Here is a 144,179-nt window from a genome sequence, read left to right as displayed (position 1 = left end):
TGGCAGACTAGGCCTACTCGTAGGCCGTGTGGTGAGTTAATTCATTACCACTTACTGATTAGAGGATGGTTTGCCCCACCTCTATAAAAGCAGGATTGCTGCAGGTGAAGGGAGTTCAGTATGACTTGAGGCTAGTAAGAGACATCAAGGGAGTGTTTTTTTTTTTTTACTTTTCATTGGTTCAATATTTTCAAAAACAACACACAGATGTAAAGGGTGTTCAATAGCACTGATTTAAAAACAAATCAAAAATGGAGTTAGGTGGTTTCCTCCTGACAGCAACGTATAGCTTTATGTATGTGCCATGTCCTATAGTCAATGTGCCTTTGGAAGGAGCAAACCTGGCCTAGAGAGGGCAAGGTGCAGTTGATTGGAGGCTAACAGCAATTTACAATTACAATTTAAGCATTTAGCAGATGGTCTTAATCCAGAGCGATTTACAGAAGGCAAGAACAAAAAACTAATGCATCATTCAAAACATAAAAATAGTAAGTGGAATATCTATCCAAGGAAACTATACATATACACTATAGTGCTTTGTCTTACATAAAGTGTTACATAAGTTGAGCCTATGCATACGCCTGTAGGAGGTCGAGGCTAAGGCAAGTACTACGGCAAGTGCCATGAGCTAAGATGGAGTCTGAAGATTTGCGGAAGACTGTGGTGGAAGATTGGGACTCTGGGAGGGCGTTTTTTTATGCCTGGTTTTGTTGTTGTTGCTGCCTTGTATTTTGAGTTATATTAAAGTCACTTTATTTCATGTTTTCAGGCCTGGAACTTCTGGAGATGTGGAATAAACCTTTTTGGAGTTCAACCTTTGGACATTCCAAATGTCCTTTTTGCTGCTCAAAGTCAGTCAGTGTAAATAGACTTGCTCAACGACCACCACCAAGGACAAAAGGTCAGTAGTCATAATATATTGCTTAGTGTCGTGAAAGGCCCCATTACGATGCAGCTAAGAAAAGACGGAATCCGTTGGTTATTCGTTTAATGATGACTTTCATTGTACGCTTCTCTGGATAGCTGGCTGTTATTGTTTTTACAGGCCTGCTGGCTTTGACTTTTATGGTGTTATATCGGTATACGGTTAAAGCCAAACAACGACAGAACTATCTCTATATCCCTCCGTCTCTCTGAAACGTTCACTGTATGTATACGTGCTGGAGTTCTTTACTGTGTATACTGTGACTCTGAGTCCTGCCAGCGCCCAGGCCCAGTTTTAGCAGGTAGACTTCTCTCTGTTTGGCATGCAGCGGACGGTCTCTTCTCTCATGTCCAGGAGATGGATTAGTGGTGGTCTTTACGCTCTCCCATCGTTCCCCAGGGTGCCATCTTACGGTGCCGTCGTCGCATCTCCCCCCCCCCCCCTCTCTCTCTCTTTCCTATTTATCTCTGTCTTTTGTTTCTCTCAGGTTAGACTGTTGGGGACACATGCTATGCAATGAATACACACACATTTCCAGACTTTATAGATTGATCTTTTAATCTCCTTTTTATCTCCTTACTGTTGCCTGCCCGCAAGACTTTTCTTCTTATTGTATTTTAGCTTTTTTCTTTTTTCTTTTTTGATGCAGCTTAAGTAGTAGTATCTTAAGACCAGGTGTCCTCACAAGAATGAACAATGTGAGACCATTCACTGTGTGTGTGTGTGTGTGTGTGTGTGTGTGTGTGTGTGTGTGTGTGTGTGTGTGTGTGTGTGTGTGTGTGTGTGTGTGTGTGTGTGTGTGTGTGTGTGTGTGTGTGTGTGTGTGTGTGTGTGTGTGTGTGTGTGTGTGTGTGTGTGTGTGTGTGTGTGTGTGTGTGTGTGTGTGTGTGTGTGTGTGTGAGTGTGAGTGTGGTGCGCACATATGGGTCACATGGGTTAATGTCTATATCTCCATTATGAATGAGTGTGCTACACATGGAGCATCATTGATCTGCTGTATTAAGGTGGAGGTGGATGTGCGTGCGTGTGCGTGCGAGCGTACATTTGTGCGTGGCCATGCGTGTAAATCAGTGCCAGAGCTCACCCGTAACTTGCCTGAGTTGCGTTGAGACTCTATGTATTTTATAGCATGTACAATGCGCTGATAATCTCTCGCACCCATCTGATCTCATGTACTGTATAGTGTACAGTACATGCTAGAGTACACGCTACAGTATGTGGACCTGAAGTGCCTTGAACCTTTTTGTCCACGTACCTTATACACCAAAATACATGCACATAGTGTATTGTTACCAGCTGGATTTTGCCATGTGTATACAGTATGTAGATATCTTAGATTTTTAGAGGTCTCCCTGCCCTATTAGTTCATTTATTTTCATGGAAACAACACAAATGATAGAGCTGGCACAAAGATGGATTCCACCCACCCGCTTTAAACCTGTGATGCGACAAATAAAGATTATTGTGAGTAATATTTAGTTGTGTTGGTGGGTGTCAGACACCAGAAATAGCCAATCTAACCCGGAATTAGGACTTATGAGCGGACCAAAATCAGGCAGTAAGGAAAATGACAGTGGTGTGGTCGCAAAGCAAACTTGTTAGAGGCAGTTATTGCTTTGTTCAACTATGTAATGATGTATACAGTATTTGCCCTTCTTTAAGGTCCTTTCAGACAGGGAGCGAGTGGCGCAGGCATTATTGTGGCCTGAATCAGCGATAGGCTCCATGTCTGCGAGGGGCCCCTAGCCCACCACAATCCAGGTCTAGTTGCAAAATGAGCACGCGTGACAATTTCACGGTGCCGTGGCGCGCCTGTGATAATACGCTTGCGTAATCGCCCCTCAACTTCTCTGTGTGTCAAATAAATGCACGCCTCTCATTGACAATGAATTCCTAGCCGTGTCAGTCGCTCCCAAGGGGGGCAGTGAAGCCAATAGTGTCTGAAGCCAGTAGGAAATTCTGACATCCTGAAAGTTCATATAATGGCCTGTTGTGGCGCTGTCATTGGGCCCAAAAAAACCCTCCATAGAGGTCCATGTATTTGGGCCCAACTTCACCTATAGACTGTATTACCTTAATAAACATGGTCATGAATACTTTCTGCTTCCAGTCACTAGTTTAAAGTCTCATTTCTCATGTCATAATATTCTTTTTGGAAAATTATGGTCCCATTTATTAAAATAATTACCATAAAGTTGAGTATGTTCTGAGGGGCGTGGCTACCGTTACAGTCTATGATCGGGATCCACCCCCCCCCCGCTCGAGTCAAAATAAAAACCAACGAAGAAGAAGGGAGGAAGTTGTCTGGGCCAGCCAATGGCCAGCTGGGCCCAAACGGATCCAGAAAGATGGCGATTTACAATTCATGGACTGACAGGCTTCATCTTACGTCCATATCAGACCCGGGGAACGCTTTGTCCATATTTCTTTTACAGTCTATGGTCGCTCCCTGTCTGAAAGGTGACCAGAATGCTCGCCTAAAAACACGCTCGCCCTCATTTTTTCCCACTGACCTCACACCAACCACACGATGGGGACTTTGGGGAGGTTCATGTATTCTTGTATTTGTTTTACTGAGAATAAGGTTAGAAATAAGTTTATAGGCATAGTTTTACTGAGGTTAAGGTTAGGTTTAACCATTTAGGCATAATTTACTGAGGAATACATTTACGTTTAGGAATACCAGGCTGAGCATTTCCACCGGCTGTACGTGGCGTGGCGACTGTGTTTCGAGGCGAGTGTACTGGTATTCGTCTGGAAAAAAAGGCCCTCTCCGCTCTGCAAGTTTGCAACGACCTACTTGTGCTGGCAACCGCTCCATTGAAGCCATGCTATTCTTCACTGGGATAATGCTTTGATAATTGCAATCCCACACAAGCTAAGCACCTACAGTAGCTGCATTCCACTTATTCCCAGCCAGAACACAATGGCGTGGTACATGTCATTGCTGCAGCTTTGTGAGTATTGTGTATAGGCTACTGTGTAGGAGAGACTAAAGATAAAGCATGTTGTATTAGTGCAGTGAGATCAGGAGAATAAATGAGGGTATTTGAATGCTACACAGTGAAATCAGGAGTGCTATTTCAGCTGCGACCTTTACAATTGTTGCACTTTTAGAGTTTATTTGTGCATTCCAAATGTGACTGTGTACCAGTTCAGGGATATCGTGTATGTGATGTGCTTTAAGTTTATATGTTCGGGTTGTGCTTGTCTTTTTGTATTTTACTGTGCTTTATGGTTGCCCCACATTCCCCCGCCTACCGATTCCACCAATGCGAGCTCTTAAAGCAAACATCTTGTTGGGCAGAAACCTGTCCAGTAAATGGCAATGTTGTTCCAATGGATCCGTTGTAGTTTAATTTACTGGTTCAATAAACCCATGCACATAACGCACCAATTCCAATTCCACTTCAAACTTTTTTTTTTTTTAAATAGCAGATCTACAATCTCGCACCGGGTTGCATCGCGGCACGTTGTGAGCTTATAGATCGGCAATTTGTGCGACTCTGTATAGTAATTCGTTGGAATATGGACATAGGAGGTTTCTGCACTAAAGCAATGAAATTCTATATCGGGAATGTATGGTGTCGTTTTACAATGGTGACAGGCATACTGTACTTTCACACTGATATCTCTTGAAAGGGGGAAATCCCTTCCGAAACCCAAATCGGCATGTGTGCTCTTGAACAGCTGAGTCTGGACTTGTGAACATGAGAAAGTGTCATTGGGGAGGGGAAGGAGGGTGCTTGGTGTAAACACATACCCACTTCCCCAAGTGAAAATCCATGTGATCTGGGTGGCTGTAATCATTTCATGGGGCATTGCTCCATGTGATCTGGGTGGCTGTAATCATTTCACATGGGGCATTGCTCCATGTGATCTGGGTGGCTGTAATCATTTCACATGGGGCATTGCTCCATGTGATCTGGGTGGCTGTAATCATTTCACATGGGGCATTGCTCCATGTGATCTGGGTGGCTGTAATCATTTCACATGGGGCATTGCTCCATGTGATCTGGGTGGCTGTAATCATTTCATGGGGCATTGCTCCATGTGATCTGGGTGGCTGTAATCATTTCATGGGGCATTGCTCCATGTGATCTGGGTGGCTGTAATCATTTCACATGGGGCATTGCTCCATGTGATCTGGGTGGCTGTAATCATTTCACATGGGGCATTGCTCCATGTGATCTGGGTGGCTGTAATCATTTCACGTGGGGCATTGCTCCATGTGATCTGGGTGGCTGTAATCATTTCACGTGGGGCATTGCTCCATGTGATCTGGGTGGCTGTAATCATTTCATGGGGCATTGCGATATGTGATCTGGGTGGCTGTAATCATTTCATGGGGCATTGCTCCATGTGATCTGGGTGGCTGTAATCATTTCATGGGGCATTGCTCCATGTGATCTGGGTGGCTGTAATCATTTCATGGGGCATTGCTCCATGTGATCTGGGTGGTTGTAATCATTTCATGGGGCATTGCTCCATGTGATCTGGGTGGTTGTAATCATTTCATGGGGCATTGCTCCATGTGATCTGGGTGGTTGTAATCATTTCATGGGGGGCATTGCTCCATGTGATCTGGGTGGCTGTAATCATTTCATGGGGCATTGCTCCATGTGATCTGGGTGGTTGTAATCATTTCATGGGGCATTGCTCCATGTGATCTGGGTGGTTGTAATCATTTCATGGGGCATTGCTCCATGTGATCTGGGTGGCTGTAATCATTTCATGGGGGGCATTGCTCCATGTGATCTGGGTGGCTGTAATCATTTCACGTGGGGCATTGCTCCATGTGATCTGGGTGGCTGTAATCATTTCCCATGGGGCATTGCGATATGCAATGTGGTGACACCGGTGAACAAATTGTTTGTGCAACTTAAATCAGTGCTGTAAAAAGTATTCAGATGTTTTACTCAAGTGAAAGTATCAATACCACAATGTAGAAATATATTACAGTACAAGTCCATAATTCAAAATTGACTTGAGTAAAAGTACAAAAGTATTGGCATCAAAATATACCGGTACTTAAAGTACCAAAATTAAAAGTAGGCCTACTCATTATGCAGAATGTACCATTTAAAAAGTTTTCAAATGAACTGCACGCAGTAAAGGGGGTACAACGGGTACATGATTGTATATTTTGTCTTTATCACTTACTTACTAGATAGATAGATGGATAGATCTTTATTGTCATTGCTTGCATGAAACAACGAAATTCAGTTTAGAGCTTCACCACTGGCATACAAATAAATAACGATACTGTACAATAACCCAAAGTGCAATAGTGCTGGTGCAATGTAACAGTGCAAAGTCCAAAGTTCAGTGCAAGACCAAGTCCATTTTCAGTACCCTTACTAATGTAGTACTTACTAGCCCATTCTGACCGGGCACCCATTTTGGTGTCAGCATCATGTTATGCTTTAGCTATTTAAAAATAGCAGATCTACAAGCTCATATCGCGCCACCGAGTGGCGCGATACGAGCTTGTAGGTCTGCTATTTTTTGAAAAATCGAAGAACGACTGACATTTTTAGAATCTGATCTCAGGTCAGAATGGGTTAATCAGACCAGTGTGTGTCCGGCGGAAACCTCGTATGAATCTGATCTCAGGTCAGAATGGGCTAGTGTGGTGTACAGTAGTACTTGTTCCCAGTACTACACCACTACACTTTGCAGTGTGGCGTAGTGGGAACTGTGTGCATCTGTTTGCAGTGTGGCGTAGTGGGAACTGTGTGCATCTGTTTGCAGTGTGGTGTAGTGGGAACTGTGTGCATCTGTTTGCAGTGTGGCGTAGTGGGAACTGTGTGCATCTGTTTGCAGTGTGGCGTAGTGGGAACTGTGTGCATCTGTTTGCAGTGTGGCGTAGTGGGAACTGTGTGCATCTGTTTGCAGTGTGGCGTAGTGGGAACTGTGTGCATCTGTTTGCAGTGTGGCGTAGTGGGAACTGTGTGCATCTGTTTGCAGTGTGGTGTAGTGGGAACTGTGTGCATCTGTTTGCAGTGTGGCGTAGTGGGAACTGTGTGCATCTGTTTGCAGTGTGGTGTAGTGGGAACTGTGTGCATCTGTTTGCAGTGTGGCGTAGTGGGAACTGTGTGCATCTGTTTGCAGTGTGGCGTAGTGGGAACTGTGTGCATCTGTTGCCCAAAACATTAAATTGCTTAAAGACGGGGAACAAAGGACATAAAAGACTGGTCAGAAGAATCTGTGCTCTGCTTGCAGGAATGTTGCACTTCATGTTTAAGCAGTTTTGTGGTGATTTATTTGACACATTGTTTGAAGTAACATGGACACACAGTATACTGCCTTTTGTGTGGGAACATTATATTTTGTTTGTAAGCAAGTAAAAATGTACTGTAACAAGAGACCAAATCCATTACTGTAAGTCCAGCATAATACAGTAGAACGTCTTGTTTTTAAACGGGGAGTAACCTCTGATCTACAGTAGCTACCAATAAGCTGTGAATAGACATTTTAAAAGCAAAACAGAACAATAAATCTGCTGCAAACCATCTTGGCTCAGCCTAAGCATGAAAACTATAGCAGGCATCCGGAATTCACTGTGGATGGCTAATGCACTTAATTCTATTCATTTACTTTTGGTACATTTTGTACTGAAATTCAGGAATGAAAATAAAAAAAAATCTGCACTTTGACACAGACCAAAAGAATGCTGAGAAGCCCTTTCTTTCAGTAAGAGCAAATTCCGTTTGTAATGCGTTTGTAAAAACGTCTGGGAACTCAAATTAGAGCAAATGTGTCATGGGCCTGACGGAAAAAAAGAGCGATATCCTCAGTGATAGAATGAAGAATTACAACTAAATGTCTTTAGATTTATTTGATACAACAGATGACAATAATGTAATGAAAAGAGAGTGAAGGATTGAAATGAGAATAGACATTCCCAACAGTCAGTGCAGTTGCCTCTACTGTCCTGCATCCTGCTACATTTCCACCAGCCATTCTATGCACTGTATAGTCCCTGTTTTTTGTATGTGTCTATGGCGTTAACATTACTCTAATAGACCCCAGTTGTGCCTCGAATATTCCAATGTCTTCCCTGTGAATCTTTGGTTTCTTCCCCAGTCAAAATATACCACTGTAGTGACATCATAACCCTGACCCCTCCCCTAACCCCTCTGCCATTATCATACAACAACAGCTGTGGGCGAGGCTTAAGTTCAGCCTGTGAACTTGTGCTGGCCACAAAGCCAGTTATACCCCGGATGGCATAATCGACAATCACCAGTATATACTTGTGCCCTCGCGCTGACTTGGGCAGCGGCCCCACTATGTCCATCGCTATACGTGAAAATGGCACTTCAATTATAGGGAACTGAATCAATGGGTCGCACTGGGCTGGGCGCGGGGAGGTGGGTTGGCACTCTGGGCAACAAAACCCTTCAATAGCGTGTTTTGCGCTGGCCAGTAAAACCTCTCCATGACTCTATCATAGGTTTTCAGTACGTCTCTCTGTAAAACAATTACGATATGTTTCAATATTGGTTAGCTAACGGGTAACGTATGTATGTATTATGTAAGTTGTACGTTGAAAAGTACTATACTGTCGGCTGGGTTTTTTATGCGTATGCTCTTGCCCTGTCTCTCTGCCCCCCTGCCTCTCTCCACTTACCGGTATGTATTTAATTTCAATGTTTTACAGAGGCTGAGATTTGAAGGTTTGTAGCGGTCGGCAGTACTTGCGCGCTCTGCTTGCGCACTAGTAGACCATTTATGGCCTACTTGTGTGCAACGCTCAAGTATGCACTCGACAGAGTGCAGTTCTAGTTTATTATGCGTTTACTTCCTGGTTGTTTGTTTATTTATCGCTAACTTAAACGTTCATCAGCATGATTCAAAATGTGTTAGTAAAATAAATAAAAACACCTTTCACGCACCTTTTCACACCCTCCAAGAAGCATCTCAGATATATATACGCAAACAGTCTTGGATGGTACTGGCTTTGTCCATACGGCAGCTTTTGGTTGAGTGTCAGTAGTGATTCCAACTTTTCAAATAATTACTCTGGGAACTTCTTGTTTTTAAGTACATATAGCAACAACTTTAGCTACATTTATTTTGAACTTTTAGCAACTTTTGAGACGTCAAATACTAAAATGCACACGTCACTGACACACAGCACGCGCACGCACACACAGCACGCGCACGCACACATGTGCACGCGCACGCACGCACATATTTTCTGTGTCACATTCACAACACAAGACTATCTGTCTAGCAGCTGCGCATTGTGAATGACAGCCGTATTGACAGCCCACCTGATTAGCCAGACACACAAGCAACAGCACCAATCATTGTTGGCTGACTGCTGTAGCATGTTAATGCTGTCGGACAGAAACCACTTATCCCCATATTCTTTCTTTTTGTTTTGTCGTACATTAATGCCCTACTTGATCAGCATAACACAAAAGCATTCACACCACGTTTTGAGCTTGGAGATCTGCTACTTATGCTATTTTTTAATTTAAATCCTGAAAAGTAACTATTTTGTACACGGTTTCCTCCCGACAGATGGTGTTACATGCAAGGTTTTTCTGCATCTTTCTTTTTCTTTTTTTGTCAAATCATTCAATCTTTTATTGGGAAATCACAGGCAGAAAAGACTTACAAACTCCTCCACCAGTACAATTAATAATCAGAAAAGTGTCATTCTGTCATTAATTATTACATGCTGGCAGACTTGTAACAGAAAAAAAAAAATAGAAATCCAACTTACAGCTAGCTTATACTTAATGAAGTATACGTTTTGCTTTGGACTTTGATTACATTTGTGGCATCCACCGTCCGCTAACACACAAGGCCATTTGTTTTCGGGCAGAGACCTTGTCAAAAAAACTCTCCTTGAGACTTCCTTTCAGATGGAAGTCCGTGCCCGCGCCCCTATCAATTTAGTTTTGGGGGGGGCAGCGGTGTTTGAGAACCACTGTTCTCTCATTCCAGATTCTTTAGAATTGTATTCCTCTAATCCTGGACCGTTGACCAAATCCTGTATTTCGGTTTTCATACAGGACGTTGAACTTGGTGAGCATCTGGTTGGCGCTGTTGCAGGTCTTGGTGACATAGCCCAGATAGGCCATGAGCCCTACGTCGTTGCACTGGTCATAGAAATCGGTCTTGAAGTTCTGAGTGCTGAGGACGGGCAGCCTGTGGCACAGGGCATTGGCCTCTCGCATGATCTCGTGATTGAACGGCACCTCTTCCGCTTGCACCGCCTTGACGTACTCCAGGATGATCTGCACGCGGCTGTGGAGCATCTTGATGGCGCTGTGCTGGGCCAGGAGGTGCTCGGCCACCGTGGAGTTCTCCGCCGTGCCGGGGGCCGCGCGGGCCACGTGGTCGACGCCGATCCTCTCGGCCTCCTCCGTGGCGAGGGTGTAGGTGAGCTCGGCGAACAGCATGGTGGCCTCGCCGTTGATGATGTCGATCACGGACTCGTATATGTTGACGGGGAGATCCGCCTGCTTGATCGTCGGGTTGAGCTTGAGGAGGAGAGGGCTCTCGATGATCTCGGACACCTGCTTGTGAACGTGGATGTCCGCCTGTCCGGGCGGGCCCCCGGTGGTGTACCAGCCCAGGAACTCCATTTCTTTGAAGACCTGCTTGAACTGTTCCTCCTTGGTGAAGTAGTACGCCTTGTCGATGGTCAGCCGGTCGTCCTCGGCCTGGGCGAGCAGCTCGAAGGAGTTCATCACCTCGACGTTTCTGCCCTCCTGCTTCCCGATGAGCGCTCCGATCACCTGCACGGGGCGCCCTCCCTCTTGTGAGCGGACGCGTATCCAGTGGTCCGATATGTTGAGGATGACGAGGGGGTGCAGGGCCACGGACACGCTCCCAGCGACCCCCGAGGCCATGACGCTGGCTACTCCGTCGACCTGCATCTCTTCGGCATGGTTACTCGCCATCTTGACAGGTCTATCAGAAAGTCTGAGGAATGCTATTGTGTATTATAGATATTTATATATATTCATATAAGCCAGTTCTACGCTATGATGCGATACTGTGACATCAATCATCTCCGTATCACAGACAAATATGGAGCCATGTAGAACTCCATAGTTGGGCAAGACGGATGTCATATTTAATATCTCGATATGCCCAGAGGGCATATTAGAAACTACAGAATAAATGGTTTAAATAATAAAAGTATTCATACCCACTATACTTTGTGCAGCTATCAGAGTCACTGCTACTAGTCATGTATGAAGTCAGTACAATTTATAATTTAGGCATTTAATGACGTCACGTCAGTAGCGCTCGGGTCACGCTGCAAGTGACGTTTTGGACAGTTTGATATGTGACTTGGGTCACTTCATCTGGTTGTTGCATTCAGACTGAGACGGATCTCCTCAAATCAGATTGGAATCCGAAACCACCTCTGAATTTGAAAAAAATCTGATTCCATGTGACCTGTCTGCATTTAGACTTATTTAAGCAAATCAGATTTCTATCTTGAAGTGACACAGATCTCATTCAGGCTAAATTCAGGCTAGATCTGGCTGTCCGTGTCAATGGGGCTTGGAGACCTGAAGGCGTGGCCAATGCTGTTTTGTTATTATGAGTGGCCTAAAAACATGGCCCACGCCTGCAGGTCTAATTTAAGACATACAGTAAGACCCAGTTATTAAGACGCGCAAAATAGGGCCCTATAGTGTCAGGGCCTTTGTCAGAGTCTAGTCAGAGTACACGTCTGTTTGTGCCCATATGGAGATCTCTGTATCTGTCTGTCTACCTGCAGTCACTTTTATTCTCCTTGATGTCATGAGTATGTTGGCATGCCCATATATCAGCATATCGGTCGGCTTGGCGGTTCTGGACATCTTATGCCAACGACTCGTTGGCAAGCACCGCACTCTCTCTCTCGAGTCCTTTCCGATGTGCGCACCGAGTTTGAAGTCAGTCAGTATACATATATGCGGATGACCATACTGTATATGGGCATCGTTTCATTCGTTTGTGATGTCCACTGTACGCTGACCCACAAGGGGATTCTAATAGGGACAGTTGGACTAGTACGTGCGATGCCCGTTCTGAAAGGCATGCCTCTTCGGTTATGCAATACACATTGTACCCATTGTCAGTGTACTTAGTGCAATACCTATTGTACCGGTTGTCAGAGTACTTCGTTTAGTACCTATTGTACCAGTTGTCAGTCTACTTAATGCAGTACCTATTGTACCGGTTGTCAGAGTACTTCGTTTAGTACCTATTGTACCAGTTGTCAGTCTACTTAGTGCAGTACCTATTGTACCAGTTGTCAGTCTACTTAGTGCAGTACCTATTGTACCAGTTTTCAGAGTACTTAGTGCAGTACCCATTTTCATAGTACTTGGAGTCCAGTCTAATTGTTGACGATGACCATGATCTTAACTAATCTTAACTAACCATATCGGTTTGCAACTTGGATGGCACTCAGTCGGCAGATCAGACTATGCACCACGGGCACTTGCTCGGATGGGCCAAGCCTCTTTATATATATATATATATATATTGGAACTAATTTTTATCCCACGATTTTTTGTAACTCATTTTCCTGGGCTCTACACACCCTCCGCCAACCTGGGGAGAGCATCCTTCATGCATGAGTGTCCAAGTCGCCCCTTTACACTTGACAGGGGGGAGTTTCCCTGGTTGGACCAGGATTACTGCAGGTTTTTTGTGAGGGTACCTACCCTCACAAAAAATGTCAATGTATTAATGTCAACAATGCCTTGTTCTCAATCATGTGACAGCACATGCTACCAGCGTCATCTGTTTCAGAAGTTGTGGGGGTATAATGTAAGTAAAAATGTAGGTTACCCAGTGCATTAAGAATTGACACCATGGGTTCTAGCGCCTGAATGTGATAACTGGCCCTCATTTATCAAACTTGCATCTTAGACCAAAAAATGGGCGTATCTCAATGCAACTGTCGGCATTCATCAACCTGTCATCAATTTGACACTCAAATATCACGCCAGCTAGGTCTCAAGCTCATGCACAACATTTTTATTTTTATCATCAGCATAGTCTAACAATCTGACAGGCATCTAAATGTAACGCGGCAGCCACATATTCAATTAAAATGATTTAACCCATTCTGACCTGAGATCAGATTCATACGAGGTTTCCACTGGACAAACACTGGTCTGATTAACCCATTCTGACCTGAGATCAGATTTAAAAAATGTCAGTCGTTCTTCGATTTTTCAAAAATAGCAGACCTACAAGCTCATAACGCGCCACTCGGTGGCGCGCTATGAGCTTGTAGATCTGCTATTTTTCAATAGCTAAAGCATAACATGATGCTAACACCAAAATGGGTTCCCGTTCAGAATGGATTAACCATAGCATCTAATATCTAACCAGGCGTAACCCTAACATAAATAGGTTGTTGCAATTACAGAGTTAACGGGTGACATATTTACAAGCATTTAAGATTGAGGTATTAAAAACAATATATCCTAAAGATTAGATGCTTAATCATTCACCCAGAACAAGAGCTTAGAGGATGGGTGGGGTAACTTGACACATCGACAGGCGTTTTTAAATGACAATTGCTCTCATCCTTCACAGTTTATCAACGTCAACCATTCTTATACTGTGATAGGCAGGATACGACCACTTGATAAATCGCACGTGAGCTGCGTCGTGATTTGATTTTGGATCCCCATTAGATGGTGCGATATAACCAGCTAGTCTTCCTGGGGTCCGCATACAAAACATACCGTAGAAAGACAAAAACACAGTGTCAAATGCAATTGTATATTCATTCTAAAAGTAAATTTACTCTACATGCAGCAGGGGTTTCGACGCAGGTTATTCCAAAGATGATCAATGATCTCTAAATAAAAGATCTCTTCAAAACAATTGTCTTTTGGACCAGGTAATACAAGCTGCCCATTACTGTAACCTCTGAGATGATTCCTGTACTGGCAATAATTATATGGAAATATTTATAATAAAGTTTATAATAAAGTACAGATCATTTTATATAAAAGCTATGTAGTACAAAAATAAGTTACGCTTACTGCCAGGACTGTCAGGGCTTACAGTAGGTTATGAATAACGTGATCTGTGTTACAATGTGTCCTTGCACAATTAGACCCTAGTCTTCCCGAACAGAACTGGTATACCAAGCCATGCATGCAGTCCTCTGATATCTAATAAAACATGCATACTATAAAGTGTATGTCTGGTAAAACGGGGCAGACATAAAACATCTAACGACATGGATTCGGGAGAGGCTTATAAATCAGTGGTGAGTCACTCTTCCACTTGCAGGGCTGCAGGAAATGAATTCTCAAGCATTACAAGCTAATTTGAAACCCAACCAAAGATGGACAGTTTTTTTTCAATCGACAGATTTACAAGCAAAATTTGTTTTACAATCTAGTTTACAACACCATATGAGGGGAGCACTGGGAGAATCATCCGTCTAAATGGCAATTCCCTCTATTAGCGGCTATAGGCTTGCTTGGATCAGCCGTAGGACAGAGGCTCTGAGAAAACTATACTACCATTGCTGGACTTTCCAAAGTTGGGCTCTTGTAAACAAACAGGCAAATGGATTGTGTAAGCCTGGCCCGTTTAAATGTCCACAGCAAGAATTATAACTCTTACAAGCCACTTAGTTTACCCATTTATGTCCATTGATTTGGCAATATGTTCCATTCTCTGGGCAATCTCGCTCATTAAAAAGAAAATGGGGGGGATTGGAGAGGGAGAAATGTGATGAAGTGATTCCGCACAGGGGAGGATGGAGGAATGCTGAAAGAATGTTTGGATCTTGTAGAGTGGCGATGGCAAAATAATTAAGAGTGCTTCGTAGGGGGCTGAGAAGCACACAGAGATTTACGCCCCCCCACTGTGTCCACAGCCCACGGGGTAGGGAGATGCTGCCAATCTGAACGATGTGGCTTTCAAAAGCCTTGACTTCAGACCTCCATCAGAGCCAGTGAGACAGACAGGGCTTTATAGGGCCATGCGGGGCATCTGAACGTATGAGAAATATCCGGGACTCAGATTTTTCAGAGTGACCTGTTAACGAGACAAGACATAAGCTCTTCTCAGTTTAGCCGTCGGCACAAACGCATTCGCCGAGTTGGCACCTCTTGCGCCACCGCACGGGAAATATATGCAGCATGTATTATTTTCTTTTCCCTTCATGAATGAGCAGGTTACAGTACATCTAATGGGCTGACATCATGTTGTCCTTGAAGCCGTTCCAACATCTACTGTCACATTACAAAGCCATTAGGTACATGGGTGGTGGCTACTGGAGGTTGTGCGCAGCCCCTCCCTCCCCAAACCCTTCCCTGGGAGTTTATGAGTTCTCACGGCAAGCGGCAGATGAGGAGACTGGTTAATTTATCCCCGCAGACAGATGACAAATAGAGGGGCTGAAATATTTATATGGGAACAGCATGAGGGCAAATGAACAAAGTAATTGGATGAAGGTGGTGCAGGGGAATTGAGGTATATCCGGCGCCAGATGGGATGGGTTTTGTATTGATGCTACGTTGCATGTGAGAAGCATGGGTGAGCCAGCTGGGGGGGGGGGGGGGGGGGCTGTGGGTTGGACAGCATCGACCTATCACTATCAGTCTCCTTATTCTCCACTTAATGACGGATGCTGCATGTGTTTTCCATCTGGCTGCAGAGTCCCGACATAAGACACTTGATGTGCACGGATATTAAAATGTTGTGTCTAAATGCCATTAATCACAGTCGAGTCACTCTGAGTGGCGTTTCAATTACGTTTCATGCTATATAGGATTTATCTCGCGCTGCAGCCACTGTATATCAACGAGCCGCCCGCCGCATAAGGCCGATACAATCATTGATTTGATTGTATATTTTTTATGTTAATAACATGGCCGTGCTTGTATACTGGGAGAACATTGGAATGTGCCCGGAGTAGTAATTACCAAGCGTGGACATTGTGCCAAGGTATACCCACCCGCAGGGGGCAGAAAAGGCGAAAACACAGCAACCTCCGGGGGGCATTTCTCATTCACGACAATGGCTGCCTATACTAAGACAAACCCCAAGAGTTCTGGGAAAGGAGCGCTTTGGCTATACTGCAGGGTTACTTTGTGTTGAGTTCTTTAAAGTCCATTGTTTTCCCATAGAGGCCTATTTGGGACCCTTTCCTTTTTATTTTGCATCCAAGCACCTTGCTCCCTCTGATTTAACTATGTCTGCCTGCTTCTGGTTCAGCTGTTCCTCTCTTGCCATTTTTCTTCTGTTACTCGAGTCACGCCGCGCCCTCCTTTTGTTTGCTATAATCTTGCTATTTCATCCATCTCCATTTCTACTAATATCCTCTCGCTCCATGACTCTCATTTGTCTCCACGTCCCTCTGTTTTGCCCTTTGTGCTCACCATCAAAATGTATCCCTCTCCTGAGTCTCCCTCATCTGTCCCGGTGTGTGTGACTGTACTCTCTCTCTCTCTCTCTCTCTCTCTCTCTGGCTGTGTGTGGAGATATGCAGATGTGCTGTTTGTGGAGGCTGTTTGCACAGGCCGACACTGGGTAAATGTAATCAAGGAATGATGTAGTGCTACGACATCGCAGAGAGACAAAGGCAGCAGGCGGAGGGGAGAAAGGAGACAATCTTGAGTTCTACAAGCACGCATGCATGTTGCAAACACCGCCAACAATGAAGGGGTCTGCTACTATATGTTCACAATGTGTTCTCATGAGAAACACATTGTGTGTGTGTGTGCGTGCAGAAATAAAATCAAGTGAATAAAAGACAGACAGTGAGAGGAAGGGGGAGCGTTAGATAAAACCCAGGGTGAGTAATGTGTGCACACTCTGGCTCACTTGTGAATGTGCTGAACTCAGGCTAATGGTGGACATAAAACCCCTCCGAAAAGGGGAGAATCGATGCTATCAGCTGGAGGCCGTTTTTGGATTGAGGATACGATGATCTCCTCCTCTCCAAGGCTGAATCTGTTGAAGCAGCACACGGATGTTTACACAACCTTACTGAGTTTCTGTGAGCTTTTCAGAGCCATGCCGCTGTATACCCTCCCTGCATCACTCTGACATTAACTGGAACAACAACACGTACCAACTTCAATGTGTCTGCATCTGTGTGACTAGTATCTCTTACAGGTGGTGTGTGTGTGTGTGTGTGTGTGTGTGTGTGTGTGTGTGTGTGTGGGTAATGCAGTAATGCAGTTATTGTATTTTGGAGAAAAGTAGGCCTAGTAATTTGGTATTTGTGTGATATGGCTATGGAGTGGAGGAGGTTTGTGTTTAAATTCTGCCCTTTGACATATCCATAGAATCTTTCAAGAAACACACATGAAACACAGTCCCTGGATGAGTTGCCACTTGCCACAGTTGCCAGGCAGCCATGCAGAGCAAAAGAAAGTGGTATTTCCACGAAGAATATGTACAGCCTGCAGGGCAAGGTTGGAGCCAGGAAATGACATGAGACTCATGTCCTCTGACTATAGCCAAGAAGAGACAGACATGGACCACTACAGGTCCGTGGCATGGACCACTAGTTGAGAAACGGTACACTAAATGACCTGGTTACCTAAGATGATGCATTCATGTAGTCTGTTACTGGGAAGTTCAAGGTCCGGAAAGTCCACAGAAAAGGGAGTTTTTCAAGGAGGAGAAGTGTACCGGATTGCCTGGTTGAGTCATCATTATTAGGAAACCAATCTGGGAAACCATTCGGGAAGAAAAGGGAAAACATTTCTTTTTTTTTCTACAACTTTTTGAATCTGGGGTCACCACCTTTTTTTGTGTAGAAACAGGAACTCAGTTTGGCGCCTCCCCTTTCTTAGTCCACTTCCTTCCAGGTGCTCCTATGTTTATTCCTACTAAAAACAAGATTTACATTTACATTTACACAGAATCTGTCTTGAGGAATTATTGGGAAACTAGTCCATGATACCCGGTGATGCCCAAATTATATGCTTTTGGGTTACAGTAGGTGCTTGGTATGCATAGTTTAACCTTTGTAAAGGAGCACTGCTCAATTCATCCCATGGTCATTTAATGTCATGTGTCTGCTCATTAAATATCATGTGTCATGCTCATCAGTCTAGCCTATATGAGGTTACTGTACTAATAAACTACAGTATAGAGTTACTTTTTTTTAGACTTTCGCCTTTATTTTTATATTTTTTTACAGAGGAACAGACAGTAGGCTGACAGGAAATGGGGAGAGAGATGGGGGGGGGGGTTGACATGCAGTAAAGGCCGCCGGGATCGGGAGTCAAACCTGCGGCACACTGCCAGACCGGATTGCCAGCCAGGGTGCCTGGACTTCTGAGCCACAGCCCAGGCCTAGACAAATTGACTTGATGTTGCGTCGAACAGTGTAAATATTGAGGTGTGCCTCCTGGTGGAGATTTGCTCTCCACTGCACACCCTGTGTTGTGTGTGTTCAACTGGAAACTACTCCAGAGAAAAGATAAGCCTACAGCAAGTAGTGCAATCGGCAGAGTGCATAATAGGAGGCGAGCTCCCCTTGTTCCAGGAGCTGTACAAAAAGCGCTGTGTAGTCAAAGCCCAGTGCACCATCAGGGAGTCATAAACGGTTCAATCCCCTACAACGACCACGGCCGGGCCAAGGGGGCCCTACCACAATATCAAGAGCAGCACCACAGGATTCATGAACAGCTTTCACCCGGCTGCCGTCAGACTGCATGCTGAACATGCGGCAGCCTGATGACAGGCTGTGTCGTCAGTCTCAGACCTTTGCTAGTTTGCTCTTCGTTGGACCTAATGGTGGATTATACCAGGGACAAGTGACTTGACTTGTTTTCTTTGCTCTCCCTCGTGGACCTACAGTACTTGCAGATTTTACCAGGCAGTGTCAGTCTACCTTATGTAGATTATGCAGCCGACACACACTGACATTTTGCGCCCTAATCTCATGTACAATGCACTGACCTTTGTTTTTCTTTCGGTCTTATCTCAGTTCTAAATGTGTAAATATGTAGATAGTTTGTTTTCTTGATCTCCTCTGCCCCTTGCCCCCCTTCTTCTTCTGTGTGCGTGTGTGCGTGTGCGCACGCGTATATATGTGTTCGTGCGAGCAGTGAGCACTATGAATATATCACTGCCACTGTGCAAATTACAGTATGTCTTTGAGGTCCTTAAAATTCTCACAGCAACTCTTCCAAACCCGCTGCTAAATTACCTGCGACATCAACAAAGTGGTAAGACACCGGTGTGCGTCATTAGCTGGTGGAATAATGCGTCAACCACATAATCGCAACCTTTCCGGTTAATTTCCGGCTGTAGACCCGTGTTTGGCTGTTTGCACATCTTTCTCCCTAGGTTTCTTACCTTTCCATACTGCCCTGTCCCATCTAAGGCAACCCCCCCCCCCCCTTCCTTCAACAATAGTGGAAGAGTGTCTTTCCTTACTCCTCTCAAGTTCCAGTGAGAGTGTTTGTGTTTGACAAGGTGTGGCCTCTCACAGATGCAGTATTTATGGTAAAAGGAAAGGTATAATTCCCTCTCAACGCCCAGAAAATGCATTGCCATCTAATTACACTTGTAGAGTGTGGTGATCTCTCTCTCTCTCTCTCTCTCTCTCTCTCTCTCTCTCTCTACCCCAAACTTCTGTCAAATTACTTTCCTCTCACTTTTGCTACCATTCAGCCTCCCTGCTACCTCTCTCTTCTCCTTTCTCCCTACAACACCCCCCTCCCTCGCATCCTGGTCCTCATTAGAAAAGGCCTTTCATGGTCAGAGCCAATAAAACTTCAATGGGAAGCAGCCTGAAGAAAACATGGCTATGCTGTGGCTTTACTGAGCGTTAATTACATGATCTTCATACCAGACAGCAGAGGGCCAATCAAGAAGCTCCATGGACCTGTGGCCACATGCGGGACCCTTGCAGGCACATGTATGCCGAAGCACATGTAGGTGAAGGCACACGCCACATCACACCAAGCACACACACACATGCACAGCACACGCACGCACGCACGCACACACACTGACGCACACTCACATTTTTAATAACAGCGTAATTTATCCTTATAACTTCCTGAGGGTCCTCTTCATATCATGATCTTGCCTTTGTGTTTATACCTGAGACCTACTACTTGTTCTAGTATAGCCACTCACTGACAAATTCACAAGGGGACTTTCCATGTCGAGACTAATGACCTAGTTTGCTACTTTAACGTCTTGTTGTGTGTCCCAGATTTGGTCGCTTCTTTTAAAAACAAATTGCTTTGTAATGTAAAATCATCCCCTTGAATCAATGACAACATCCGTTGTCTTAAAAGAGAGTGCATAAACTTGGAGAGGGTAGGTGGAAAAGGTCTTAAGTTGCACGTTCACTTTATTTACATGAAGGAACTACTTTCATCTTTTTTTATCAGAAAGTGAAATAACTTAAATTCCTTTTTTTTTTTTTACTGTAGGCTACAATAAGAGAAATGCCTTGTTTGTTTAGCTGGCACAATCAATAGATTGGTGAACCCTGCCCCTCCTACTGTATCAGTCTTTTCAAAAAAAGTCTGTGAAATCTTGTGTGGCTAAGGTCAGTAATATAAAGTGTAAGATATTGCCTGCATGTATCCCTAGGGTTGACTGTAGCCTGTTTCTCTACTCCAGTTTAGCCCAATTTCTTTGAAAGAACTCACATCGCCATCGTATCTTATTTTTTAGATGTTTTCGGCTCCTTTGGTCCGAACATATTCTCCATTGAGAATAGCTCTGGCTGTGTGCCTGATTACTTTAAACATGCTGTTATTGAGTCACTCTTTAAATAAAGCTTAACCTTTCTTGACCCACTACTTCCCAGATAGACCTATATCAAAATATATTTTGAAATCAGCAATGATATATTTTGAGGCACAGTACTGAAACTCATGTATAGAGTGACTGTGCAATAACCCTCTGTACTTTGCACTATCCACTGTAATTGATATTTCTGGCCCTTATATTGTTTGAGTGTTTTGTAGGTCATTTTACCATGTTTTCATTGTATTGGAGCTTCCAAGCTTAGGTTTTCTTTTTGCGTTGTATACCTAACCAGTGCATCTAAGTGAGAATAAAGTGAAATCTCATCTGGCAGTTTCAAATTATATCCTTATTACTGCTGACGCTGGCGAGTGTTTGGTTCTGTTGCTGCTTGACCTACATAAGTGCAGCTTTTGACATGATCAACCACTACACTCTCCTTAGAAGGCTTCAGCAATGGGTGAGTTTAAATGGGACTGCTCTTGACCTATCATGAGGTTTCTGTGGCTATTGATGATTATTTCTCATCATCTGCTCTGTTGACTTGTGGTGTGCCACAAGGTCCACTTCTTGATCCTATTCTTTCCACCCTGTACAAAACCCTGGTGTCTTAATTGGTCATCAAGTCCCAAAAACTAGGCTAAAAACTGGGTGACTGCAGGGCCTTTGCTGGTTTAGCTCCTATACTCTCTGGAACATCACCATCTTCCCATAGCTACAAAAAATGCAGTCAGTGGAATGTGTTAAGAAGCATTTACTACTATCTTGTGTCCTATAAGCAGTGTTTTTTTTTATGTCTTTATATCATCAATAGCAATTGCATTTCCTTTTTCACTGATGTAACGTACCTTGTATCTTATTTTATTATATACATATATGCACAGATATTAATGCAGGCAGACACATGCATAATCTCATACAAACACTCATGCATATAAACATGCACGCGTGCACGTGCACACACACACACACACACACACACACACACACACACACACACACACACACACACACATTGGGGCCACTTAGCCTCGTTAGCTAACCTTTGGCCACATGTGCTGGGCTCTGGTAGACGATACCCCCCATGGCAATAGAACAGTGAAGAGCATGATGGGAACCAACAACATGAGGCTGTGGTCTGCATCTGGTGTGTGGCACAGTTAGTCACATCTCACCCGTATAGGCAGAGTTTCTACGTGGACTCAGTGCAAGGTTTGCTCAAGCAATCTTTTACAACAAACAAGGAACGTGTGCGTGCGGGCATTCTGATGGGAATAAGTTGCAATTAACATTAATGTTCGCTCAGTGCCCCGTTTTTCACGACTGAAAATGTACAGCAATTTGACAGTTGTGATACGTGTGCGAGCGAGGCTGTGTTTGTACTGATCCAGCCATGCGGACTGGACTAATCATAGGGTGGCTGATGTGTTCATAAACAATATCTGCCTCCCTTATATGAAATGATGAGGAGACAGGAAATGAATCTAAATCCATGCCATGTGGCTTTTCTCATACTTTTCTCTCTCCCATGCTGCTTGTCTGATGAAGGCCGGTTATTACGTTATTACAGGCACCGCATGCAGGGTCCATGTGTCACAGGGCTGATGTATTCATGGCACCTTTGTCCTGGAGCATGCCACCAAGTCTCCCACAGCATTGGCAGCAGCACACAGCTCCCGCTGCTTGCTCCATCGCCCACATCAGCTGTTGCATGATGAAAGAAGTGATATATGCTTTGTGCAAGAGTCCATTCCACAATCATACTGCATAGCACTTTATACAGTGGCAGCTCACATCAGCTCAATAATTTGATGAGATATATAGAGGCCATGAAAATGTTGTACTTGGTTTTTGTCGAGTCTTTCTTCGTGTCCCGACAGGCGGACCACTGTCAGGCTGCGCTTTGACCTTGGTTTCAACAAGTGGAGTAGTGTAATAATCGCAATAATCCAAGGAATTCAAGGGGGAAATAATTTTGTAGGACCTATGATTCAAGAGAAATAGGCCAAAACGGGAATCTTCCTGTTATAGCTCCACCATGAGGCCGAGTTGAAAAAAGTATGGAGGCATTTCTTCCTTCCCTGGCCTAGTGGGAATGTGTATATGCAAAGTTTCACAGCAATTGGACAAAAACATTGTTTTGCAAAAATCGGCCTCCTGGTGGCACTATAACAGGACGATGTTTGGTGTTGTTCATTTTCCTACTGGGAGTGTGCATTTAAAGTGTCTCACTGATGGCCCCATCCGCGAACTTTGAAAGCCAATTGTAGTCAATCAGAATGGAATTTAAAAAATCTGATTATACATCGTGATCATGACAAACAGAGTTACAATTTGGGTGAGGTTTGGACAAAACCGTGAAACTACGCCCATGGGAGAGCTGCCAGGACCTTTGGGGAAAAGTGGCATAGTCTGTAGTTTTGCGGTTACGTTTTTATTTATTTTGGCCAGTTTATTTTATGGGAGTATTCTTTTTGCCAGGGCCTGCCCCGTGAATTTGTGTTTGGTGTGGAGGAAAATAAAACGCCAAAGGAATTGCATTCTTGGGCTTTGCCGTCACCCAATTTTACAGTGGCAGTCTTTCCCACGGCGGAGAAACGGTAATGGTCACAAGGACTGGACAGACGGATGGACACAAGGACACATTGCTCTTCTGGATGTTTGACCCCTCAGTGCCACGACCTAAAAACTAGTCCAGGTATGAAATTGTAAAGTCTTCTAAAGTTGAAGTCTTGTAGGCTCTCTTTTTTTTAAACTCTTTTGGACTCATTTCCTTTACATCACTTTCCCTTCCCTCACTTCTGGAGATATACGAGGGTTGCATTCAACAACACCACGGATAGCAACACCCTGGCCTCAAACTGACAGGAGATAGAGATCATACAGTACATTTTACGATCTTATTACCGGAGTTGTGGGGCAGAGATTCTTTACAACATGCAGAGGTGAGAAGGTATTTACAGTAGTCTGCTAAGAATTAAGAACAGCTCTTCGGAGGTGACATTGAGTACTTGAGCATTGAGACTGGGGGGTGCATACGTTGGTTAGACATACTAACAGTCAGTCCGACAGGCATTAGTCCGACTACAGTGTTGCTCCCAACATGCCTGGCTGGTTACAACTAACCCTTTGCCGGTTAAAACTCAGCCATTGTTCCCGGCATGCGTGGCAGGTTAAAACTAAGCTGTGGCTTCCTGTGAGGTTAGGTTTGAGTTTTGGGTAAGGTGTCGGACTAATGCCTGTCGGACTGTTGAACCAAACAAATGCACCCTGAGTCTTATACATAACCACAGTCATTCTGCCCAGAAGTTATAGAAAGAAAATTATTCAATGCCATGTCTGTGTGTATCAAGCTGAAAGGTGATAATAAAGACAACACCATACCATAGGACACCACACACACACACACACACACACACACACACACACACACACACACACACACACACACACACACACACACACACACACACACACACACACACACACACACACACACACACACACACACACACAATGAAGATATTCACGGACAGGTAAACTGTAAACTGCACTGCACTGGGCGAGCAGCAGCTTGTCGGCTGGCTTAATTGCATGTCGAGGAGTGATGGCCCATGTACACGTACAGTGGCTGGCTGCTGATTGGATGTGAAGTGCCTAACAGTGGGCCGTGATTGGTGGGCATGCAAGAACCTGATGTCGGAGAAACGCCCCTGTCCACCTGTGACATCTGGCCTGTACTAGTCATCAAGATGTCGGGTCACATAGTGCACATTCTTTCACCCAGAGTCAGACCCAGCTCACAGACTGGGTGACAATATTGTCTATTTTACATTCAAATTCAAAAGACAGAACATAACACATCTTATCATCATACGTCATCACATTCCGGCCAATCACTTTTGGCATCCTCACTTAATTTTCTGGCATCCTCACTTTTTAAGCCCTCAGGCGTCAGGCCTCAGCCAATCAAATCAATCATCGCTATGGGGTATACACACAAAGCTGGCCAAAATAGAGACTTATTTTAAAACGACGAAGAAAAAATATATAGCCTATATAATAAATTAAAATAGCATAATTCTTTTTTTTTTAAAGCATAAAAGAAAATGCCATGAGGACTAAGTCTGGGGAAAACTTCCATGTGGAAACTGAGCTTTCCTGCAGTAGCTCCCTGATCCCTATACCTCTCTTCCTCTTCCTCTCCCTCCCTCCATCTCTCTCTCTCTCTCTCTCTCTCTCTCTCTCTCGTCCTCCTCCTCATTCCACCGAATGGCAGAGCAGGGACAGCATCGTCCCGTCGTGCGGTAGACCTGAACGAACCTGGAGGGTTTCGCTGTTCTAAAGACCAGTGCGCCCCCTCAAACCGATCCCGGGAGCTGTCATTGCCGGTAGGCATGCGACACAGAACCATAGACGCAAACCAGACAGCACGGCGTCAGCTCCAATGCTATTTTTGCACCGAGTTGAATTATTTTTGGTCAATGTGTGTTTGTAACCCATATCTTCTTTTCTCTGTTGCTTTCCCCGTATAGGTAAAGCCTTTCAATTAAACCCTCAACGGTGGAAACTGGAAGTGACGGGACCACCACCTTTTATTAGACCCCGGCGCGCAGAGAGAGGCCACAGCTATTTGGGAAACAATTCAACGCTCGGAATAAACGGGAGCAGTGATCTGTGACTGTGTGTGTGGCTGACACTCCGTGCGCGGACCCCAGACCGATCGAAGGGAACCAGGAGAGAACTGTCCGACAAGGATAGTTAACATTGCAGCAACAACAACAACAACAGTGCTACGGGCTACTGGAGAGACAGCGCAGCAGGGGGTGGAAGCCGTTCAGGACTCACTTCACCGTGCGGGATCTGCAGTTTAGTTTGGCTGATTTGAAAGTATAGCTTCACACACAGCTGTTCTGGGATGGATGCCTTGCTCGTAGCGGCTCTGCTACTGTGCGCACTGGCGGCGCCGGCTAACGGGGACAAAGGGACGAGCAAAGCCCGGAGTTGTTCGGATATCAGACAGTTTTATAGCGGCAAAGGATTTCCACTGGAAGGTGTCCCTCAGACTGAGATATCAGGTAAGATAAAGCTGAATGTTTTTTTACGGTGCGCGTGGCGTGTTGTCGCTGTGCGCACTCGCTCCCTGCTGGACCGAATCGGCGTTCGTGTTGCACCTGCAGTGTGGCATCTTTGATTGGAGCCCAGATGGAACTGATAATGGGTGGATTTCTCGTACACTAAATTAACGGGGAAATGCCCTTTCCACCAGTCACCAGTTTAGTTTTCAGTAAACATTTAATGTATGTGAGCTTGAGTGGTGAATACTAGGCTATATGAACTTTCCAGACAAGAGCTCATGTAGAGCGACTGACTGTATCTTTTTTAGACCCCTTTGGAAATCTATGGCGAGATGACATAGATAGCCTATCACAGCTTTTGTCTTCCAGCTGGATATGTCCTATATATAAGCTGTTGCCTTCCTTTACCGTTTTGTTGAGTTTTTTCCTTATTATAATGTTTTCTCTAAATGTCTGTTATTTCCAAGGTCTCCCTTGTAAATGAACAGGCGGTCACTTGACCACGCGGCATAACCGTGCAAATATGATGTTGCATACTATGTGCCATGGTCTGATGTCAGAGGGGGCTTTTCATAGACGCAGTCACAAGCCAGTCTGCAGTTCAGATGATTACATAGGCTATGTGCCTTCCCTGGAATTCCGTGCACAGCTCTCACACACACACACACACACACACACACACACACACACACACACACACACACTTGCAGGTCTACAGTTACAGTATAGTACATACGTTAACAAGGAGTGAGACCATGACCGTGCATATTTACAGAACCATTCGCCTAGACACAGCTGAAAGGGAAATAACGGTCCATTTTAAGACTGCACATAATCAATGTTATTCCTAGAGGCCTATATGTATGCCAGTGTATAGAGAGAACGCTGGCATTCTTCAAAAATGAGTCATTGTGGAAACAAAACTCATTAATAGAAGGAATGTATGTACGTGCGTATAGGCCTATATGTGAAATTTAATTTTTGAATTTAAATGACAACTATCAATTGCAATTCAGGAACCATGTCCTAGAATATATTCCAGACCAGTCGCCATATGTTTCCATAATTTTCCAGTTACAAGGAATATAGTGTTTGCCAAGGCGAAAGGGCAGGTATGTACGTACACTCCTATTCTCAGGCCGTTGGAGATATTATAATTAGTTTGATGATTTTAAAGGCCAGAATTAGGTGGTATTCACCTGGAAAATGTCTGTGGTTCCCAGCATTCTTACAACTTTACCCATTCATGTGTAACCACTTGGATTCAAACCAGGGCCTCCTGCAGTGGAAACTAAACATCTATCGCTTAACCCAAAGGGGAATCCCCCCTCGGAGTGATTTCCAGTGCAAAGACACATCGCTTCCAGCGATTACACTGATAGGAAATGAGCGAGCTTATATGATTTGAGGGTGGGACAGTAATGTGATGAAACTGTTAGCTAGTGTCACTATGCCATACATCATAAGCTAGAGAGGGCCTTGAAGTAATGGGACACTCCTAATCAAGTTGATTAACCATACAGTATAAATCAATTGACAGAATTAGCGCCAGTGCTGGTTCCCTTCGACAACCCTCTTTCTTCCAAACGTCTGCAATCCATAAAGCGTTGAGGAACAGATCTGTCTCTGTCGTGACACCAGCTATTCCTCCCGTTTCAATCAATGGCATGCAGTGCACTCATGTCTCAGGTCAATGCTTGCCAATGCCTGTTAGAAAAAGAGAAAGCCATGGAGACAGACAAGACAGGGAGACAGATGAGAAATGAAAGAAAATCAAGAGAGAGATGAGCGACACAGGTAGAGTGATGATGGAGAACCAGGGAGGGTCAAAAGGAGATACGAGAGACAGAAAGAATGTGGAAGGGGAAAAAAAAAGGTTCAAGAACTCAGAACTACTTTATTGCCTGCAAGTAGAAAAACACACAGGAATTTGTTTTGGTCAGCGTGCAAGAACATGAAACATAGGACCAAAACAACTTACAAGACAATGAACAATGTGCATGACATGCCGGACTGGCAATCAATGACAGCCAGAAAGTACAAGTAATGTAATACAAGATGAATGGGCTAAAAGCCACTGACGTCGTCATTCTTACAATGTCTGTATGACAGGACTGAAAACTAAATCAGAAAATGAGAGGAGCGGAGGTCATATATTAGAGGAAGGGGTATGGGGTTACCAATTATCAGTAGAGCTCTTGCCTTTGGACCACAAGGTCATGGTCTCGACACCGGGCACCAGCAACTCAGCACGGCTTGGCTTGGGTGCGGCAAGTACTGGGAGCTGATGATGGGTATGGAGCTCTATCTCCCAGGGATCTAGTGCATTGTTAAGTAACGGGGATAGACTCCTGCATACTCGGCCGATATCCCACAATAAGCCCCTCTGACATACTTACTTTCCCGCTAGAGGCCAGCCACTGGATGGGGTCACCCAAATGTGTATGGTTCATCCTCTAGTCTAGGGAGCATGAAATCACTCGCCAAGTCACATGGCAATCAAACCATTATATTTTGAGATAGCTTGTGTGCAAGTGAACATTTTGGCCTATGGGGTGGCACTAGAGGAAAAGACACAGGGGTTACCAAAATCTGTATTATAGTGTTCATCCTCCAGGGAACTTGAACATGCACAGCATAATATTCCACAGCAATCTAGCGAGTCTTTTTTTTAGTTTGGGACCAAAGTGGTGCACAGATGGATAGAAAGACCAACGGACAGACAACACGGACATTGCAGTCCTTAGAGGCCCCACAACTTCAGTGCAGGGAACTGTCCATCTGGCGCATAACCGAGAGAGAGGGGAGGGAGGGGACCATGGCTATGTACTGTATGGGCCATTTCTTTTTCCATGGCTCTTGGACATAAATAACCGCTCGTACGCTGCAGTCTGGCATGTTAAACACCTCAGTAAAATATGAAAGCATAATTTATTGGTCCAAATTATGAGCCACCTGAACGGTGAGGATGATTCTTGACATTTGTGTGGAGGCTGGAGGGGAACATTTCCCGCTGTGAGACGCCAGCACTTGATCAGCCTAATGTACGGGCAGCTGGGTCCAACTCAAGGTCATGCACTGACCCCATCCACATGGATGCTGTGTGTGGGTGGGAAGGGAAGGCAGGGCAGTGGCTGCATCCACATTCTAGAACGGGTTCAAGAGAACCCTTGTTTTTAACCACTTAAAGATGGAGTGCTGTGGTTTTTGTACTTTTTCTGTTTTCTATGTGAGTTAACATTACTCTCTAATAGACCCCCAGGTGTCCTAACTGTGCTTATAATATGTCTTTCCTGTGTATTTTTGGTTTCCTCCTGAAAGCTGAAAGCCTTTGAGTCAGGCCCAATCGCAAATACACCACTTTAGGGTGTGTGGTGCTAAGGTGAAAACCTTTGCACCACTTTTTTTTAACACTTTCTATTTTAACACTTTCTGTACACTTTTTCCTTTTTTGAAAAAAAATCTTCATGCTAGTATCTAGCATGAAGTATGAAGTATTTATAGTGCATGATGATCATGTTTCACGGCACTCTAAACTTGTTCCACTCCTTGGTCCCCTAGTCTACACCAAGTCTCTGTCAAAAATCGCAGCTCTAAATGCTCATAACACGGCGTTATGCGACGCAGCTTGTAGATGTACTATTTTTGCTGAACCTTCGACTATTATGACATGCCCAGAATATGGATGATATAGGGTTCACGCGGTGATGACACAGCTACAGTTCATTGCACATTGAACGCACTTGATGTACTTTTGTCATGTTTTCCCATTGGGGGGGGAATGGTAGAACAAGACTGGGTCAAAGCCAGAGAATTTGGCTGGGTGGATTTGCGGGAAATTTGTTCATGGGATAATAATTGACAGTGTCTCTAACGTGAATTCCTGGACAGTGGCGTGTCCAGACATTTTGGACTGGGCTGGACCAAGTGCGGCACATGCAGGGGGAGATTAACCCATTCTGACCTGAGATCAGATTAAAAAAAATTCTATTACATCCTGACAGTTTCATTATTAACCCATTCTGACCTGAGATCAGATTCTAAAAGTGTCTTCGATTTAAAAAAAATAGCAGACCTACAAGCTCGTATCGCGCCACTCGGTGGCGCGATATGAGCTTGTAGATCTGCGATTTTTAAATAGCTAAAGCACGACATGATGCTCAACACCAAAATGGGTGCCCGTTCAGAATGGGTTAAGTATGAGTGCGCGCCCACACACAGACTCATGTACGCATTCATGCACGAGCATATGCATCAAATGGCATTAATTACCATTTTTGGATTCTCTACCCATAGGCTCTGCTTTAATTATTAACACTAGTCTACCTGTTTGGGGATATGACATTATTCATTTTTTCTTTTTTTTTGCTGAATGCGGTGAATTTGGTTGTGTGCATTGTGAGTACATTTCACCCAGGTGAAGGAGGGTCCGTGCTCTGTCATCTTTCCTCTGTTAGTACATTTGAACATTTTGGCGCAAATTCCGTCCTTACATTTTTGAGCATGGAATATCTGCCACTTATATGTCACACCCACATAGCGGGTGTTATACGATGCTCACCCAATCAGAGCGCAGAATGGCACACCTTCCAGCCAATCACAACGGCCAATCACAGCGCCAATTTCGGCACCATACATGGACATTTTTCGTCTTTCATTGCTGTATTTAAAATGTAAAGGTGAATAAGCCTAAAAATGGCAACACAAGAATAGAGTGGCACCATACACACTATATGGTGTTGCCGCCATATCAATTAATTACAATTTTATTAGTAGTTCATTTATTAGTCATTTTAATTTTTTGTCTTTTGAAATGCATTACATGAATTTATCCCCATGTGTAAACATGATTATATTGTGTTACAGGCATATGCGTGTTGAATTATATATATACCAAAGTATACCAAATAAACCACAACCATCGCAATTTGCAATGATGGACTTTTTCTGTTTAGATGTTCGGAAACCTGGGGTGGCCATGTGATTCCAGGGTTGGTCTGAGCAACCCCAGGCCACCACCTGGACATGACACGCTACTGTTAGTGTTCCTCCATATAAAATATGTATCTGCAAATGTCTATAGTGGACTAGTGGTGCCAGTACACACACACACACACACACACACACACACACACACACACACACACACACACACACACACACACACACACACACACACACACACACACACACACACACACACACACACGCACTGCATTTGTGGACATTTGTCTCTGTTTCTGTTTAGTGGTGATTATTTCTTACCGTGGCTTTGATCAGGTGTAATTCACAAAAAATAAAATCTACTTTTTGTAGTGGAGCAATTGCTTCGATTGCTTCATTGGACACGTGCCAGTGACACACACTCTCTCTCTCTCTCTCTCTCTCTCTCTCTCTTCCCCCTGCCATAGCTGGTAAAGTCCATCACAATGTCGGACTAAAACCGTTTAGTAAAATATATTCCGTGTTCTGAGAACCGTTGTCATAATTCACCTTGCCTTGGCTTTATTTGACAATTCTGATTGAGAGATGAAACAATCGCAGCTGCACTGCTTGCATCTGGCCCCGTCCTCTTTCACTGGATCATTTACCCAGGAGGAAAGGCTACAAGGGAGGGACTGAAGACGAAGAGTCTGTTGTCACAGTGTTGAGACCCGTGTTTACCCGAACATGGGAACCTCTATCAATATAACTGAAATAACGAGTGGCGTGTCAGTAATCAAGCAATCACAAGTTGATTGATTGCTCTCGGAACGAGGGTAATGGCCCCTTGCTTTGGCCCGGCGAGATGTGATCATTTTTTTGGCTACAGATGTTTTTTTTTGTCTGTGTTTACCGCGATGCCGTGATTGATTTCCGCGCGCCTCATCCGTCTCCTCCCCGCGCTGCCCCCTCCCTGTCCCACCCCGTCATTACGGCCATATGATGACTTAACGATCTGTTTGTCGTTGAGGGGGGATGACATTCTTCATTTATCTCTGTGATGATCATCTCTGAAACATACTGTAGAGAGAGAGAGATTAGAGAAGGGATACTATAGCCCGTGTTTGATAGAGTAACTATCTGAATGAGTTTTGTATGCGCAGTGTGAAGTTACTGTGCAACCACAAGACAAGCTCATACCCCGGACCTCTCTGTACCGCGCCTGGTAACACTTTGGTAAATCACATTGCCTTTCCCATGCGGTATCAGTGTTGTTGTTGATTACTGGTTGCTATACTGTAGGCAAGGACCATGAGTGCCCCCCCCCCCCTCTCTCTCCCCCTGTCTCTTGCACTGAAGTGTCATCTCTAACCAGTGTTTGGCTAATGATACAGTGGGTTTGCCGCTACGGCTTTTAGGCCTGCTAGGAACTGTTGTCAGCTAAAGACTGCCCTGTGGCTGGAAACATGGGTTGATCGGTCCCACACTGAAAACGATGGGAACATTCTGAGTGCAGCAGCATGAATGAGAGTACGGGTTATTATGTGCATGTTCTGATTTGTGCTAATGGTAGCGTTGCATGGCTTTAACATTTCGTGTGGGCATGGCTGCGGGTGTGCATTCTGTGCAAGTGTGTGCGCGCTTGCGCGTGTGTGTGTTTTGGTGATGGCTTGCGTTTGTTAAAGATTTTTATTGCATGTATATGTAGCCTACTGTACGTAAATACTGAAGTCTGACCATTGACAAGCACATGTACGTATGTATGCATGCATGCACGGAGGGACACACATGCACACATATTGACAACCCACCTATACTCGCCCCGTGCAGCACTAGACACATGCGCCGTAGATAATCTCTCTCTGTGGCTCAAAGTCACCCCTCTGACTGAGGCTAATGGTATGATAATGGCTGCTCGTGTGTCTGCGACCCCCTGCGCCTCTCTCTCCAGACAGAGGTTAAACACAGATAGTAAGAGCCCACAGCTGCCAGCGCATTTCCCCCCGGTGGCCATCTGAGCCTTAACCTACCACAACACGGGCAGAAATATACCCCCCCCCCCCCCCAAAAAAATATTAAATACACCAGGGGTCAATAATAAATATTAAAGCCTCTGTCTGTCTTTAGGCCGGACGGGATCCCGTTGCACACAAATGGAAGGTTGTACTGTACTGTACTGTACTGTACTGTACTGCACGGGTACTGTGTACTGTACTACATGCACGCACGCACGCCAGGCATACACACATAGTCACACATAGTGGCTAGCACCACTCAAAAACTGTTGGATATGGAGATGAGAGGTTTTCTGCTCGACAGTAATTACCATGTGTTTTGAGCTAAGGCCTGGCGTTGTTGTTGTTGTTGTTGTTGCTGCTGCTGCTGCTGACTGTGTGGTCACTACTATTCTGGGCAGTCATCATCGCTGTAGACCGTTATATATCCACAGCTTATGTCCTGTGCAGAGGCAGAGCTGCCAAACTGATATGTCTGTCGGTTTGGCCGATCTGTCAGCCGTTGTTTGACTTTGTTTTGGACGACTACAGTACAGGCTAATTTTGCAACCCGTGTGTCCTGACCTTCAACCATGTTCTAACTGCCTATTTTGGGCATGTCATGCTTTATAGGAGAACGTTTTCAAAGGTTTTCAAGCTTTTCTCTACTAGAACAGACAGGTTGTGATTTTCCATTGTAGTTTGGTTATTTTTTGGGAGGGCTTAAGTGGCCCCCCCATTGGATAGTGGGAGGACCACATCATCACGCTCCTGTCACTATAGTCTCAGCCATAACCATATAAGGAGTTCTCAATTCAGCGACGCTATGTTGGCTAACCTTAACAATATATGGGCATACACTGATGACATCAGGGATCACCATATATGGGCATAAAAGGTAGATACAGAGACGTCCATATGTGGGTAGATATCGGTGCAACGTAGGTGTGTGGCCCGAACTCTAACTAATATATATGTTCTCAAACTTTGATCAAATTGTTTAGGACAAAATATTGGTCAAGAAGATATTGGTAAACGGCGGTCTCTCCAAAATGGGGATCGGCATTGGACACAAACGTGTTAAATGGGTATGGCTCTAGTCTGACTCCTGTGCCCAGCTCTGCATACAATGCGGTAACAGTAGTCTAGCTCTCTTGAGGAGCAATAGAAAAAAGGCTCGCACTGCTGGTGAGAGTGAATGGCTCTCATTACCTGACTCAGAGATAAGAGGAGCCCGGGCTCATTTGAAGGTTAATGTCAGCATATGGGCCCACGAGTGACGGACGGCCCCATTCATCTGGTGCTGCCCCCGCACACACACACGGATAAAAGCAACAGTTATTTCTGTCTCGCTGTCTACCGGGCTTATAAATCCATGACAGTTAAAAGCCACCATATAGCTGTCCCGACGGTCCGTTTCTTGTGTCGCGCACATGTGCGCTCGCCGTATTCTATGTGCACGTGCGGATGTGAGTGCGTCTGTGTACTCGTGTTTTGCCTACCAACTGAACGTGCTGGACTTGTTAAAGTGCTGAAGTCAGTATAAGAAGCCTCTTGAAGCATTAAGCCGTAATGGGCTGCAGAGAGCATGAAACAGACCACACTGACTTTGATGTTCACCAGAGAGAGAGAGAAAGAGAGAGAGAGGAAGGAAGGAGTCTAAAGAGATGATTGAGAGTACCGAGTACTGCTGACTGGTCGTTGGACCCTGCCAGACCCCGAGAATGGTCGAAATGCTCGGAAGGGCAAGACAGAAGAACATTACAATGAAGGGGAGCACGGAGAATAAATTAGATCCATTTCAACCTTTTCTCGTTTGGCATGCCCAATTCTTTAGGAGTTAGTACACCCCGCAATCGTTAGCAAAGTGGAAATTCAGACGGGCGAATCTGTCCAGACATGTTCAGTTAGTCGCTAGCTCTGGAGCGCTGTGTGAACAAGCGCATATGGGAGACAAAAGCCTTCGATAAATGGGATGCACTCACCGCCTGTTGATGGTCCAAAGCACAAGACTTGAAAGCAATCAAGCAATTTCGCAGGCTTTGTGTCTGGCAAGAGGCATCGACGGTCTGATAAACATTTCCTGATTTTGTTCTCGCTGTTTCCAGTTCTACAGTTTAGGAAAAATACCATTTTCTAATCCACAGTCTGCAACACTGGACTGCGAGCATGATTTAGGATTGATGTAAATGCCATCTTGTATCTCTCTTTTTATGGTGTGATAGGCAGGTTTAAGCACATGCAATATTATATTGCTAACTGCAAATTACCCCTGCATGATCCAATTTTCGTATAATATGAAAATCACCAGTAATGATTTTGCATCAAAACTATTCATATACACAATGGTAGTTTGATGTCTCATTCATACAGGTTGATGCCTTTCCTCACTGTGAAAAATCGACCTTGTTCAAAATTGCTTTGCGTTATCACAATTATTGATACAATTATAACGAACACACCTGTGTTGTTGGTGGTGGTGGTAGCGTGCGTGCGTGCGTGAGTGTGCGTGCGTGCGTGAGTGCGTGTGAGTGTGCGTGCGTGCGTGAGTGTGCGTGCGCGCGTGAGTGTGCGTGCGCGTGCGCTCACCATCCTTGTCTGGGGCACAGTCTGGCAGCTCTTCTTTTGTCTCGAGAAATAGGTTCTGTCAAACCTAGAATTATTCCACCATCACAGCAAGACTCCTCTCAGATCTACTTTTGTGCGTGCGTGCGTGCGTGCGTGCGTGCGTGCGTGCGTGCATGTGTGTGTGTGTGTGTGTGTGTGTGTGTGTGTGTGTGTGTGTGTGTGAAACTGTGTCACAGATGTGACTTCTAAAGCAGTAGCAAAGGGATGACATAAACCATCTTCATCTCGCCCTGCTGTCACTGTGTGTGATGTGTGGCAGGCATGTGTGTGCGTGCGGCCGTGCGCGCATGTGTGTGTGTGGGTGGCTGTGCAAGTGTGCATGTGTGTGCACAAAGGTACTGCAGGCAGTCCCAGCTGGTGTGCATCATGTCACCTCTAGCTGTGGCGTCTGTAGACAAGGTGAGTATTTGAAGTGACAGGGACTCAGTATTGGCTCCCTGTGTGGCTGTCCTCTTGACAGGGACTCAGTATTAGCGCCCTGTGAGGCTGTCCTCTTGCATTATACAGCAGTGCTCACCCCCCACCCCCCACTGCCTGGCAGATGGCACAGGTCCACACACCAACATGCCCACCACCCTGACCAAGTGCAGGACCCTGCTAAGAATTTTACACTGCGACAGGCTATGCCCTACCATGCGCGGCACACCGAAGCGTGATGGATACACCATGACACACTTGCTGCCTGCACTTGTGGATATGTGATGCCTGGTTTATACTGGGTCTCGCGCAGGTGTCGCACGCCAAACATAGTGCTTTTGCTATTTTCGGTGTGCAATACCCACCTGCAAGTAAGTATATAACTCTAGGGAGGCCGTTTACACACACACACACACACACACACACACACACACACACACACACACACACACACAAACCCTCACTGTCGCACAGGGACTGTAACTTTAGCATTACATTGAAAATAAATACACACACAACCTAGAAGGATATCCTTTGAGTCAGCTCCTGCTGGGATCCCAAAAGAGTAAAAACAGGAGGCGAGCTGATGGAGAGATACAGTATGTACGGTATAATCCCCAAGGCTTCGTCACCGTCACTGTCGAGTCCCCCAAAATGTGTCTCCTGGCTGCCACAACACATCATACTATAATTCACCGAATGTCTGTGTGTCTGTCTGTCTGTCTGTCTGTCTGTGTGTCTGTCTGTCTGTCTGTCTGTCTGTGTGTCTGTCTGTCTGTCTGTCTGTCAGAAACACCGCATTATCTCCTCATTGCCGGCACCAATCGCTCCCACTTTTCACACAGGCATTGATCATATGAATATGGAGGGCGTAACGACACATTAATGATTAATAATGAATTTATTAGTGAATTCCTCACACACCTCCGCCCCTTAGCGACACCTGTATCACAGGCCACCGTTCTCACTGTTACCCCACTGGCATGCTTCCTCTAGCTACCGGCGCAACACAACAAATAGTGCCCTATAAAATTTGGCCCCTCCCCCTCGCTCTGGCTGCTGTCGAGGCGAACACTCTACCTTAGTAGGATCCGAGGGTTTTCTTCTTCCTCTTTGTTTGGAGTAGCCTATACCTTCACTGGATTACGTTCGCTACGGGGATGGATTACGTTTATTTTATCACCTTTACTTTGCTTTGGAGGGAGTGTTACGTTGGGAAGGAACTCTGGGGGCAACAGACTTTGTTTGGAAACACGGAACAATACAAAACAATAAGGGAGCTCGCGCGTGTGTGCGCGAGACACGGACATTTGTTTCGGATCATTCACTCATTCATTCAACTCTGTGTGTGTATAACTGTTGATTCCTTCATTTGACTTGAGATAAAAGGTTAACGCGAGTTTTGTTTCTGACTGTTTTCGGCTTGCTTATTTAGGCTATTTTCATTACATTCCCTTTATCAATCGTATCCTAAGAGGAGATCATTCACAACCCGTGATTTAAATAATTCGTAGCAGTGATAGAGATATCTGACCGTTACATATGGTCAGATATTACATACAACAAACAACATGCCACGAAGAACATTTTTCTGCGCAACAGACCCACACGGGGAAAACAACTCGGACCCCGATACTACTAGCTACTCTTGCGTCAGTCGACATAACTTCTTCTTTGGGAAGCATCGCGGCCAACGCGCGGGTTGCGTGGCACAGGCACCTGAAAGCCAGCTCTGACAGTTCTGACAGGGGCATGTTAACGTGAACGAAAATATTCAATAACTTCCATTTATACACAGAATATCACCACCAAATTTACATCACACATCAATGGTGTACTTATGATTGTACTACAGCATTTCCTTATTAAACTTACGTTTAATTAGCCGTTTAACAATCCCCCCCCCCTATCACATTTCCACTGAACATCATTTGCTGTTCATATATTCAGAACGGGTAAGGACTAGTACAGTATATACAATACAGTGTACACATTCAGCTGGCAGGTCACTCACCACTACACAGTACACACTGTTCATTAAACAATCATTTCTGTTCTCTGCTCACCAGGGGCCCATATTTTGGCACCAACTTCTTATTAACAGCGCTCAATTGCCGACGTCCTCAGAGAGGGCAGATGTATCCAGATGTCTGTGTGTGTGTAATTGAGGCCAATATTGCTGGCATTCCGAGTGGTTTGAAACCCCCCAGTCTCCGGCGAATCTTACCTCCCATGTCTCCAGCGACTCGTGAAGTATTCCTCCTGAGGCGTTCACATTATCCTGCCGTAATCTTTCCGAACTGGAACTACGCTTCTGCAATTAAGTCAAGGGAACAATGTCTCCGCACTGCTGTCTCCCTCGACCCGAGACATCATTTGACAATGACAAACTGGCACATCTTTGACTTTTTAATTTGCTGATTTTGCCATAGCTCATGAATATTTGTCGTAATTCTTCTTATTAACTCGGCATTCACAAGTCCCTATGGACCCTATCAAGACACAATCTCACATGAATTCACATTATCTTTCGCCCTCTCTCTCTTTCCTTCCCTCTCTCTGTCTCTTTCTGCCTGGTTACAGTTACAGTTACTATACGGACAATTCATGTTTTGTTGTATGATTCCGTGTTTCTCTCCCCTAATGGGATTAATAATGGCGCTTGTATTGAATCAGTCTTTCCCAGTTCATTCTGAATGGAGTATCAGGCTATCAGCACATTCTGCTCCTGTATGATGATGACAGTCTGAACTTCAAAGTCACTAGGTATCGCCTGATTTGATCCACTGATGCAACTAAGATTGAAATGTCAAGTTTGAGTTTCACCTCTTGCTTTGGGAGTTTTTATAGCATGGCTCTGCCAGAGGCTAGCCGTCTATCACTGTGTGTGTGTGTGTGTGTGTGTGTGTGTGTGTGCGCGCGGGATCTGGCACTGATCTTGCAAACCGCTGGACGGATCTGTGCAAAAGTTCTTGTGTACATTGCCAGTAGGCCACAGAAGTACGGCTAAATTATGTTTTGTTTGATGTTTTATACGTTTTGAAATATTTAATTAATTTCATAATGTAAATCAATGGGGCTGTGATCACGCTGAAACACTGCCCTCATTTGGATTCATACAGACCAACCAGTCATTCTCAACCGGTGGGCGGTGAAGGTATTGCAAGTGTGCCCCCAAATAAGCCAAAACACTAAGATTGTAATGATAATTTCACTTTCATAAAAAAAATACGTTATGTACAGTATTTATTTATTTGTGATACCAATACAAAATAACGTAAAGTTGTTTATCCATCCGGAACAGCATTATATCATTAAAATGTGATCTGAAAATACACGCGGCACCCTCGTCTGACCGCTTAACATGGCAGCTGAAAGACTATACGGTCAAACTGTAGATGGCTGATGTTACAGGCTGGTCACAAGTCTGAAATCCACATTGGAGCCACGCCATTTCTATGTGGATCCCAAGATCCACATAAACTGCACCAATACCGTGCACTGCGTGCAGATCACCTTTAAAGTGAAATGACAAATATGTTTTTCACACTTTTTTAGACCATATCTGGAGTGATCATATGGGTATACCTAACAATGAATGCCAAAACTACGGCAATAACAATAAAAAATCCAAATTTTATTACTTCCTTTGAACGAAAACATGATGTGTGATGACGTGTCGAGGTCCAGCATGAATTAAAATGAATCTTGATTTCATTCACCTGTTTTATTGCTGCACAGCTGCTTCTGATTACAGAACTACTCCGTTTTTAATCTCATTCAGGATGACATCCAGACAGTGTATTACTCGATTTAAACTTCATCAGCATGCTAAAATATGTATCTGAAAACATTATAGGTTAGAAATAAGCCATGAGCTTTGCTGCCCGTCTCTCTGTGACTTTGTAGCGGATCTACATCCCATACCCCGGAGGGATGAGACGTTCTGATTGGTTCAAAAACACACAGATTTCCGTTTCAGGGTGAAAGTACAAAATAAAATGCCTGTATTTTTCATTTCACTAGGTCTTTAAAGCCAACCTCATATAATATAATATTATGCACGATTTATACGTTCTGTATGAAACAAACAGGGGGGCATCGTTTCCAGCTTATAAAGAATAGTTTCTGTCTGTAGAGCGTCGCAGTCCTGCCCCCTTTCATGACGACACCAGGCCCAGGAAATGAATCCCAATGCATTTGTCAAAAAGTATTTATTTAAATACCTTTTAAGCGTCGTACGAAGCCAACTCAAGTCGTGACAAATCATGACAACAAACACAATATTTTGGACCAAACAAATAATTACAAAGAAGAAAAACAACAAAAAGTGTTTTTTTTCTACTTTCTATGTCATGATTTGTCAAGAGTTGGCTTTGTTCGCAGCGTAAACGTCTTTTAAATAAATACTTTCTGAAAAGTCTATGAGGAAAATGAACTGGGATTTATTTTCCGGGTCTCTCGAGGGGGCGGGACTGCGACACTCTATAGTCCCTTCATTGCCACTGGATCCAGCCGGGACTTTTATTTTGAAGATCCAAAAATTCAACCCAAAATGAACCGGAAGCAAAATCGCCTAAAGCTAATTTGGCTACCGTCTATTTATACAGTAAGTCGTGGGCCGCTAAAATCGTGGGCCGCTAACATCGTGGGCCGCTAACATCGTGGACCGCTAACATCGTGGGCTGCTAACATCGTGGGCCGCTAACATCGTGGGCCGCTAACATCGTGGGCTGCTAACATCGTGGGCCGCTAACATCGTGGGCTGCTAACATCGTGGGCCACTACCGGTTTTGATCAAACACCTCAATCTGAGAAAGCATTACGAAAAATAAGCGTTTTAAGATTACAGTTATCACAGAAGTCTTGTTTCCGGTCCAGCGCTAGTTTAGTGCTAGCTATAGCACCCGTTAAGCTAACCAGATAATAATAACTTCAGATATCTGTCATAATTTTATAAACATTTAAAACTTTCAATGAGTTAACAAAGTGAATACATTTTATAAAAGAAAAATGAAGAGGGGTTAGAAAAAATATATATACTTCCTAGGGGTTCCCCGTCTCTCTCTTACTTGCACCTTCTTCTGTGCTCCGAGTTTGAATGTAATTAAAGAGGAATCTTGTGTGTTTCCCTCTCCGGATGCTTGTGGGGCCGTCGCAGGCGCAGCGTGGCAGAGTTTTACAGCGTTCATTCTGTGTTCCTACCCGTGCTACCCTCTGCTCGGGCTCCGCAGAGGGGGTCGTCATTATTAAACAGACATAAAGAACAGAGAACACACTGCTACGGTGCAGCGAGCAGAGAACCAAAATTAATCCTCCGGCTTTGCAATATAGGTTATTCTTTTGGTATCTCGCCCCACTTTAACACCACCCCGCTATTCCTCAGCAACCCTGTGGTGCAGTTTTTATAAATTCTGAAGCAGCATTCTCGGCATGGGTTTCATTCCTGGGCCAATCGCTTCCATTGGAAATGTACAAATTCTCAGACACACAGTGCTTTCACATTTTAGGTTGTCACGATTATGACGTTTTAGTTGATGGTTCATCGTCGTACACATTCATTATTGTGATTTAATTGTGTTTTTAATTGCGTTAAGACAAATAACGTAAATGTACTAAATGACTGGCAAATGTATTAACGTCATACTTTTCAGCTCACACAACACGTCACATCGTGATTTGTGAGCTTGTAGGTTGTCTATATTCCACAATTTTCTGAAAATCTTTGAACATGTTTCAACATGGAAACCATAAACCATAAACCATTGTGAACCAAGTCTGCAAAATAATTGTGATTATCTCAGATATTTACGTTATGTAATACCGGTAATTCTGGTCTGGTCAAGTCACATTCAGGCATGATTCATGACATGCCGTGTCTTTTAAAAGTCATTTGTTGTTCAGGAATGCAGGTCATGATGGCATGGTGGCTTTGGCTTGACCAGATGGTGGGCAGTTCAGATCTCAAGGCTGAGTGGGGTGACTGGAAATGACTGACCAGAAGATGACTAAGGCCTTGTGACAGGAGGGGCAACATGGAAAAATACAATTACACAGAGGAAAATATGTATGTAATTAGCATTTGAAATTATGTGTGTTGCCATGGGACTGACTTCCCCCACTTTTTTTTCCTATTTCCTGCTCACTCTCTCTCTCTCTCTCACTCACTCATTGATTTCATCTTTCCTCAAAAAGTCTCTTTATCGCGCTCCGTTTTTACAACCTGAGGTCTGTGGATGTGTGAAAGAGAGACAGAGAGAAGTGGGGGAACTGTAAGTATATAGAAGGACGGCGAGAGGGAGGGAGGGCTTGTTCTCCTGCCCTCAGTGGTGCTAAAAGGGAGCACCGGCCTCCCTCGCGTCTCTCCCAGGAGTGCTGCAGCGAGCTAATGAACTTGAAATGACAATGTCTTATTCAGCCAGCATTACTTCCTTTCGCCTGGCTGTCGAATGTGGCTGTTTTTCAGCCGGCCCCCCTCTCTCCTCTGCTTGCATCTCCTCTCGTCGGTCCCTCCGTCATTTTGTTGCTCTCTCTCTCTCTCTCTCTCTCTCTCTCTGTCTGTCCTTGTCTCTGTCTCTGTCTCTGTCTCTCTCTGTCTCTGTCTCTCTCTCTCTCTCTCTCTCTCTCTCTCTATTTTCATCTCTTCTCTCTCCCCAAGCAGAGTCTTCTGTCATACATATTTCACATCTCTCAAATGAACTCTGTCAACCCGAGGCTGCTTCAGAGCTCGCTGCCTGGTGTGTTCTTCAAAGGTGTTCCAGTGGCTTTACGTGTGTGCGTGTGTGTGTGTGTGTGTGTGTGCGTGCGCATGTGAGAGAGAAGCACAAGCTATGCTTTGTGCTGTATCTGTTTTTCCCAAGTGTATGTTGCGTGCATCCACGTACTATCGGCACTCATGGACATGAGTCCCGAGACTTTGCGTGTCTGTCCACGTCGTACAGTGCCGTGTGAGTGAGAGGCACTTATTTTCTTATTCATCGTTTCTTTTTATTTATTTAGACAGGGTTGACTACGAACATATTCTTAGTTACAGAAACAGCCTGGGGCAGAGAGTCAGAATACTAGATGTAAAAAAACACACAATAAACACAGTCTTCAGACCTACAAGTATACCAGTCTGTGTACCTTTTATAGCAATAATACCAGTCTGTATACCAATATGTATACCAGTCTGTGTGCCAGGGTGTATGATTTTATATGATATAGTACTTTATTGTTAGCTCGCCTCACATGGTATCAAGCTTGCAGCGCGTATACCAGTCTGTATAGCCGTCTGTGTATCTGTTGCATGCTAGAGACAACCTCACCTAAGGGGCACCTAATGCCTGATTTATATGACTACTTGGTTGCACGTGGGTGAAATAGCAAGCTCAAAACATTTGTGACCCGAAAGGCCACTTTCGAGTGGTAGGCTAATTAGTAATTACATTTATACAAAATAAATGGTTCAAAATGTATTCACTTTCTGATTGCATTGTATGTGCTTGAAGTAAGTTGGAATTGAAATTGAGAAATATATTGTGCAGAAAAGGCTGTATTTTGTTGTCTGCCGTATTGCTGAAGCCATTTGCTATATCCCGAGGACTGTGGGTGTTTTTTTTTGTCTTAACCCATTTTGGGCGGGAACCCCTATTGGAAAATAGCAGATCTACAAGCTCATAGCGCGAGTGGCGCGCTACGAGCTTGTAGACATTTTTAGAATCTGATCTCAGGTCAGAATGGGTTAACCACTTAAACCCCCAGGGGTGGGGGTAGGGAACTGTGCATTTGTTTGTTTAACTGTATGTAATGTGTTTTATTTTCGTTTTATTTTTCGTTTTGTCATTATTTTGTTCTGTATTTATTGTCAAATCATTTTGTGATAAGATTTTGTTTGTATTTGTGCTGCCATGGGGATGTGGGGGGGGGGGGAATATATGTAAATTGTTTTGGAAATACTTCTTTGTACAAAAAACAAAAAAAAACCCACTTAAACCCCATATAGTTGAACAGAGTCCCTCAGGGCTCCATCCTAGTGTCTTTTCTGTTTTCCGTTATGTGGACAGCTTCAGCTGAAAATAGCCAATCGACAAGCTCACATTGCGTTGCGCTGTGAGCTTGTCGAAGCTTCCCCCGCAATACGGATGTTAGGGGTTTAAGTGGTTAATACACTGTATAGCATGCATGGGAATGTAATATGCATCTTCACATGGCATGTGCTCTGAAATGTGTATTTTGGCCCGTACTCTTGTCTGTTAAGTACAGGAAGGGTGTATCATTATGTCACTGGTGTTTTCCAGCTGAATTCCCTGAGATGACAGTGTGAGATTAGGAGGCGTTGGGGGGCCTGTCACTGTGGACTGCTGTGGACTCATTACTGTCCGTCTATGATTGGGTCTTTTGTTTCCCCCCCCCCCCCCCCTCTCTGCCGTTCCTGCTGAGAGATTGTATTTTAGGTGGAGGCAGCCAGCAGTTTGTCAGGGCCATTGTGTGTTATCTTTCAAAAACTCATTTCCCTGCAAATAGTACTGGCTCATATAGTCCTGACTATAGGGTTGAGTTCCGGAACCTGAGCAATCAGGAGGAACCGGATCCAACATTGAGGAACCAGAATCGGTTCCGTCACGTTTGGAACCATTTACGAAACCGGGTTATCGCACTGTCAGAGCTAGTATGTGGACTTCCCACATCTGCTATACAATTACAATACCAGTGATTCTGAAACCTTTTTAATTTCAAGGACGTTTAAAAAAAAGGCTCATGCGCACCTCAGAGGTTAGTGACAAGGACCACCATAAGTCTGTAATAAGAGTTACAGACCTGTAAGGGTTACTTTGGAACCCTCTCAATAATAATCTTTGATGTTTTTTCCCCCCCAATAGTGCACCCTGCTGATAACATCTTTGACGTCTTTTCAGGTTTTTTTTAGATTCAGAATGGTCTTGCTAGGTAAAGCTCGGCTCGCCTGTGGTCCGTCAATGAAATGTTTTTCTTCTTCCTCTAAATCCTTTGCAGGTATTTGAACATAATGTTAGCGGCTCATTACTAAATCGCCACTACCTCGTGGTTACAATATTAACGCTTCAGATGACGGTAGCCACATTAGCTTTAGCCGATTTTGCTTCAGGTTCATTTCGAGGTGAGTTTTGGCGTCTTCAAAATATAAGTCCCCACCACATCTATCCGGAGGCAGTGAAGGGACTACAGACTGAATCAATGCTGTCAGTAAATGCGATAATAAACCAGATGGTCCCTGTACCCCACTTTGAGAACCAATGAGGTATAATGTATATAGGAATATTTAGGAATCGTCAAAGGGATCCGTTAAGGATAAAGAGAGTCTACCAACGTGCCTCAAGCCTGGAACGGCTGGTCCTGTGCATCACAGGAACAAGGACACAAGTTGAAGAAGAAGGTCCTGTCACTGTGTCCTCTCCTTCTGCAACTTGGATCCGTTAAGGAATCGGACCGTTATGAGGGAATCATAACAATCCTAAAGGATCCCAAACCTAGTCCCATGGCGCCTTCGTCAGGGCAGGCTCAGTGACCATCTCTTCATCAGGGCAGGCTCAGTGACCATCTCTTCACCAGGGCAAGCTCAGTGACCATCTCTTCATCAGGGCAAGCTCAGTGACCATCTCTTCACCAGGGCAGGCTCAGTGACCATCTCTTCACCAGGGCAGGCTCAGTGACCATCTCTTCGTCAGGGCAGGCACAGTGACCATCTCTTCATCAGGGCAGGCTCAGTGACCATCTCTTCATCAGGGCAGGCTCAGTGACCATCTCTTCACCAGGGCAGGCTCAGTGACCATCTCTTCACCAGGGCAGGCTCAGTGACCATCTCTTCACCAGGGCAGGCTCAGTGACCATCTCTTCACCAGGGCAGGCTCAGTGACCATCTCTTCAGTCTTCACCAGGGCAGGCTCGGTGACCATCTCTTCACCAGGGCAGGCTCAGTGACCATCTCTTCACCAGGGCAGGCTCAGTGACCATCTCTTCACAAGGGCAGGCTCAGTGACCATCTCTTCGTCAGGGCAGGCTCAGTGACCATCTCTTCACCAGGGCAGGTTCAGTGACCATCTCTTCACCAGGGCAGGCTCAGTGACCATCTCTTCACCAGGGCAGGCTGAGTGACCATCTCTTCAGTCTTCACCAGGGCAGGCTCAGTGACCATCTCTTCACCAGGGCAGGCTCAGTGACCATCTCTTCACCAGGGCAGGCTCAGTGACCATCTCTTCACCAGGGCAGGCTCAGTGACCATCTCTTCGTCAGGGCAGGCTCAGTGACCATCTCTTCACCAGGGCAGGCTCAGTGACCATCTCTTCGTCAGGGCAGGTTCAGTGACCATCTCTTCATCAGGGCAAGCTCAGTGACCATCTCTTCCAGGTGTCATTTTCCGGTGAAACCATGGCACTAATCACAAAGACGGGTATGGAATATGCACGTTCCTGTCCCATCGAAAACGTTAGTGAGGACACCATGGAAGATCTCCACAAGTTTAATCAACTGTTCCAAAGTTTGAACCAGACACATGGACGACACACAGCACTGAATATTATTATTTCACCACGAGTAGCCTATAGTTATGATTTATTGCCGGCCAGTTTAGCTACAGTAATCAGCGTTACGAAGGATTATTCTGAAGTGGCTATTATAGAAAAATGTGTTCTAATTATTAGACCAGTCATGATGATACAGTAATTGGAGCCTGACCGATGGCAGATGTTTGGGTTCGATGCTGAGCCCAGTGTCCTACAGTAGACCACTGATTACCAACGGTTTGACAGCAGGGTACGTGCACCGCTGTGGAGTCGATTGAGTGCGGTGCCCGGCGGGTTGGTAAGATTTACTCTTGATCTCGACCTACTGGTCTAATATCCATTATACCATTGGTCTCTACAGGGGATTAAACACAATTTAAATGTCACCAGACATATCGTAGGCGGACATCTCCAATAGCCTGTTTGTAATGGTATAGACACCTCACTTATATTATCATAGAACCGGAAGTAAGCATAACTTTCTCATCTCCCTTCTGTGATTTTGTGTGCGTGTGTGTGTGTGTGTGTGTGTGTGCGTGTGTGTGTGTGTGTGTGTGTGTGTGTGTGTGCGTGCGCGTCTGAATGGGGGGGGGGGGTACAGGAACATGCCTTTGCTAAAAGCATGTCTCTGTAAATCTTTCATACGCTTTCCGGCTTCCTCCTGAGATACAGAGTTAGATGGCTCGAGCTTTATACAAGCAAAGATGCTCTCTCTCTCTCTCTCTCTCTCTCTCTCTCTCTCTCTCTCTTTCTCTTTCTGACCCCACCGCCACCCTTCTCATTCTTTCTACTGTTCTCCCCTCAATTTGCAGTACAACTCCAGCACTGTCTCGGTCCACCTCTGCAACATAGCACAGGTTATTTTTTTTTATTAATTAGAAACGAATGGTTCGGATGTTCGCTCGAAAATTCCTAAAAACAGGGCTAGGGTACAGCCTTAATACATTAGGATTATAACATTCTATACGCTGCAGGATTTACGTACAATCCTGCCCTCAAATAAATATCCTCGTCTGCTCCATCTTCACCACCCAGTCCCCCGTCCCCCCCCCCCCCCCTCCCCCCTACGTCTCGCGGCGACGAGGCCCTGGCCTGGACTCGGCGACCTGACGTCCCTCACGTCCACCGGTGGCGGTGGCGTCTGCGTCGGCCACCAGCCACCAGCCACCAGCCGTGGGGTCCTGGGCATCACTCAGCTAAATTGAATCACAAATCCAGTGTGTGGCGGAGGAGGCAGCGGGGAGTCAGGATGAATTGCCTGTCCTGTGACGAATGGCCAGGGGTCTGGAGGCCAGCGGCTGCTGTTTCTGCAGCCACTGTGGGCTGGAGCAGACGCCGGGGTGGGGCTGAGGTTGGATGTACAGCTGCGGTTCTTAAACTTTTTTTTTTAGGACACCCCATAATCTCACAACTCTTGAGGGTCCATTTGGTTCCATATACACTCAGAGTTACAAACCGGCTAGGACCCTGAGGGCCCCTGGATTTAGACCAGTGGTCCACGGACCACTAGTGGTGGTCCATGGGAAAATGTTTTCATATGTTTATTTAAACATATATATGTGTACCTTTTTTTTAGTGTATCAAAAATAAATAAATAACACTTTAGTCTAAATTTAAGAATATAACTAATTCTGTAGGTGTAGTGTGGAAAATGCACTGAACATATCTAACAAGACTATCTCACAATGCACCAAGCTCTGACAGGGCTTGTAGATCGGCTATTTTTGGTACATCATTAGTTTTAATATAAATTAAATAATAATAATAAATGTGTTCTAAATATAGGATATGTCACAACATTTTTGAGATCACTACATGACTTCAACAATAACCTCATAGGCCTACGCCATGCAGGTTTGGGCGAAGAACACCAGTGAACTTGAGTTTTGAGTTTAAATTAAATGACTTCATGGCCCATGAAATGAAAGTCACAGTACAGGTTTATTGCATTGTGATATCTGCCTGGATCTGATCTGGGACAATTTAAAATGGCTTGTAAACAGCTGTGAGTATGAGGCCTTCGGGAGCCGGAACATTTTTATATCCAACTGCACCAGACAATTGCACAATATTACAGACGGTTCCATTTTGTGTGTTTTTTTGGCTATTTAATTTAATAGCCGCACTGCCGCACATTGTTTTCATGTTGTTTGTCGGAAACTTTTACGTTCGGTCTTGTTACCGCCACTCCTTGGCCCAGTCAAATCTGTACCTGGTTAAATGAAAGACTAAATTAAATGAAATAAACACGTTTCAACAAGACCGTCTTTTTAGCAGGAACAAAAAGAAAAGTGGTTTACTGTCTTGCAAAGCAGATTTCTGTACATGCAGGGCTTTGAAACTCACATGAAAGCCTTGGGCTTGGCTTCTGTTTGTGTGTATGAATGGAAGCAATGGGAGAAAACGGTACTGTTGTTCAACAAAAGTAGGTTGGCTGGAGACACAATGAAGTGCTTTTTCCTTTCTAGACTGTGGACAAACCTACAGTAGCTGGTCCATGGAAGTGCAGTGATGACGCAAAGAGAGCAGTGTTGCCTGATTTAGTGAGAGAAATAAGCAACCGGGTCCATGAAAACGAGCCCAAAAGGAGCGCCTAGGCCACATGAGCGCTATGTGAAAATAGCCGATCTACAAGCTCACAACACATTGCGACGTGATGTGCCTCGTTGTGAGCTTGTAGATCCGCTATTTCCCCCAAAATAGGGCAAAATGTGTCATCTTTCTTGAAACATTTTAACAACGCAAATTTGGTACATTGAGTTCCTGACACAAATTATTAGTTCAGATGGGGCTCCATGGACAAGTACACATTAATTAGAACCACTGGTTTAAACGATATTCAAAACATTTGGAAGCAAGCCCAAATACACTTTCAACTACACTTTCACTAGGAAACGCCAAGCATTACACAAACATAGGTTTAGGTATGGTTGTTTATTGAATAAATATGGATTATTTTTTATTTGTTTATGGGCACGTTGCATGCATAGCATGGGCCGTGCGGCATGAACGGCCAAGGATGCAGAACGCAAAGCGGTCATCTAAGGTGCGAGGGCCAAGACACGTAATGACGTTTGGGGAGCCAGCATGGTCATCTAAGGTCATCACTGCACGCAAGAGTGTGCTGTGCGGCTTAGATGGCCAAGAGCAGGGGATGCCATTAGAGGTGCCGGCATCATCATCTAAGGTCATCACTACATGCTTGGCTTAGATGGCCAGGGGCACGAATGACATTAGGGGTGCTGGCGTAATCATCTAAGGTCATCATTACAAGCAAGCGTGTAGTGTGTGTGTGTGTGTGTGTGTGTCTTAGATGGTCAAGATCACAGGACATGGATGGAAGAAGTGATTAACCCATTCTGACCGGGCACCCATTTTGGTGTCGGCATCATGTTATGCTTTAGCTATTGAAAAATAGCAGATCTACAAGCTCATATCGCGCCACCGAGTGGCGCGATACGAGCTTGTAGCTCTGCTATTTTTGAAAAATCGAAGAGCGACTGACATTTCTAGAATCTGATCTCAGGTCAGAATGGGTTCATCAGACCAGTGTGTGTCCAGTGGAAACCTGTGTGGAGATATGTACAGTAGAAGACGCAGTCTGGTACCTGGAGAGAAGATAGAGATAGAAGAGAAGAGGGAGGGAGGGTTACTGGAAACTATGCATACAGCTTATATGAGAGAGAGAGCATTTTATACACCTATAGATGCCCCATATTGGACTCATGACTACAGGGGAGCTGTACCGAGTGTGAAACATTGCTTAGTTTACTCAACTCAACTCAACTCAACGTTTATTTATAAAGCACATTTAAAATGGACAAGGTCGACCAAAGTGCTGCTATACAGATCAAAAGAACCAGACGGCAGAATAAAAATACAACATGGAATACAAAGGAAAAGAAGCGGAGAAACATTGACAACATTTACAATTTAGGGCAAGGTCATAGGGCGCCAGGCTGAACTGTAATCAAAGGGAATTACAATATGACGAGATGAGGAAGGCCAGGATAACCCCCTGTAGGTTGAGATGGGGCTTGACCTTAAATCCGATTCTTACGGTAGCTGAACCCTCTGTTGGCTGAGATAGGGCTTGATCTAAACTCGAATTGTCTGATTTATTTAATATATATTTTATTGAAAAAAAAAAGGCAATTTACAAGCTTACGTGTTAAACTTTGGCCTTTCCCTGTTTGACACAACATGCCCCAGTGTTGTAATACCATCTCATTCTCCCTCTTTTCTCAGAACCCTTCCTTTTGGTATCCCCCCCCCCCTCTCTCTCTCTCTCTCTCTCTCTCTCTCTCAGCCACCGTCTCTGCCCAATTTATACTTCAAAATAACAGATATTCAACCGAAAAATCACGTATTCGGTTGATCTAATCCGCCGGAGACGCATTAGCCGTAAATCTCCTTCTTTGCTAGTCTGTTTGGCTTAGTTCCTTTGATTAAGCACAGCTGTCAGTGCAGGGCCCTTTCTTCACTCTCTCTCTCTCTCTCTCTCTCCCCCTCTCTCTCTCTCTTTATTTATTTATTTGGTATTGCTGCATAAACAGTCCGCCTGTCTCTCTCAGGTCGTTGCCCTGTTGTTGTTTTTTTTGGGTGATGTCATCAGCCACTGTTGTTGTTGACGCCTCAGACACAGGACTCATTCCGCTTATTCCACTGGATGCTGGCGCTCCACTGGGACGTGCATCTGTATCTGTGCACCTGTGGTCTTTGGGTTTCTTTGCATGGGTGTGTGTGTGTGCAGTTGTAGTCTTTAAACCAGTGGTCCTCAAACATTTTCAGGCCAAGGACCCCCAAATTGATATGTATTTGGTAGCGGAAGAGTTTGTGCCAGGGACCCCCATACGAGAAGATGTCACAATTATTTTTTCAGATCTACAAGTTCATATCACAACACGTCACATTGTAATGGGTTGTGAGCTGCATGGTAGATTGGCTATTTTTGAATAGCCTTTTATTTTAGGAACGTTTTAAACTGTTCATCCTTTGGATTGGGAGTTGGGACCCACTGGAACCCCCTCAAGGACCCCTGGGGGTCCCCCGATCCCACTTTGAGAAGCAGTGCTTTAAGCACAATGAGATTGATCGTATATAGTTTAAACCACAGATCAATCTCACAGTGCTTCTACCAAACACAGTGGTAGAGGCAGTGAGGCGCATACCGTTCATGTTTTGGCAGGCCAATAATAATACAAAATCTGACAATTATCTAAGGTTGATGGTGGGAGGGGAAGGAGACAATTACATTATGGCTGTCGCCGGCAGTGATCTTTAACCCATTCTGACCGGGCACCCATTTTGGTGTCGGCATCATGTTATGCTTTAGCTATTTAAAAATAGCAGATCTACAAGCTCATATCGCGCCACCGAGTGGCGCGATACGAGCTTGTAGGTCTGCTATTTTTGAAAAAAAATCCAAGAACGACTGACATTTTTAGAATCTGATCTCGGGTCAGAATGGGTTCGTCAGACCAGCGTGTGTCCGGCGGAAACCTCGTATGAATCTGATCTCGGGTCAGAATGTGTTAAAAAAACATCTCTCCTCTGAATGGGACCCAGCCAAGCAGAGAGAGGTGTGCCCGCGGGGCACCGTGGCAGTGTGCATGTGCCACGGCGGGCTCTGGCCGGCTGTGACATTGAGGTGATCTGCCATTGTGTCTCCTGTATTTATCAGGCTCTGGCTGAGGCTGGTGTGTGTGTGTGTGTGTGGCTGGAGGGGACGATGACCTCTGGAGAGAGGGACAGTGTGCTCTATCTCGCACGTCGCACGCACGCACGCATGCGCGCACACACACACACACACACACACACATACACTAGACTCTCAGGCTCTTTTCCCTCATTGTAGACACTGTTAATAGACCATATGCTTTAACCGCTCCATGCCTCATGGAGTCGTAAAATTGCTTTCCAAAAAACATGCTTATGAAGACGACATTTTATGTGTGGTTGACTGTAGGTTTTTCCCCCCGTTTCTGCATCCGCGTTATGGCTGTCTGGTGGAGCTATTAAGGGTGTCTGTACAACACAGTGCATGATGGACCTGGCATTCAGCTAGACATCTCTACTATAGGATTTACAAACTATTGTATTTGTCAAATCGGTTGTGATAACGCGTACCGACTGCGGGTTGTTGCAAACGGCAACGCCAAAATGATCAGCATTATTTGCGCTGTCATTTGGTCCATTTTCAAGCTTCCGGAATCAATTCATTGTGAAATAGGCTTGCAGTGCTGACGTACCTTAGTGTTTGCATCAAAAGTACCAGGGAAGACAAATATGATCAGATATTACAATAGTAACTAATCAGAGGTCTACATTATGATTAGGCTCTTTATAAATATCTCAACTGTCAAGATATTCATATACAGCACCTAACCATACTCTTAACGTTTAGTGTTTTTTAATGCCCTACTTCGATCACACCACAGCGTCACAAAGAGCATTCAAAGTAGCATATCTGAGCTGGTATATCGGCTGCTTCTGATATTTTTTGAATTTCAATCCTGAAATTAGATAGAATACATAGTTCATTATTTTCAAAAATCTCAAAGGACGCATTCTGAAACTATACGGACACCTTTGCTGTACTGTAAATACGGGGAAAAGGGCAAAACTATTAACTATTATATTATTTCATTCTTCACTTATTATGTGAAAGAACTTACGATAAACAACTCGAACGTTTTCAGCAATGCCAAATAACATTAGTGGTGTGAGTGTGAGTGTGAGTGTGAGTGTGAGTGCGTGTGCAGCCTCTTGCTGTTGTCCCAGTTCATAGCCATGCACCACCACACCAATATACTAGGGCTGTATTTCCATCTTCCTATGTGCTTCACGTTTCACCCTGGCCAGGCTGCTCCAAGATGTGGCAACAGCTATTCAGTTAATCGGCATACAGTAGGCTTGCTCCAACCATCCATTATCATGTCTCTCTCAAATAGTGTGATCATTATTTTATGTAGGCGGCCTGGCCTTCTTCATGACAGTTCACACTTTCAGTTTTGATATTCAGACTGTTGACACTCACACAACGTGCTGACATGTGAATGGACCATATACAACGCCCTGGAGAGAGGAGAGCTTATTTGAACGTTTTCGCACTGACAAATTGTTATGTCATGCACGACGGAGGACTCTATTTAATTGCATACTGTGTACTAATAAATAACACACTGTGTAGTTGCTTGAGATACGATGGCATGGTGACGATTTCCAAATATCTTTTAAGATGATTGAATCCTACACTGCATTACTGTTGTGCTTATAAACAAACTCAAATTAATCACGAGAGCCTCTCCCTTTATCACCATGGTAAAGCTGGCATAGTAAAGGTTTAATTGCTGTCCCAAATGTCTGTCCCATTCCTCATAACGTCTCTGTCAGGTGGAAACAATAATGGCAAAAGCAGCAGATGCTCAAAATGAGAGCCTTTAGAGCTGATGGGAGGTTTCTGTCCGACAGCAACAGTAAAAAAACAGTTTTTGCTCTAGATTTAGAGCCAGAGTCTTGTACTACTTATGACGAACAAGCAGATGTTAATTAAAATCTGCGAGGGTTCAATGCTCGGTGCATAATGTCGACAGAATTGGGCCTAGACGTGCTTTGGTGTGAAGGAACATATTTAAATTTTAAGTTATTGTCATTTCCAAATACTGTTGTTTCGGGAAAGTGTTCTTTCTTGTAGGCCAATTAGTATAGCTGATATGCTAGGCCTTAGAAGACAGGCGTCGGCGTGCATGCTGTAACATGTTTTAGACAGACACTTCAGAGATGTCATTTTCCAAGTCCCAACAAAGCAAAGTTTCATTGGAAACCTGCTGTCATTTCTGTCACCTCATTTTCAACAACCAAATTGTCATTTCCCACCCGTGGTGTTTGATAGCAAAATGAATTAAATTATTAAACTGAAAAAGTTGTGATGAAAGGAAAGAGCTGAATAAATTGACATGTCCACTGTCGATGTAGGATACCTGCACACCCCCCCCCCCCTGCTTCTCATTCTTTTTCTCTCTGCTTTCACCATATTCATGTCTTTTCTAAAAGCACACTCTCCTCTTAAGCCTCTCAATTTTCCAGCTCTAACAGACATGTGGAGTTATTCTTTTGATGGCACTCGCAGCTCTTATCTTGCTAACGACACGCCTTGGCTGTTAGCGGCGGACGCATTGAATGTCTGAGTCGTGCCATGGCCCCCTGTTCTTTGAGAAGCGCTCTCTTGGGAAAACACACGCCTAATGCACTGCTATATATTGCTATTAATACCCACCCACCCACACACACGTGGTTCCATTACTCTGTTTTATTCAAAGAAATTACTGAATAGTTTCTGGACGCTCTACCGTATGTCTATGATCTATAGAAATGAAGGGAGAAACAACAAGGCTAATTAGGTGCTGTCTGGTCTGCAAGTAGACCGACTACTTCCTAATCCCTTATGCCTGATTAGCACTAAAACTAAGAGTAGCCTACAATCACATAACACTGTGTGCTGTTCACTTAGCATGAAGCAGGCCAAAGCACCACCTTAACTGTTTTAATAAAAGTACTAAAACTATCAATACTGCGATGTAGAAATCTGTTACAAGTTAAAGTCCGGAATTCAAAATGTACTTGAGTAACAGTACAACAAATTGGTATCATTAAAGTACCAAAAATAGAAAGTATTTATTATGCAGAATGTCCCATTTTTCCATGTAGTGGAGTAGTAGTAGTATTGAAAATTGGAAATACTCCAGTAAAGTTAAAAAAAGAAAAAAAAAAGGTACTTAGTTACTTTCCACCAGTGCCCCCAGCTAGAGGTATTGAGTATAGTAATGTGTGGGCAGCAGCATGCATACAGTAGCGCTGAACATAAAGGCCAGGGCCTCGGTCGTCTCACAGACTCTAGTCAGGAAGTGGAGGATCCTCCGGCTTAAGCGTTTTCCTGTCCTCTGTGGGTTTCGGGGCTGGTAAAAACAAAGAACAATGAATAAAACAAATCAAAAGGAAAAAATAAAAAAATAACGCAGAGCCATAGAAAAAAATGTCCTCCTCAGTCCATTCTACTGTTGACTCGCGGATTAGACTCTTCTCTCTGGCCCCTTATTAAGTTTCCTGGGGAATGTCACGCTCATATAATCTGTCCCCAAACACAACTACGGCCTCTCGGAGACCTGGAGTCCCCATGACCTCCTGGCTGGAGCTCATCTGCTCGCCTCCCAGAAGAAGAAGAAGCGCATGAGAAGCGGTCCAGGCTCAGCTGGTCTAAGTGTTCCCCTTGATTGGTATTACAGTAAGTCTGACCAATGCGATGTTGTGTTTTCACTCCATAATGAGGTTTTAATGAGTAAATCCCTGCTGGAACCGGGGAGACAGGAAATGGATGTGACTCGAGGCTGCGCGATGAGACCTCTGCTCCTTTTAGGGTTTTTTTTACAAGGCATGTCGGAAGTGCCTTGTCTCCACGTTGTTTAGTGTGTGCGTCTTAGTGTGTCCCGGCCGCCAGACAGACAGACAGACAGACAGACAGACAGACAGACAGACAGACAGACAGACAGACAGACAGACAGACAGACAGAGAGAGTGATAGCGGCAGACCGAAAGAGAGAGTATGCCCTGTTTATGAGCCAGTTTGTCCTTGCAGTTAGAATAGCCTGTAGCAGCCCAGTAAATGCCCAGGTCCTGCAGTGCAGCGCTATTGGGTTGATATAGACATCTGCCCCAGCAGTTGGCTGGCGACTACCCCTGCAGTTATTACTGTCTGTAAAAGAGGCCAATCGTGCCCTGTCTGGAGATGGAAGCCATAACCACTTTAGCCCCGTATACTTTGTGGTTCAAAGACTAGCAAAAAATAGCCACTCTAAAAGCTCATAAGGTAGATATCTGCTAGTTTCTGCATGTGTTTTTTAAAACACAACTTGTCTGTATGTCGTCGCCTCTTTGATGTTCCGTCCTCCTCGGCTCAACACGGCTTCAGTCATATAATGAACGTTATGTTCTATGATAACAGGCCTCTCCCTCTATACCTGGGATATATATAGCCCCTCTCCCTCTCCCCTTCTCTCTCTATACCTGGGCTATATAGAATGAACGTTATGTGTTATACAGTAACTCCAGTTCTATGATAACAATATTTACTTAAAAGTATCAATACTGCAATATAGAAATACTCTTTTCTCTACTGTTAAGTCTGGAATTCAAAATGTACTTGACAAAAGTATTGGCATCAAAAGTGGAAAGTAATTATTATGCAGACCGTCCCATTTCAAGTTTAATATTCATACAAATGTTTGAAAATAGCTTGATCTACAAGCTCACATTGCCTCACAATGTGTCACAACGCATTGTGAGCTTGTACAGTAGATCGGCTATTTTTCAAATGGCCGAAGTGTATACAAGGGCTGAAGTGGTTAATGTATTTATATTTCAGCCATATATCAGAAACCCCAGCAGTCATATTTTAACTCGCTCCAGTGATTGGCTATGCCATCTGGCTCCTTTTGCCAACTGAGCTGGGAAACATAGCATCATTTAGCCATTTTGGGAACATACTTAAATTGTTTGTTCTTAATTTGTTTTCTTTGTTCTTGTATTGTTGCATCATTGTTGTTTGTGTAATCTCGGCATCATTGTAAATGAGGGTCTCCCTCAATTTATTCTCAGATAATTTAACTAAAGGTCCAATGAATGTTTTGTAATAATAATCAACATCTAAAAAGTAACTAGTAACTAAAGTTTTCAAATTATTGTAGTGGAGTAAAACTAAAAAAGTATTATTTTCCCCTGTGCAAATGTAGTGGAATCGAAATACAGAAAATTGGAAATACTCCAGAGAGAACAATACCTCAAAATGACCTCACACATGCACAAGTGACTGTATGTGTGGCTAAAGCCCATAGCCTGTGGGAAACAGCACGCCTCTGCCCTTCCCTCTCTGTTTCTGTGTTGTTCTGCTGCTGCAGGTGGGAACAAACCTTTTCTTCATACCCCAGTGTTCTTGTCACAACAGTGCCGCTGTGTCCATACAGCTGTTAGGCAGGCCGAAGACTTCAGTAAAAAAGCTAAAAGAGGGTGTTCTCCTGATCTCCTCTCACCCTCATTATCCGAGGGCATGCTTTGAGACTCCCACTCCGCTTATGATGATGAACGCATGCAAAGCGAGGCAGACCGTGTAATTGAAAGAAAAGGTCACGTCCCATCTCCATGTCATCCTCACCTCGAGTTAACGCTGGGTGATGGAAATGATGTTGGACATTTTTTGGCCTCGGCTGAGGAGCTGGAGACTTTTGCGGTCTTCACTTTCAGGCGTGTCCGGTGAACAAAAGTGACACTCCACCTCTTGGGAAGACATTATGCTAACTCTAGTGGTGTCAAAGATACTTTTAGTAAAGTTTCCTACTTCTCACAATCCTTTTTGTCACTGCAGTTGGGGACTGGAGATCACATAACTGATGTTGCTGTGGTGTTCTGGATGTGCTTCTTTCTACTTCTTTGGGCCATATTTGTCTGCAAACGGCCTCCTCAGATGTTGTTTCTGAGTATGATTCAATTAAACTGAGACGCAGAGTTGACCGTGATGATGAGTCATGTCCAGGAACGGTTCATGTAAATATTTAGTCCATTCTCTTGTGTGCATATTACGTACAGAGAGTAGAATTGTTTGAGTTATGCCTATCCAGTCAGGACTTGTAAGTTAGCAGTCTATTGTACACAGCAACATGCATGACACACACACACACACACACACACACACACACACTTTTGCAGCGATGACAGGCCTAATGGGAAGAAGGCTGTGTGGACGTGAACAGTACAGTACAGTATGTGTGATGTGATGTGCTTATGTGTGTTTAGGTCAACATCACAGTTGTACAACGATGCAAAGGTGGGCAAGTAGCAGCTAGGGAACTCCATGCCCTACTTGCTGTCATATGACCGCCGTGCTGCACTGGATGTGCGTGAAAATTCCTCAGTCTTTTTCTTTTTTTTTATCTCACCGCTTGTCCTTCCACTCTCCTATCGGGAGGAGAAAGAAGAAGGAGGGGGGAAGGCATGGGGGGGGGGGATCCTCTTAAAGATCAAATGGGGCATGATCTGACATGTTCTCTCTGGCATGGCACAGTGGTGGCTGACAGATCTGAAGTTAATTAAAAGTGCTCTTTTGTCCATTGACTGATACGTGTGTGTGTGTGTGTGTGTGTGTGTGTGTGTGTGTGTGTGTGTGTGTGCCTACGTGTTACTGGTGTGGGTGGGGGTGATGAGGGCAGGAGCAGCCAGGCAAACACAATGGACGTCTTTGTAGGTGGCTGTGTATCGGGAGGGAGGGGGGGGGAGGGGGGGGGGGGTGATGTCAGAGGAGCGCTGGCCTCGGTCCACACGGGGGGTTCAAGTCCCATGGCCCTGCTCCGTGGCGTTCATGGCCCTTTAAAGCGGCCTCTCAGCAGCAGCTGGACCAAAGAGGTGTGAGAGAGGGAGAGTCTATCGGCGGGGAGGAGGAAACGTAACAACTCATTACATTGTCCTGGAACGCGTTTTTCCCAAACACTGAGTCAGGACCCATTTGTGGCGTCGCAAACACATTTTTATGGGTCACTAGTACCGGTAAATTATGTCCGTTTTTTGTTTCGTTTTTTTGGGGGGGTTTAACAGTGGTGTAGCATGATGGGCCGCAGTGGGATGGCATGTTGTCCAGCTGCACTCGACCCACAGTGGGTCCATTCATCACCGCGCGGCTGTGATTACACGCCATGTTGACGTTGTTGCTGACTAAGATGATGATGATGGCAAAGATGACGAAGGTCTGTGCTCTGGACTATATATGATTTCCCAAATGTCGACCAGTTGCAGAGCAAGAGTATTGTAACAGAACGCGGAAATTCCCCCTAATGATCTGCAAGAGAACCAAAAAGTACAAGTGAGTCATGGCTATGTCTGATGATGATGATGATGATGATGATGAGGGCGGCGGTGACGATGGCCCTGCATGTGAGTTGAGTCGCCCGTGTGTCCCTTCCCTTGGACGCTTGGGTCGCTAACATAGTTGAGCAGTGATGCTGCTGACTCCAGCAGGCTGCCATTCTGTGGGCTGCTCCTGACTGGCGTCAGGACTGCAGATAACACTGAGTCATAGAGAGATAAACACACAGAGGCCCTTCAGTCTCTTCTCTTCTCCCTCTTCTCTCTCTCTCTCTCTCTCTCTCTGTAGCCCTCCCCCTTTCTTTCCCTCTGATTCTCTCGTTCTGCCTCTCTTCTCATCCTCTCCTCCTCCTCCCTCATCGGTCGGAGGGATAACCATCTACCCTTTCAGCAAAAGGCGGTGCTCTATCTGTGTCCCCCCCCCTCCTCTCTCTCTCTCTCTCTCTCTCTCTCTCTCTCTCTCTTCCTCCCTCCCATTCTTTGTGCCTCCATCTCGCTTGCTCGGTCGGGATAACCATCTAGCCTTTCAGCGCACACAGCCTCTTTCTAATGAGTGTTTTCAGTGAAGGAGGACAGTGTAGAATACTACCTTTGTGCCCCACCCGCCAACCCCCCTGCCCCGCTCTGTCAGTCGCACTCACACACACACACACACACACACACACACACACACACACACTCACACTCACACTCACACTCACACTCACACTCACACTCACACTCACACTCACACTCACACTCACACACACTCACACTCACGCACACACTCACGCACACACTCCCGACAAATTTGACCATCTCAGCACAGGGGGAGGTCCTCCACTGATTAATATTTTGGACATGGCCAAAGATAAGGCTGTCTAATAGAACATGTTGGCAAGTGATGGCTTGTTTATTGGCTAAGAGATGGTCCTCCTCGCCCCTCCAAGTCGTAGTCTTGGCCGACGTTCGACAGCATAGTTCACACACACACACACACACAGATGCCGGAGAGAGGCAGAACAACGTTGTGTGGAAGACATTCTGTGGTCAGTTCGCAAATCAATTAACCATTGACTGTGTGAGCGTATCACCACGTCTGCATTCTACTGTAGGTTGGGTATAATAGCAGCGGAAGCATGCAGTCTCTGCCAGGTTTGTAGAGACATTTTGACCTGAAGGCGTAGGGGGATCGTTGGTGTGCTCTTGTCGCACGATAAAGTATAAATTATCTCTTAACAGTGAGTTAACAGTGAGTTTTAGCACTGCTGAAGCAGCCTGTCCTACTAAGTTAACATGCACAGATTCATCAGTTACCAAGTTGTCACACTGCAGAGACTGAGAGAGAGAGAGAGAGAGAGGTGGAGTGTATATGGATTTGACAGTTAGGGTTTTTCTTTTTTGTGTCAACGGTGAAGCTATGAAAGCATCCATTCAAGCCGGAGTTGAGGAAGGGATTAGAGAGAAGACAAAAACATTCCTCTGCACACCTTGTGCATTTTACCTGTCCAGAGTGCTGCAGTAACGTTGCTCGCACATCGGCGACAAGCCAAGGTTTTGAATTCTAAAGAGCTAAAAGGCATGCTGTCCATGGATGTCTTTTACAGTACGATGAGAACCATTTCCCATTATTTACTCTACATCTCAAAGTGAATTTTGTTTATTTATTTTACACAAAAAAAAAGGCAATCATAAACGTTTTAATTTGTTTATTAATCTGTCCTGATTAATAGTTTTTTTTTTTGTTTGTTGTTTTTTTTCACTTTGTGTGAGCGTGCAATCTGATTCGGGACGCCATTCTCCCTGTGGCTATGCTGAAGAATAATTTGCTGCGGTTCAAGCCGATCTGTGTGTGAAGAATGCTAGGATTGTGCTGTGCAGAACATCAATTCTCAAACTGCACATAAACTGTCCACTGTCCCCGCAGCAACCAGCCAACTAATGATACTTTACAATCATTAAGATGCTTCCAGTTCTCATGGGGTTATTGTACTTCCAGTCAATCTCATTGCGCTGTGAGGTTGCTAACTCATGACATAATTTTAGTTTGAGGCTATATCTTTTGCTTCTGTGGAATGCGTGAAAATCCTTTAGCCAAATTGTCTGTTGATTTGGGTCTGGTCAAGTCTTAACAGAATTGAAACGGTGTGGCCTTTGAGCCAGTCCAAATGCACGGACGCGCTTCCTGGAAAGTCTTCTATACTTGGTTCCAGTCAAATGTAATTACACCACCACAGAAAACATGTGGAGACAGGCTGTCAAGGCCATCCAACATAGCTATTGTGTACACTTGGACAAACGGCTACTGTGCAAACACTGGTGAAGTCCAAGTTTTCACATAATGCATCATCGCACTCTTGGGTAAAGTAAAGTTAAACTTCAACTCAGATGTATTTTTTTGGGAGGTTTCTGTTCTTTTCTTTTCAGATACCCGTAGTCCCAGCCTGTAGTAGTAGGCCTACAGTACATGTACGTACGAGTACAGTATGTGTATTGACAAATGTCACCCTCCATGGGCAGGTACTTTACCACTACGGCCACCTGAGCGTCCTTTGTTGTCTCCACCAGGCCGAAGGCATGTGGGGAGAGTATGTTTTGCACTCCGTCCGTCCGTGTGTGTGTCCGTGTGTGTGTCCGTGAACAGCTAATCTCGGCCACCGTTAACCCGGTCGATGCCATATTTTGCACACACACTCCCTGGATGCCAACCATGAACCTCTGCCCCAAACTTTCCAGAACGGCCTGTTATAGCGCCACCAGGAGGCCGCTTTGTGCAAAACAAGTTTTTGCACAGTACACCTACAGATTTTGTCCAAACATCACGCAAATTGGTACACAGTCTCTCTAGAGCCATTCAACGAAACGGGTCTTTCAGATTTATCAGACTCCATCCTGATTGGTTAAGATTGGCTTCCAAAGTTCACAGGAGTGCTCAGTTTCAAACAAAATGCTGCAAATCATGAACACATCGCGTGATTTCCGTGAAATTGTGCACCCACATTCCCACTAGGCCGAGGACGAAATGCCACATGAACAATTTCAACTCAGCCTCAAGGTGGCGCTATAACTGGCTGAAAAGTGTTTTTACCTCTAACTGCACGGATCTGTGGATAACCTGGTGGAGACCTGTGCCCGGAAGGGCACTTTTTCTAGTTTGTTCTGTTTTGGTCATGATTGAAAATAGGTCACGTTTTCTCCATTTAACGTTCTGTACAACTATACCTCAATAAAGAAGATTTGAGAATTTTCAACTCTGAAAGTTTTAGGTGAGTCTAAAAATCACAATACAGTACGTTACTATTGCACTTCTAACTGATTATTAGGATTATTTTACTTTTCTCAACCCACAATTCCATGAAAAGTATAAGGGGACTCGGTTCCCCCACAGCACCATGGGAAAGGTAGCTGGGGATTGTGGTTCCTCAGACATGTCTCATTAAACCATTCTGACCTGAGATCAGATTCATACGAAGGTTTCCGCCGGACACACACTGGTCTGATGAACCCATTCTGACCTGAGATCAGATTCTAGAAATGTCAGTCGTTCTTCGATTTTTCAAAAAATAGCAGACCTACAAGCTCGTATCGCGCCACTCGGTGGCGCGATATGAGCTTGTAGATCTGCTATTTTTCAATAGCTAAAGCATAACATGATGCCGACACCAAAATGGGGTGCCCGTTCAGAATGGGTTTAAAGTCTGCGCGGCGGGCTCTGCAGTGGACAGGATAAGTGCATGACCTCAGAGCTGGTGGCCTACATTGAACAATGGTTGAAGATGGCCTGGATTCTCTAAAACGAGCTACTGTGGCGAACGGCGCTGATGTGTGCTGTTCTGGGGTCTGTCATTTGCGGTTTGGTGAGAGAGAATGGACTGGTCGGCAGGAAAAGCGAAAGAACCACAAGACTTAATAGCTGTGACACATGCTCTCCAACAAGCATCTTCATCTCCTCGCCCCTCCCTATCGGCTCTTGTTCTACAGGCCTGCATTACATATCTTCTCTCCTTGCAATTACCTTCTCTTGCCCACAAACGTGTTCCCTTTTGTTATACCCTGTGCGCGTGCGTGCGTGCGTGCGTGCATGTATGATGGTGACATATGAGCTGTAACAATATGGAGCAATTATCGCCTGTGAGGTCTCCTTTGGGTTATTTGTCTCTGTCAACTGTTAAGACATTTCTGTGACTCACGGTGACTACGTTAAGGGAAGGTCTGAAATGCTGCAGCCTGTCCAGACCCGACTTGTAAACACACAAACGCAGAACAAGACTTGACAATGTTAACCAGTTCCCAAGCTGGGCTCTTATTCAGAACAGGCCCCAGTTGTAGGACCCAGTTGTGTAGATGTTGAATCTCCAGTCATTGAAAAACAATCAATGAGGCCCTCGCCCTTTTTTTAGTGTGTTTTTTTAATTGTTTACCAGACTGTGTCTGGATTGCACATATCTCTGTCTTTTGTTTGATTAGTGGCTCTGTTGTTTCTTTGTTTTGTGTATCTGTCAGAACTACACCAGATTTTGGGCGCCTGGAGGCTCAGACGGCTAGTGCACAGACGTGCTCCTTATCCCATTCTGACCTGAGATCAGATTCTAAAAATGTCTATTACATCCTGACAGTTTCATTATTAACCCATTCTGACCTGAGATCAGATTCTAAAAGTGTCTTCGATTTTTCAAAAATAGCAGACCTACAAGCTCGTATCGCGCCACTCGGTGGCGCGATATGAGCTTGTAGATCTGCTATTTTTCAATAGCTAAAGCATAACATGATGCCAACACCAAAATGGGTGCCCGGTCAGAATGGGTTATGAGCTGCGAGGACCTGTTGTGGAATCCAACTGGCGGTGTTGTATATTCCATATGTCTCTCCTCTCTCTCTGCCCTTGGTTTCCTATGTCAATTTTACAAATTGGGTTTTTCGCGATCACTCTTATCCAGAGTGATCACAATAACGCATACTGTACATCAAATAGCGGCAGCAGTGCCTCATTAAGAGAGTAAGAGCGGAGAGCTCTGGTGGACGCCCTATGCCCCTCGACGGGGCAAAGAGGAATAAGTCAAGTGAGTGCCTCAGTGAACTAAATACTACACAGTAATCAAAATAATAATCTGTACATTCGAAACTATAGGATACAGGAAACGATGAACCTAACATCTGTCTAAATTACATTTTAACGTTTGCATAAGTCTGCATGGACTGCATCTGTATGGACTCTCCTATCTAAGAAATAAAAGCACACAAAATATCTACTGTAACTTGCACTACACCAGATTTTATTTGTTTGTCAAAAATGGTTTCCAGACGGTCTGCCGAGGAGCAACCTCTCCCGGAGTTCCCGCAAATCGATTTAACATGAATTAAGTTGTGCAATTTAATTCTCATCAAACAGATAATGCCCCGCCAAATGACAGGCCGGCGATGCAATTCATCATGATTCATATCAAGCGCAGACAAAGATGACATAGAAAGAAAAAGTAGTGATAAGAGCAGCTTCCCCGCAGGTAAATGAATGTAGTCGGGGGGGCTGCTCCATAAATAAAACATGGCAGCGTGCATGTTGATCTCGGGCAAGTGAGGATCCGCTCCGTGGAAGCCCATAACCTCTTGGCCAGATTCCCAGCCGGGGGGCGTTTGGGAGGGAGCGGAGGCGGGGGCGGGTGGCGCTGGATGAAGTGCAGTAAGGGGTTTGGAGCGAGACAGTTGGGATGTGCTTTGATCTGATGTCTCTCGGAGAGAGGCAGAGAGAGGGGAGCATGGCTCTGCACACTGCCTCCGAGCGCCGGTCTGCAGTCGGATTCAGCCAACCTTTAACCCATTCTGACCTGAGATCAGATTCATACGAGGTTTCCGCCGGACACACACTGGTCTGATGAACCCATTCTGACCTGAGATCAGATTCTGAAAATGTCAGTCGCTCTTCGATTTTTCAAAAAATAGCAGACCTACAAGCTCGTATCGCGCCACTCGGTGGCGCGATATGAGCTTGTAGATCTGCTATTTTTAAATAGCTAAAGCATAACATGATGCCAACACCAAAATGGGTGCCCGGTCAGAATGGGTTAATACCTATCTGGCTAATTATCGGAGGATTAAATAAAATCTGACTGTGGATCAGCTGCTCGGTGGCCTTTTCTGTCTGCTCGGAAAAGGGCGTGTGTGTTTGCCCCGTCTCCGTTAAGCCCGTGAGTCAGCCGGCTGATGATTGATGAATGCGCGCTGCAAAGGTTTTTCGTACCATGGCAGGTGAAAGAAAAGACCAGGATTTCAGAGTAGCGCTGGCTTTTGTCCTTTATGTTGGCTCCAAAATAAATTTCCATCTCACGTGATTATTCTTTTAGAGCAGCGTGTTCATTAGACATACATAGTTGTCAGCTTCAGGTACTACAGTATGTGTGCAGGTACTATGGTCAGGTACTACAGTATGTGTGCAGGTGAACGAAGCAGCATGTCGTCGTTCAAACGAAAGGGAATGTGTTGTTCCCTCACGACACTCTCCTTCTCCAAGAGTTCACTTCACAAGAATGAGGGATCGAAGAAAGAGTGGAGCAAAGTATGATGGAGTCAAAAGGTCATGACAGGTAACAGCTGTGCCAACAACCCCCCCCCCCCCCACACACACACACACACACACACACACACACAACCACCACCCCTCCATCCACCAACCGCCTTCCCTGCAACAATCACCGCTTGCTGCCTCATTCCTCTTCTCTCCCTTCAGTTCTCCTTGTTCCCCCTTTTCCCCCCTAACTGGTTCATCCTGGCTTTTGTAGTGCCCTTTCAAAAACGTTCCACTTTTATTCCACCTCTGTTGTGTCCCCAAAGGCCCACTTCTCTCCTGAGTGGGTACGCATGTTATGTTGGCCTCGCATAGTTTGATGGACCCTGACGACAGCAGTCCCCTGCCTGGCGCCATCCTTAACCGTTGACTACGGACAGATTCACTTCAAGGAGGGGAGGGGAGAGGAGAGGAAAACCTCACAAAAACACCAACGTTTTAACAGGCTTTTAGCAGAGCCGTCACCCCCTTTACATCTTATGTTAGGGACTCGAGACGTAAATATGGGAATGCGGAAGTTATCGGCGGACGGTGTCGAATGACGTGGAGGGTACCCCCGTCACGTAAAACATTTGATGTTTCTGCACATCTGGTCCCGTGAAGTCACTGTGGTACTTGAGAGTGAGAATGTACAGTGATTTACGATCCACTGCCTATCGTAAGCATCTTAAACGGTGCAGAGTCGGAACAAGCAGACTTCGCACAGCTCGACCGGGGGCAATCGCTTGCCTAACGGCTCACTCGGGCGTGCTTCTGACTTGTTAGACGCATTACCGGTTGCGAGTGAGAACAGCACTTCCGCATTCCAATGTGGGCAGGACTGGCAAAAAATGATACGGCACGGCATGGTCGGATTCACTTTAGTACAACTTGAGAGTCAATATTGAAAATCTCTCTGTCTCTGGTGTTGTATTGTCACATGTGCACACAATACAGCTTGTATAGCGACATTGCAGGAAGTGAAACTATCCATGCCTCCACTTCCTATACCTGTCCCTTTGTGTCCACCGAGCTCATGTCTTTCTCCACATGTGTTTCTGTTTGTGTACAGCGTGTGTGCTTGCCACTGGTGGGAACGCGGCAGCCCACTGTTCCTGCTATGCTCAGCTACGTAGCAGGATATTTGTGTCAACCTGTGACACACGTCCCTGTCAAAGACCACTGTAAGACGTTCAGCCAATGACACACACACACACACACACACACACTAGTAGACATTCGGAGCTGTCCAGAGAAATGAGGTCAGCTCCCTGCAGCTTTGTATTGTCCCGTCTTGGAGACACAGTTCAGACACGGTTCAGAGATACTTCAGAAGAAACTATTTTTTTTTCTCTCAAACGTGTGTGTGTGTGTGTGTGTGTGTGTGCGCGCGCGCACGCACACACACACACACACACACTTGCGCTCACGTACCCCCCCCCCCCACACACACACACACACACAACACATGCATACAGAGGCACACGTGCAAACACACGCGCGCGCGCACACACACACACACACACACGCAGCCTTAAGACGTTAAGCGGTCTCAGACATGCGTTACGGCATGTCTTTAACACGGGGGAGTGGGGTCTAACTGGGACAGCCAATAAACTGTGTGTGAATCGTGTGTTGCGTTGCTGCCTCAGACGCATCTTGGGAAATCTATGCTCTCTCTCCCGCATTCCAGGTCAATTCGATTCCACTTCAGTCACTGCGGGGAGCGGGAAGACTGTGGGACTGGAAGTGAATGGAGACGTGGGAGTGAAGCGAATGGAGACGTGGGAGTGAAACAAAGTGAGGTTGATGCTGGAGTCGGTAGGACTCGGCAGGACAGGGTGTTCCGTTGCCTGACTAGCTGGGTGACAGGGTAGCTGGGTGGCTGCCTGCATGGATTAACCCCTTTCTGACCTGAGATCAGATTCACACGAGGTTTCCACTGGACACACACTGGTCTGATGAACCCATTCTGACCCGAGATCAGATTCTAAAAATGTCAGTCGTTCTTCGATTTTTCAAAAAATAGCAGACCTACAAGCTCGTATCGCGCCACTCGGTGGCGCGATATGAGCTTGTAGATCTGCTATTTTTCAATAGCTAAAGCACGACATGATGCCAACACCAAAATGGGTTAAAGAAGCATTTTGCGACGCATTGAGAGCGTCTAAGATAGACTGCTTTCTGTTATTATGTTATGAGCATTTGAATTGGTCAAACTAGTAAAATGTTCAGAAGCATATCTTCCATCAAATCTTGATCCATTAAAACAAAATTTCTGGTTTCTTTCAAAACTAGCCAGAAAGTCCATCTATCAGGAGACCACAAGGGGAAGGTAAATGCAATTTCCTGTAGAAAGGAGGTGTCCTGCAAACATTTTCCCTTTTCTACTTTGTACATACTGTATTGTGTTTTGTATTTTTTGATGTCATGTCATCATTGAAGCTCATACACACCGATTCACAAATCGCACATTAGAACTTGATCATACAAACATTTTCAGTCGTGAGATTTTATGTTTGCTTTTAATCCAGCCCCAATCCCCCCCGCCGGCGGGGGCAGCGGCTGTCCACCTCATGAACAGCTCTCAGCGGGTAAATGGGGCTGGTCGAGGTCTCGGGTTCCAACTCCGATATTTTAGATTTTTCCCTCCTGGGTTTATTTAATCCATGTTCTTTGGTTCTTTGGCTGGCTGCAGTATCAGTATTGGCTGTCCTACAGTATCTGACAGCAATGTGTGTGTGTGTACCTGCTTAGGGACCACTTTGCACCTACAGTATCCGACAGCAGTGTGTGTGTGTACCTGCTTGGGGACCACCTTGCACCTACAGTATCTGACAGCAGTGTGTGTGTACCTGACCATGGCAGCCTGCTGCCACCGTTCACAGCAGCTGCCAGCCTCTCACACGCATTGGTTATTCATTTGGTGACAATGCCACTGGGATCTGTGTGTTTGAGAGTGGCAGAGAGGAGACAGACAGACAGACAGACAGACAGACAGACAGACAGCACGTGTGCGTACGTGCGTGCGTGTCACTAAATGGCCTGGCCCATCCATGGAGGGCAGCCATGCATGTTTCTGAGGACTACAGCAACTTAATTACAAAACCTGTTGTAATCCAACACGGTGCTGATAATTCACAGCTCCTGTTGCCCGCCTGACGCATCACACTGTGTGCGGCTCAATATTATTACTAAGTCATTCTGATTGTGTGTGTGTGCGTGGGGCCTCATGTGGGCTACATTATTTGCAGTTCATGTAAGATCGTTTTTTTGCTCACGTGTGCAATTCTGTTGTATTGTATTAAGTTGTATTCTAGTCTAGTCTATTCTATTCCGTGCTGCTCTTTGCGTTCTTATTCCATGTTTTATTCCAGGCTTGTTTGTTAACACCAGCTGGCTTATGATGGGCTTGACGTGAGCCAGAGCTATCTGCCTCTCTTTGCTCCCCACTGGCCCACACCAGTCCTTTATCACATTATCCTTTATCTCATTAACTCATTCCTCTTGATATAGCCAATATGTAGCCAGGACAGGCCTGCCAACTAGGCCAGTTCATTGCAATCCAAGTTAACTAAAGTGCTCAGTTACTGTTGGGATCCTTACATAAGATGTTAACATTTACTGTCTGAAACAAAAGGTCTGTGGCCTCATCTCCGTATACGGTAAATCCATATGGAAAATCACACAAGGAACAACACATCCATAAACAGGATTTGCCGTGGATCGGTAAATCCATGTTTTGGACTGTATTTCTGTGCGATTATAGGTCAGTGGACAGAAGGATTAACGCTTGTTCAACAATGTGACAAGATGGTGTTTATGGTGTTTACTCGCTATAAAACCCAAATGGAAACAAGCTTAGGCTTTTTTGTGACTTTTGTGATCCACGTTGTCTCATTCGAGGGGCGTGTTGAGGATGATGTTTGCTTTTAAACTCTCTACTGGTCTTTTGTAGTTCGACACACAAGCGGCACTGTGGTGAGAACGTTCCTCCTGTCCGGAACTCCAACTAAACGTGTAGCTACAGCACAAAGCACAGTTACCAGTGGTGGAAAAAGTACTGATATTTTTTTACTTATGTAAAAGTACCAATACTAAAGTATAGAAATACTCTGTTACAAGTCAAATTGACTAAAAGTACAAAGATATTGGTATCAAAATGTACACCAAAAGTATAGAAAGTACTCAAAATGTATATACTGTAGGGCTGAAGTCGTTAATGTATGTTTTGTGATAATAATCACAATCTACAAAGTAACTAAAGCTTTCAAATAAATAGTAGTGGAGCGGTACAATATTTGCCTCTGAGAGGATGTGCAGTAGAAGTACTGGAAATTGGAAATACTCAAGTAAAGTACAAATATCTCAAATGTACTTAACCCATTCTGTACGGGAACCCCTTTTGGTGTCAGCATCATGTTATGCTTTAGCTATTTAAAAATAGCAGACCTACAAGCTCATATCGCGCCACCGAGTGGCGCGATACGAGCTTGTAGGTCTGCTATTTTAGAAAAAATCGAAGAGCGACTTGACATTTCTAGAATCTGATCTCAGGTCAGAACGGGTTGATCAGACCCAGTGTGTGTCCCGTGGAAACCTCGTATGAATCTGATCTCAGGTCAGAATGGGTTAAGTACAGTACTTGAGTGAATGTACCTATAGTTACTTCACACCACTGCCAGTTCCAGTAAATGTGACACGTCGGGCCACTTGAACGCCGTCCAGTCGACTCAATATATTTGGGTCAGTGTTGACGCGGTGTCAGCTATAGTCCCGCCACTTAGTTACAGTAGCCGGTCAGCCAGTGCACGGGGGGAGATAGATCGGTGCCTTGGCAGGCCTCAGGGCTCGCTGCTAATGTGTTATTAATGTGTTATGAGGCCGCCGTCCCGTCTGCCGGGAGGAGGCTATTTATGTGACCCCCTCTGCCCGGCTCACGTTACCCCATAGCCTGCTGAAGAAGAGGCTCTGGTGGGGGGGGGGGGGAGGTTATGGCCTGGGTGTGGGTACATGGGCACATGCATGGCACTGTGTAGAGACACTGTAGAGACACCTATTTTAACCCATTCTGACCTGAGATCAGATTCATACGAGGTTTCCGCCGGACACACACTGGTCTGATGAACCCATTCTGACCTGAGATCAGATTCTAAAAATGTCAGTCGCTCTTCGATTTTTCAAAAATAGCAGACCTACAAGCTCGTATCGCGCCACTCGGTGGCGTGATATGAGCTTGTAGATCTGCTATTTTTCAATAGCTAAAGCACGACATGATGCCGACACCAAAATGGGTGCCCGGTCAGAATGGGTTAACTATAGTTAAAATAACAGATCTACAAGCTCACAGCGCATCTCGCGACGAAATGTTTTTTCGTGGAATTTCTTCATTTTCGTTACATTTATTTATGAAATTATTTTGAAAAAAATATTTTATTTTATTTTATTTAAAATGGGTCCCGTCCCAGTGTTTGGCAAACACTGCTGTATAAAGAAATGGTAGCGGATTCAAATGAAAATCAACCGATAATCGCCATGGATTACTTATCAAGACGATCTTATTGACCTACTGGGAGCCGTTTTGGAAACGTGGAGACGTCCGACGTGGTGTTGGTCGCGTTGTCTTGACTAAATCCAACTCTAACTCGAACATCAGTCTTAACCAGCCACATAAATCCCCTAACCTCAGCTGCCTGCCTCCTGTGAATCGTTTCTTTTTTTTCTTCATATATTTTTATTTTGTTACATGCAGAAGTTGATAAGATTGTCTTGATAAGTAACCTACTTGTGATTATCGGTTGATATCATTCCAAGCGGGTGGAAATGGGCAGGGAGTGAGTGTCCAAAAGATGGATAGATGAAGAAGGAACACATGATGGCAGGAAGGAATATGTTACACATTCAGGGAGGAAGGCAAGATAAATGATAAGAGAGATGTCGGTGCAAATGTTCAGAGCACTTGTCCGGTCAGACGGTAACCTCCACTATAGCTGGGTCACACAGGTCAACCTATGCTGTCAGTAGGCTTCTCACCTGTTTATTTCCAACTCAGCTGTGTCTGAGTGTGCGACTGTGCGCGTTGGCTCGTTTTCCATGCATGGTCAGTCGGTGGTGTTCTTGGCGCAAGACGTCAATCGACCCAGCTGTGGGTGCACACACTCTAACAGATGACTGGATTAGAGGCACTAATCCCATGGCCCTCCATAGCATGTGTATACACACACACAGACCCACAAACACACACACTAGTCATATACAGTATGCCATCGCGCGCACGCGAGAGCACACACGCACAGAGCCATTTAAAGTCGTAATGTATTCTCGATTATGCAAGCGAAGATTTAGCCCGAAGCCCGTGTGTCAGCATGCCAGCATGGTGCATGTCACGAGGACATGTTGACAGGTGCATTGTAGTACATTGAGTGTGCAAATTTTGCCAACTGAACAGAGGTAATCCATTGTAAAAACCCCTATCAACCCCCACAGGCCCAGACAGAGTGAGCGCTGAACTAGAATAGAGTTGCTTGTGCTGGGTTTGAGACTAGGAAATTGTCTAGGGCCTGTGACGGTAAGGCAGTAAAACTTATCCCAACGGTTATTCAGTTAGAAAAGTATGTTTGTGGATGCATTGTTGAATATATTTATAGATAGGTACTGTGAGCAATACCACACCCATTGGAAAAGAACATTATGCCATTTTGAGAATTCAGCGTTTGGAACTATACGATAATATGTGCTTGGAACTAGTCCAAAGGCAGGTGTTACTTCCACATTCTTCTTGTTCTTTTTATCTCTGAGCACACCAGAACAATTCCCAAATCAACTGTAAGTTGGTTTTGTTGAATGTTGAATATTATATAAATATTCTCAGTTTACAGCAGAGGTGTCTCTCAACAGCTCTAGGCATTACCACATAGAGAAGTGTGTTCGCTACAACATTTCCAATCTCACTCACAAACTGTTCACTTTATACTTCTGTCTTTATGCTTCCGTCTTTGTGTGTGCAGTGTGTGTGTGCGTGTGTGCATGCGTACGTGCGTGCGTGCGTGTGTGCGAATGTTATCTGTAGATATCAAAATACTCAATCCCAGTGGCGGCTGGCACATTTTTCTCAGAGACAGCTCTACCAGAAATCAAACAAACTATCACACTAAGCTATCATCCCACTGAATGTATGAATAGGTTTTTATTGTATTTTCTGAGAGTTATTTCAACAGCTGTACTTGGAAATGTGCATGTGACCTTTGATTCATTATTATTATTAATTATTCATCATCATTATTATTATCCAGACCTTTTTGTCCCCTTTTTTGTTGTTATGCCTATCTCAGCTTAAATGTCACAGTTCAGTATTTGAGCTATGTTCAGCCACATTGGGATACTTTGGGGCGGGATTCTGTTTTTAGTTTTGGATAAAAGTCTAAGAACCAGAAGAGAGATACAGAACTGTTATTTTGTGTGGCTACATCATGCTTACACTGTGGTATAGGCTCTTCTTTAAAAATGTGTCCACCACGACCCACAAAAGGGTCCCGACCCACTGTTTGAGAGACAGTGCTGTAATCTACACTAACACACCACTGTCACTCTAGTAACAGAAAGCACATTCTAGAAGCATGAGGTGGCTTGAGCAGCGTGGCCTCTTTGACACATGGTTCCAAATAGCTTCATGATACATTTTGCCCATTGATGATTTGGTGCAATTGGAACAACATGAGACATGCCATCGAATCACTGCAAAGGATCCTCAAGCCCCCTTCCCACTTCTCCTTCTCTGTCGCTCTCACTCTCAGCCTCCCTCCTCCCCCTTTATGCTTCTTTTTATCGTTCCATTGACCTCCATCACTGCTCCCCGCAAAAAAAATAATGGACAAAGCTTTGAGTCAAGGCTTTGAGTCATTCTTTTAACCCTTGGACTACCAATCCCAATTTTTTTGTTTGGGTAACAAATTGGCATATTTTTAATTCATCATTTTAACATTAATAGAAAGATCTGGTGGTTTGAACAGATGTTTTTTTTATTTTTTTCATTGCTAGTGTATTCTCTCGAATTGCCACCAGATGGCGGGAACGCACCATTATGCTGATTTTGGCCAAAATAGACGAATCTTCCTAAGTCACTTCCGGTTCAACGATCAACAACATCCGGTAGTATTTTGACCCTAGTCACTAGCTTGGCTGGTCCGGATTGCTAAGCTAATGCTATATTTTTCATAACTAAGTCAAATTAACCTCAAATCAACCCCAAAACATCGCATAATATCACATTCTTTTACAGCGACGCACATAGAGACGGCGCGCGTGCACGATAGCGCACGATCACTCGGATTTCGGCCGTTTTCTGGTCAATTACATCCAACATTAGTGATATTAGCGAAAAAATGCACATTTTTGCTCCATTGAACCCCCGATAACTGACATTGATTGACATTCCGTTAATTCCGTGAACGGGAGGTTTGTATTTTTAGCAATAATCCGTTTTTTTCCGGGAACGGTAGGCCAGGGGTTAACTTCAACGTCGCCCTGTTCTGACTCGGTCTCCGTTTCCCATAGCCGTCTGCCTCTCTAAAAAAGCCTCCCTCCTCGTCTGTCAACCTCTCCCAGGGTTTATCACAGTTTGCCGCGACCTTATTCTGCGGCTGCAGATTGCTGTTTAATAGCAGCCTTCCTCCCTGGTGAACGGTGATAACTTAATGGTCGGGGAATTGCTCCCCGTCTAACAGCTCTGTCTGTCAGAACGGAGGGGAAGGAAGGAAGCTGTACACACGCCATGAAATAAGTCGTGCACACATACGCATGACACAGCAAGTGCATGTGTGTGAGCACTTGCTGCACGCACACACACACACGCACACACACACACACACAGTCACACACACAGTCACATGCATGCACTAATAGGCACAAATTCTCCCCATGAGTTTAAAAGCAGAGATCCAAGGACAAATTTGAGCCCACCCTGAGGGGGTGTTAAAGATCTCGCTCGAAGTGTGTGTGTGTGTGTGTGTGTGTGTGTGTGTGTGTGTGTGTGTGTGTGTGTGTGTGTGTGTGTGTGTGTGTGTGTGTGTGTGCACAATGATTGTCTGCTGCCTTGATTGGACCTACTGTACAGTAGAAGGTGGTAATTCAAAGCAGGTTGTTATTTTAAATATTGTCCTTGTCTCGAGGAAATCTATATGTGCTAAATACCTTTACTTTTCATGAAATGGAACAAAAATGGACAATGTGCACAATATCACTATACTTTTGCTTCACACACTTATGACGATATTAAAAGGGCATTACAAAATGTTATCAGCTTTAGTCTAATGCTATAGGATTTATAAGTTATTCTCTGCTTTCTATTCCCAGTTTTTGGTGAAAACAAGCTATATTCAACTGCTAATAACTAAAGAATGGAACATCGCTCTGACACACCTTTGTTCCCCGATGAAAGTCGAGTCTTTCTTTTGAGATATTTGTTTGTTTACATAGTTAACAAGATATTCTGTTGGTCTTGAAGGATTAGTAAAAAATGCTCAAAACCGCTGGCAGTGGCTGAAGACTGTTCTAGAGATGTGTTACAGTAAGTGACAAAATGTGCCCGACGATATGCAAGATGGACAGTTGACCATTCAAATGCAGTGTAGACGTTGTTGGCGGCTATTATGTACCCATTATGATATAATGTATGTCAGGTGTGTGATATAAGAGAAAAATGGCCACCGTGTGAATATGGCCCATCAGGTCCAGGTTGGAGTCGTGCGCATTCCCTTCCTCGGCACCTCAACGAACAGTAAGCAGCTTAGACACCATTATCGCATGCCCAACCGAGCTGTATACAGACTCAATCTTCTCTCGACATAATATTTCTTAGCACTCCTGAACCGCATTTCTTTATCGCCTTTATGTGCGTCGCCACGGAGAACTTCAGATAAAGGAACAGGGGGGGACGGTGGCATTCTGGGAAATTGGCTCGAGTCGAAGCGAGGCGGAGACTTTGACCTGTGAGAGAAAGTTGCAACATTAAAGGCACGTGGGGGCTTTACAGCCGCTCCAGTATCTCCCAAGCACAGAAAAGCGGCTATCTCTGTATAGCCTCCCCAAGCTTAGAGAGCGTGCCGTTTTCTGAACGCTCTGAGCGTGATCGGGACGCCTCCCGCATTATAAGTGTGAAAACGTCTTAAGAATGAACGTTTGAGGGAAAGTAACGAAGTACATTACTTAGTACTTACATTACTTAGCCCATTCTGACCTGAGATCAGATTCTAAAAATGTCTATTACATCCTGACAGTTTCATTATTAACCCATTCTGACCTGAGATCAGATTCTAAAAGTGTCTTCGATTTTTCAAAAATAGCAGACCTACAAGCTCGTATCGCGCCACTCGGTGGCGCGATATGAGCTTGTAGATCTGCTATTTTTCAATAGATAAAGCATAACATGATGCTGACACCAAAATGGGTGCCCGGTCAGAATGGGTTAGTATTACTTAGTATTGTACTCAAGTACAATTTTGAGGTACAATTTTCAATACTTTTACTTCTGCTACCACTACCTGTACATCTCAGAGGCAATCTTTAAACTTTTACTCCACTACAACTATTTGAAAATGGTTACTAGTACTATATTTACTTTGGAGTTTGAACAATATACGCGACGCAGAGTGCAGCTTGCCTGCTTATTTGTGAAACGGGACATTCTGGATAAGTACTTTTATTGTTAGTAGTATTTTTGCTCAATTAAATTGTGAATGTACTTGTAACAGAGTATTTGTGGTATTGAAAACGTGAGTGCTTCTTCCAGTATGCCTGCATGTGAAGAGGATGGCTGGCTGTGTGCTCTGAGGCTGCCCAGCCCTCCTGCTAGTATACTGTTCGCCTCCAGATTGAGCTGTCCTTCGCTACTGATTACTCCTGTGTCCTCTGGCAACGAGATTGAAGTGGTGTGTGTGTGTGTGTGTGTGTGTGTGTGTGTGTGTGTGTGTGTGTGTGTGTGTGTGTGTGTGTGTGTGTGTGTGTGTGTGTGTGTGTGTGTGTGTGTGTGTGTGTGTGTGTGTGTGTGTGTGTGTGTGTGTGTGTGTGTGTGTGTGTGTGTGTGAGCTGTCCGTCAAACGATACCTTTCCATACTCTTTGATTGAAAGTAGCCGATTGTCACCCAGCATACATACTACGTAGGCTTCTGAGCACACACGTACGTGCATGTGCACGCACACATGCGCGAGCGTGCACACACACACACACACACACATATTACATTGGCCACGAGGCCTTCTCTGCCTCAACGGGCCTTATACTGGAGATTAACCAACTGGAAAAATAAGGCTATGTTACGGATGAGCAGTTTTACTGTGGTACTGAGATAAGGTGTGTGTGTGTGTGTGTGTGTGTGTGTGTGTGTGTGTGTGTGCGCGTGCGCGCGTGCACATGTGTGTGTGTACTGCACCGTGCATCTGTTGTGTTTGCACTGTAAGTCAACATCCACATGTATTAATGCTAATATATTATAATGCTGATATTTTAATAATAATCGAGTGGGGTGTTGCATCTTACTGGCAGAGAGAGAGGCGTTGCTACAATGGATGTCCTTCAAATATAAGGCACAGAGAGCAGGTTGGGCAGGAAGACATGGTTGCAAGCCCAACACACACACACACACACACACACACACACACACACACACACACACACACACACACACACACACACACACACACACACACAGACACAGACACAGACACACACACACACAGACACAGACACAGACACACACACACACACACACACACACACAGGGATATGGCTACTGGCCCAGACATTTAAACAAGCGTCCCAGTGGCTGACAGATTGCAGCTGACCCCTGGTGGTACTATATATCATCTCTCTCTCTCTCTCTCTCTCTCTCTCTGTCTGTTTGTCTGTCCGTCTGTCTCTCTCTCTCTTTGCTCTGTCATCAATCTTTCTTTCACTCTCACACACCCCTCAGTTCACTCTCTCTTCCTCTCTCTGTTATCCTCTCTTCCCTTCTCTTTCCTTCTCCCTCCATCCCGCTCCTCTCTTTCTCACTCTCACGCTGACCCACTCGCTCACACACAACAAACCAAGCACAAAGTCCCACGTGTGTGTGTGTGTGTGTGTGTGTGTGTGTGCACGGATGGGTGTGCACGCACGCACGCACCCACACGCAGACAAAAGGATGCTCAATGTGACCTTCCGTGATGTAGCCTGTCAGAGTGTCCAAGTGCTAGAATAGGAAAATGACTGTGAATTGCTCTCCTCCTCCAGAGAGCTCAGCCTGGGCCAGACACTTCAGGACAATAACACATCCTCAGAGAGACGGATGCTCAAGCACTTAGCGTAATACCCACGCCGTCAGGGCCGAAACCTTGTAAATCCAAAACCGTAACCGAATGGAACAACATTTTTCAGAAGTACTGACAATGTCAGACCCGCAAACTCGCATGCTTGTCGGTCGGATATTTTCGCTACTTTGGCGTCACACTCTTGTTTGATAAAGTGGTGGCATCCATTTACGGGAAGAAAAACAAAAATTTAAAAGAAGAAAAAATACGGAGATACGAGGTTTCTGCAGGACAGCGACGATATATGCACGGGCATAGCAATGTTTATGTTTATCCCATTCTGACCTGAGATCAGATTTTAAAAATGTCAGTCGTTCTTCAATTCTTCAAAAATAGCAGACCTACAAGCTCGTATCGCGCCACTCGGTGGCGCGATATGAGCTTGTAGATCTGCTATTTTTCAATAGCTAAAGCATAACATGATGCCGACACCAAAATGGGTGCCCGGTCAGAATGGGTTATTTGGATAACACAGTTCAACAACAAGCCATTTTCACAAAGTGCTTTACAAAAAATACATTAGGACGACAGCGCATAAACACATTATGCAAGGACATCTGAATACAATGAAATATAGTTGGAGCTAAGAGAAGAGAACATTTTGAATATGTTCAAATTAAATAGGACAAATAAGATGATTACCTAACAGTGTAGACTGTAGCGTTAATCGAAAATGTCAGACAAAAAGGCGGCTGCAAACAGAACGGTCTTCGACTTCCAGCATCCATATTGTGGATGCTTTAATGTAGAGCAGAAACATAAAATACGCTACTATGAATGAGAAGCAGACAGCGTGCGTTTCAGCGCACACACCGTGCCATGCATGGAAATCAATGGCTTTGATGAGAGAAATGAATTGGGTACGGTTGTGATCAATAGTCTCCCGGCTGAAAACCTGGGTAACCTCATACAGTATGTTCAAAAACTGTTACTTTTCAGGATTCAAATTCAGAAATAGCCAAACTATAACAGATCTACAAACTCAGACGAGGATTCGTGTCCCGCGTTTCGAGCTTGTGGATCTGCTATACTTTAAAGGACCACTTCACCACTTTTCAACCTATCTTCATATAATAGGTCCTCACTAATAATCATGATAAAAAGGCACGATTTCTTTCTACTCAGTCTGTGTCTCATAGGAGGGCTGTGGGCAGTTTAGAAACCGTCTTCCAGTGACATCATCATTAGGCAGATTATTTTTTAAACAATATTTCTTTACAAAAATGTTTAGACTTTCATTATCGTGAGAACGATGGCTTCCATTTTCGCATTGCAACTTTTCAGGACTAGAAAGCCTGCAGTTTTTATTAGCTTGCATTCCCCATCGATGATGTCACTGGAAGACGGTTTCTGAACTGCCCACAGCCCTCCTATGAGACACAGACCGAGTAGAAAGAAATTGCGCCATTTTTTCATGATTATTAGTGAGGACCTCTTATAATGAAGATAGGTTGAAAAGTGGTGAAGTGGTCCTTTAACGCTTGTGTATGATCAAGTACGACATTCATTTAATTTAAAAAAACTGAAAAATATGGATATAAGGGGTTTCTGCCCAACAGGAACAATATCTTTAATGTAGAGCAGAAACATAAAATACACTAGTATAAAGCCCTGAGGGACTCCGGTCAACCATACAGGGTTTAAAGTGGTTTGAAAGAGCTGAGAGTTGATGTGCAGATGTGCACTTTTTCTGGGAATTTGTTCCAAATATGTGGTGCGTTAAGAATTGAACACTGCTCCAGTTCTGATTCCGGTGACGAAAGCAGACCTGTCCCAGATGACCCGAGAGGCACGCGCACGCACACACACACACACACACACACACACACACACACACGCACGCACACACGTGCACACTGTCATGCACAGACATGTACCCATGTGCGCACACATACAGATGGGTCCACACGTGTAGGCATTTTCAGACACATGCCATGTATGCATGCATGCACGCACATGCGTGTGCGCGCGCACATTTTAATTTCATTATTTGGATTTTCAATTAAAGACATAAATCATCATGTCAAAATCCAAATATTGTCAGGGTCAAAATAGCCCTGCAAAGACCGCGATCACACGATTATCATCCGCGATCTACAAGGTGACAGTGTCTTTTCCATATAAAGTGACTGCCAATAATGGCAAACACAGAACACACGCGCACGTTGTGCGTGCGATATGGAAAAGGCAGCTCACACAGTCCAATAAAGATCAGCAGCCTTCATTAACATCGGGTCACAGTCGGCTACTATGAATGAGAAGCAGACGGCGTGCGTTTCAGCGCACACCGTGCCATGCATGGGAATCAATGGCTTTGATGAGAGAAATGAAGTCGGTACGGTTGTGATCAATAGTCTCCAGGCTGAAGCTTCACTATAATGACATAGCAGTGCTCTCAAAAACACTCAATTCCGCAACTCATTTACATTTTATCGTAGTACATATCGTCGCTGTCGGGTGGAAAACCTCTTATGTTCAAAACCGTTCCCTTTTACGTTATTATTCTTCATGTTTTTCAATTCTTTATTCTTTGTTCAGGTCCCCATTAGCTTCCACAAAGTGGTCGCTATAGTCTTCCCTGGGGTCCACACGAAAATGTATACAATAAAAACAGAACATTTCAACTTAAAACAGACAAAATGTATGTAGTTATCAGCTAAGACAGTGAAGTCGCTCTGCATTTAACAGAGACAACAATGACCAATAGTAACAAATACAGTGTTTACACAAAAAATACAATTATTAATGAGCTGCTAACAGGTAGTGATGAGTTAGTAATGAGCTGCTAACATGGCCTGAGCTCATGGATGAGTTAGTAATGAGCTGCTAACATGGCCTGAGCTCATTAGAGCCCTGCACGGGCCTAAAATATAGGCCCTGGCCCAGCCCGGGGCCCGTGGAGTTAAGGCCCGTCCGGCCCTAAGCCCGTTGGTAAAGTCCAGAAACGGCCCGGGCCCGGCCCGGAAGCCCGACATATTTTTATTTAATATTTCAAGCATGCGTGCCGCCGCCGCGGTCGCTCTATTGGTGCACGGACGCAGCAGCAGCAGCTACTCACTCACAGCTGCACTATATCGCTCTGATAAACCCACATTAAGGAACAAGAAGTCAATAACACACAGACGTCACACTAAAAAGTAGCCTACTTAAATATAATTTTATACAGTAGCTGCTGCACGTGCACTGTCAATCAGCGCAACGCGTTGTGAGCTTGCAGATCGGCTATCGCGGACTCACGCTGCATTATAAAACCCAGAGTAGACGGACAATAATAAGAACATTTACGTTATGTATCTGCAGTTTCTGCAATGTACAAATCCAACTTTGTTTAGTGTGGTAATAATGCTCCCGCAGTATTTAATGTTTTTATTGCGGACTGCGGATCTCCTGAGATGAATTCTGTCAGAGAGCCGTAGCCTATAGGCTACTTACTTAGTACTCTGTGTGTGTGTGTGTGTGTGTGTGTGTGTGTGTGTGTGTGTGTGTGTGTACAGCTGCGCTGCACAATAATTAGGAGAGAGAGAGGACGAGAGTTTATAGGCGCGGAGCGAGAGAGATAGAATGTAAAACACGTTGTTTCAAAGTCTTTATAGTTTTGACCAGATTTTAGTGTGCTTGCCTTGTGGCTTGTGTGTGTGCGGACACTGCGGAGGGGTTATTGTCACGTCACTATGGAGCATGCTGCCGCGCTGCTGAAGCAAGTCCAGTCTGGGTGAAATTCACATCGGAAAATGTATATAACGGCGCGTGAGCCCGCCCGGCCCTGGGCCCGTTGGGCAGTGACAAAGTCGGCCCGGGCCCGGCCCGTTTTGGTGGGCCGGGCCGGGCCCCGTCGGTACCCGACGGGCTTGCAGGTCTCTAGAGCTCATGGATGAGTTAGTAATGAGCTGCTAACATGGCCTGAGCTCATGGATGAGTTAGTAATGAGCTGCTAACATGGCCTGAGCTCATGGATGAGTTAGTAATGAGCTGCTAACATGGCCTGAGCTCATGGATGAGTTAGTAATGAGCTGCTAACATGGCCTGAGCTCATGGATGAGTTAGTAATGAGCTGCTAACATGGCCTGAGCTCATGGATGAGTTAGTAATGAGCTGCTAACATGGCCTGAGCTCATGGATGAGTTAGTAATGAGCTGCTAACATGGCCTGAGCTCATGGATGAGTTAGTAATGAGCTGCTAACATGGCCTGAGCTCATGCAGCTTCCTCATGCATGCCAAGGAAGTTGTACATGCCCAAATTTGAGCATGTACAACTTCCTGGTCTCAACTGTGCATGTTCCTTTCCTTCCATGGAGCAACATGGCGTCGTCCGTACGGTCTTCGCGCCTCGTCCTCTTTAGACAGTCCTTGATGCAGGCATGAGGAGTGAGCAGGCCGCTTCCTGTCACCTGACCTGGCCTGAGAGACATGAGCATTTTGTCTGAATGTCTCCATAGAAAAGCAGGTAGACAAAATACAACAACAAACCCAATTGTTTTGTTAACATACTCTGACATACAGAAAAAAATATTGGTCAATAATGGTCATACAAGGTTTCTTGTTGTAATAATGGTCTTACAAGGTTTCTTTGCAACGACATGTAGTGTACAGCCCCCCCCCCCCCCCCCCCCCCCCCCCCACTACAGGCCATGTTTTGTCTGGTAGCTTTTGCCAATAAGACAGATAAATTGGACAGCGGTAATCTAAAGATCTACAGTTGCGGAGCCATGTATCATTCCAAAACATGCCTTCTGGAGGCTGAAAACAAGCAAAAAAAGCAAAAAAAACTAAACATTCTGTAACGGTATTAAGTGATTTATTGTGGCATGCAGCAAGTAGCAAGTATAAAGTGAGATTAATGTGAGATTTTTGCTGTTAAGTGTCACAGACTGCAGACCCCAGTGTCACACATTATGCCATGGATTTATTTTCTCCCATGCTGTGTTGAGGGGGGTCTGCCTTTCAACTGTGTCGCTGATAAGCAAGCGAGGTTTACCGCTGCAAATTAAAAAATCTAATTAAATGTATTCATGAAGCGCAAGTTTGCGTCCACGTGCCGTACATGGAAAACAGAGGACCACCTATGGCTCAGACCAGAGGCAAAAAGATGACGAAATGTACGCTGTTGGGCAGAAACCTTCTAGTATCTTCATATTTGTTTTGTAATCGTTTTTTTTGTCAATAAATGCCTTACTTGATCATACAAGAGTGTCACACAGAAGCAGCGAAATAGCCGATCTACAAGCTCACATCTCAGCTATTTTCATTATAATAGCGGTGGTTCTTCCAGAACCTTTTCATGTCAAGGACCCCCAAATTGAAATGTATTTGGCTGCGGACTGCGGATCTGAACAGGTTTTGTGACGGGGACCCCCAGAACAACAATATGTGAAACAAAAAATATAATGATACAAGTGATTCATTAAAGAATCATAATAAATAAATAAAATAGCAGATGTACAAGCTCGTATAGCATGACACGGAGTGACGCACTGTGAGCTTGTACATCTATTTTGAATAGCCAACGTAAATGGATAAAGTGGTTAAAATGGTTGTGATGCTGTATTAACTACTTTTGCTGCGGTTCAATCTGTCCAATAGAGTTAAGAGGTTTTACTACTTTTCATTGGTTCAATATTGCTTTAACCAACACAACAATCAATAGCACTGATTTATGAAAATAATCTAAATCAAAAACCTAAAAATAGCGAGTTAGGTGGTTTCTTCCTGACAGCAACGATATTATAGGGGGTGAGGGTGAGAGAGTGCATCTACACGCACACACACACACACACACACACACACACACACACACACACACACACACACACGTGTGTTTACATACTGTATCATCATCATCACCTTTATTTATACTCGGAAATACAGTTGAGGGCAAGCCCTCATTTTCAATGTAGCCGAGGTATGAGAGAGGCCTGAGGTAACACTGGGGCAGACCTGGAAATACAAGAAGATCTCTGTGGGCCCTGGAGCGTCTCTGTGGGCCCTGGAGCGTCTCTGTGGGCCCTGGAGCGTCTCTGTGGGCCCTGGAGCATCTCTGTGGGCCCTGGAGCGTCTCTGTGGGCCCTGGAGCGTCTCTGTGGGCCCTGGAGCATCTCTGTGGGCCCTGGAGCATCTCTGTGGGCCCCTGGAGCGTCTCTGTGGGCCCTGGAGCATCTCTGTGGGCCCTGGAGCGTCTCTGTGGGCCCTGGAGCATCTCTGTGGGCCCTGGAGCATCTCTATGGGTCCTGGAGCGTCTCTGTGGGCCCCTGGAGCGTCTCTGTGGGCCCTGGAGCATCTCTGTGGGCCCTGGAGCATCTCTGTGGGCCCTGGAGCATTTCTGTGGGCCCTGGAGCATCTCTGTGGGCCCTGGAGCGTCTCTGTGGGCCCTGGAGCATCTCTGTGGGCCCCTGGAGCGTCTCTGTGGGCCCTGGAGCATCTCTGTGGGCCCTGGAGCGTCTCTGTGGGCCCTGGAGCATCTCTGTGGGCCCTGGAGCGTCTCTGTGGGCCCTGGAGCGTCTCTGTGGGCCCTGGAGCATCTCTGTGGGCCCTGGAGCATCTCTGTGGGCCCTGGAGCGTCTCTGTGGGCCCTGGAGCGTCTCTGTGGGCCCTGGAGCGTCTCTGTGGGCCCTGGAGCGTCTCTGTGGGCCCTGGAGCATCTCTGTGGGCCCTGGAGCATCTCTGTGGGCCCTGGAGCATCTCTGTGGGCCCTGGAGCGTCTCTGTGGGCCCTGGAGCGTCTCTGTGGGCCCTGGAGCATCTCTGTGGGCCCTGGAGCGTCTCTGTGGGCCCTGGAGCGTCTCTGTGGGCCCTGGAGCGTCTCTGTGGGCCCTGGAGCATCTCTGTGGGCCCTGGAGCGAGGGAGGGACGGACGGAACAGAAAGCCATGGTGGGGAGGATTACACTTGACGAATACACACATGGTTGCTTTTGGGCAGAAACATCATATGTCCCCCCAAACATTTTTTTTATAAAAACATTATAAAACAGTGAAAATCGCAGTTAGGCCCAAACCGTACCAATGCAGCAAATAAATATATATGTTTTAAGGACATGTCACACCAATGCAACTCCTTGCAACTGCCATTGGGGATAATGGTTTCAATGAACTACAACTACTCACGGAGTTGCATGGCGAATCATTGGTGTGGTTTGGGTCTATAAGAACTAGCTCGTAGATCTGTAGTTTGGGTCTATAAGAACTAGCTCGTAGATCTGTAGTTTGGGTCTATAAGAACTAGCTCGTAGATCTGTAGTTTGGGTCTAGAAGAACTAGCTCGTAGATCTGTAGTTTGGGTCTATAAGAACTAGCTCGTAGATCTGTAGTTTGGGTCTATAAGAACTAGCTCGTAGATCTGTAGTTTGGGTCTATAAGAACTAGCTCGTAGATCTGTAGTTTGGGTCTATAAGAACTAGCTCGTAGATCTGTAGTTTGGGTCTATAAGAACTAGCTCGTAGATCTGTAGTTTGGGTCTATAAGAACTAGCTCGTAGATCTGTAGTTTGGGTCTATAAGAACTAGCTCGTAGATCTGTAGTTTGGGTCTAGAAGAACTAGCTCGCAGATCTGTAGTTTGGGTCTAGAAGAACTAGCTCATAGATATGTAGTTTGGGTCTATAAGAACTAGCTCGTAGATCTGTAGTTTGGGTCTAGAAGAACTAGCTCATAGATATGTAGTTTGGGTCTAGAAGAACTAGCTCGCAGATCTGTAGTTTGGGTCTAGAAGAACTAGCTCATAGATATGTAGTTTGGGTCTATAAGAACTAGCTCGTAGATATGTAGTTTGGGTCTATAAGAACTAGCTCGTACAGTAGATCTGTAGTTTGGGTCTATAAGAACTAGCTCATAGATATGTAGTTTGGGTCTATAAGAACTAGCTCGTACAGTAGATCTGTAGTTTGGGTCTAGAAGAACTAGCTCGTAGATCTGTAGTTTGGGTCTATAAGAACTAGCTCGTAGATCTGTAGTTTGGGTCTAGAAGAACTAGCTCGTAGATCTGTAGTTTGGGTCTAGAAGAACTAGCTCGTAGATCTGCGATAGTTTCACTACTTTTGTGTCACTCTTGTATCAGTTGTATAGTGATATAGGGCGAAGATCTCTTTTAACATAAAACAGGGGAGATACAAGGTTTCGTGCCCGGCGGCAGCGCTAGAATGAGTCACGGAGCTCTCGTCACTGCTGGGCGTGTGGATGAGATGGCAGTATCAATGAGACGGAGTTAGGTCTCTGGCAGGCAGGGTGTGATACCATCTGATGCCCAATGGAACTTTTCAATCTACACACTGGTTTAGTACAAGACAGGCCACTGGCACAACACCGTGTGTGTGTGTGTGTGTGTGTGTGTGTGTGTGTGTGACAGACAGTCAGACAGACAGACAAAGTGAGAGAGATAGGAGCCTTAGAGGCAGAGTATTATAAGTCCAGTCTCACAATCTAAAATAATCTTCTGAAATGCTGTGAAGTCGTAAAAGGCATGAAAGGCTTTTGGTCCACTGTACTTTGCAGAATTTCTGATGTTTCTGTCTGTGTGAGGGGGGGGGCAGGGGGGGGCTTATGCATATGGGGATGTGTGGGAGGACATCAAAAATGTTCAGATGAATGCTTAAAAGGGTGAAATATCTGTTCCGTTGATTCTGAATTCTTAAAGAATATGATTGACACATGATATTCGCTCTCGTGGCCCTTTAGATGAATGTCACTTTGAGAAAATATACCCTCAATTTCGTAGCCGCTTGGATGTATAATTTTCTTCCATTTTCAATTTGAACCATTTTTACATTTCTTCATACAGAAGACGCATACAGTGTGTGTGTGTGTGTGTGCGTGCGTGTGTGCATGCGTGCGCGTTTGAAAATTCTAATGATATGAAAGAACAGTTCCTCTGGCGCTCTCATAAATGTTTCAGTTGGAGTTGGGACACTCTCATCTCAGTTCATGGCAATGTTATGCATTGAAACGGGCTGTGTGGCTCACCACCCGTGTAGATCCATCCATGAGCTCGCCCATCGCTGCACATTTGGGTCTCGGTCACACAGCGTTACCATCCAGGATTTGAGGTGCTGGGGGAATAGGGTAACGGGAAAACCAAGGCACTCTTCTTATTATGCACAGGCTGTAGAAATACCAGATTTTTAACAGCGGAATGTTGTTTTAACACCCCGTTTTTAATATAGGGGGTATAAGCGCATGCATAACGTGAGTGGAAAATCAAGTGGCAAAGTCAGTTTAATGTAGTTTAACATCGTTTAATGCAATCAGATTTTTTTTAGCCACTCTATAGGCGTTCCCATAACTTCCGGGTATATGATGTCACGCGCATATACCCTCTGTTGACATCCATAATGACCATGTGAATACTTTCATGTTTTCGATACAGTGTTGGAAAATATTATTACCCATCCTGTTGAACCTGTTAACACTACTGAACGAGTCCAGGAACTACCACGAGGGATGGTTACAGTCAAGACTTGACTCTGAGCTCAGAACCCCTCATAGAGCCGAAACTAAAGATGTGCAGATATTAAAGAACATGAAAGTGGGACGGTTGATGGCTGATTTAAGCAGTCTCAGAACTAGGAGTGACTTCGGTGCTGCGTCTGTTGTGCATTGAGCAGCACTGCATGCGTTTCTGCATATCTCAGGGATATACAGAGCCTTGTGATTTCAAAACCTTGGCTGCCGTCTGTCCTACAATTGAGCCTGTTATGATAATAATACACACATGAACCCACATAGAGTGTCGACATGGTGAATGCTATGCAGGTTGGAGGCATGGCAGTTTAGTCACTGATGAGCTGTCATTTGTGGTAACGGCGAGAGATGTCGAACATGAAGATAAGAATGAGCGTGGGTTTGCTTATGAATACGCTGTGTAGGATTGTGGGCGTCTGTGATTGAAGGGTGTGTGTGAGCATATGTTCCATTTTCCAGCACCTGTGTTGCTGCTGATGTTTCTAGTGAAAGAAATTTGAAATACAATTTTCAGAGGGTGAAATTGATGATGGTTCAATCATCAATTTCACCCTCTGAAAATTGTATTTCAAATTTATTTTCAGATATCTGTCGGCCGTGGCTTGCTTGTTGATCATTGGCCCCCGTTAGGCACTACCTAACTACCTGCTGTTGGGCACTACTTCAGGCTGCTTTGGACCCCGTTAGGCACTACCTCAGGCTGCTTTGCACAGAGCTATTCCCAGCCAACTCAATCAGGCTTCATGTAGGGACAATTGTATCATCCATATACATTCAATTTAACTACAAAAGGCTAGCCGGCCTTCCACACGCTACGTCCGGTCGGCGAAATCCCCCCCTGTCAGGTGAAAAGAAGCAGCTTGGACTCCTCATGCATTGAAGGAGGCATGAGGTCAGTCCGCTGGCCCTCCAGGTTGGCAGAGGAAGTGTAGCACCCAGGATTACATTAGATAATTGACACTGGGTGAAAAAAATGGGTTGCAAAATCGTGGGATAAAAAACAAACTACAAAAGGCTCCAAAGAATTGTAAATATAGCCGTTTGGAACAATTACACGTTTACAGTGTACATTCATAGGCCAATATTATTCCAAGCACAGTAGGTACAGTGCTGTATGTATAGAACTAGCTACTTCCTCAACTTGATGTGAATCATGTTTATTCAATTCATTGAATAAACATTCCGCTAACCGGACAGCCACCTTTTCACTGAACTCCTTTCCATATAATTATATTTTATAAAGCATCTGGTATTTTTTGCTAGATATGGACTATAGTTTATAAACATCTGAAGGTGTCCATTATCTTTTTGCCCTCCCTTTGAAGTTTGCAAGGAAAGGACACATTCCACCTTCCTGGTTTTCGGAGTGTGCGCATGTGTGCGCAAGGAGTGTGCACACACTCTGTGTGTGTGTGTGTGTGTGTGTGTTGTGTGTGTGTGTGTGTGTGTGTGTGTGTGTGTGTGTGTGTGTGTGTGTGTGTGTGTGTGCGCTCACATACCCTCAGTCAGAGGCGCTTATTAAGGCTGTAGGAGAGTCTATGCCCCCTCTCGCTCTACTGCTCTCAGGGCCACAGAGTTTTCCACATCCTGCCATGCAGACAGACAGGCAGACAGACAGACAGGCAGGCAGGCAGACAGACAGGCAGACAGACAGGCAGGCAGGCAGGCAGGCAGGCAGGCTTCTGGGTTCAAGGCTGTAAAATCCTCCGCCATGCTTGCCGGCTGCCTCCTCCTCCATCATCCTCAGTCCATGTGTTCTATTCAAGCGGTTCTCAACCTGTGGGCCGTGAGGATCTCAGAAGTAGGCCCCCGTATAATTGCCAAAACACCACGATTGAACCCATTCTGACCTGAGATCAGATTCATACAAGTTTTCCACTGGACACACACTGGTCTGATTAACCCATTCTGACCTGAGATCAGATTCTAAAAATGATTTTTCAAAAAATTGCAGACCTACAAGCTCGTATCGCGCCACTCGGTGGCGCGATATGAGCTTGTAGATCTGCTATTTTTAAATAGCTTAAAGCATAACATGATGCTAACACCAAAATGGGTGCCCGGTCAGAATGGGTTAATGATAATATAATGTAACGTTTTTGTCATTCACAATCTCACCGACTGATCATTAAAACACTTTTGAGATGTTCAAAAGTGGGTCCTCCTGGTGCAGAAAAGGTCGAGAAGCAGTACTGCTCTGTTCAACGTGCCAAATCTCCATCTTTATCTCCATTCCACCTGCGTGATATCACAAACATGCATGTCCTCTCGACACACTCATTCAAGATAGATAAGGTAGATTATAGCTTGTACAATACCTGTATCTAGGCTTTCATTATAGAACACCATTGTTACATTGTTTGTACAGGTACTGTACATAACGAGTAAAACATACTTTAGTGTGGCTCCTCGGACATTTTAGCAGAATAGCAACATAATGATAACAACCATAATGATAGGATAGGAAAGACAAAAAAGACAAAGCCGACATCATCTGCAGCAGCAGTCAAAAAATGGATTCCACTCCTACACCTTTTGGCAAATGTCAATGCTGTGAAAGTAAGCCTGTGTCATTGTCTTGTGGCAAAAGGTGACTTTGTCATTGATGGCAATGATGTTTATGACAATGAATCGTCAAAGTAAAAGGTCCTGATCTCTTTCATCTCTTCTCCAGGGGAGCACCTGCGTGTCTGTCCCCAAGGGTACACATGTTGTACCAGCGGCATGGAGGACAGCCTGGCCAGTCTGAGTCGCAGGGAGATGGAAGGGCTGCTCAAAGAAGCTGGACGTGCCCTGCAGACCTCGCTCACCGGACAGTACAAGGCCTTCGATGGTGAGTGAGCGTGTGCGTGTGTGTGCGCCCGCGCGCATGTGTGTGTGTGTGTGTGCGTGCGAGTGCGTGAGTGTGTGTGCGTTTGGAGTTTAACCCATTCTGACCTGAGATCAGATTCATACGAGTTTTCCACTGGACACACACTGGTCTGATTATCCCATTCTGACCTGAGATCAGATTCTAAAAATGTCAGTCGTTCTTCGATTTTTCAAAAAATAGCAGACCTACAAGCTCGTATCGCGCCACTCGGTGGCGCGATATGAGCTTGTAGATCTGCTATTTTTCAATAGCTAAAGCATAACATGATGCCAACACCAAAATGGGTGCCCGGTCAGAATGGGTTAAAAATAAGCAGCCAGATAGGAATGCATTAGGCCTTAATATAACTATAATGATTAGGGTTATGGTGATGTGGAATTATGTGTTCACTTATTCACAGGGGGGACATCAAATCAAACTTTATTAATATATATTCATACATTTAAAAAGGAGTTGAACAAAGTGCTGCACAGGGTTAAACACAATCCAACAATACGATACAATCAATTGAAATGCAAACAAACAAGCAAATTCAAAACGAGATGTGGTCAAATTAAAATTAAGCTGTGATTAAAAATACATATACAGTACATAACCTAAAACTAGCTTACTTAATCTTGCTCATCTTGTACGACCATTGAATATTAAATCAAGAAGCAAGTGTGAAAAAAGAGAAAAGCAAATAAATAACACACACACACACACACACACACGCAAACTTTGGATGCTCAGGCTGTCCACTCCCTACAAGAACATTTCTGCGGCCAGGGAGTAACATCACAGATCAAAGTGCATGGGCAAATAGACACCATTGATTATCGTTACAACAAAGTATAACCACAGAGACTCAACAACCCTGACCTAGAAAACAAGTCCACTTCTAGGAGGCGACTTGGGCTTCAGGATCCAGCATGTCAGATGTCGGGTTGAGAACTCCCTGTTTTAGAAGATGATCACCCCCAGCTCAATGACCCACGAGGCGACAGACCAGCCTAGATTCTTTCAAACTCAAAGTTGAGATGTTTAAATGCTATAGATCTATCAAATTGAAATACTATGTTTTGTATTGCCAATCTAATGAAGTCTGTGTGGGAGAACAGAACGTGATATAATTTCAAAACAAGATCAAAACACAGACGAATAAAAATGAAAAGCTAATCTATAAAAGTGAGTTTTATGCAAGGATCTAAATCAAGGGACCAATTCAGTCAGTGAGCCTGGTCTCCAGGGGCAGGGCATTCAAAGTGTAGACTTTCTGATGACAAAAGCCTAATCTTCTTTAATCTTTAACCTGCATTTTGGAATACTTAAAGGTGCTTTGCCAGCATACGTATATACCTGTATATCCTCCATTATTCTTTGTTAGAGGGTTGTATAAATCGGGCAGGATATCCTACTCTACTGTGTTCCTAAAATCTGCAAATTCATTTCTCAGCCTCCAGGTAGACTCTGTAAAGTGTTTGTTCTCTCCAGTAATAAACAGAAAATACATTTTCAGGTGCTTTCACCAACTCCATCCAGTCATTTTTATCAGCTTACATTTTTAGTGTTCCAGTTCCAATTTTGTCTGCTCACTTTTTTGTTTCGTCAACTTCCAATTTCACTCGTTTTATCCTGAGTTCTGTATGCGTTCTCTCTTCTGCTATCCCGGCCTGAAATGTATTTGCTTAAGCGTTGGAGAGACCTCTGTTATTAAAAACTCTAGCGATGTTTACTATGGAAGTATAGAGCTATTTAACATTTATTTTCAACAAATAAATATCACTTACAGTACACCCCATTTAAAGTAACAGCAAATGACATATCACTGGCCATAGCATGATCGATAGAAGAGATGGCCAGCTGTGACCCACCTTGGCAGATGGTGGGTTTTCTTGTACTCGCCCACACAGGCACGCGCGCACACACACACGCACACACACACACACACAGAATACCATGAGGGATTTACCATAAGTCAAAGTCTTATGTAATCTCTCTCTGGACTAATGAGGAATCCGAACTGCTATATGTCATAACTCAGCGCTGGTGAGCCATGATGACGCAAGTTAAAGCCTTGCTACAGTATAAGGCACACAGTGTACTCAAAGGCAGGTTGATGCGAAGGAGATTGGAAGGGTTAGGAGAGAAAGTGTTCCGGAGTGTGACGTTAGACCCAGAGATTGGAAGGGTTAGGAGAGAAAGTGTTACGGAGTGTGACGTTAGACCCAGAGATTGGAAGGGTTAGGAGAGAAAGTGTTACGGAGTGTGACGTTAGACCCAGAGATCGGAAGGGTTAGGACAGAAAGTGTTACGGAGTGTGACGTTAGACCCAGAGATTGTATTCATCATCGCAGTGGCGCTCTGTGGCGGACGTTGATCCCGTTTGAATTCAGCCAACGGGTTTATGTTTTTCTTTTACTTTTTTGAAAATGAATCTGACACCAACGTGTAACTCAACCTCCCATAATACCATACAGCCTCGACCCAAGTCTAATCGCAATTCCAAAATCTTGTTGAACTGAAACGCCCCCACCCCCCCCCCCCCCCCCCGCTTGGTTTGTTGAACACGGATGGCATTTTAATTGGCTGGCAAATTGGTCTGCGCTGCGCCGGCCCCGTAACGCACATCCCGTGTAAATTTAGCAAAGCGACTGTTTGTGTATCGCATCCCACAGACGCACATCAGAGCCATCACTGTGAAACACCAAAGGGCTGCTATTGCATCACAGGACGAAGGTCAACTCGCCTCTTGATTGCGATGTTTACAGTGGGAGACACGGAGAGGGAGACTGAGAGTTTGGGAGAGGGAGAGATAGAGCAAAACAGAAGGCGGGGGGAAACGAGATAGAGTGAGTTAGTCACTGGACCATCAGAACACTGAGGCGATTATTTGTGTTTAATGACCTGTTCCGGTTAATAGAAGAGGGTCTAAGCATCTGTCTCTCTGCTGCACTCGTTCGCCTTTGGCCCAGAGTGTGACAATGGATTTGTCAGCTGGGGATCGGCTAGTTAGACCTTGACCTTTTTCCAAATCATTGCGATACCCTAAGTGGCTGAGTGACGTTTGCTCTCTCTCTCTCTCTCTCTCTCTCTCTCTCTCTCTTTCTCTTTCTCGCATGGTCCCTTTCCACTCAGTCATGTCCATGCCAAAGGGATACTTTGGCTCATTTCTGCCAAAACACGTGAAAACACGTTCACAAATAAATGTGACAGGCAGGCACACACACACACACACACACACACACACACACACACACACACACGCACACCAAAATAACCTGTCCAAGGCATACACATTCCGTCCATGTTCGTTTATGTCATCTTAAGGTCCTGGAACGTTGGCGTTCTTCGGGGGAAACACCTCATTTAGCACAGCGGAGACGGTAAACAACGCAGAACGCAGTCAAACAGCACTCAGCTATCTAAACAATCTAACGATGTGCATCCAGTACGCCCACACACACACACACACACACACGTCATGGAAGCAGCGGCTCTCTAACTCACGGACTCAGAGGAAACGGGTCATCCTGAGGCTGTCGCTCGTTAACCTGTCCACATACCATACGCTGTCATGGTTATGGCTGTCATGTCATACCATTAAACTCAATGGATATTTGATTTGAATTACCATCGAAAACATTGTTGTTAGTTTGAAGTCTTCTGCGTTTTTGTAAATTATGGTCCCATTCATTTTAAAATTGATAATAAAGTAGTGTATGCCTCTAGAGTTTCTACTGTTTCTACTGAGTGAAACCTTGCTGCTCTTCCAGCCAATAGCATTCGTTTCCGTTTGCTTTGTAGAGCCAGATATTCCAAGATGGTGGATTTGGAATTAGCTGAAATAGTGGCTTCAAAACATCTCTATGGAAACCAATGGTTGACAGCATGGCTCCCTTCTTCATCCATATTTCATAACCGAATGCATATCCATGTGTATCCATATTTTATCCTCGGTGTTAATTGTCTCCACCAGGCCGAAGGCATGGGGAGAGAGTATGTTTTGCACTCCGTCCGTCCGTCCATCCGTGTGTGTGTGTGTGTGTGTGTGTGTGTGTGTGTGTCCGTCCGTTAGCAGCTAATCTCGGCCACCGTTAACCCGGTCGATGCCAAATTTTGCACACACACTCCCTGGATGCCAACGATGAACCTCTGCCCCAAACTTTCCAGAACGGCCTGTTATAGCGCCACCAGGAGGCCGCTTTGTGCAAAACAAGTTTTTGCACAGCACACCTACAGATTTTGTCCAAACATCACGCAAATTGGTACACAGTCTCTCTAGAGCCATTCAACCAAACCAGTCTTTCAGATTTCTCAGACTCCATCCTGATTGGTTAAGATTGGCTTCCAAAGTTCACAGGAGTGCTCAGTTTCAAACAAAATGCTGCAAATCATGAACACATCGCGTGATTTCCGTGAAATTGTGCACCCACATTCCCACTAGGCCGAGGACAAAATGCCACATGAACAATTTCAACTCAGCCTCAAGGTGGCGCTATAACTGGCCGAAAAGTGTTTTTACCTCTAACTGCACGGATCTGTGGATAACCTGGTGGAGACCTGTGCCCAGAAGGGCACTTTTTCTAGTTTATTCTCAAATTCACAAAGAATGGATTGTGGGCACTGATAGCACCATGATAGTGATAGTAAGTCACTTGTACTCGCTATCTGCCTCATTTTCAGGCCTGATACACAGAATATATGATTATGCTAAACATATGCCAGCGCAAACCCTCCCATAAGGTTCCACAGCTGAGTGCAATTTGCCCTCGTTGGCAATTATACAAAGTATAGCCTATATGGTGGCTTTGTGTCACACTATTTATTTGTGTACGAATGGATCTTTGACTATTACTGAGTTGTTTGTGAAGCTGGTGCGGAGGTGTTAAGCCTGAAAACGGAGAATACCATTGTAATAGTCGACGTGGTTAATTTTATTAAAGCCAATGGACTCAAACATTGGCAAAAAAGTCCTTATGCAGGGTGCCGATGGCCTATACTTGTTAAGGTGCATACTATAGGCTCTAATGCAGTCGCAGGTTCGATTCCTGAACCCGTATATATATATATATATCTTTTTCCACTGTACTATCCAATTTAGGTATACTAACCCATTCTGACCGGGCACCCATTTTGGTGTCGGCATCATGTTATGCTTTAGCTATTGAAAAATTGCAGATCTACAAGCTCATATCGCGCCACCGAGTGGCGCGATACGAGCTTGTAGGTCTGCTATTTTTGAAAAATCGAAGAGCGACTGACATTTTTAGAATCTGATCTCAGGTCAGAATGGGTTCATCAGACCCAGTGTTTGTCCGGCGGAAACCTCGTATGAATCTGATCTCGGGTCAGAATGGGCTAAAAACCAACTATATATCCGCCAACGCATGAAAGGACAAAACAATTATCTAGTTCAATACAGCAAAATACAACATTTTGGGCTGCATTGACCTTCATCATGGATACCTGGAATGTTATGTTTTCTGTTCCTGTACGTAAAGACAGTGTGTTGGGGAAATAAATATTTGATCTGGACTACTCTGCCTCCAATTAATGTTATGTTTATAGACCATCAGGCTTCTGATTAACCTTATTAACAAGGTCATGCACACACTCTTTTATGCACACTGAAAGGCCATTGATTGCTTGGATAAGGCAGGCTAGAGGCACCTGTACACACGACAAAGTATGAAACAACAGTACACTATACAAATTTCTGTAACCCGGAATTCTGTGCGTGTTGTGAACAAATTAGTTAGTTGAGAGTGAGAGCATTCATGCCCGGCACGCGAACACGGACAAAAAAATGAGTCAAATGAGTTTTACACCCCTGTGCTAGAAATATCTGCATGATGATGTCTTGGCCTGGCTACATTCCCTGCTGCCATGATCGCTATAATGTCTGGGCGTGACACCCATCATAAATGTGCCTCTCTGATGATGCTAACTACCTTCACTCTTAATCCATTCTGACCTGAGATCAGATTCATAACGAGGTTTCCACTGGACACACACTGGTCTGATTAACCCATTCTGACCTGAGATCAGATTCTAAAAATGTCAGTCGCTTTTCGATTTTTCAAAAATAGCAGACCTACAAGCTCGTATCGCGCCACTCGGTGGCGCGATATGAGCTTGTAGATCTGCTATTTTTAAATAGCTAAAGCATAACATGATGCTGACACCAAAATGGGTGCCCGTTCAGAATGGGTTAACTGCGTGCGGCTGTTAGCGCTGGTGTTAATGAATTGGACTTTTTTGTATTTGGAATGAGGCTTATTTGCATAGAAAGGACCGATTTGGAACTAAACGTTCGCATAATCACCCACGATGTGTTTGTGAGTGCTTTGAGAAGTATACTGTGTTTTTTTGTTGTATTTGTGCAGGTTTCGGGACCACGAATGCCAGACAATCCTTTGTGAATTTACCCCTGAGAGTTAAATTAAGAGATCTAAAGATTTTAGCGTGCAGTTGTAAAGTACAGGTGCATCTCTCCTCTCAGAGGTTATGTGACATGACGATTGTTTAACGGTTATAGCCCCTCTTGAACTTGCACAGAAAGTTACCCTCACTCATCCCCACAAACCTCGCCCCTACGCCATCAGATTGACGGCAGAGTTGGCAGAGAGAATATGAAAGAAGGAGACGTCTCACAAAGCGATAAGGCAGATGGTAAAACTGGAGCATACATGGAGCTCTACAGATCTGCACATGTCTCTGGCCTACTAAGTACATGTTGCTTTTAGCCATCACTGCTGTGAGAAAAAATACGACGGCAGGAACCGTGATGTTTGTATTCCAGTGGGACGTGACCTCACGCCTGCCTCAGCCCTTGATAAACAGCCACTGCTGAAATAAACCAAAACCTAAAACCACCTCCTGTTCCCTCGTGGTGTCAGAAAAGGGCTTACAGTTAGCACCATCCCAGGCACTGGTACAACTTAAACCCTATATATTTTGTTGTTCGTCAAATAGCGAAAAGAACCAATCTATAAGCTCACAATGCGTTGCATTACGACGAGGCGTTGTGAGCTTGTAGATCTGCTTAATATATTTGCCAAATCTTCTCCCAACTTCAAAGACTTTTTCGCCTACTTTTTTGCAGAATGTGCGCCTATTACGACATGGCCATAAGAGCATGCATTAGGATTCATGTGGTTAATTTATTTGGCTCGAGGGTGAACATTATGGTTGTTTCAGGCTTGAGGATAAGTGGAAGTAGCAGTAAAGTATATTCTCTAGCATAGTGAGCGAGGGGATCTTATAACAAAGCGTGTGCCCTGCTGCAGTCAGTCAGTCAGTCAGTCAGCCAGTTGGTCTGTCCCTCCACATCTGGCTGTGTTTAGCAGGGTGTGGGCTATCTAGCGCCATGCAGCTAAGTGTAGGGTGTTACTGTTCCAGCCCAGCCAGGCAAGGCCTTTTTAGGCCCAGGGATTCTGGAAGAACCCACCAAGCAAGCCACAGATTAGAGGATGCTGCATGCTTGCACACAGCTGGCTTCTGGCCTGTACGTACGTGCGTGCATGTGCGTGTGTGAGAGAGAGAGAGAGAGAGGGGGGGGTTTATAAATGGTCATACAGCAAATATTCCTTTTCTTTGCCTGAACCATTAAATGGTACAGGCAGTCTTGTGGACGTTATATTCCGAGAGTAATCGTTGTTATAGACTAGAGCAGAGGTTCTCAAACTTTTCTGGCCATGCAGATACCCCCCCCTCTTCCTCGCAACACAGATAAGCATTATATATGTGTAAATTTAGATGCCACTGGAACTATTTCTATTAAAAACAAAATCCTCAAAATCATTCAAACCCATTGCATCATAAACAGAAACCACTACTACAATATGTATCATGTCATTGTATTCAAATTGATTGTGTGCAAAAACCAATTAGAACATAATTGTAATGATAATGTGAATTATTTCGCGGACCGCCTGGCTATGCTCCGTGGACCCCCAGTGTGTGTTCAGTAACATAATGGGCCTCCCAGTCTCTCTCCAGCTCCTTTAGGGAAAAACAGAAAATACATGTTCAGGTGTGAAGACCAATTTCAGCAGTATTATGTAAGCAAACACTCAAACCCCCAGAGCATAAGTTGAGTAACTGCTGACATGTGCAAACGAGTGGGTACACGGTGGTCACCTTGACGCCACCTGTTCAACCCCTTCGATCATGACCATAAGATATGTGAATCTAATTACGCACACATGTTCAACCCCTTCAATCATGACCATAAGATCATGTGAATCTAATTACCCAAAGCTAAATTACTTTTCCCATTAAGCAGGGGTCATTGCCATGTTGGCCTGTGGTGGACACAGACACACAAAAAGGACAATAATATTAACCCATTCTGACCTGAGATCAGATTCATATGAGGTTTCCGCCGGACACACACTGGTCTGATGAACCCATTCTGACCTGAGATCAGATTCTAGATATGTCAGTCGTTCTTCGATTTTTTTCAAAAATAGCAGACCTACAAGCTCGTATCGCGCCACTCGGTGGCGCGATATGAGCTTGTAGATCTGCTATTTTTAAATAGCTAAAGCATAACATGATGCTGACACCAAAATGGGTGCCCGTTCAGAATGGGTTAAGACCTGAGGACCGATTCAACAAATGCCTTCTAAATCAGTAGTTCTCACACTTTCAAGATTTTTGTAGAAACATAAAGAAATAGAGAGTTCAAATAGTGAACTTGTACATCTGCTATATTTTTGAATAGCCAACGCCAAAATCTAAAAGGACACATGCTTTTCCGGTTTTAACAGGTTAATACACTGAACTATATGTCTCGTTCAGTTACAGTACAATTAAATTGAATGACAAAGACAATAAATATTGTTTTTGCATGTCCATTCTGTGTTATTAATTATGATTGTGAACACATGCAGATTAATGAATGTCGACTAAAATGTGCTATACTTGTAATGGATTTTGACACATTGTTCATACATCGTTAACCCATTCTGAAGGGGCACCCATTTTGGTGTCAGCATCATGTTATGCTTTAGCTATTGAAAAATAGCAGATCTACAAGCTCATATCTATAGCTTGTAGGTCTGCTATTTTTGAAAAATCGAAGAACGACTGACATTTTTAGAATCTGATCTCAGGTCAGAATGGGTTCATCAGACCAGTGTGTGTCCGGCGCAAACCTCGTATGAATCTGATCTCAGGTCAGAATGGGTTAAATACATAAAGAGGAAAACGGTGTGCATGTTACAGGGTTAGTGACAGTGATTTATCTTTGGCCATGACTGTGTTCTTCTATGCTGGGCAGGTTGTTGTTGTTGTTGTTCTGTGTTTCTTCGTGAATATTGTGTGTCCGTGTATATTGTTTTAAGGGTGGGATGATACGTTATTATGGATCCCACCGCAGTTCTAGGAAAGCCTACGTCTATCATTGTGATTGGCCAGTACTAGTCACAGACCCACAGAACTGGGTTGAAGTCACGGCCACAACGCACAGGCGTTAACGGCACAATACGTATACTCCGCGTACGTCACAGCATATGACTTGTCCACCCAAACTGTGCACAAAGTTGTGCAATTGTATTCTAGGATAAAAGGCTTTATGATTGCATCATGATACATACGATATGAGTGCTTAGCTGTAATTATCCGTCGTTACTGTATAAGCCAATTACAATGTATCTATGCTTAATTATGCAATGCTTTAACCCATTCTGACCGGGCACCCATTTTGGTGTCAGCATCATGTTATGCTTTAGCTATTGAAAAATAGCAGATCTACAAGCTCATATCGCGCCACCGAGTGGCGCGATACGAGCTTGTAGGTCTGCTATTTTTGAAAAATCCAAGAACGAACATTTTTAGAATCTGATCTCAGGTCAGAATGGGTTCATCAGACCAGTGTGTGTCCAGTGGGAAACCTCGTGTGAATCTGATCTCAGGTCAGAATGGGTTAAACTGTGTTATTGTTGTTATAAAGCATTATGAGTTTGTATGGGTTCGTATAACTATAATTATACATGCATTATAATTATGTTTGTAGTGCAGATATTATACCAAAATGTCACTTACACGCATATATTTATTTATTGTACAGTGAAGTAATGACAATAGTCAGTCATGTCATCATTGTCACCAACCCTGGGCAAGGACAGCCATTTTCCAGTATAAGGTTGTTTTGCGACTGTGGATAACATTAGCACAGAAATGAAACTTGACAGTAAGGCACACAGGCAAGAACACCTGAATGACTGAGAGTGTACCGTGCTGAGGGAATAAGGGAATCAAATTAATAGCTGGAGACATAAATCTTACGGAAATGGAAATACAATTGACCCATGCATAGGAGACGATTGACGATACAGAGGGAGGGGGGGGGGGGGAAACAAAAGCATTGCTACGAGATGAGAGAGTGGAGAGCAAGAGAGAGAGGGACAGAACGACATTGAATGAGCGAAGGAGGGAGATTAACTGGCGACATTATGTTGTGTTCACACACAGCAGACACAAAGCTACAGGCCGCCGTTCATTTCCAATGGACGCCAGCGGGCATGAAGATACAAAGCGACGCCTGACGTATGTTTATAGCTGCTACAGAATCTGCCAAGTTGAGCTATCTGGCTTCAACTGCAGCTACAAAGCTACAAAACGAGTGGTTTCTCTTCTTTTTCTCTGTTCGCACAATTCCTACTTTATTTTATTTTTATTACTTTATTTTTTTTACAATTTACAATTTTGGCATTTAGCAGACGCTCTTAACCCATTTTGGGCGGGAACCCCTTTTGGTTAGCATTATGCTATGCTTTAGCAGATCTACAAGCTCATAGCGCGCCACCGAGTGGCGCGCTACGAGCTTGTAGGTCTGCTATTTTTGAAAAATCGAAAAACATTTTTTTTAGAATCTGATCTCAGGTCAAAATGGGTTAATCCAGAGAGATACATAGAAATAGCCATACAGGATCATAAGCAAGCTCTATATATAGAGTGCAATGTCTAATATGCTATCTAAATGACATAAGGTTAGTCGTTGCATACGCCTGTATAAGGTCACATTGAGGCTATAGTGCAAGTGCTACGGCAAGTGCTGCGGGCTAAGATGGAGTCTGAAGAGGTATAGAGTTTTCAGATCTTTTGTACAGCTGCCACTTTGAACGCAGCATTAGCCAAGCAGGGCATTAGAGGAAGTGTGAAACGAGCAAACAGAGAGATGAGATATGGAGGAGGAGGGCGTACCGAATGAGAGAGAGAGAAAGGTCATGCAGGATGGGGAGAGTGGTGGCACCATGGGGAGCACTGTGTTAGATGGCAGCCAGGTGTACCAGACAGACGGAAGCGTTAACCCATTCTGACCTGAGATCAGATTCATACGAGGTTTCCACTGGACACACACTGGTCTGATTAACCCATTCTGACCTGAGATCAGATTCTAAAAATGTCCGTTTTTTTTCAAAAATAGCAGACCTACAAGCTCGTATCGCGCCACTCGGTGGCGCGATATGAGCTTGTAGATCTGCTATTTTTCAATAGCTAAAGCACGACATGATGCCAACACCAAAATGGGTGCCCGGTCAGAATGGGTTAAACCTGGCAGGTGGTTCTCTGCCTAATGGTGCCACGGCTGGCATCTGGATGCGCTGGCACTCTGTGTGTGTGTGTGTGTGTGTGTGTGTGTGTGTGTGTGTGTGTGTGTGTGTGTGCGTGTGCGCGTGCGTGTGCGCGTGTGTGTGTGTGTGTGAACATCCTCATTCATTGCATATGACATAATTAATGTTACTAGATGTTAGATGTACTTGAAATGTGCTTGCCTGTGTAATAGTGTGTGAAGATAGACAGACAGAAAGACTGATTGACTGACTTGAGATTTTAATCTCATACACTTGATTCTGCAGAGTCAACTGGTCCTTCTGACTATAGCTGACAGGTCAAACGGCAACTGGGTAGACTCATTTCTAGATGACCAGACAATTATACTCTCTTATTATTGAGGGCTCGAGTATAGCGAGGCCACTATTGTTATCGCACATCTCTATTCCCGGCCCGTTTTCCTGCTGGGCTCTGACGTCATGTGGGTCAACCAATAGGAAGACAGAAGTATAGGAGGGTTACGTCTCATCCGCCAGAATGCACTTATCAACTCGAGCCCACACCGTGTTTTCTATATTATTGTTATTCAGTTGTCATTATTCAGACTAATGCACGGCTACAGTACCCTCTGTCTTTTATTGTCACTGCGTGTCCTCAGAGAGGCAGTTTAAATATAGAATCATAGGGGGCTGGGGGTTGCGACTGGTACACGCCGGTGACAAGCTTCAGCTCGTACCCAAACCTTGCCTGGTTTTAATGCCACATCTCCTCCTTGCATAATGCCTGTCCTGATTTCCTCTCTGCACCTAATGAAACACCGCGGCAGTCGGCTATCTGGGTGTGCTTTCCTAATTACACTCGGCCGTCGCGTCGTGTTTCTGTGGTGAAATATTCCTCCAATTAGACGACCGATTTCAATTCGTCCACCGGCGCCATTCCCGCCGCTCTCAGGGTCACCTCTGATGATGTCACCGAGTGACAAGGACATCTGCTGCCTCGGTGCCACCGCGATTGGCCAATCTTATCGGCATGCAAATCACACACATTTTGGGTGATACGCCGGCCTAATTACGCCAAGCACATTACTCACAGGGGTGTGTGGGGTGAGGGAAAGGGGGTGGCAGCGGGTACTTTTGGAAAGAACGAACAATCGAGACGGAAGGAGGAGAGAGTGCCAGGGAACCAGAGGGAGAAAGGGAAGAGTTATGGCAAGACTAGCTGTTTAGATCCCTGTGACACACAAAGGGGACAGAAGATAGTCATTCAGAAAAGTGAGCTGAGGAGGATACGGGGAGAAAACAAAATGACAGCCGGAAAACATCACGCAGCGACGGGCACACAGAAGGAGAGAGGGAGAGGAAACGAGCGAGGCAAACGAGCGCTGTAAAAGAGAAACAGATGGATAACAGGGGAAGAGCAGACAAGGGTAAATAGTGCACAGCGCCAGACAGCCGAATGCCGGAGGGGTGCGACGGAGTGTAAGTGAGAGTCCGGAATAAGGACTTTCACAGAAGGTCCGGTGAAGAATGGAGTGCGTTATGTGTTGTGTCGGCTTGTTTAATAAGATGACGGTTTTAATGGTGTCTAAATGCTCGCTAACGGGGCTCTGGCACTGCTGGGGCACTGTACGCATGTGAGAAATGCTCGTATTGATGGAGAGGTAGTCTGACACGTAAATGCTCTAATGGCTCCCAGATCCTCTTATAGTTTGTGCGTTTGTGCAATCCCCCTCAGCCACACACACACACACACACACACACACACACACACACACACACACACACACACACACACACAGATATATAAGGTACACACCTTATATAGACACACACTCAAAGCACAATAATGTACACACAGGCACTTCCCACCCAGGACAGCAGTGAATTTGTCACCATCAAGGTTATTTGCCATCCTACACACACACACACACACACACACACACACACACACACTAACGTGTGTCCCTCCTAGCATAGATACTGTAGTAAAACTCTAAAGGCCAGTCCACACCGATGCAAATTCCTTGCAACTGCCATTTGCGGATAATGGATGCACGGAGTTGCAATAGAGTTATGAATAATAGAGACGGCACCGGCATACTCCCTTTTCACCCCTTCCGGAAGGGGTCGGCCTATCGTAGAATTGCATTCCTGAACGTGCCAGGCTCGTTCTTGTGTGTGTGTGTGCGAGTCATGAACGAGACCCGCCGCTGTCGAGTACGAGCTCCACCATAGGATTAACGGTGGTTCCCAAACTTCTTCATGTCAAGGACCCCCAAATTGACTAATTAGCCTGTGGACGCCCATTTGAAAATGATAATATGCGCGGCTATAGCAGTGATTCTCAAGCATTTTCATTTCAAGGACCGCCAGTTTGACATGCATTAGGCCACGGATACCCATTTAATGGCATTTTTATATCTGGGACCCCCAATTTATATTGTAAAATCACTGTTAATTTAACTCAATGTACAAATGCAGTTGTTCCATATTGCAGGACTGGCCTTTTAGGAGAACGGTCAATAGATCATAACCACTGCTCCACCATCACCACAGCCAATAGATCATAACCACTGCTCCACCATCACCACAGCCAATAGATCATAACCACTGCTCCACCATCACCACAGCCAATAGATCATAACCACTGCTCCACCATCACCACAGCCAATAGATCATAACCACTGCTCCACCATCACCACAGCCAATAGATCATAACCACTGCTCCACCATCACCACAGCCAATAGATCATAACCACTGCTCCACCATCACCACAGCCAATAGATCATAACCACTGCTCCACCATCACCACAGCCAATAGATCATAACCACTGCTCCACCATCACCACAGCCAATAGATCATCACCACTGCTCCACCATCACCACAGCCAATAGATCATAACCACTGCTCCACCATCACCACAGCCAATAGATCATAACCACTGCTCCACCATCACCACAGCCAATAGATCATAACCACTGCTCCACCATCACCACAGCCAATAGATCATAACCACTGCTCCACCATCACCACAGCCAATAGATCATAACCACTGCTCCACCATCACCACAGCCAATAGATCATAACCACTGCTCCACCATCACCACAGCCAATAGATCATAACCACTGCTCCACCATCACCACAGCCAATAGATCATCACCACTGCTCCACCATCACCACAGCCAATAGATCATAACCACTGCTCCACCATCACCACAGCCAATAGATCATAACCACTGCTCCACCATCACCACAGCCAATAGATCATAACCACTGCTCCACCATCACCACAGCCAATACATCATAACCACTGCTCCACCATCACCACAGCCAATAGATCATAACCACTGCTCCACCATCACCACAGCCAATAGATCATAACCACTGCTCCACCATCACCACAGCCAATAGATCATAACCACTGCTCCACCATCACCACAGCCAATAGATCATAACCACTGCTCCACCATCACCACAGCCAATAGATCATAACCACTGCTCCACCATCACCACAGCCGATAGATCATAACCACTGCTCCACCATCACCACAGCCAATAGATCATAACCACTGCTCCACCATCACCACAGCCAATAGATCATAACCACTGCTCCACCATCACCTTCTTAGTTCCTCCTTTCCTACAGTATGCCTTGCTTTCTCTACTTCTTTGTCTGTCTCTCTCACACTCTCTCTCTCTCTCTCTCTCTCTCTCTCTCTCTCTCTCTCTCTCTCTCTCTCTCTCTCTCTCTCTCTCTCTCTCTCTCTCTCTCTCTCTCTCTCTCTCTCTCTCTCTCTCTCTCTCTCTCTCTCTCTCTCTCTCTCTCTCTCTCTCTCTCTCTCTCTCTCTCTCTCTCTCTCCCCCCCCTCTCTCTCTCTCTCTCTCTCTCTTGCTTACCATATCCTTTGCCAAGGAAATGACCAAAATGTCCGGCTAATAGGATCATCCAGCACTTGTCAGAGCAGACAAATCGAGTTAAGGATATCGGATACATCCTTCTCCCCTTCTGTCTCTATCTCTCACTACACCTACACCTCTCTCTACCCCTTCTTTATAATCCTCCTTTGCCTCCTTTCTCTCCCACTTTTTTCCACCACTCATCCTTTTTTCGACCCCATTTTAGTCTTTCTTTCTATCCCTTTCTAACTTCTTTCTATGCCTCTCACCTTCTTTCTCTCCCTCTCGTCGCTTACATTCTTGCACTCTTCTTTATCTCCCTCTCTTGTCACTCCTTAGAATGCTTCTTTTGTGCACTCTGGTGCACTTGCACAACAAAATGGTCTATCGCGTCTCACAGCTCGTGTGCTCTGTGTTCACGGTCATGAGCCGACTCTACTGCGCCTATACTATCTATAAGCATCCACATCTAGGTATGGTTATATGTGTGTGTGTGTGTGTGTGTGTGTGTCCTTGCTTGAGGATGTTTGCATACTGTATGTAGCCATTCAAAATGCATGTCAAAGTGGCACGGCAGGGTGCGATACACCACAGTGTACTGTGACTGCAACATGCAAAATGTATCCTCACGACAGCAATCACTAAAGGGGCTCCTGTTTCACACTATACCTTTAACCATTATTCTGCCTCTATAGTCTCCAGTAATCCAGCATTATAATATTATTATTTTTATCCCACGATTGTGTAACCCATTTATTTTTCACCCATAGACCCCTTTTCCACCGGGTGGTTCCCAATGGGAACCGGTTCAGTTCTTTTTGGTTTTTAGTCCATGAGCCAGAGCTCCAAAATTGGTGGGCAAACTATACCCTATATTAAATTGTTTATAGGATCAATACAAGTAAATTAATAAATGATAACCCTTCCACAGTAGTAGCTTTTTCATATTTTCGATTATTTTGCATATTTTCCTACATAATGCCTCATTTGCATATTTAAAAATGTAAAATTTTGAATACAATAGATCATTGTCTTCATGTAAGTACTCAATTGGGGAAGTTTCACGGTGATAACAATCTAATATATGTATGGTTTTGCCTACTCAATTCATAATTAATGTTTCAATTTTGTAGCTCTGGCTCATGGACTAAAAACCAAAAAGAACTGAACCGGTTCCCATTGGGAACCAACCGGTGGAAAAGGGGCCATAGTGTCAATTGTCTAATGTAATACTGGGCACTTACTCCCTCTGCCAACCTGGGGAGAGCAACGGACTGACCTCATGCTTCCTTCTATGCATGAGGAGCCCAAGCCGCTTCTTTTCACCTGACAGGACAGGGGGGGAGTTTCCCCGGTTGGACGTGGCGCCGGCGTGGAAGGATTAACACATTATTCCAACCAGTTTTTTTTCTTTCCCCTCCATGTTGGCTGTTTCTTGCGCTGATTGCATTTTGTCGGCTTATTTCCTCAGTGTTTCACAGTATATTTCATATCTTAATGACCATCAATGGTTTGGCTCGGTTCCAGGGCCGTGACAGATGATCCTCTTTGATGTGATAGATAGTGTTAGACGCCTGTCACAGAAAATCAACATGTACAGCCCAGTAGTACGGGCACGTAATGAGTTAATCAGTGATTTCCTGTCAGCCTGTGATGACTTAATGACCACTTGGAATCAGGATTTTCCTCCCGACACGAGGAAGCTGGCATGCACTGGCATGAGAGAGGGGGAGTGGGGCGGGGTTCTTTCCGGTATTTAACCCATTCTGACCTGAGGCCGACGCTACAAATGCCTTCTACATCAGAAGTTCTCAAACTTTTGGGGGGGGGGTCAAGGACCCCCAAAATGAAATGTATTTGGCTGTGGACAAATGAAAATGTTATGTGCCAGGGACCGCCAGAGTAGAATATTTGTGTCAAAATGACTCAAAACAAATATTCAAAAACAAGCTTGCGCTGTATATCTGCAATTTTTGAGAACCACTGTTCTAAAAAAGAGTTTTCTGAAAAACATATGTTGTGTATATACAGTATAGCTCAAATCTAAAAATTAACGACACAGATGCTTTCCCGGTTAATACATGAGAAACAAAGGTGTTTCCACGCAGCCAAGCGAAGTCTCGCCCTGCACCCCAGTGTCAGTGATTTGGGATCAGTTATTGAGCACAAGCCATGGTCAGTTAATCCCTTTGTGTGGACGAACAGACTGCATGGGGATCAGCCGGAGCACACTTTGAGACGTAACTGGCAGCTGAAGGATGATCAATGGCACCTCACATACAGAGAATCCCTCGTCGATCACACACCGTGTGTGTGTGTGTGTGTGTGTGTGTGTGCGTGTGTGTGTGTGTGTGTGCGTGTGCGTGTGCGTGTGCGTGTGTGTGTGCGTGTGCGTGTGTGCGTGTGCGTGTGTGCGTGCGTGCCGGAGAGAGAGGAAGAAAAGTATACTTAGAATCAATTAAACTGAAGCCAGTGGATGAGCTTCACATTTATGCACTTGTGTGTGCGGACATTGTGCGCACGTGTGTTTTAGCAGTACCAAGAGCCAAGGGAATAAGTACAAAGTTACAGTATGGAGGGGGAAAAATATGCCCACAACCTGTCAAGGTGGCCTGGATGTGAAACTCCTTGCGATTACAAATGAAATCATTAATTCCCTCCTCACCACAGGAAGAAAGTCATTAGGACACACGCTTGGCGTATCTTGTTCTCGCTTTGTATGCCGTGTTTGGGCAAGCATGCGTGTGAGCGCGAGTGCATGTTTGCTTGTGTGTGTGTGTGTGTGTGCGTGCGCGTGCATGTGTGTACACGAGTGAAAAAGGGTTCAAAGATTGAAAATGCAAGGAAGAAAGATAGAGACCAAAATAGAGACAGAGAAGAAGGATTATTGTACCATTTAACGTCGTTACAAACCATCTGCTGTTTGTGTCCTCCTCGCTGAGGATGGTGCAAACGTCCTATAGCCTCATCGTGTCTAGGCCTGTCACAATCACAGCATAATGCTCTGACCGCAATTATTTGTGATAATTGCGACATTGTTTGCATAATCGGCCCAATCAAAGCTCAAGACGTGTCACGTTGTGATGCATTTTGAGCTTGTCAAGCGTGTGAACTGAGCAGTGCAACAGTGCCACTTTAGGTCACCCAGTGGTATTGCAGCTGTACGTACTCGAATAGACATACGGACACATCTGTACTCAAATAGACATACATCCATACTTAACCCATTTTGGGCGGAAACCCCTTTTGGTGTTAGCATTATGTTATGCTTTAGCAAGCTCCTAGGTCTGCTAATTGTTTTTAATCGAAGAATGACTGACATAGAAACATAGCTTTTTCAGAAAACTGTCAGGATGTAGAAGACATTTTTTTAAATCTGATCTCAGGTCAAAATGGACACATAGCTGTTCGTGACAGCCCTGTAATCATGTCCTGGGATACAACTTAGAGTATATATGAATAGAGACGGCACCCAGAGGAAACCCTGAGGCGAAATGGACATAGTGGCCGAATTTGGTATTGCAGCCTGGCCCCAAACACATGAACGCGCTGGTCCGTTGACTATCATTGTGCACGTTCACGACGGCAGCACGTTCGTGCGCGTTCGTGCACGTTCAACGGCATCGCGTTCATGTGTTTGGGGGCAAATCCATCCCAGAATGCACTCTGTTCCTACACGGAAGGAGGAGTGAAATCGCCTCATGCAGCTTTTGAGCAACTTAATGCAAGTGGATGGGAGGAGAAGAACTCGGATGCCATCTCTATTCATATACTGTATACTTTAACCCATTCTGACCGGGCACCCATTTTGGTGTTGGCATCATGTTATGCTTTAGCTATTTAAAAATAGCAGATCTACAAGCTCATATCGCGCCACCGAGTGGCGCGATACGAGCTTGTAGGTCTGCTATTTTTTGAAAAATCAAAGAACGACTGACATTTTTAGAATCTGATCTCAGGCCAGAATGGGTTCATCAGGACCAGTGTGTGTCCGGCGGAAACCTCGTATGAATCTGATCTCAGGTCAGAATGGGCTAAGGGATACAAGCTTCTCTGGAGGTCATCGTGGTGGATGAAGATAGCAGGCCCATGATGACTATAGGGGGTCATATCAGGCCGGATGAGGACTCATGAGAGTGGATGGAGGTGTATGAGAGTCAGAGCACGGCAGAGGCAGCGGTCCCACTGGGAACCCTGCGCCACGGAGACAAGAGAAAGGTCATCTTTATACAAAGTGCAGACACTACACACACACACACATAAACACAGACACACACCTGCAAGTGCCCACATACTGTGTGTGTGTGTGTGTGAGAGAGCAGAGCACGTATGCGCGCGCTCGCTTCGTACTAATGACGGTCATTAGTCACTGAGGCGGAAGGGCACAGGAGAGAGCAGACACCGTGAGATGCAGGACAATTACGCCAAACAAGAAGCAAGCGTTAAGAATATCTGTGTGCTGTTCCAGTCAAAACAACACAACATGGGACTGTGGGGCAATGTCCACCGCTGGCTTTTCTATGGGAACGTAGCCTAAGCTCTCTTCAAAAAATAGTGAACACATATTTTTGATACTTCTGCTTTTGTTGTTGTTTTTCTTTTGTGCCTATAACATGGGATGCCAGGTTGATAAAAACAGGTATAGTTTCACTATAATTTCACCAGCCAGAAGGTATATAGTCCCATCATAGATGCTGTACTGTATCTGTGACTATTCACTATCAGTTCTCTATTCCAGTAAATGTGGGTCCACCGCCTAATACGTATCAATGTAGTGGTCCTTGACATGAAAATGTTTGAGAGATGCTGGCCTAAAGATATTTCAAAACCCCGGTACATTTCAAACAACCTGCTGTGCTAGTGTGTGGTCTTTGGCTTGCCTATTCCCAGTTTGACCCTGAATAGCCCTGAAATGTGCTCCGTGCATTTCGTGGAGGAACAATCTCCCTTCCAACACCTGGGCCATCCGACAGGCTTTTCCATTAAACAGAATTGTGGCATTTCCACCATATTGCTGACACTACACAGCAGGAATGAATTCTAATGGAGATTAAAAATCAAAGCTGCTTGTGTCACATGAGACTCTGGTGTGTGTGTGTGTGTGTGTGTGTGTGTGTGTGTGTGTGTGTGTGTGTGTGTGTGTGTGTGTGTGTGTGTGTGTGTGTGTGTGTGTGTGTGTGTGTGTGTGTGTGTGTGTGTGCGTGTGCGTGTGCGTGCGCGTGCGTAAAGCACAGCTTCACTGGGGGAATAAGCGAGCCCAGATTGGGCAGGGAACTGGAGGCAGGCGAAGCATCCATGCCTCTCCATCTCCTCTGCATCTGGGGCTGCATGGCGGCAGGCTGAGATAAGATGCCTTCAGAGCGAAAACCGCTGCACATTATCGCTCCCCGTCTGTCAGACATCCATTCACACGTTCATATTATGGCCGACATGCAGTCGCACGCCGACGGGCATATAAATACTAGATGCTATACACATGCGGGCGCGGAGGGTAGTCCCGAGTTGTTGGTGGCTTAAGACCGCACTCGCGCATCGCATCGTAGAAATACGGTATTCTCGTAATGCAGTACATAAAGACACAATACTGTCGAGGAATTTGGGGTGGTTAAACATAGAAAACATGCACACACACATGCACGCACTCACTCACTCGCGCGCGCAGACACATGCACATGCCGAAACAAACGCACTGACCAGATTTAATATTTCGCACATTGTCTACTAGTGCACAGTAAATATGGGGCTGAATGGCTGGATGGATGGGGCCACGCTGTGTGATTGTCTGCCTCCTCCTTGTTCGCCATCACCCTGCAAGGCAGAACGGAGGGTTGCATTGTTGTCCTCTGGGACCTGGCTGCCACTTTCTTCTGCCCCTGTGTTCTTTTGTTTGCCTTCCCCTCTCATGGAAGGCTCTCAGCGTTCCTCCACTTTTTACCCGGCAACGCCACCCTGCATATCTCACTGTGTCTTCTCTGAACGTCTATAGTTCCCCGGCGGCATATTCCGATACCGCAAGCCACTGTAAATCTGCAGATATGCCCCCAGAGGGGCCCATTAGCGTCCCTCTATTTTGGGTTCATACGCGGTATGAGGTAGCTTTGGTATGCAGATGAAAGGATATGTCTCTCTTAGAAATGCTTTAGCATAGTCTTCGAAGCACAGGCTACAGTAATGGCCTACAGGGAAATGCATGTGACTATTGTCCCAAAGTAACAATAGCCTTTGAGGCCGCGGGCCACTTTCTTTGGACGTGATGGTGGTCGAAGAGGGATTGGGGGTGGGTGTTGCTATACCGCAGATGCAAGGCTCGTGTGTAGTTTGACTTTGGGCACATTATTTACCTCGCAGTCCAGCATTTATCAAGCTGACTGGCACGCACACTATTGTGACTGGGACAGAAATAGATACAAATAAAAGAAGATTAAACGATCGCGCATGCTGTCGCGAGGTCGCCCTAAAAGTGGGACAGCAAAACAAAGCGAGACCACACGCAGACCACGACTAACAATCTCCACCGAAAACTAGCTGGTTGATTCAGGACTTAACCAGCACTCTCTGCTTTACGTCCGGGTAGCTCACTCGGTATAGAGCTCTCGCCTTTAGACCACAAGTCTAAATGTGTTGGATCCTGGGCACCACCAACTCAGCGTTATGAGTAGCACGGCTTGGGTGCAGCAAGTCGTGCGAGAAGTACTGGGAGCTGATGGTAGTGTGTGGCGCTCCACCTCAGCAATCCATCTCCCAGACCCAGGGGGTCTAGCACATTGTAACGGGGACAGACCGAGTGTTCTTTTGCCCTTCCTTCTTACTGTCAGACTCTAACTTCCGCTGTGTGTGTGTGTGTGTGTGTGTGTGTGTGTGTGTGTGTGTGTGTGTGTGTGTGTGTGTGTGTGTGTGTGTGTGTGTGTTTTCCAGGGTACTTCCTGGAGTTGCTGAACCGTTCGGAGGTGGCCCTGCAGGAGACCTTCTCCTCGGCGTGGGGTCCTCTGTACTCCCAGAACGCCCAGGTCTTCTCTGACCTGTTCATGGAGCTGAGGCGCTACTGCCGCGGCTCCAACGTCAACCTGGAGGAGGCGCTCAACGACTTCTGGGCCAGACTGCTGGAGAAGCTGTTCAACCAGGCAAACAGGCAGTTCCTGGCGCCGGGTATCATAGGTACACACACACACACACACACCGCAACACCAGCCTGATTACATGCATTCCGTGGATTTGTTCTGTCACTCGCTACTAAGTCTGGAAAGGGTCCTATATCTCCAAGGGGACAGAGGGTGACATCCAACCGTGGCTTCTGATTGGTGCTGCTGCCCTGCTGCAACATTGTTATTCACTATAAACTCACCCCACACAGCCGCCATTTGTTTATTATTTATTAATTTATTCACTATAAACTCACCCCAAACAGCCGCCATTTGTTTTTGTACTACTGAATCTGACAGTGGACTACTGAATGAAATGAATGTTTACTTTTCACCGTAGGTTTTTACGCTCGAGTCTCGAACTGGCGCTATTTTCTCACCCAGTTATGCCCCCGTAGTCAAGAGTACCCGTTCTGTCTGTCTGTCTGTCTGTCTGTCTGTCTGTCTGTCTGTCTGTCTGTCTGTCTGTCTGTCTGTCTGTCTGTCTGTCTGTCTGTCTGTCTGTCTGTCTGTCTGTCTGCCTGCCTGCTCATATTATATAATGATGTCATCAGTATATGCCAGTATATGGCATGCGCATATGGGCATGTCGATTGGATTGGCGCTTCCGATAAAACCGGATAGCTGAGAGTTGATCCGTGAGCATCAGCCACTGTCCTGCATAGCCCCCCATACAGTATATGGCCCCCATAGCCCCTGTCCAACATCCACCCACTGGGCAATGTTAATAGATTATAAACCATGCAGAACAACAATGAAAATGGTAATTTGTTCATTCTTCTTTTTGTGGCAGTGTTTTATCACCGTGAAAGAGGAATACATTGACGTGACCCTCTCTGCGGCAGCCATGACACTAAATAGCGTGGATGTTGTATCTGCCTCTGCAGTTTGCGTCCCCCATTGTGAGAGGCTCGTTCTAATCTGAATTTCAGTCCATGAAGCTGCGAGCTTTTCTGGGTTTATTTAAAGTTCCACTATATATTTAAATCGGCATCATGGAGGAGATTCTCTGCTTGTCGTATACTAGGGGAGGACTACTTGGAGTGCGTGTCGAAGCAGACGGAGACGCTGCGGCCGTTCGGCGACACGCCCCGCGACCTCAAGCTGAAGGTCACGCGCACGTTTGTGGCCGTGCGCTCCTTCCTCCAGGGACTGGTGATGAGCGGAGAGGTGGTACGCAAGGTGTCCCAGGTAAGACATCTAAAGGTCTCTCTTGTTCAGAGGCCTATTGTGCCATGCTGTCCTTTTTGCTCTCTCTTTACTTCGCAAGTACTGCGATCGGCTGGGTATGTTGGTGTTGTCCACCGGCTGTATGTATGTATGTATGTATGTAGGTGCACGGGTAAATAATGTTCCCCGTCATGCACTGGGCATGGGGAGCATTGAGAGATGCATGGACTACTTGCACAAGTTGGCACCTCGACAAAGTGCATTTCTAGTTCAGATTTGTCCTGCCTATCAGAACATGACCCAGTAAGAGTGTGTTCCATTAGGGTATCCGATATTCCAACTCCTAATTTCTGATACTGATACCAATATATGTGGGCTTCTTCACCAAAAGTGGTTAACCCATTCTGATCGGGCACCCATTTTGGTGTTGGCATCATGTCGTGCTTTAGCTATTGAAAAATAGCAGATCTACAAGCTCATATCGCGCCACCGAGTGGCGCGATACGAGCTTGTAGGTCTGCTATTTTTGAACAACTGACATTTTTAGAATCTGATCTCAGGTCAGAATGGGTTCGTCAGACCGGCGTGTGTCCAGTGGAAACCTCGTTTGAATCTGATCTCAGGTCAGAATGGGTTAAACAAAGAGGTAACATCACATGATGTTGGCCTATTTGACAGTGCAGAAGCAGAATTGCTTTGATGCCTATCACATTAACGAGTCAGCTACACAGAAGGTGACTGGCGTCTTTCTCCAAAAGCACTTGAATATGATGGAATATGATATACTGGGAGGCCGTTAATATTGGACATCCATATTTTCCATCATCTCTGTTATCTTCCACTTCTCGAATATACTGGATATAATTCCCTCCTTACTAACCAGGCCCACATGTTTAGCTACAATAGCTCTCCTCTCCTCTCCTCTCCTCTCCTCTCCTCTCCTCTCCTCTCCTCTCCTCTCCTCTCCTCTCCTCTCCTCTCCTCTCCTCTCCTCTCCTCTCCTCTCCTCTCCTCTCCTCTCCTCTCCTCTCCTCTCCTCTCCTCTCCTCTCCTCTCCTCTCCTCTCCTCTCCTGTAATATTTAGTCATTGGTATCCATATTTTCAGCCGCCTACATTCCTCTATGTCCTCAGTGCACATTCTGGTACACACACACACACACACACACACGCGCACACACACACACACATTTCTATAAACGCATGCATTACACACTTTTCCCTATCCATCTATGGGTGCAGTAAAAGGCAATAGCAGATCGATGCTGGTGGAAGCGAGAGGCTCCATAAAGCACGGCCCGGGGCTCAGGCAATCAGCTCCTGCAACAGCAGTTAATGTCAGCGCTGCGCTGAAAAATGTCCCCCAAGGCTGTGGGGAGGGTTAATGTCAGCGCACCCCATGAGAGATGTGCCCCGCTCTACGTATAAGAAAAGAATAAAAAGCCGAAGATCAGAGAGTGTGTGTGTGTGTGTGTGTGTGTGTGTGTGTGTGTGTGTGTGTGTGTGTGTGTGCGTGTGTGTCAGTATTGGTGCACGGGTGAATAATGTTCCCCGTCATGCACTGGGCATGGGGAGCATTGAGAGCAGTGCACCCATGAGAAATACACCCATCCTTTGAGCGGACAAATGGTTTATAATGCTGCACCTGAGAAGAATATTCTGCGTCTTTCGCGGATGAAATATGGGGGAGCCAGGGCGTATGTAAGCAAGAAAGAAGAAGGGAACAGAGAGAAAGCCTGGAAGTTCTAACACGTTGGGAGGGGCGTATGTTCTCCGTTAAAAGATTAAGCTACCGGTAGTGTTTGACAGCAGGGGGCCAACTGGATGTGTGTCAGATCCTCGATGTGTGCCACATCCTTTTTCTGTATCTGTGCGGTAGTGTTGTTAGCTCTGCCGGTAGAGCGTTGAGCCTCAGAGGAAGGCGGCCTTGTCTGTTGTCGCTCTCTCAGGCTGTCTTCGTCCCAAAAGATAGGTGGCTGGGCTCACTTCCTACGCACAGGGACCCCGGGATGTCTCAATTAAGCACACACTGCAGAGCCTAGCGAAGCCACAGAGGAATAAAACCAGGAATAAAAAAAGTGCAGCTAGTCCAAGCGGGTACAGGCTTTATATATCATTCCTCCCCCACATAAACCAGATCACCAGAACCGCCTCAGGAATATCGCCCGCCTCCGGCCCTCTCTGTCTTTCACTGCCGCCGAAACCCTCATACACGCATTCATCACATCCCGGATTGACTACTGCAACAGTATACTCAATGGCACCACCTCCAAAGTCCTCAACAAACTACAACACGTGCAAAACTCGGCTGCCCGCCTGCTCACCAGTACACGCTCCAGAGACCAAAATCCTGCTCACCACCTTCAAAGCTCTCAATAACCTGGCTCCCCCCTACCTCTCCGATCTTCTTGAACCATATGTCCCCCGCGCTCCCTCAGGTCCAGTGAAGCCAACCTCCTGAAGGTCCGCAAGGCCAAGTACCGCACCTGGGGGGGACAGGGCCTTCTATGTTTCGGCCCCCAAACTCTGGAATGAACTCCCCGACCATCTCAGAGCTGCTCCCTCTCTCCTCTCTTTCGAAACCTCACTCAAAACCCACCTCTTCAGAATAGCTTTCCCCAGCTGAGGTCTCGTTTATCCTTTTATCTTTTTAACCCTGTATCTGTTATGTTTTACTTTGTTTTCTTTTCTCTTAATAAAGTCTGTTCCTAGTGTTCCCTTGTAAAAGCGCTTTGGGTATTTAGAAAAGCGCTATATAAATCTGAGCTATTATTATTATTATTATTAGTTCCGACATACTGTTGGTCTGTCTGTCATTAGACCGACACCCAGTGTTGGCAAAATATTACTTTAACACTAATATACTACTTATTACTTATTACTTTTAAAAAAAGTAATAAAGTTACACTACTTATTACTCCCTGAGAAAAGTAACTAGTTACTTATTACTTTACTTATTACTTTTTTCTCTCGCCCCCAGTAATTGCATATTTTGTCCCCAAAAGTCTTACTTTGCATTAGCAGTCCCCCCTCCCCTATTCTGCAGTGTTTATTTAACTCATGATGATGGATCCATTTGTACACATAGATTAGAAGTAGATTTCGACGTGGAATATAGCTTCTTCCGTATGCACAACTTGCAGCGGACAATAATGTTCATCTCGTCTTGATCACGGACATACTAAAAATAATGCGAATACTTCCAAGTATTGAATGTTATAACGCTTTGTTGTGCCGGTGTTTCTGTCTCCTCCACCTCCTCCATTGTTAGTTTATTTACATCTCTTCTCTCTAACAGTGCAGTCTAACGAGTTACACACACTAGTTTAGGTTGTTGTTCCGTGTTCCAGACGGTTTAAGGCCCGCCCTTCTGCATCCGATACTTCACACATATGTACCGACGAGTGTGCATCGTTTCCGTATCCGCTCTAGAGTCTAGATCTAGAGCGGATCAGCAGTCTGCAAAGCAACTTGACTTCAACCCAGTCTACCATTATGAATAAACACTCAAACCCACAGTTCCACCAAGGCTCGTGAAAATAGTAATAATATTACTTTTGAAAAAAAGTAAATGTAATATTATTACTCAAAATGTGAAAGTAACTAGTTAAGTTACATATTACTGGAAAAAAGTAATAATATTACTGAAAGTAGTATATTACTTAAGTTACTTGCCAACACTGCCGACACCCTATACCCAAAACCCTAACCTAACGCATGTCGGAGCAACGCATTGTCGGGAGCGACGGGTGATTTCCGCATGCCGGACCTTTGGTGCGTCGGATCTACGGCGGAATAAGGACTAGCATTACTATGACAGCAAACAATGAAATATATATATTCCCGCCTTGTTGAGGGAATGAAGCCCATCACACACCGTCTGCGACCGGCGCGCGTCAAAACAGCCGCCTCCATTATTTTCAATGAACCTATCGCACACTGGCTCCGTCGCGTCGCGCCAGGCGCCAGGCGGCGCCGCGCGGCGTCGGACGGAGCCGGTGTGTGTTGGGCTTAAGGTGTAGGAACACACCAATCACCAATCACACCTCATTCCCTCAACAAGGCTGTCCGTTTCTATTCAGCTCTCCCCTGCACTGGATCTCTGCTTCAATTGCTTCACACTCTGTTGCTGTTGCCACCACCACAGCCTCCACCTTATGATTCAGACTTCAGAGTCTTGCAATACTCAAATGTTTAAACTGCATGTGCGACTGAAATTCTTGTGTGCATGGCTCTAAAGCAAACTGGAATTCAATGTTGCATACAGTAGCTCTAAACTGATATTCAATGATCTATGGCTTTAATGTTAATATGCATTCAAGTTTGCATGACTTAAGTTAATCTGTTTAAATGTCTTGCTATAGGCCTGCTCTTGTATACCCAAGGGGGGGATTTTGCGTGGCGTTCTCTGATTTTGCTCAACCCCCTGCTGCAATTCTAACTGTATTCCATTTGTTTTCTACTTTGACGTGAGTGTTCCTGACTGAATAAATAAAGACGGCATGAGAGCCGAGGGGGGAACCCTGAAATAGTATTAGTATCAGTGGCGGCTAGCATATAACCCGGGACCTTACAGTGGGGGAATATGAAGGCTGCGCTGCATTGCTTTAGCCGCGGGGCTAGCGCTAACAGGGGAGTGAGGAGCTGCATTAGCATGGGCAGACGCGCTAAGCTGGCATTTCTATTCATGATTTGTGCCCTGTGGGCGTGCCCTCCAGACCTGCTGGAGTGGCTTACAGCCCCCACAGTGCTCTGCAAGCCCACAAGGTGTTGAGCTGATAAGCAGTCACTTTCACTCTCTCTCCCTCTCTCTCTCTTTCTCTCTGTGTCTCTCTCTCGCGCATGCACGCACACACACACACACACACACACACACACACACACACATGTACCTAGGCTAGAACACATGCACACAGGCACGCACACACATGCAGGCACATAATAGGTACAGGTGTGCACATGGCGCACACATATTTTTTTCCATCGGTCCTGTGCAACACAGTGTCACCTCAGAGGGGCTTGATCTTATTACATATTTCCACGGCTGATGCCATTTTGTTGGTTTCCGGGGGGACACTGAGCGATGTGTTCATTAAATGAGGTCAGCTGGGGGGGAAATGTATAAGTAATTAGTCCAGCTTTTACAAAATTACAAAATGTCATCTAATGCCCTCCCAATGAGGTCAGGGACTGCCTTACACACACACTCGCGCGCGTGCGCATGCACGTCTCTGGAGGCAGCACGAGCGCAGAATAAATTGAACGATAAAGTACTCCTCACACTCACTGAGCCAGGTTCTGTAAAAAAAAAAGAAAAAAAAGACACACCAGGTATTCCGGAGCGCCAGAAAACTGAATTTTCTCATTTCTGTATACCGTGGATTCATCCCAGACGACGTCTGTACGGCACTGATTGATTGATACAGATGCACCGCCTCAGTCCTCTGTTCAAGGTCACATGGCCCTATACTCCCACACCACACACCAAAGTAACTACATACATTTTACTTGGTATTTATACTTGTATTTCCAATTCTCCACTATACACCTCGGAGACAAATATTGTACTTTTTACTCCACTACATTTATTTAAAAACCTTAGTTACTAATAGTTACTTTGTAGATTTTGATTATTATTACAAAACAGACATTTACCACTTCAGTCCTATATACTGTACATACATGCATGAAAATGGACAACCTATTTTCATTAACGATTTTTTATGCATATACACATTCAGCGTACTTTCTATTTTGGTACATTTTTGATACCAATACATTCGTACTTTTACTCAAGTACATTTTGAATTTCAGACTTTTAGTTGTAACAGAGTATAGTTCTACATTGCAGTATTGCATCTTTTACTTTAATGCCCACACAGAGGTAGACGAGGACCACAGGCACGCGGAGAGAGAGAGATACAGATGAAATGGAAAATGACAATGAAAAGACTTGTTTTCCCCTCCCGGGCAAGCTGGTATTATTATTATTATTCAAGACTGTTCAAGCAGCTTCACACTGGGTCCTTGACCACAGGGCTGCAGCACATAATACAGACTACCCAGCACGCTTTTCTGTTCTTCTACACTGTCTTTTCTACTCTCCTCTCCACTTCACTTCATATTATGTCACGTCCAACCGTCCAAATCCATCATTTCTGTCAACATTGTTGAGAACTGCATGCGTTCTCTCTCTCTCTCTCTCTCTCTCTCTCTCTCTCTCTCTCTCTCTCTCTCTCCCCCCTCCCCCCTCCCTTCCTCAGAGTCAGAGTATAGCCTGCCCTGGTGTACTAATTAGGATCTTTTAGCTTCCCCCTCCGTCTCCCCGTTGTAACCCAATCTTCAATTGATTGGGTCCTAATGAGACAAGCGCTCCTATTTATATCTCTTCGTAGCCATCTAATGGGTCATGAGACTGGAGATGTTTACCACAGGCCTAGCGTCAGACAGTAGCAGCCGTCAGCCCACAGATGACCTGTACAGTATACTGTAACTTTAGGGATGATAGAGGGACCATGTGGAAATTTCGTGTCACAATTATTGTAGCCGAAATTATTGTGATTAATGATATCATATATTTTCACTATGATGAAAATTAAACTCTTGGCAATGGCGCTTTTGTTAACCCATTGCATGATTGCACCCCAGCATCCATGCCTTGCCGTGAGCGCTAAGCATATAAGCTCTGTTGATTAATGGAACTGTATAGGACCACAATGGAAACAACTCCCCGGGATTTAAGATTAATCTTTTAGCTTGTTTTACTGTACATCCGTGCTTTTTTAAATCAACCAAATAATGGACAAAGGGCAAGTTCACGATACATTTAAATGTCTTTGATATGATTATTGTGAATGTTTTAATCACAATGATAATAACAATTATCGTCCCGTGTCTGTGTGTCTGTGTGTGTCTGTGTGCGTGCGTGCGTGTGTGCAAATGCCTCAATATGCCTTCCATGATCAAGGAGGAGATGACATGACCTTCAGGTCTTTATTAGAAAGGGGATGTTACTGTGTGTGTGTGTGTGTGTGTGTGTGTGTGTGTGTGTGTGTGTGTGTGTGTGTGTGTGTGTGTGTGTGTGTGTGTGTGTGTGTGTGTGTGTGTGTGTGTGTGTGTGTGTGTGTGTGTGTGTGTGTGTGTGTGTGTGTGTGTGTGTGTGTGTGTGTGTGTGCGTGCGTGCGTGCGTGCGTGCGTGCGTGCGTGCGTGCGCGAGCACGGAAGGGCACATAGTAAATAAATCAGACAAGCAGAGCGACGAATCAAATTGGCAGAAAAGTGAAGGTTACGATTACATAAATATTAATATGCTACACGATCTTTCCCCCTCAGTGTTCTCTCCTCTATTTTGCTTCAGGCTGCACCAAGTTGCTGTGCCCTTCCTTAACTTTATTAATATATATATCTTTATTCCATTCCCCCCCCTGGGTTTGTGTGTATGAAATAAGTGGGTCATACTGATGCAGATCTGCGGTCCTACCGGTAAATGGTAAATGGTAAATGGTGCATTTATATAGCGCCTTTATCCAAGGCGCTTTACAGAGATTGTGCATTACATTCACCCATTCATACACCGATGGCAGCGGAAACCATGCAAGGCACCAACTAGCACATCGGGAGCAATTAGGGGTTCAGTGTCTTGCTCAAGGACACTTCGACAGTAACTCTGGGGGAGCCCGGGTTCGATCTGGCAACCTTGCGGTTACCATCCAGGCACTCTACCCCTGAGCCACCGCCGCACCGACTTATGCCCTGTATACTCCTTTGAGCGTAAACTAGCAAAAATAGCTCACAGCGTACCACGATGTTATGTGCTGTGACCTTGTACAGAATATATTGTTTTTTAGTTTTTTTTAAAGAATCATCTTTGTCAGGTGGAAAACCTTTTGTGTGACGCTGTAGTGTATTATGGCCAAGTAGGGGCATTCAGGAACCTTCCCAAGTGACCCATTCATCTGCTGAGCCAACCGCCGCTCTGCGTGTGTGTCATTCATACCATCTGTGAGTCGCGGGTCGCCCATGGAACGTAACCAAGGAAGTGCATGTTGCAGGTCTCAGCCGTCTCTGTGGTAAACTGCAGCTTACTCCGTCTTCCCAGCCAATCAGAGAGTAGTGCAACCTTCCGTTTCCTCCCGGGGTACGCGACACCGTCATCCGGAGTCCCCCGCCACACATTTTGTTGTCACTTTCATTGTCGCTCCAAGCATAAATTGCCTGTCGTTAACCCATTCTGACCTGAGATCAGATTCTAAAAATACTACTATACATCCCGACAGTTTTCTGAAAAAGCTGTCGTTCTTCGATTTTTCAAAAATAGCAGACCTACAAGCTCGTAGCGCGCCACTCGGTGGCGCGCTACGAGCTTGTAGGTCTGCTGTTTTCAATAGCTAAAGCATAACATGATGCTGACACCAAAAGGGGTTCCCGTTCAGTATGGGTTAACATACTGCACATTACATTAAATTGTTATTAAAATGAATTGTTCAATTTAATTGTGTTATTATCAAAGATATCAGACTAGTCTATATTTGTGATACGTTTGATAATAAAACAATTTAACAATTATAATAATATTTAATAATTTCCCTGTTATCCATGCTTCTAGATAAAAAGCTATCCCCGTTGATAGGGGGAAGGGGGTATCACAGCAGTGGCAAGGGATCAGAGAAAATCTAACCCTGATTGCCTCCACGCTGTACTGTATAGGTACAGTAATGTGCTGTTGAGGATCCCCCTGACCTCTTGCGCATGGGGGGATATGGATGATGATGAGTAAGGGAGACTATAGTTAGAAGGAGGAGTGTGACTGTAATGACCCACATATACATAAACAATGGAATGTCAAACGTGTACAAAATTATGTCAATTATGTCACCGTTCTCTCGCCCCGAGCAGCTTTAGATAAGCCCATTTAGGGTGCTTAGCTCTCGTTTAGCATAATAACAATGTTTCTAAGCTCGGGAGGATCTCTCTTTACATGTGCAAATATAGTCTTCTTGATATTCCTCTTATTATATATGGGCCAGAGTGGGGATGGTTAAATCAAGGTCAGCCTGACTTGACAGTAAAAGTGTGTGTGTGTGTGTGTGTGTGTGTGTGTGTGTGTGTGTGTGTGTGTGTGTGTGTGTGTGTGTGTGTGTGTGTGTGTGTGTGTGTGTGTGTGTGTGTGTGTATGTGTGTGCATGTTCTCGTGCAGTGGTGGAAAAAGTATATTTCATATATATATATTATTATTTTTGTTTGTTAAAAGTAAAAATACTCATTATGCAGAATGTCCCATTTCAAGTTTTCAAATGGATTCAAAATCTTTTTCAAATGGTCAAAATTAGTACTTTTACTCCACTACATGTATTAGAAATGTTTAGTTACTAATTACTTTTTAGATTTCGATTTTGATCAGCCTATACAAAACATACATTAAGTACAGTACTTAAAGTAAATGTTGAAATACACTTTCCACCACTGTTCATTCACTACCATTCATGTCGGCGGTCCTAATTAAGGGCGTCCCTCGTCCCTCACAGTCCTTTGGTGGTCCTCCAAGGCCCTGCAATGAAGGGCGTGAAGGAAGCTGCTGCCAACATAAAGCCTGCAGACTTACTTATACTGCCACGGCATAATAAACACCTGTTGCCTTTGGCCCGCGGACAGCCGTGTGTTAACCCGGTTATCGCGCCACTCGGTGGCGCGATATGAGCTTGTAGATCTGCTATTTTTAAATAGCTAAAGCATAACATGATGCTGACACCAAAATGGGTGCCCGGTCAGAATGGGTTAAAAACTGCAACAGGAACTACCTTATTATCCACCGCACACCGCTGCTACTGACGGCTCTCTCTCTCTCTCTCTCTCTCCCCACCGTCCTGCCCCTCATCAACCTCCCTGTCAACCTTTTTTGTTGTTGCTTCTTTTCGCGCGCTAGGCGCGTGTGTGTGTGTGTGTGTGTGTGTGTGTGTGTGTGTGTGGGCAAGGGGTCATCAGTATCCGATCACCTTTCCCTCCGTCTTGCCCCCTAACCTGTTTCTCGCTCTCACCGGGGAAGCGCTTGTCTGACTCATCCCGGACTAACAGAGTGCAGGTTGCTCGTGGTGGTGGTGCCGGAGGAGAAGAGATAGAGGGGGGTGTCTGGGGAGGAGGAGGAGAGGGAGGGGAGCGGGGGGGGGGGGGCCTCACGACGTGTGACTCATCATGCATATTATGACTCCCAAAACTCCCGAGCCTGGGAATGTGGTTATTTGTGTTTGTTAACTTAAGACCCCCGCCCCCAATCCCTCTCTCTCAGTTCTTCCCCGTTTTCTCCCAACTGGCATTAATTACCAGATTGCACTGATCTGTTCTCACACCAACCGGAGACTCGGATCGCTTTAAGAGTTTTTTTTCTCTCCCCTGTCTTGCGCTGTCGCCACAGTTCCAGTCAGATGGCGCTAACGAGTGGCACAAACACAGTTTAACCCATTCTGAACGGGCACCCATTTTGGTGTTGGCATCATGTTATGCTTTAGCTATTGAAAAATAGCAGATCTACAAGCTCATATCGCGCCACCGAGTGGCGCGATACGAGCTTGTAGGTCTGCTATTTTTGAAAAATCGAAGAACGACTGACATTTTTTAGAATCTGATCTCAGGTCAGAATGGGTTCATCAGACCAATGTGTGTCCAGTGGAAACCTCGTATGAATCTGATCTCAGGTCAGAATGGGTTAAACAGTGAGCCGCGCGGAAGGGAGCCCGGGCCTTTTGTTCAGCGTTCTGTTGTTATTAGAGGAAGGGGCATGTGTGCCGCTGTCCGTGGTACTGAAAATGTAATCGCAGCCTGGAAACAACGAGGCCTTCTGTCTTTTTCTCTCATTCAACTCTGCCAGGCAGAGAGAGACAAAATGGACGTATATAAGCACGGAGCTCTGAAGGGTCCGGCGGAGTGAGTCCGGACCCTGTGATATTTGTTTTCACTGCCGATCCCCATTGTTGTTCTATCTCCCCTCTGTAAAAGTCTGTGTATTTGTTGAAAGCAGGTTTTAACTGTGACTTGGTTGAGAGGAGGAGTTTCCAGGAAAAGCATCGGGCTGGCCCAGATGTCAGCTTTAGAAGAGTTCTACAGAATCTCTCTCACACACACACGCACACACGCCCCCGCACGCACACAGATCCTGGGGTTTTGTATGCATAGCTGTGCTCTCTTGTGAACAGAGCTTACTGGTATTAACCCAGTTTCAGTTTGTACGCATGGAGGCCCTTTTCCTACGGGAACGACCACATGGGACACGGCGATGGAGGACGCGGTGAGCTCAGAATGTGGCTGTTTGAATGTCAGCGCAAGTCAAAACGCAAAGTCTCCCAGACAAGTGGTTTCCATGGAAACCTTTTGCTGCAGGGGGAGAAAATGTCCCCCACGGGAGGTGACCTCCAAATCTATTGTGGCTATCATTGTCGGGCCAAAGACACGAACATCTCTGCATCCTTTAACCATCGAAGCTCTATATACTTTGTGGTGTTTTTTGACAAAATTCCAGGTTGAAAGTATTTCAATGTTTATGTGGGCACAAGGAAATCGGTTTCCCCACTGCCAGAACTCTGCCTTTGATATATTGCCCGCTAATGCCGCTGGCATCCATGAGGCTCCTAGCTCATTGACGCGTGCTAAATAAAACACTCAAACCAGTCTAGACTTATTAAACTAGACCTGAGTTGTCTCTGTTCTCGGTCCGCGTTTTTCTGTCTACACCAAATCTCGATACCAAAACTAACCGATCTACAAGCACAGCAGGACGACGTGTCGTGCCTTTGCGTCGCGTCGTGTGATTTTTAGATCACACCCTGAATATCATCTCTGACGGGTTTCTGCCCCGACAGCAGCGATATCGATGCTGCTGGTTCGAGTGAATATAGAACAGGTGGTTGCAGGCAAGGGTACAGTACGTATGTTTATACTTGGGTGTCATTTTTCTGGCTGCAGGTGCAGCTGAGCCAGGAATGCATGCGTGCCATCATGAGGATGACGTACTGTCCTCACTGCCGCGGCATGGCCTCCGCCAGGCCATGCAGCAACTACTGCAGCAACGTGATGAAGGGCTGCCTGGCCAACCAGGCCGACCTGAACACCGAATGGAGGCACCTTGCAGGTGACAGACGCACACGCACGCACACACTGAGTGTGCACCAAGATTATTATGCTTTTAAAAAAATTTCATTAGTTTTGATATCATTTTGCCTTTTTTAATTTCAGTTTTAGTTTTGATTCGTTTTTAAAGCTGGTCTGCTATATTAATTATGTGTCTTGGTTTTAGTTGAGCTTTTATTGGTTTTGGCGCACGCACACACGCACACACGCATGCACACATGCACACATGCTCGCACGCACGCACGCGCACACACACACACACACACACACACACACACACGCTACACTCTCAACTATACTTCTACTTCTACTTCTACTACCGGTACATGACTAGATTCATGTCACAGCCTATTTCTCATGTAATTCCTCACCAAAACTCCATTCTGCCTGCAATATGTGACACGCAACTGTCCCCTCCTCCATGCTGACTGTGTGTGTGTGTGTGTGTGTGTGTGTGTGTGTGTGTGTGTGTGTGTGTGTGTGTGTGTGTGTGTGTGTGTGTGTGTGTGTGTGTGTGTGTGTGTGTGTGTGTGTGTGTGTGTGTGTGTGTGTGTGTGTGTGTGTGTGTGTGTGTGTGTGTGTGTGTGTGTGTGTGTGTGTGTGTGTGTGTGTGTGTGTGTGTGTGTGTGTGTGTGTGTGTGTGTGTGTGTGTGTGTGTGTGTGTGTGTGTGTGTGTGTGTGTGTGTGTGTGCGTGCGTGCGTGCGTGCGTGTGTGTGCGTGTGCGTGTGCGTGTGCGTACACAGATACCATGGTGCAGGTGGCTACCCGCTTCGACGGCCCAGCAGGTGTGGATATGGTGGTTCTCTCCCTTCCCAACCGCATATCAGAAGCCATCTCTACCATGATGGAGAACATCGACTCAGTCAACACCAAGGTGACAACACAGAACACCCACACAGAACACGCCCATTTGATGAAGATTTAATTGATTGATTGATTACTTTATCCTCAGAAATGTAAACGGCACATTAAACAGACATTAACCCATTCTGACCTGAGATCAGATTCATACGAGGTTTCCACTGGACACACACTGGTCTGATGAACCCATTCTTTTTTTTTTTTTTAAGATATTTTTTGCGGCTTACGCCTTTTATTGGTTTTTGAAGGGACAGACAGTAGGCTGACAGGAAACGGGAGAGAGATGGGGGGATGACATGCAGTAAAGGCCGTGTCGGGCTCGGGAGTCGAACCCGCGGCACACTGCGACTGGATTACCAGTCGGGTGCCCAGACGGTTACGCCACCGCCTGGGCTGATGAACCCATTCTGACCTGAGATCAGATTCTAAAAATGTCAGTCGTTCTTCGATTTCTTTCAAAAATAGCAGACCTACAAGCTCGTATCGCGCCACTCGGTGGCGCGATATGAGCTTGTAGATCTGCTATTTTTCAATAGCTAAAGCACGACATGATGCTAACACCAAAATGGGTGCCCGGTCAGAATGGGTTAAAGCTAAAACGATAACACAAAAACGCCTTGTGTACATTTGCATTTTGCAATGTTTTTTTAGTGCATCACAATTGTATAGTAATGGTTGAGAGACATTTGTAAAATAAATGTTGTGGCCACATTTCAGGCCATTCAGTTCCCTCGCACTCATTGATACAGATGCAGTCAGTGTCGTACGCTGTTGCAAACTTGCAACGCTCCACGTAACACATTTAGCCCATTAAGACCTGCATGAGGCCGCCTCTACAAATGCCTTCTAAATCAGTAGTTCTAAAAACAAATCATGCCAAGGACTCCCAAAATGATATGTATTTGGCCGCGGACTACCCAGCTGAAATTGTTTGGTGCCAGGAACCCCCAGAAGAGAATATTTGTGTTTTAAAAAACCACAGCGCGGCACAAAGTGACACGCTGCAAGCTTGTATATCTGCTATTTTTGAGAACATGAACATGAACAAGAATAAGATTGCGGATTACAAGCGGCCGAAATCAGTTTTCTCAGACCGGTGTCCAGCCTCTCCCTAAAGAGATAGGGGAGAGTACATACACGAGGGACTCGGAGTAGAAGCGCTGCTCCTTGACTTTTGGAAAGGAGCCAGCTTAGGTGGTTCGGGCATCCTTGCTGCAGGTCCCACTGCATGGGAAGAGACCCTGTACCAGAACAAGGACCCAAATGGGGGGGATTATATCTCCACACTGACCTGGGAACGCCCTCTGGATCCCCCAAGCGGAAGTTGCTAATGTTGCTCTGGAAAGGGAAGACTGGAAATCTCTGTTGGAACTGTTACCCGCGCAACCCGATTCTGGATAAGTAGTTGAAGATGGATGGATGGATGGATGTTCTAAACCACTGTTCTAAAACCTAAGAGTTTTCAGAAAAAACATGTGTTGCTGTATACATCTAAAACGACACAGATGCTTTCCCGGTTTTAATAATGGGTTAAAACAGAGAGGTGCTGTTTGAGACATCCATCAGACGCCGCCAAGCTATTCCATGCCTCTATTTAATGGCGTTTGTCTGGCGTTTTAATGTGAGTCTTAAAAAGCACAGTAGCAGCCATGATAAATCTGGCTCCATTGTTTGGTGAAAGGTGGAAGGAAGTTCAGGGCAGTGCAGAACAGAGCCCATCGTCACGCATTATATACTTAAAGTACCATGTACCGGTACTCAAGTCAAATTGTAATATAGGACTTTTGTGGTATTGCTACTTTACTTAACCATTTAGACCCGTTATGGTCATTTTAATTCACTTCACTTCACTATTCAGAAGCCTTTTTAGAATCAACCTCTGTTCTAAACAGAAGTGAAAGAATCATAATTATAATCTGAGAACCACTTCTTCCAACACTGGTGAGTCTTTAAAACACACAAGGCAGCCATGATAAATCTCAATCTGGCTCTATTGTTTCGGTGATGGTTGAAGATGAGTGCAGAGAGTGAGAGGCAAGACAAAGGCTCCCTCTGGATAAGTGCTCCTATTATGTGGAGGAGAAAGAAAGAAACAAGTGCCTGGCAGAAGCATCTCCTCTCCAGGCCTGTATTGGTTCAGCGCAAAGAATCGTTTTTTTTCCTGCAGCCGTCCACTTATAATCTTCACCACTTGAGGAGCGGGTCCCCAACAGCGGTCAATTGGTGTCCATGTTCCAGTAGCATTATGGCATGTACACACCAAGTATCACATGGATTATCCCCTACTTACATAATCTGCTGACGTCCAGATCCTAAACCCCGCATGTTCCAATCACTCGCAGTACGTGCCCTATTAACCCATTCTGAACGGGCACCCATTTTGGTGTCAGCATCATGTTATGCTTTAGCTATTGAAAAATAGCAGATCTACAAGCTCATATCGCGCCACCGAGTGGCGCGATATGAGCTTGTAGGTCTGCTATTTTTGAAAAATCGAAGAGCGACTGACATTTCTAGAATCTGATCTCAGGTCAGAATGGGTTAATCAGACCAGTGTGTGTCCAGTGGAAACCTCGTATAGAATCTGATCTCAGGTCAGAATGGGTTAAGACTATCAGGATCACATAAGATACGGGACGTGGTCTGTGTGATTGCCCTCAGCAACTTAATATGGGTGTATGTGGAATGCATTCAAAATGCATGTGCAAATTGCGCTTGAGTGCCGCGTGGCATAGATCCCACACTGTGACATAGGTGGAGTCCATGTCATATCTCTTACACCTATTATTCTGTGTGCTATAAAAACACATAGCACTGGCGACCTAAGATGCATGACCGGAGGCTCAGCATAGATTCATGTTTTAACGACGCATCTTGGAGGTAAAGGGAAGCCTCGCAGCTATCCCAAACAGGCCAGACCGGATGAGACTGTCGCTTAAGACTGATTTATGCCTTGTCGTACGATGGTGTCATGTGCCAAAAATAGCACCTCTTCAAGCTCAAGTTGTCCCCTCATTTGACAAGTGCAATATAAGCCCTCCAGAGAGAAATACAGTCAGCTGAGCTGTACTATCCAACACCCCCCCCCCCCCCTCTCTCTGTACAGGGATATGGTGATTTCAGTCCTGTGGTAATGTAAACTACAAGTGGCCTTCACCATTCTTGGTCTAGAGGGCTGAGGAGGCGTATGCAATAAGTCACACAAAGGCCCTTTGTGCCCTTATGGATAAAGTTGCGTAGAAAACGTCTTCGAGAAGGGAGTATAACATCTTGTCCATAGCAGCATTAAGTATTGGCTTATAGCACTCTATTCAAAGCCTTAGTTTCAGGCCTATTGGATTCCAGTCACGTTGACACCCGTAGAAATAAAGATACAGAACCGAGGCTGATTTACATACTGCATGGTTGCAGGCAAAATGTTCTCGTTTTAAATCTGAGTTTCATCCAGTCCGTTCGAAGTAGGAAGATGGAACTGATGATAAAGCACAGCGCACTTTTTTTTTTTCGTTTTGTTTTGAAGAAAACTTCAATAAGCTTCTGTCGGAGCCTTGTCCAATCTGATCAGCACTGTTCATCCTGTTTCTCTCCCTTCTATCATCCAATCTCCTCCTGTGTCATTTGGACTATTCTTAATCTTCTAGATTCTTTAATCTTCTTGCTGCAGCTGTGGTGTCGTAGTAATAGCCGTTATTATTTATATCCTTTACAACCTGTTTATTTGATTTTATTGTTGCTTTTTTGTTGTCGTTGTATTCTTTTGTGATGGATCCGGGGAGGGTGGGGTATATGTGGGGTAAATAAACAAAAAAAACAATTAAAAGCTTTATTTGATAGCACACTGTATGGTTCTGTGACTCTATCCTCTGGCCTCTCTCGTCCTCCAGTTGTTCCAGGCGTGCGGGACGCCTAGAGGAGGAACCAACACCTCACAGGACGATGTGACGAGGACGGGGAAAGTGACCGTGGAGGACAGGATGGGACCCAGCACGGGCAAACTGGAGAAACTGGTACGTTACTGTAACTACCCCCCCCCCCCCGACTCCATACGTCTTGATTAAAACCGTCTGATGAGGCCTGTTCTGTCTCATCGGGGGTTTATGATGCAGGAGCTATTTCGCCGCCGGCACGGTCAATTAAAGCCAAGTCGTACAGTTCATAATGGAGAGACAGATGGAGGAATTAATCAGATGACAAACAAATGGATGACCCCAGCTATAGCGCTTGAATTAATTGCGTGGTGTTTATGCATCCCCGTTGGAGCGCTAACTGCGCTATGCTATCAGAGCAGCAGGTGATAATGAACGGTGGGTCTTCTGTGTGGGTCTCCTCAGGTGTTCGACGTCACCAGGAGGCTGAAGGACATGCAGCCGTACTGGGTGTCGCTCCCCGGCGTCCTCTGCAGCGACCGGGTGGCCACCGGAGCGGGAGCCGAGGATAAATGCTGGAACGGCATGAACCGCGCACGGTGGGGGGTCCCTTAAAACACACCACACTGATCTAAAACTAATGTTTTAAAGGTTAAAGTGTTCATGTTTTAATGAGAAAAAATACAAATATTGCATTAATTCTTGTTTTGACGCATGGAGATTGTTTTGTTTTTGTCGCATTCCTAAGTAAATAAATTTATGACTGGCAGAGTACCGATTACCTAATTAGGTACTTATACTACTACTACTACATTGAATAGTCTCCTGCTAACCCATGACCTGTTCATTAAATTATTGGCGTAGGAATGTGACAAAAATGAAACAATCTCCACAAATGCAAGGCTTCAAACAAGAATGAATGTAATTGTTGTATTTTGTCTTTTAAACATAAAGAAACTGTTTTGATCCAAACCGCAACACAATCGACCGAATGATTATTAAACTTAAACATGCTCTGAAGATGCACACCCAGCTGACCACGGTCAAGATTTTCAAGTGGGCCCTGATCCTGAGAGCCACGTTGCCATGGTATTGTGAAGAATGATGAAGATGATGATGATGATGATAGTGAAGTATGACATCATTATGATCCTCTCCAGGTATCTGCCAGAGGTGATGGGTGACGGCCTAGCGAGTCAGATCAACAACCCCGAGGTGGAGATCGACATCACCAAGCCAGACATGACCATACGGCAGCAGATCATGCAGCTGAAGATCATGACCCACCGCCTCAAGAACGCCCTCAACGGCAACGATGTGGACTTCCAGGACACCAGTGAGTGCAATTTATTTTTCTTTTTTATCCCCCAATGTTAAAAAATACTTTAATGACCTGCAGCCTTCCAGATTTGACTTGATTGATTGATTGATTGATTGAATACTTTATTAACAGTACATGTACAGTCAAAAGTTATGCAAAAGGGTAACACAAAACCGATCATTGTTCTCTATCAATAAGAAATGCAATGCATTACATAACGATTGACAGAGAAAGTAGGGGAGGGGCAAGTTTGTGGGGGGTAGGTCAGAAATCTTAGACAAAATACAGGTTCTCATTATGCATTTTAGATTTATCTTGGCCACTCAAGACACATTTTCAGAGGATGTTCCCTTGTACAGATTTCTATGCAAATGCTGCTCGCGAATGGTATTAAACAAATGACTGTTAAAACCCATTTAGACCGCACAACGTGTGGAAAGTCATAACTAATCCAACCGACGGGTTGCTAGTCCTGTAGCGCATTTTCATTGATATCAAACGAGAGAAAAATATTCAGGATTTTTTTTCTTTTTTTAGTTGGCCTCTCCTTCTGCACCATTACTCCTTGCTATTCGCGCATGCGCGTTGTCGTTCACTTCCCTGTTTTTACCGTTCACAAAGAAAGGCTCGGCGCGCGTCATCTAAGTAGCTCTCCGTGGTTTTGACCAGATGGATGTACTAAGTCATTTCTGACTTCAACATGCCTCTCGTTCAAAATATGAAACGAGCGATCAATCAGCGACTTATATCGTAATCTTAGCGATGTAAGCAAGCATAAATATGTCTCCCGCCTTTTGTCCCGGAACGGCGTAATAGAAGCCTTATCTTCGCGGCACCCCGAGCTTCTATTTTGAAAGAAATCCCGGCGCTGATTGTGATAATAATAATGGAGGGCTTAGCTCTGTTAAACACCCAGTCACTATTGAAACGGCAGCGCTATTTTAGGACAAAGCCGAAGGTGTGCCTGGCCTCAATCATGCTGCCACTTTGGATAATTGAGGTCGGATTTTATACCACATTATTCTCACTCATCGTCGCTTATCAAGTTTCATTGTGTGAAGAGTTACTGGCACAGGAAAAAGGAATCCTTTTTTTCCAGATCTGGAACCCGTGCAGCAAACCTATTACGCTCTTACTGTAGTTATGAAGGTTGCGGTAGAGCAATCAGGATTAACCCATTCTGAACGGGCACCCATTTTGGTTTTAGCGTCATGTTATGCTTTAGCTATTGAAAAATAGCAGATCTACAAGCTCGTATCGCGCCACCGAGTGGCGCGATACGAGCTTGTAGGTCTGCTATTTTTGAAAAGAATAGAAGAACGACTGACATTTTTAGAATCTGATCTCAGGTCAGAATGGGTTCATCAGACCCAGTGTTTGTCCGGCGGAAACCTCGTATGAATCTGATCTCAGGTCAGAATGGATTAAGAGGCCCTGTGGGCCGTGGTTGCATATAGCTCACATTTCGGTCTCTTGTACCTGAAACATTGCAGTTGCATTAGTATAAGTCAGTTCTGTGGTAAAAGCCCCCAGGTGGCTTACTTTAGAGAACATCTGCCCACTTCAAGCAGCAGCCATGCTGTACGTGTGTGGATTACAATTAGAAAGACACGAACCCAAATTATAGTCGACAATCCACGAGAGAATTTGGGAATGTCCAAACGGGGTTTATGAAAATAATTGAATCCATAAAGTACTGCAGTCAAAAAGGAATGGAAAAGGGCAAACCGGTTCACCTTATAGGCTACAGTAGTTTACTGTGCGTCGAGAATAAAACGGTTATTAACCCTTTTACTGCTGCCATTTATTGAGAAATTAGGACCTAATTCATGCCAGCATTTTTTTAATTTGAGCTCTTATTTTGAAAAGCCACATTTTGCCTCAACCGGAAGTGAGCTTATCCCTGCCAGCTTTACGTTGCCAAGACAACCTTTGTTTACATGATCGAAAAATGCCGGTACATTTTTGCACTCCACAACGTCGGCTCGTGCCGTCAAAGAAACGCTGTTTTGACCAAAAATGCCATCTGGGACAAGGAATAGGAGATACAGGCGATTGAAAGAAACGGATAGAATGGATTCTTATGGCGACGGTGAATTAATATGAACGATCCAGTGCAGTGCTAACAACAGTGCTAGCTAACCGGCTAACGTGAGTAGCATTATGGCTTGATCAATCATATGCACTAATAAAGGGCAATTGCCGAAGGGCTTCGGCAATGGCAGCAAGCGTTAATATCAAATTAATGCTTCAATTGCCGAAGGGCTTCGGCAATGGCAGGAAGACGGTTAACAATATTCTTTTCTGTTATTTTTGTGCTTTGTTGTGCTCAGGCGACGACGTGAGCGGCTCGGGGAGTGGAATATGCGGAGATGACATTTGTCCCCGGGGGGGTCCGCGCCTCATGACCCCCAGCACGCCCAAAGTGTACGCCTACCCCCCGGAGAACAAGAAGGTGGTGAAAGCCTCAGGGGCCAACCAGAACCTGCCGCACGGCGTCGCCATCTACCTGCTCTCGCCGGTCATCTTACTGCTCCGGCGATAATCTACAGGGGGAAAAAACTCCACCGATTGGGACTGAGTTTGGGACACGGGGGTGGGTTTGCCGTGGGCCGGCCGAGGGAGAAAGATGTCGGGGGGGTTAGTTACTTTGCCAAAACAAATATAGGGAAACCACACACAACAAAAGAAAACACACACACACACAAAATGTACATGGATGGACTTCCGTTTGGTCTCGGAAACAAGGGCAAAATGGAACAACAACAACAAAAAGTATTCATAGATCTTTTACATTCTGCTCTTGTACTTTTTATTTCTTGCTATTATTATGACACCGTTAGAGCTGGTCTTTTCTTGCATTTTTCATAATGTTTTTCTTTCTTTCTTTTTTTTGTGTTTTTGGGTTCTCTGAAATAATATCTGTACTTGTGTAGAAGCTATGGAGCTAACAATATGGTGGGTGTTGACACCGTATGGAGGGCAGGGGGGGATCTGGGGGAGGTGGGTGCGCGTCACAGTTTGCGCCGAGCCAAATCATTTGTTATTCCGCTCCTTTTCAAATAGTGTTCAGTTCCGATTATTTATTTGTGAGTAACTGAGGAAAAATATACTCCCCGAACAGTTGGCTTCGCCACTCCCCGATATAAATAGGAAAAAGTACACAAACCGCAAACTCAAATGAAATAAACTATTGATGAGTTTAAAGGATAATCTGGAACTGCAGGGCTTTCGGGTAAGACCCTCTTAAACACGTTAAACCCTCAACATTATTACACACACACACACACACACACACACAGTACACACACCCGCAGAGCGAGGGTGAGAGCGCTCCCGCGTCAGCACTTTTCCGCCCCGTTTCATCATGTAAGCTGTAATAATAGCCGCGATCACATTCACACAGACATGATCCTCCACGGTGGGAGTAATCTGACCCCTCTCCAAGCGCTCCATCCCTTCGCCCTCGTCCCTCCCTCCCTCCCTCCCTCCCTCCCTCCATAGAGCTGATCTGTTTGCTCCGGGCCGTGCCGGCTGTGTGGGATCAGGTGGAGGGAGTCTGGTGTGAACGGAACGCATGCTGGGCCATGACACCACCATCCCCGCTATAGAAGAGCACAGTATGGGACGACGCAGAAGGGGGGGGGGGGGGGGGAGTGGGTGACCCGTTAGAAATTGTCCATGCGGTGGTGGGGGGCGGGGCGGGGGGGGGGGGTGGGACGGGGGACATGAAAATGTTGCCGTTTCCATCCCCGACAGAAGCAGAAGCGAGAACTGCTGCCATATTGTCCTCGTTCTGCCTATCCACTCTGCTCACGCGGCGGTGCGGAACGAATGTATGTGCGCGTCGGCGGCGGCGTGCCATTTCACGAGCTCCCAGCCCCCCCCCCCACCCCCCCACCCCCCGCCCCCCTCCGTTGAGGTTCACTGGCTCCTAAAATTAGCATCGAGATCACGGCCGGAGAGTGGGTGATATTTTTGTCTTTTGCAGTAACATGTTATATATATATATATATATATATATATATATATATAAAGCCACCACCACCACAGGGGAGAGCACTGCACTTATATAACCACTTGTTTAACGCAGGCTGTATTACCGCTTCTGACGGCTTCTCCCATGTTTTACAGAAGAAACGAATACCAACCTTTTTAGACATCTTGTCTTCACCTGCCACACACACTGTATGCTATATTGTCTTGTGGCTTTTTCCTTTTTTCTCCTCTCTCTCTCTCTCTCTCTCTCTCTCTCTCTCTCAATTTTTTTTTTCCTGATCTGGAAACACATATCCATCTCCCGCTTCCATCCCCCCCCCCCCCCCCCCCCTCCTCTGTCTCAGTGCCTCAGTGTCTGTCTGCCCCCCCCCCCCCCCCCCGCCCGCCCTTCCTGCCTCCATCAGCTGTAATGACCTTCAAAAAAAAAGCGATGGCTTTTTTACATGACAGCAAAGGCAAAGTGACAATGACACAGTGCTTCATTATGGATCGACCTTACTGTATGTTGTGGCACGCTGCGGCGCTGACTGACTGAGAGAACCTCGCTGGGAGGAAAAAAACCTGCCACATCTCAGCCCCGTTTAGTTCAAAGAAATGTCAAGGTTCTCGTGTTTTGAGAAGGCCTTTCGCGTAGGAGGGTGGGATGGTGATTATGAGCTGCACGTGTGCATGTGTGAAAGTGTGGTGCGTGCGCGAATGCACCACGAATGCACCACATGCGCCTGTGTGTGTGCGCGTGAGAGAACAGCAAGAGGAGAGAGAGGCCTATAAATCTTGATTGATTGGGTGGTGAAGACAGTATTGAAATGTGTTGCGTTGAACTGACTGCCCATTATATGAATGAAATGCTATTCAGCTCACAACAATGGCGGGGCTATTAAAAAGTTATAGCCTTTTGCTAAATGGAAATTTCAATACGCTAAAAGTCCCCCCAGAGCATCTGTGTTTATATAAATCGGTGCTTGTCGATGCCGCACTTGACATTGAAAAGCTAGAAATGACGACGTGAGGGAATTCGGAGCTCTGTTCCGTCTTAATGTTCCTGACATAGGGCTCGGCTGTGCACTGGGACTGTCCCGTCATTACGTACAGTGATGTCAATAATACATCTGATCGGAATTTAACGACTTTAATGATTATTACCGTAGAGCCACTCCCGATCTTTAGGAAACAATAAATCTCTTGTGGGCGACAGTTGTGGAAATTGTTCAGAAAGTTCAGAACGTGGTTTATCGTCACAACGTGCTGCCAGGTTATTTTGATTACGATTATTTCTTTATAGTGCTTTAATGATGGATGATTGTGCGTGTGTGTGCGAGTGCGTATGCGTGTGTGTGTGTGTGTGCGTGTGTGCGTGTTGGTTCCGGTTTTAGAGATTTGCCTGTGACTGCCTTTGACACCGTGTTTAGGGTCGGGGGGTGACGATTAAAAAACGAAACAAAAGTAAGTTCACACTCCCATGAAGCATCTTTTTTTTTTTCTTTTTTAAGGAAATAATGAAATAACAGAAATGTGATTGTGAATTCTGATGCTGATTCTGAATGTGAAAAAGATAAATCGCGCTCTTATTAGAGAAATATAACCCCGACCCCCCCCCCCCCCCCCCAACGGTGACATTCCAATTCAAAGACGACTTAGCAACTTTTTCAACTCACGACTTTCACTTTCAACGGCTGTCCTCCTTCGGCTGAAATTTGCACAAGCCCCTCCCCCTCAAACCACTTCTGCCCCCCCCCCCCTTTCTCTAGACGCCAGTGGTTCTCAAAGTGGGGGGTGCAGCCGGGAGGGGGTCCCACCCGCGGTCCTTGAGGAGGGGGAGGGGGGGTTCAGCAGGGTCCCCCCAGCTAAATTATAGCCCATTAGGAACCAAAACGGACCCTTGGCAAGTCTGTAACTCAGAGTGTACACATGGAGTTGGTTCAGTGTATGCTTGCAGAGTTATGGGGTGGTCCGTGCGGCCTAATGCATATCAAACTGGGAGATCTGTGAAATAAATCAAACGTAGGAGAACCACAGCACTATAATATACACCTCCACCTTTTACTCTCATTTAGTTTGTTGTTCAAAGTGTCCCTCTCCCCCCTTACTTTGTGTGTTTTTGTTTTAAACGCTGCACTTTTATGAGGCCAATAAATGGCATTGTCTGCACAAAGACATCGCAAAGATGGTCAATCGATGGGTGAGTCAACACCTTCCAGAGGCCACTATTGATTGGTCGATGTGTGTATGCAGATAAGATATGGACCAGTGGGATGCCTCCTGTTTAACTATGGTGAAAACAAGCATTACGCTCACACACACACACACACACACACACACACACACACACACACACACACACACACACACACACACACACACCACACACACACACACACACACTTGTATTACTGTACTTGTGAGGATGTTCACGTTCTATGACAGCGATTTTGTGAATGTCATTTTTTACAGTTTTTGCCATTTTAAAGGAATAGTTCTGATTTTTTTTTTACTTGCGCTGTATGAAATACTTCTGCTCTGGTTTTGGTGAAATATTAAGTAGTTCCGGTCATTTTGTGGGGGGCACAGGGGGCCACACATTACAAGTAAATTAATCGACAAAACTAATGTCATTTGTATTGTTGACCTATTTCTAAAAGATTAATGCAACTTTCGTTAATTTTTTACCCCTCTATCACACGGAACTATGTTTTTTTATGTCCATATCACTACGCCCAAAAAATAGTTCCATGTGATAGAGGGGTCAAAGTTGAAATAGGTCAACAATACAAATGACGTTAGTTTTGTGAATTAATTTACTTTTACTGCGTGGCCCCCTGTGCCCCCCACAAAATGACCGGAACTACTTAATATTGACCAAATAAAAAAACCAGAGCAGAACTTCCACCACGGGACTCGGGCAATCAATTAATACAGTTGCAACCACTATATTAATGGCAAGTATTGCATACAGCTTAATCTGAACTATCCCTTTAACTAAGTGTAAATCAGGCATAACTGCAACGCTAAATCCAACCTCTAACTGTATAATCATACTGCAACCTAAATATTTTCCAAATTGTAAGCCTAGCTCACCATATATTGTTTTTATTTAAAAGAAAATGTTTTGTTTTACAAAAAAGTAACCATCTCAAGAAAATGGTCCTCACAATAATTATTTCTAATATTATACTATACTAGAGCGGTGCCCATTGGGCACTGGCCTACTTGGAACGATGCAAGTTGGAAATGCTTGCCTCCCCAGTTATTACGTCCCATATATATGCCCATATATGGAGTTCTTTGTCAGGCATGCCCAAATATGGAGTCTATGCAGACATCACACCAGTGTGATGTCGGAACAGGCCAGCTCCATATATGGAGATATAGGGGTGATCAGGTCCAGAGCCCGGGCAGAGGCTTTTGTGCTGGTTCTGGACAACCGGCTATCCGACGGACTCGACACCGGCCACTAAACTCCCTGTGGGGGTGTGGAACGTGTGTGTCGAATTTGAAGTCGGTGGAGCGAACGTTTCTCGAGTTACGTGGATTACAGATGTACACACGTACGTATACATACATACGTACACACACACACACACACACACACACACACACACACATACACAGAGAGACTTGGTGCATTTATTGATAGATACTTGTGGGGACATTTGGCCCTAACATGTATAGTAATACAAACACACACACAGGCCCCTGAGTACCACTATATAGCCCCCTCCAACAAGGCACTGGTCAGTGCCTGCTCCCTCATCCCTCCTGTCACTCAGTAGGTTTGGGGGCGGGGGCGGGGAAACACCAAACTGATCGCAGATCAGCATTTACAGATTATTTTACACTGAGTTGAATGTGGCTGGCATTTATGAAAGGTGCCGATATGAAAGAAAAAGAAAAAAAGTCTTTCTTTGATTTGTCTTTTTTGTCTATGTTTTATTTTTGTTATCAGAAACCGGGGAGTTTGTGTTTATGTCAACGATAAACACCAGGAAGAGGTTGAAAAATACAGTATGTGTCATTTGCTGTTGTTTGTTCCTGGAATCTTGTGTCAATTATATACATTGTAAGATTTTCAAGATGTCAGTGTCCACTTTATTTGTGTGTGTGTGTGTGTGTGTGTGTGTGTGTGTGTGTGTGTGTGTGTGTCTGACATGTACACAGTATATCTTTGCCTTCATCATATCTTGGCCTTCACAAAGAGATGTCCAGAGCTTTTCAAGTTAGGGTCGTCATTTGTGTGTGTGTGTGTGTGTGTGTGTGTGTGTGTGTGTGTGTGTGTGTGTGTGTGTGTGTGTGTGTGTGTGTGTGTGTGTGTGTGTGTGTGTGTGTGTGTGTGTGTGTGCGCGCGCAAATATATTAGATACAAATCCACAAGGGACCCCCAGAGGGGGTATTTCTTTGACCTTTTTAACAGCACAACTCTTGTATGTAATGTACATTATTTTAGGGGTCTGCTATAAACAACACTGTACTTCGTTGCCTTTTGGTCTAGTCTAGAAGCTGACCTGACTATGAGAACCACTATCAGGAGGTGCTTTGAGGAGGACTTATTTTTGTTTAAGAAGTTTTTTTTTTTTAAAGATGTTTATGGCTTTTTCTGCCTTTATTGATATGTATGAGACCGTATGAGACTGTATGAGACCTGCTGTATGAGACTGTATGAGACCTGCTGTATGAGACCTGCTGTATCCCGCAAAATATTGTCAAATACATCATTGTTGTCAAGCAACGTCCCATGTCCCATGATACACTGTTCCGCTGAAGCATCTGCATTATCATTAGGCCTAAGTTAAATGTATTTTTGTACATTTACAAGTACCCAGAATTTGTTATCTGCATTTAACCCATCAAAACCTTTTTGGAGGTGCTATATCCAGCTTTTAGTATACAAACTTTGTCCTACACAAACATTACATTCCCATTGACAATAAATGGAGAATATTATGTCATATAGTGTCTGAGCAAATAGGCATAGTGTTTATTTTACGTCATGATGATGTACGATGATAAGAGCGCCCCTCACTTCACAATTTTATTTTCTACTCTAGTTGCAAGGCTGCCACTGTGTTCTAGCCGACCAGAACATAGAAACTGTCTACCTTTAAAAGAAAGAGGGTCACACTAAACTTTCTCAAGTCCCATCCATTCTTTATCAATGTATTCAGTGTGACAGTAACAAGAGGGGACTTGACCATGAGAATTACAGGAGAGAAAGAAGAAGTCACACTATAGTGACTACACATACTGCAGTGTACAGTATTGTACAGTCACACAATGAGTCGCAATATTGGGTGAGATACAGCTAAGTGGTTTTGGGATTGGACAGAAATGCAGTGCCATATCTCAGCGATTCCATAATGAGGTTACAAACACAGAAAGCTAAGTAGTTGCTGCCACAGGGAAAGGCAACTCACAGTCACGCAAGGGCGAATACATTGAACCGGTATCATGATTAGAATGTCACAACGTATTTCAGCATAGGAAATGTCACACCCCATTTCTCTCTCTTTCTCTCTCTCTCCCTCCTCCCGTCTACAGCAAGACACACACTGACTATTCTGCCCGTCTTCCCTTTAGTTCGACCTTGCTCACAGCAGAGACATTGTTTGGTGCCACAACACTGGAGGGATCTTAACCCATTCTGACCTGAGATCAGATTCATACGAGGTTTTCCACTGGGACACACACTGGTCTGATTAACCCATTCTGACCTGAGATCAGATTCTAGAAATGTCAGTCGCTCTTCGATTTTTCAAAAATAGCAGACCTACAAGCTCGTATCGCGCCACTCGGTGGCGCGATATGAGCTTGTAGATCTGCTATTTTTAAATAGCTAAAGCATAACATGATGCTGACACCAAAATGGGTGCCCATTCAGAATGCGTTAAAGACTCTAATGCTTGATTTATGCCACAGTATGAATCGGGTTTAACATACCTGGTAGTGTCTCATAGTGTGGTGTAAATAATATCAAGCTTTTCATCTTGACAGATTTGCGTAGCTCCATATCTCAGTTCACTCTTGTTGTGTACTCTCAACATTCCCATTTGGCACCGTGTCAAAGTCAGAGAAATGCAGCATAGTTTTCTCATTACATGCTTTTTAAACACATTAGAAATGAACCGAGATCACCTTGCCAGTCAGTGCCCAGAGCTACTTTGGAGAAGAGGAAAATCAATGTTCTTTTCTCTTACTTATACTTCAGAACAACCATTTTCAACATGGTCATATCTTGTTGCTCAATTATTTCTCTCCATTGCTGACAGTAGTAGGCAGAATGTAACCTCTCTTTATGTCTTTCTTATTCATTTGTAATTTAATTGTAGGGATTTTAATTTATCTCCAATTATAAGTCCACACACACACACACACACACACACACACACACACACACACGCACACACACACACACACACACACACACACACACACACACACACACACACACACACACACACACACACACACTCATTGTGTGGTATTGTAAATATCAGATCAATAGTGCAAAGCATTCACCAATAAAAAACCTTGACTGGCTCAATAAAAGCTGAAATGCCTTTCACTCAAAGCAGACTCCGACAGAATCACTGCTTTCAGGCATGCACTGATTTATGCAAGACAAAGAGGAAGGACGTTAGCCTCAGAAATCCAATGTGAATAGGTTAGTTTGAAATATAACCCTTATTTAACCAGTAGGCCTACAAATACATTTGGGACAAAATCTTTTATCTTTTATTTGCCAAGAGGCTGTTACACAAGATCCATGCTTAAAATGGACAAAACAAGAGAACTCAACAGACAGACTACCAGACTTAAATGTCTGGCTAAAAACACGTAAATGGTGCATTTATATAGCGCCTTTATCCAAGGGGCTTTACATAGATTGTGCATCAATTCACCCATTCACATGCACACATTCATACACCGATGGCAGCAGAAACCATGCAAGGCACAAACCAGCACATCAGGAGCAATTAGGGGTTCAGAGTCATGCTCAAGGACACTTCGACACTAACTCTGGGGGAGCCCAGATTCGAACTGGCAACCTTGCGGTTGCCATCCGGCCATTCTACCACTGAGCTACCACAGCACCATATAACTGTATACAACCAAATACACACAACAAAACCAAATAAATACAATAAAATATTGGTATTAAAGCATCTCCTTTGTGTGAGTGAAATCAAGGGCAGTTTGAGTTTTGTTTGAAGGACAAATAAACAGTGGTTCTCAAAGTGGGGTGCGGGACCCTCAGGTGTCCTTGGGAGGGTTCCAGTGGGGTCCCCAGCAAAAGTAGTAGGCCTAATACAGCATCATTCAGCATCATTCTAACCACTAAATGTACGTTGGCTGTTCAGAAATAGCAAGCTCACCGCACAGCAAATCTTGAAAGTGTTGAATAGTTTTTCATTTCTTTAACACAAATCTTCTCTTCTGGGGGTCTGGCAAAAAACCTTTTCAGAGGGGGAACTACTGGCATAAACACAGCAACAGGTGTCACGGTAAAACTACCAAATCTTTAAATGTGAACTTTGTGAATGCTGGAGAATGATGATAAGGCCTGCAGAGTAATTGGAGCTAGTTATGGGTTTAGCTTATTGCTTTAACTGCACATCCACTTTGAACAGGGATTACATTAAAAACCCATGATGGCTTTGCATCAAAAAATACCAGCAATTCATAGCTAAGCAAAAAAATCCCCTTTACCTTTCATCTTCAGAGTGATGTCTGGAAGGAGAGTCAGAGAGACACGAAGCAGCAGTATTTCCCTTCAGCATCTAAATCTCCCTACATGGCGATGAACACATTCTGGCACAGTCCTATTATCTCTGGTTGTATCCTTGGCTACACACTGCCATCCAGTGGAGGAATTGATGTATTACACTGTCAAAACACACATTTGAGTACCAGTGTTGCCACCCATGATGTCTGCTTATTATTATAAGCGACTTTCGGCCTTTTCTC

At 45.0% G+C, this 144,179-nt stretch overlaps 2 protein-coding genes across 2 annotated transcripts; one reads left to right on the top strand and one right to left on the bottom strand.

Moving 5' to 3' along the window:
- Positions 1 to 9,894: 9,894 nt before the first annotated feature.
- On the bottom strand, positions 9,895 to 10,851 carry LOC310871338 (COP9 signalosome complex subunit 6-like; the record flags this gene model as incomplete). Its single annotated transcript, XM_083782824.1, has 1 exon — positions 9,895 to 10,851. The coding sequence occupies one exon, from the start codon at positions 10,849 to 10,851 to the stop codon at positions 9,895 to 9,897; it is 957 nt and encodes a 318-aa protein (XP_083638950.1).
- Positions 10,852 to 24,932: 14,081 nt separating this feature from the next.
- Positions 24,933 to 138,758, top strand: gpc1b (glypican 1b). The gene is made up of 11 exons (XM_083782289.1): positions 24,933 to 25,053; positions 25,198 to 25,740; positions 90,108 to 90,266; positions 112,664 to 112,903; positions 113,915 to 114,078; positions 126,008 to 126,173; positions 126,917 to 127,047; positions 130,919 to 131,041; positions 131,366 to 131,499; positions 132,061 to 132,236; positions 134,555 to 138,758. Exons 2-11 carry the CDS (start codon positions 25,581 to 25,583, stop codon positions 134,764 to 134,766), a joined length of 1,665 nt encoding a protein of 554 aa, XP_083638415.1. The 5' UTR covers positions 24,933 to 25,053; positions 25,198 to 25,580; the 3' UTR covers positions 134,767 to 138,758.
- Positions 138,759 to 144,179: the final 5,421 nt, after the last annotated feature.

Source organism: Protomyctophum parallelum, assembly GCF_964188405.1.
Source record: "Protomyctophum parallelum genome assembly, chromosome: 14".
Classification (NCBI taxonomy): domain Eukaryota; kingdom Metazoa; phylum Chordata; class Actinopteri; order Myctophiformes; family Myctophidae; genus Protomyctophum; species Protomyctophum parallelum.
The sequence above is the reverse complement of the archived record's forward strand: the minus strand, read 5'-3'. Positions and strand labels throughout refer to the sequence as shown.

Excerpts from the sequence above, each read along its gene's own strand:
- gpc1b (XM_083782289.1), top strand. The coding sequence starts at position 25,581 with ATGGATGCCTTGCTCGTAGCGGCTCTGCTACTGTGCGCACTGGCGGCG. Across the intron at positions 127,048-130,918 it reads TCGACTCAGTCAACACCAAG|TTGTTCCAGGCGTGCGGGAC; the intron begins GTGACAACACAG and ends CTCGTCCTCCAG. Across the intron at positions 131,500-132,060 it reads AACGGCATGAACCGCGCACG|GTATCTGCCAGAGGTGATGG; the intron begins GTGGGGGGTCCC and ends GATCCTCTCCAG.